We start from the raw sequence: 144,179 nt of genomic DNA, 5'->3' as shown, positions 1-144,179 counted from the left end.
AAGAACCTAGAAGGGTAGAGGGAAAATCATTTTTCATGTATATCACCTAACATGATGGATATAGCAAATAACATGTCCTGATCCATATCTCCATTCACCTCATCCACTTGTGAATTTTTTTGCAGCTGCTGGCTCTCTTTACTTTTCTACCACAATGATAGCTGAGGGTGAGGGGAATCTAGAATGAATAGCGGAGAAGAGGGGAGAAGATGAATACCGGTTGCAGCCCCAAAATCAACTACTCTGACAATGATTATAGTTTGTTCACTAAACTCTTGCTTCTCAGTTTCCCCTAAGGAAGAAAGAACCACAGAAACCATGGAGAATGCTCCCAAAACTTGCTTGGAGAAGTGCATCTGTTTGGTGCAAAGGGTGGACCGGTTGGGGGGTTGGTGTTATGAAAATGTGCCACTCAGATCTTATGCTTCAGGGAGAATGATAGATTGATGGCTTCAGCCATTGCCCTTCTGGATCTACCACTACACACCTGCCAAAGTCCTGCTGCCCATGGGCTTCACCCATGGCTGAGCATGGTGGAGGTACTAAGGCAGACCCATTGTGGCGGGACACACAAGTCATACAGTGGGAGACCTTGGTTTGAGGTCCCTCCATGGCGCTGGCCAAATCACCCTTGTACTTGGTAGAAATCTAAGTCTCTTTCTACCCTCTTTCAAGCCTCCTTCGCTCTCTCCTTCCAGAGGTGTCAGATCAGAATCATAGTTTAAAGGCTCTCCTCACCTCCTCCTCCCTCACCAAATAATGCTTTTACATACCTAATTTTGTCTTAGGACTTGGTTCTCAGTGCACCAAACTAATGTGGCAGGGAAGATTGTAAATATAGGAACATGAACAACCTCAAGTGCAGCTTTTAAAAAAATGGGGTTGAAGTAAGAAGAACAAGACTCTTATCTTCCCATATTTTAGAGGGACAGTTTTGCAATATATACATCAGTGGTGCCCCAAGTGTGATCCATAGACACACAGGGTTCTCCAAGAAACTTTCAGAGGGTCTGTGAGGTAAAAAGCTACTTTTTGTACTGTGCTGACACTTGTACTAATGGTGTAAAGTCAATAGTGGGTAAACTGCTGGTGCCTTAGCACAAATCAGGGAAGTGGCGTCAGATTGTACAAGTGCTCGTTGTATATTTCACTGCTATGCACTATCAGTTAAAAACAATCCAGTTTCACTTAGGAAAGTTCTTGATTAAACAGTAACGATATTAATTTAATTAATCCTCTACCTGTTTTCTACCCTTTTAGATTTGTCTGGCTGGTCTAAGAATTAAATTGACATGAGACAGATTACCAGGAGAAAAATCAAACAAAATTTAATAACATGTAAACATGGGAGAGACCCAGGAGAACTGAGTAACTTGCCCAAATGGCCGAAACCTTCACCTTAAAAATCATCTTCACCTAAAGACAATAGAAGATGTTGAGGGTAGGTATTGGGACCTCAAAGGGGAAGAAGGCAATTGACAGGGAGATGGTAAAGCAAATGTTTGGTAAGCAAATGTTGGCTAGGCCAGGCAGAGACAGTGGGACACAGGGTGGACTCTGATCTCTAGGCCCTGTTCCCCCCACCACATGTAGCCCATATTCTTTGCAGATATCTCTGGAGATAGCTCTATTCTGGAAGAGACCCTTTATCTAAATTCTCTAGGCAGCTCAGGGGGCGGTAAAAAGAAAGACTTCCTGAGTCTTCTGTTTCATAAAAATAATCAGCCTAAATTAATCCTCATGCCTAAGAGACATATTTTGGGGGGGGGGGGCAAATCTTGCTCCCCTACACACCCTTGAACAAATGTGTTTTTAATATGCTGCGTGACAAAATGGGAAGCACACATAAAGCACTTCCGAAAGCACATACTGAAGTCAGATTGTTGTCTTCAACTAGCTGCTATATTTCATGGAACACTGTTTTTTACATGAAAGAACGACTGAGAGAAAAAAACTGTGATTATTCAGACTTCGTTATTTTGCAGACATTTCTTCAAAAATAAATGAAATGAGCCTATACTTCAAAGAAAACAGATGACAGTAGTTCTTCCAATGATAATATTTGACAATTCAGATGAAAATTAGACTTTTGGAAATTTTGTATCGACCACCATGAGTTTCATAGCTTCCCAATACTGAAAGACTTTTCCGATGAGATACGTGGTGATATTAAGGAATGTGAAGTAGTACTTTTCAAATGGCCATGCAGACATTACAAAGTCATCCATGTGAAGGTTCATTCAGCATGCAAAGTGGTCCTTGATATGGTTTCAGATTTCGTATTGCAGTTATCTTTAAGAAATTCTTCCTTTTCCAACTAGCTATTTAAGTAAGGCTGAATATTCTTCATATGCTTCAACCAAAATAGCATATCATTACAGATTAAATGGAAACACAGATTTGACAATCCCGTTGTCCTCTATTACATTAGATATTAAAGAGGTTTGTAAAAATGTAAAACAATGATACTTTTTGTGCTATATTATATTTCATTTTGAAACATATAGGGCTTTTTTGTGTAAAGTGAATTATATATGTTAACAGGTAATGGGTTATTATTGTTATATTTAAGTGAATTAATAGATAATTATTTTATAATTGTTTCAGTTTAATTTCTAATGTAGAGAATAGCAATTGAAAAAACTCTTAAACAAAAACTCTTTAGAATCTTTAGGGCCTTTAATAATTATTAAAAATGCAAAGGGGTCCTAAGGCCAAACGTTTGAAAATTTCTGATCTAGAATATTGCTTTCAATCATTGCATATTATTACAAAACACGAGGGCACCGTTGTTGCTTAACCGTTTTCTCATTTGTGCACATTTAGTGCGTCTCTCACCTTTTGCACAATTGCAAACATGGTTTTTGTTCCTGTTGATGTCTCCTAAGTAGATCGTACTCTGACATGACTTTATACATTTGATGCCCCATCTAGGCATGTTTCTTTTAAGGATTCTTCATTTCAAGCCCTACTCACCCTACAAGACTCAATTCCAGTGCCACCTGGATAGATATAACCCACACAAACAAAACCTTTTGGGCTCTCAAAGTTTTAAATGTACAAGGGTCCCTGAGACCTACTATTTTGAGAACTGCTTTGCTACACAGTTCCTCCTAATGCACCCTTTATTCTCTTTTTGTTTTCCCCGTCTCATTGTCCCCACTCACTGCCGTACTTCTGCTTCCTGGAATAAGCTACCAAAGTCTCATCTCACACCTACTTTAGTGGAAATCCAGATCAAGATTGTACCTGACCCATAGTAGGTACTCACTAAATGATAGTCTATTATTAGCAGTGTTACTTCTTAGCTTTAAGATCAAGGGCAAGCTACGTAGTTGTTTTTAACTAGTCTGTCACATACCACTAAATCACCTAAATTGTGAACAAGATTTGATTGCTAAAATGAGTCACTCTAAAGTACTTCTGGGTGTTGTATCTGTGTGATTGGTGTGTTGCGTTTTAGAAGGTCTCTGACCTCTGACCCCAGAAGAAGACTGTCTAGTACAACCACCAGAATATCACTGCTTCTGCCTTAGAGGTCTCCTGGGACTGCCTGAGGACAGAGGGTGAGATTCCCATGAGCTACAAAGATTCATTGTGTAACTGGTTTTGTATCTGTTTTTTTCATTAATATAGGTTTGACAAAAATTGATCTACCTTGTTTTATTTTAACACAGTGACGTCTTACTTTTAGCAAGATCATGGGGTAGAGGAAGCGTAGCCCTTACCTCCCTCTTACTGTGGGAAGCTAAGATACTTACCTAAAGAACATAATAATTGTGGGCCAGCCATATTGTCATAGGTCAATAGGTAGCACTGTATCTTCAAATCAAAATATTCAAGAGGTTAAATGTAAGAGTATATCCTCTTTTGATGGCATAAACACAAAACAGACTTTTTTTCTACAGAGGAAAACGTAGCAAATATAGCTAGTTGGTTGAAAACTATAGAATAACACCAGAATTTCTCATTTATTTTCAATAATAGCAGTAATACTAAGTCTGAAAAACTCTTTTTCCTTAAAAAAAAAACAGCTTTATTGACATATAATTCACATATCATACAATTCACCCATTTAAAGTGTACCATTCAGTGGGTTTGTTATATTACAACATTCGTTTTTCTTAAATTATGGTAAAAATATATAACATAAAATTTGACATTTTAACTATTTTAAAGTGTATAATTCAGTGGCATTATTCACATTCATGATGTTGTACAACCTGTAGCCCTTTATCCCCCTTTTTTTAAAGTCCATGCTTATTTATTTTAAAATTGCTTTTTTAATTAAAAAAATAGTACAGATTCTTTTGTACTTCTGCATAAATGTTATCACGTTGTATATAATAAACTTTTTGATCCAAAACTAAATTGGCTTCTAAACAAAGCAAGGAATATTTTGAAAAAATACTTTCAACAGGGAATTCCCTGACGGTCCAGTGGTTAGGACTCCATGCTTTCACTGCCGAGGTTGTGGGTTCAGTCCCTGGTCGGGGAACTAAGATCCCGCAAGCTGTGTGGCCAAAAAAAAAAAAAAAGACTTTCAACAAATATTCCAAAATCTATCTCATAAAATTTAAAATAGCATCAGAAGCAGCCCCAAATAGATAACACCTTACCCTGTCTGTGCTCCAATTTCCTTCTTCCTCTGTAAAATCAGGAGACAAGTTTAGATGAATCCTAAGATCCCTTTCAGCCCTTCCTTCTCTAAAACCAAGCCTCTGAACAAGCACTTGTTATCTAGGGGATAGTAGAAGATGCTGGGAATACAAAGAAACTTAAGATTCTTTCTGTTCCTGAGAAGCAACTTAGTTAGAAGTTTAGTACAAGTCAAATGTTAATACACAGAGCACAGAGTCCAAGGTGTAGTGAGGGATATCAACAGAGGATATTACAGAATTTCACATTGGGGGTGGTCTCAGGGTTCAGGATTTTAGGAGAAGTCTTACTGAGGGTTCATGGTAGGCCTTGAATACATAAATGGCTTTAAATAGGAGGATGGAGGGACTTGGCAGCTTGCTGGAGCCAGTGATATTTGTAAGGGGACAGTTAGAGGCAGACTTGGAAGGAATCAGATCATGGGTGATTCAGAATATGAAGTTCAGGAATTTAGATTCTTTTGGGCAAGGAGAAGTCAATACTAAGGACAATAAACAATAATACTGACAAATTGCTATTCAACAATGAATGCAGGAGGTGATATTTGAACTAGGATAAGAAGTAAAAATTTGAAAGGTGAAGCATGGCGTTTCAACCAAAGGAAATGCTGTGTATAAAAGCACAAATGGTTAAAATGCACTACATATTTGGGAAATGGAGAGCAGTCCACTATGGCTGGATAAAGGAGAGCATCACACGCTATAGTGACAGAAAAAATTGAAAAGATGGGGGCGGGGAGGTCAACTTAGGAGAACTCAGAACAGCATGTCAAAGGAAGCTTTAAAGATTCTTAAAGAACAGGGTCACATGATCTGAACTGCTCTTTTAGAAACCACATACCCAAACAACTCTAGCTACAATTTAAAGGATGGTTTGGAAGGTAACAATAAGAATAGGGAGAATTCCATTGTGATTGCCCAGGTGAGAAATGATGAGGCACTGGCTAGAAGGAGTGGGGTAAGAAAGGAGTAGATACCAAAGAAGAAGCCAAGTTGAAAGCAGCAATATTTAACAATACAAGAGGAAAAGTTGATGCTGGAATAAAGCAACAATAGTAAAAATAGTGAAACAGTGTTGTCAAACACAAGTTTGTGTGCCCGACGCGCAATGAGGCCAAACAAACCTAAAAGTTGGAGTTTAGAGCAGATAAAGATTTATTGCAAAGACCAAGCAAAGAGAACAGGTGGCTCGTGCTCAGAAGACTCAAACTCCCCAACGGGTTTCAGAGAAGAAGTTTGTATAGACAAAATTTGGGAGGTGGGCTGCAGTGTGTGTAACCCTCCTCTGATTGGTTGGTGGTGAGGTAACGGTGATGTTCCAGGAATCTCAATCATCAGCCTTCTGGTTCCAACCAGTCTGGGGTCCATGTGCTTTTGCTCAGCCTGAAGTTACCATCCTCCACTGGGTGTGGGCCCTAGTTCCTGTAGAAGAACTCAGAGATCATAATCAGATTGTTCCGTACGTCCCCCCCAGGAGGAACCAGAACCCTGCCCCATCCCCACACTATTGTTTCTTTCTGCATTCCTTCACTCCTCTAATTACCGCTTGAATCTGTCCTTTGGAACTCAGAGAAGGTCTAGGAAGCTAAAACGTTTTTCCTACAAACGGGAAATGGGGACACAGAAAGGCGTTTGTACTTGGGAGGGCCCCACGGGGTCCTGCAGAGTTTCAACAGTACTAACAGTAATAGATACAACTTACTGTGTGATACTTGCTGTGTGCCAGAAACTGTGCTAGGAACTTTACATATATTATTTCATTTAATCCTTACAATTACACTCTGACATTGGTCATTCTTATGTTTACTGATGAGGAAATTGAGACTCAGAGAGGCTAAGAAGTTTACTTATGTTCACACAACAAGTATTGAAAAAATTCTCAAGTATGATGGTATTTCTTGGTTATTCTCCAGTCTTATTTATGCAGAAGCTCAGTAACTGGCCCATGTAGATTTAGGTGTTCCTTCCCCTGTGAACTTTCCACATGCATACACAAATATTAATGTTTCTTTCCCTGTCTACTCTCTAAACATCTTGAGGGAAGGAATCATTATCTTTGTATCTTAATATTCCCAACATCTAATGCGTTTTCACATTGGACACTCAACAATAATTTTCTAAATTATTTTAAATTTTTTATTGTGGTAAAATGCACATAACATAAAATTTGCTATCTTAACTATTTTTAAGTGTACAGTTCAGTAGTGCTAACTAATATATTCACATTATCCTGCAACAGATTTCCAGAACTCTTTTCATCTTGCAAAACTAAAACTCCTTATTCATTAAACAGCTCCCCATTTGCTCTTCGCTCAGCCCTTGACAGCCACCATTCTACTTTATGTCTCTGTGGATTTGACCACTCTAGGTACCTTATATAAGTGGAATCATCCAGTGTTTCTTCTTATGACTGGCTTATTTCATATTGTCCTCAAGGTTCAAGAGAAAGGTTCATGACACATGCAGCATGTCAGAATTTCCTTCCTTTAAAAAAAAAATTAACATGAGCTCTACCATCTTAATAAGTCTTTAAGTGTACAATACAGTATTGTTAACTTTAGGCATGATGTTGCACGGTACACCTCTAGAACTTATTCATCATGCATAACTGAAACTTAATAGCAACACCCCATTTCTCCCTCCACCACCACCAGCCCCCCCAGCCCCTGGAAAACACTCTTCTACTTTCTGCTTTCTTGACTATTTTAGATACCTTCCTTTTTAAAGCTGAGTAATAGTCCATTTTATGTATATACCACATTTTGTTTATACATTCATCCATGGATAGGCACTTGGGTGGCTTCTACCTTTTAACTACTGTGAATAATAGCTGCTATGAACATGGGTGTACAAATAGATTTTTAAGACCCTCCTTTCAATTATTTTGGGTATATACCCAGAAGTAGATTGCTGGATTATTTGGTAATCATATTTTCCATTTTTTGAGGAACCACAATAGTGTTTTCCACAGTGGGTACACCATTTTACACCCCATCAGCAGTGTGCAAGGGTTCTAATGTCTCCACATCCTCACCAACCACTTCTTTTCTTTTCTTTTCTTTTTTTGAGAGTAGTCATCCTAATGGCTGTGAGGAAGTGAACACTAATTTTCGAACGAATTAATGAATGCTTGAAAAAAATTTTTTTAATATTTCTAGCCTAATTTATCCTATTTCCATTTCTTTAATCTAGTTCATTCTTTTGTGGAGCTATGGACTCTCTCTGATCACTCTGTCTTTTGAACTATGCTTTGCCTAGGCTGTATGAAAATACCACTGAAAGTTCCCACTTAAACATCATTTTAGCTTTCAGAACTATTCTTCTCTTCTCAGTAAGCATCCTGCAAAGATTACATGGGATTACCCAGCTGACCTTTCTCACAGCCAACTCATGGCATTTTGGGATAGTATAGAAACTTCAGTCTGGCTCTGGACCCAGTTTTTCATGTGTAGGTGCTTCTACATCACTGGGTTGGCAAGAACATACTTGATAAAACCTATGGATAAGATTCATTTTATGGCTTTGTTAAACCAGTCAAATTTTGTTTGTCATGTACACATAAAATAAAAATGCAGAAAAACATTACCTATACATGTTTTCTTTAGAAGGAAGGAAAATATTGCTTGAAATAAGCTGTATAGGATATAAAATTTGGAGACACTGATTTTACATTTCAAAGAGAAAATTATCTAAGGTGTTGTATAGTATTGTTTGTTTGCTTTCCTAAGGAGCAATATAAGTAACAATTTTAGTCTGAAGTGCATTCGCAAAAGCAAGTTACAAAGCCTCCCATAAATACATGCGCATCTAGTATTCTTAATTTGAGGTTTCTACTGCCAAAAAAAGAGTGCTACAGCTATCTGTTATACCTGTATCTGTTTAGATCCACTGTTTAGAGGGACTGTTTTGACTTTGTAGTGGAAAACATCTTTTTGTTTTGATTTCTAGAAAATAAATATGTATCCAAATTAAAATATATATATTGGGTTGGCCAAAAAGTTCGTTCAGAGTTCATTTGGTTAGTGAATACATTGTTCAATAAAGTTTTTGGTGAAAATGAAAAGTGTATCTTTTAGTTTTACGTAAAATAGAACGAACTTTTTGGCCAACGCAATATATAGGATGGTGTGATAAAATATATGAGATACTGGGCAAGGTTCAACAGATGCCTTGTTCATGTTCTAAACATTCAGAAAGAAATAACATGGGATCCAGTGAAGCTAATAGAAAGTATAGGAGAAGATTAGTTTGAAAACCATTGAAAATTAAGAATTATGTACCACTTTGGAATAAATTATCTCATAAGACTTTACAATACACATAATACCAATTGAATCTTAAGTTACTTTTTCCTTAGGGTTCTTCTTTAATTATTTAGATGCAAATTGGTACTATTTAAAAGTGAGCTTTTATTTTTCATTAATGTGACAAAGATGTTAAAAATGAAGAGGTAAGACCTTTTAAAGAGAAAGGCGCTTATTTTTCTTGAACAGATTATACAGACAGCTTTAATCACAGTTATGAATTGACTTTTCTTAGATTCAAGGTGTAGGGTCAAATTCAGTTTAGCTTGGCTAATAGTCGCACAAGTTCACTTTGCCCAGTCAGGATTCACCGAGTGTTTATTATATGCGAGGCAGGGGCTAAGGCTAGGGCAGCATAAAAATGAACAAATAAAACACTCTCCCTGCCCCTAAGGAGTTCACAGGCTGGTGCAGAGCAGACAATTAAATTTTTCAAACTTGTCACAGGAGATGAATAAGTGCCATGAGCAGTGTGGAAAACAGAGAGTTGCAAATAGACCTAAACCAAACTGGATTTTCACTACAAGTAGGTTCTTTTGCCAAGCAAGGGTCATAGGTCTCCTCCCCCACAACCTTACTACAGAGTAGTATGTTACAATGCAAGCAAAATTTCATCTGCATTTTACCATATACATTTTTAGGAGCCAGTTCCCCCAACAGTCATTCAACCTGTTCTGTAAGCTGGATGAAACCCCAGCTCTGTGTCCCTTTGGATACTCCACAAGCATCTTACATTAGAGGTTCATTCAAACCAGCTTCAGACCAGATGTGGCACAAAGTAGTATAGAATTCAACTATACTTCTAGTGGCATCAGGCAACAGAATCTCATGAAAATGGGATGGAGTCTTTGGCTGATGGAGCCACTGCAAAGAACATAAACTACTGGGCCTACTTTTTTATTTTACCCTATTTATGCAAAGGCAGTGAGGCCTAGAAAATATTTCCAGGCATTTCATATATCTGGAATATTATTCATTTCACTGAAGAAAACTCATGTCCAAAATTCATTATGCTGATTAGCACACCCTCTATTACAGATTTGATATGAAAAAGGTTGAAGGATTGTAGTGGAGCTTTTGATCTTAGTGTTTTCAATATGAGGGACCAGCCCTGGATTGGTTCAATAACTTCAATTGTTAACTAACTAATTTAACTAATTAGGTTAATACTAACCAATTAGCTAATACATGAAATAAATTAATTGATATACTAATTATGCATTCACAAGCATATATATATGCCAATCTATCTCTCTCTTTCTCTCTAATTATTTAAAATAATTATAAATAATATAATGAATAGTTTCTAAATGAGCAGAGTCTCATTCAAAAATATCTTACTAACAGTTGTATGTTTCAGGAGCCTTTTAAAACTGGTAACCTTTGATGCCTTATAACTATACTAAGGATGCTGTCCTTTTGATGATGCAGTCATAACCTCAACAGGAAAATTTGATAAATTCTAAAAAGAGAAAAATATTATAAACCAATCTGTCATACGAATATAGATTCAAAATCTCATGCAGCTCGATATCAAAAAACTAACAACTCAATCTAAAAATGAGCAGAAGACCTAAATAGACATTTCTCCAAAGAAGATATACAGATTGCCAACAAACACACGAAAGGATGCTCAACATCATTAATCATTAGAGAAACGCAAATCAAAACTACAATGAGGTATCACCTCACACCAGTCAGAATGGCCATCATCAAAAAATCTACAAACAAGAAATGCTGGAGAGGGTGTGGAGAAAAGGGAACCCACTTGCCCTGTTGGTGGGAATGTATATTGATACAGCCACTATGGAGAACAGTATGGAGGTTCCTTAAAAAACTACAAATAGAACTACCATATGACCCAGCAATCCCACTACTGGGCATATACCCTGAGGAAGCCATAATTCAGAAGGACACATGTACTCCAGTGTTCATTGCAGCACTATTTACAGTAGCCAGGACATGGAAACAACCTAAATGTCCAATGACAGATGAATGGATAAAGAAGATGTGGTACTTATATACAATGGAATATTACTCAGCCATAAAAAGGAATGAAATTGAGTCATTTGTAGAGATGTGGATGGACCTAGTGTCTGTCATGCAGAGGGAAGTAAGCCAGAAAGAGAAAAACAAATATCATATATTAATGCATATACGTAGAATCTAGAAAAATGGTACAGATGAACCTATTTGCAGGGCAGGAATAGAGATGTAGACGTAGAGAACGGACATGTGAACACAGAGGGGGAAGGGGAGGGTGGGAAGAACTGGAAGATTAGGATTGACATATATACACTACCATGTGTAAAATAGATAGCTAGTGGGAACATGCACACAGGAAGTGCAGTCGGTGCTCTGTGACAACCTAGATGGGTGGGAGTGGGGATGCGGTGGGGGAGGTCCAAGAGGAAGGGGATATAGGTATACATATAGCTGATTCCCTTCGTTGTACAGCAGAAACTAACACAGCATTGTGGAGCAATTATGCTCCAATTAAAAAAAAAATGGATGAAGACAAGAATAAGAATAAATTTCTTATGCTGTTAGCTGCCACTGAATGCCGTTCCCAGGAGAATGCAAACACTCTGAACAGACTGATTGGAATATGGACACAGCCTCTCAGTGCAGTCAGTACTCTTTATGGCAGTTACACTCTGGAGGTCTTCCTTTGTTCTTATGTATTATTGCTCATTTTAATTAAATATAGCAATCCACGTTCACTGTCAAATATCTAAACAATAAAGAAGGCAATAGAGTATAAATAAATAAATAAACATATTCAGAGTGACATTTCTGGAGGTTTTTTACAGCCAAGTTTCAATGATAATAAAATTACCCAGTGGACTTTATAACCTCATAATAAATTGAACCTAAGACAATGTAATCACCCCTTTTCGACATACGTGGCTGAAATATCTATTTTACTCCCTGGAAGCCAAATACACAATTGAAGATAGAGACTTGTCACTATGAACTTCTGATTCGGCCAATGGGTCATCCAATGGTTGACTGAACATATGTTTCTTTCATCTATTTAGCCTTATAGAAACTATGAAATACTATTTAATAAATATTTATAGTTATTATATGAGCCAGGGATTATTCTAGAAAGAGAACAAAACAGAATTGAACAAACAGGCAAAAGTACTTACCATCATGATGCTTTCATTCTGGTGGAGTTTTTCGTTAGTTTGTTTTTCGTTTTTGTTTTTGTTTAAGTAAAAACCCAAGTAGTCCCTCTCTCCTGAACTCCTGACTCATGTTTAACTACCTGCTTGACATCTCCAATTGACTGCATTTAGGCAACTCTAAATTAACATCTCCAGAACAAGCTCTTGATCTTTCCTCTCCCCACCTACCCAGTCTGTTCCATTGGAAATCTCCCCCCATTTTAAATAAAAGCAATTCCAACCATTCAGTTGCTCAGAACAAAATCATTGGGTCATCATTGTCATATCTTCTTCACAATTCTAGAATCCCACCGTACCTCACCCTCCAGTGCTACCATGTTGGTCCAAATCACTATCACATCACACCTGAAAATAGCCTCCTAACTGACCTAACTGCTTCTTCCCTGCCTCAACTATTTTCCACACAGAAGCCAGAGAGCTCCTGGTGCACCAACAGCAAGATGGCAGAATAGGAAGCCCGAGACTCTCTGTCCTCCCATGGAGACACCAATTTAACAACAATATATGGACCAATTCCCTTCGTGAGAAATCCAGAAACCATTTAAGAGGCCCTTGCACCCAAGGTAAGTGTAAAATCAGCCACATTAGAGCCAGTCGGAAAATTACTGGCACCCTCTCTTCATAGTCCCTCCCTCTGGACTTTGCCACACAATTGGGAGGGAACTCCCAGCTTCCAGATTCTCTCCGGGGAGGAAAAAAGATTAGACCATAGTCCAATATTCTGACTTCTCAGGGGAGCTGCCTGATGGACTGGCTTCTGTGTCTCCTGTCTCAGCATGCTGATGGGGTATGGCATCCTCTAGATGCCTGGCGGCCACTGAGAACAAAAAAGAGCAAGGCAGTGTGCTGCTGCTCCAGAGGACCTGTGCTGCCACTGACAGAGGCTGATACAGCTTGGCAGCCTCTCCTTCAGGGGGGAAGGAGTGGAGCACGCATCCGACATTGCAGCTTTTCTGGGGGCCTTCCTGAGGGACTGGTTTCTGACGCGCCTGTGTCACCTGTCTCAAGTACTGATGAGAACTGGCGTGCTCCCGATGCCCGGGGCCCTCTGAGAACAAAAAATCCTGTGTGGCTTGCTGCTCCATAGGACCCGTGTTACAGCAGAGGCCAAGAGATACTTTCAACCAAGTATCTTATAGCGGGGAAAAAAGACCTTTCAGAAATGAGGGGGGGAAATAACATTTACAGACAAAAACTGAGGGAAGATTTTGCCAGCAGATCTAGCTTACAAAAAATATTAAAGGAATTTCTTCAAGGTTGAAAGCAGGTGACACCAGACAGAAATTTGAATCACACAAAATATCAGAGAGCACTGGTGAAGGTCATTGTATAATTGTAAAAGACATCATAAATGCATATTTCCTCTTCTTCTGTTAAGTGATGATTTAATTGTATAAAATAATATGTATATAAGTGTATTATTGGTCCTATAACATATATAAGTGTAATATATTTGACAACAACAGCACAAAGGAGGCAGTAGGTGCAAAGCTGTATTGGAGTAAGGAATTGAGACCAGGTGAGACCTCAGATCCGTAGGAAAAAATGAGAAAACCAGAAATGGTAAATAAGGTTAATAATATGACCTATAAATGTAAGTATACTTTTTCTCTTTTCTTCTCTAAGCTTTTTTATATTACATAAAATTTTATAAAGTAATAATTAAAAGAATATATTCTTAGGTTTGTAACATGTATAGATCTATTAATAACTATCATAATAGCACAAAAAGTGGGGAATAGAATAGACCTTTATAATTCTATAGAGATTAGAGTTATACAGTTTTAACACTTTTCACTAGAATTAAGTTAGCATAAATTTGAAGTAGATTATAAGTTAAAATGAATGTAGTAAACCCAAGCAATCACTAGGAAAATAGTAAACATGTGAAAAAGAATCATTTAAGGAATTAACATGTTACACTAGAAAACGTTCACTTAATGCAAAAATACCCTTTATGTATTCAGAGATAAGAAAAGATATACTGTCCATACCAACTAAAATAAAAGTTTTCTGTAAAAAGGGAATATTCAGAGAATAATAAATAAATATTAGAAATTAAATATATGAGAGCATAAAATTTTAAAAAATCAATACATAATGTGGGATATAAAATTGAGGAAATTTCCCAGAAATTAAAACAAAAAGAGAAGAAATATAAGATAGGAAAGGATTTTTTTAAGAAAAAAACCTAGAAGATCATTTTAGCACGTCTAACATCTGAATAACGAGAGTTCCAAAGAGAAATAATAAAGAAAAGATAGAGGGAATTTTTTAAGTAAATAAATTCATAAAACTAAAGAGTATGATTTTCCAGATTAAAAGGGCCCAGCACAAGGAGGAATGAAAAGAAGCTCATGATATCATGAAATTTTTAACACCAGGGATGAAGAGAAAAATGAAAAGCTTCCCGAGCTACTTCTGGCTATGATGGTAAAACGTCTGAGAGTAGCTCTCTCACCGTAACAGTCATAAAAGTGGACAAATTGTATGAGGCTACTGCTTTCAGGCTTTTGACAACACAAACTGCAATCTCTGAGGGAGGCAAAATTCCTGAGGTGAGCCCATGATTACTATAGCTCTGTGCCTGTGGATACATTGCAGACCACAGTGCAGCATGCTGGAGGCCAAGACAGTCACCCTGAGCTGATGAGGCGAGATCCACCAGGCATAGCAGCTGAAGTGGTCAGAACCCAGGGGTAGTAGACAACAGAGAGGAGAAGCCTGAGCAGAGAAGTGGCTCTAGAAGTCTGTTAGGGGTCCCCCGTGAGTTAGTTGCTGAGGTTTGGGTTTAACATATGCAGAATGAGGCTATCCATAATTTACCAAAGAGCAGCTCCAATGGGGTTAAAACCAGAACAGAGATACTAAAGGTTCAATAGTGCTAGGGGACATTAGAGCGTCAGTCCAGCCAGGCCAGAAAGACCACATCATCACTTCCATAACAGTCTAAATTGGCTAATATTAAAAAGAAGTCAATACCAAGTACCATTGAGGATATGGAATATCTAGATCTCACATACATTGCAGGTAAGAATGTCAAATCACTCAACATCTTTGGTAAGCATTCTTATAGAATTAAATATACACTTACAAAATGACTTAGCCAGCCCACCTCTAGGTATTTACACAAGAAGAATAAAAATTCTTGTGTACATCAAGACTTGTACACAAATGTTTATAGCACACTTTTGTCATAATAACCAAAAACTGGAAATAACTTAAATTTCCATCAATAGGTGAATGGATAAATAAAATGTGGTATATCCATATATTAGAACCCTACTCAGTAACAAAACAAAACAAAACAAAACAAAAACAGAACTATGGATACACACAATGTGCATGAATCACAAAAACATTACATTGAATAAAACAAGCCAGACATAAAGAGAACATACTGTATAGCTTTATTTATGTAAAACTCTAGGAAAATGAAATCTACTCTGTAGAAACAGAATGTATTAATAGATTAGTAGTTGCCTGAGGACAGGGGAATGAATGAAGACTAACTGGGAAGAAGCATAAAGGTACATTTTATGGTGTGGGACATAAAAATGTCCTACATCTTGATTGTGATGGTGGTTGCATGGATGCATACATTTGTAAAAAGTAATCTAATTTTACACTTCAAAGTTCATTTAAAATAATACTAGATATGAAGAGAAATGGGAAAATGCAGTCCATGTTCATGAAAAAAAGCAATCAATAGAAACCAAACTCCAAATGACCCAGATGATAGACTTAGCAAAGTCTTTAAAGTAGATGTATTAAATGTTTTCAAAGTTTCAGAGGAAAAATATGTCAGAATATTTGAAGGAAAATGCCTTAAATAGGGGATCTCTGAAGAAGAAAATGGAAATCTATGAAAAGGATCAAATGGATAAACTAAAACTGAATAGTACAATACTGTATTGTAAAATCCACTGGATGTGTTTGACAGCAGTTTGGAGATGGCAGAAGAAAGACTCATCAACTATACTCCAGTAAAAATTTTTTAAAAAAAGAAGAAGAAAGACTCAGTGAATTTAAATAAAGATCAGTAGTAACAATCTAACCTGAAGAACCAAGAAAGAATGAGATTGAAAGAAAATGAATAGAGCTTCAGTCTTGTGCCACAATAAGAAAATTCAATAAACATCTTTTTGGAGTTCCAGAAGGAGAAGAGTGAGAATGAATTGCACAACATTTGAAGAATTAATGCCTGAAATTTTCCCAAATTTGATCAAAGTAGCCAATTTAAAGATTATATATAAAAGCTCAGTGAATCCTGGACAGGATAAATTAACACACAGGTGCACACTTATGCATGCACCCCTAATTTTATCTAGCCAAACTACTAAATACCAAAGACAGAGAAATCTTTAGTCAGTGGGGGGGGGGGGGGAGGCATTAAATACAGAGGAACAAAGATACAAATGAGCTGACTTCCCTTCAGCAACAATTGAGACCATAAGACAATTGAATGTCATCTTCAAAGAGCCAAAAGAAAAGTAGTCAACCCAGAATTCTATATTAGATGATGGTATCCTTCACAAAAGAGTGAAATAAAGTCATTTTTGCATAAACAAAAGCTGAAAGACTCTGTTACCAGCAGACCTGCACTCAAAGAAATGCTAAATGATTTCTTCAGAGAGTGGAAATGATGCCTGCTAGAAGCTCAGATCAACAGTAAGGAACGTAGAACATGAGAAATAGTTAACTAATGGATAAAGACGAAAATTCCTTGAAAGAGAAAAATATTGAGGAAAAAAACTAAATAGCATACAAAAAAAGAAAGAGGCATTAGAATTATGCTTTAAAAATTCTGAAGAGGGATAATTTCCTACATAATATTATATATTTAGCCAAACCAAGAATTGATTATTCTTGGTTTGAATAACCTCAGGTTCAAATATTTTAAATTCTTCTCCTGCATTATTTCTCAGGAACCTGCTGACTGATGTATTCCATTAAAACAAGGGCGTAAAACAAGAAAATAGGAAATGCAATATCCAGAAAACAGGCTCCAACAGAGGAGAGAGGTAAAAGGAATACCAAGACCCATTCTCCAGAATTATGATCCAGTGGATTGGGAGTGAGGCCCACACCGTTTTATTTTTAATAAGCACTAGGTGATTCTGATGCAAAGCCTGACTTAGGAACCACTGATATATATTTTCTTGTTTGATTTTATAATAACCCTGTGGGGCTTCCCTGGTGGCGCAGTGGTTGAGAGTCCGCCTGCCGATGCAGGGGACACGGGTTCGAGCCCCGGTCTGGGAAGATCCCACATGCCGCTGAGCGGCTGGGCCCGTGAGCCATGGCCGCTGAACCTGCGCGTCCGGAACCTGTGCTCCCCAACGGGAGTGGCCACAGCAGTGAGAGGCCCGCGTACCGCAAAATAAATAAATAAATAAATAAATAAATATAATAACCCTGTGAATTAGGCTAGTCGAATATTATTATCCTCATTCTACAAATTGAATCAAGGTCATACAAGTAATAAATAGGAAAACTAGGATTAAAACTCATCTGCATTTTGAGATATTTGAAATATTTTTCTCACTCCTGAAAGACAGTGTTTCTTCAACTATTGTTCACAGACCACCAGCATAAGAATCTGCTAGGACACTTGTTTAAGTTGCAAATTCTGGGCCCCATCGAACTGAGATACCAGCTTAAGAGGTCTGTAAATGGGCCTAGGAATATGAATTAGAGCATCTGCCTTACTCACTCTTAAATCTTAGAAAAGGAATTTGGGGAAAACATTCTATTCTACAAATATCCTAATGTACCTTAAAGTTTCTAAGAGGAGTTATACCCCTAGCATTTTTGTTTCCCGCCTTAGTTCAAGTTTGTATTTTTATTGGCCAGATATTGAAATATGTGCCCTGGGACCATACAGGGTAACTGAAGGGAAAACAACTGAGAAGGGCTTAGAAAGTAAAGATTGCAAGAACATAACGCAAATGAGAAAACGTGCAGCAATATTAACATGTGGGTGTTTTTTTCCTGCTAAAATCAGATGCAGTGCCAAAAAGTCATAGGTGTACGTGACAGGTGACAATGAGAGAATAACAAGTGAAGAGATTTACATCCAATACACTTTCATTCAGTTGAGTGGCTGGGCACCATTTTAATATAGATTTGGAGATACTGGCATATTTAAGAAAGGGAATATCAATAACTCCAAAATATAAACAGGGAAGTAGGGAAAGGATGGATTAACGAGGGTCACAAAATACCGGAAAGCTTCTGCTAACCAGGTTTTGTTCTTTTGTTCCTTTATGAGGTTTGACCATATTCTAACATGACTGGGCTCAAATATATATTCAGCCATCTGGCAATGACATGTAAATAGAAATAGCCATTGACTCATCAATTTCATTGTTAACATAAATGCTGAATGTATATATATATATATATACATATTCAGGCATATCATGTAAAACACTAACACCACAAGCATCTCTCATGCTCAGGCTAAAGGAACTGCAAACTTTAGAATGCTGCACTCTCCTCTATGGCTCCGAAGCTTCCCCACCCCCGTCACCACCACCCCCCCACACCCCACCCCCTGTCTCTGCCAGCAAAGGGGCTTCCTAGTGTGTGGAAACTTTTCCTCCTTCACAGCTCCCTCCCCGAGGTGCAGGTCCCATCCCTATTCTTTTGTCTCTGTTTTTTCTTTTTTCTTTTGCGCTACCCAGGTACATGGGGAGTTTCTTGCCTTTTGGGAAGTCTGAGGTCTTCTGCCAGCATCCAGTAGGTGTTCTGTAGGAGTTGTTCCTCATGTAGATGTATTTCTGATGTATTTGTGTGGAGGAAGGTGATCTCCACGTCTTACTCCTCTGCCATCTTGAAGGTCCCTTCTAACTATATTGTTTTATGGAATGCATAGTATCCTTGGTATAGAGATGCCAGTTTTGTTTCTATCTGACCTCAAAAACTTTGTTCACTGTTGCTAAAATAAACTGAATCAAGAAGAGACAAATTGTTCAGTTCAGGAACTATGGAAATATGGAGGTAGAATACATACATATACCACTTTGCACTGATAAAACACGTAGGAACAACAAACATTATAACTGAGGTATCATCTAGTGGAAGCTCCTCATTTGAAAGTTAGTTGAACTTGAGGCCCAGAGATAGGAAGTGTTTGACCCAAGTTGTTTCATATAAATTCTCTCATTTGATGATCACAGTAACCCTATTAGGTATGCCAAGCTGGTCTCTTTAGTCTTAATTTACAGACAAGGATTTTGAGGTTCAAAAATGAACATGACTTGTGGAAATGGCATTAGTCCTAAAGGAGTGAATTGTGCTATTTCTGACTCTGCCGTCTAGCCTTTCTGCATAACCGTGGCCAAATCCCTTCCCCATTATTGGTTTCAATTTCGTCATCTGTAAACTAGAGAAGTGAAAATGAATGACTTTCTAATCCTCTCGTGTTATGATTCTACAGCTTTGTCACTGTAACGTAGTCAAGGCTTGACTCCAGTTCTGTTTGACCTCAAACCCAGTACAGTTCACTCTGCCCTCTGCGTCTTTGTGCCTAGAGCAGGACAATCCTTATTCTATTGGGGAAATAAGTCAAAATGAGGTTCTGCTGAGACTTGCACCTGAAGGCTGTTAAGTCAAGCTTGGCCCCATATGATTTCAGAATTGGGAACCAACAAACCGTTTTTTGGGTTTTGTTTTTTTTTACCCTTTTTTGTTTTCAGTGAAATCAATCATCTTCAGACATACTGCCCTTGACCCAGATGTGACGAGCAGATGGTACAGAACCCTCTTTGCAATGGATTACAGAAGACAACATTTCCCCTTTCAAAGGAGAGAGGCCATTATTTCAGCTCCTTTTCTGAAGAGAGAAATTTCACCCTTAGCATTTTGTTTGTAGAAAGTAAATCATGTGGTCTGTTGCCCTGCTTGGTCTTATTGGGAAAAAAGCACTGAGACACAGATGGGACCATCAGTGAAGTATGATTTCCACATACGAAGACTTTGTAGACAGCATTAGTACTGAATCAGCAGCACATGGTTGAGGAGAATTGTAGGATCATTGCTGAGCTGTGTGATGAGGACATAATGCCTTTGGAGGCAGGCAGTGTGGATCCAAGTTCTGGGTTGACCTTTTGTAATTTTTGCTTCCTAGCACAATTTTTTATTTTTTGCATTGGTTTTTATTTTTTGAGGGTGGGGAGGGGCGTGCCGCAGGGCTTGTGGGATCTCAGTTCCCCGACCAGGGATTGAACCCTGGTCCCAGCAGTGAGAGCGCAGAGTCCTAACCATTGGACCACCAGGGAAGTCCCTCCTTGCATAATTCTTTACCTCTATGCTTCCCAGTATATAAGCAGAGTCTAGCATAGAATAGGCACCACATACGTGTCAGAGGAATGAAGTAAGTTAGCTTTTCTTTCTGATTCACAATCTTTATCTAAAAATACACGTATAATGATTTACATCTGACAGTGCTGTTGTGAAGATTAAATGAGAAAATCTATGTTAGATCCCTGTATTGGTTTCCCAGGGTTGCTGTAATATATTATCACAAATGTGGTGGCTTAAAATAACAGAAATGTTTTCTCTCATAGTTCAGGAGGCCAAAAGCCTGAAATCAAGGTGTCAGCAGTGTTGGTTCTTTTCTGGAGACTCTGACAGAGAAACCATACAAACAGAAGTTTAATAATATGTATCCCTCCTGTACACATGGGAGAGACTTGGGAAAACTGAGTAACTCCCTGAAATGGCCCAAGTCACCACCTTAAAAACCATCTTGAGCTAAAGACAAATGAAGGGCTTCCCTAGTGGTGCAGTGGTTAAGAATCCACCTGCCAATGCAGGGGATACGGGTTCCAGCCCTGGTCCAGGAAGATCCCACATGCCACAGAGCAACTAAGCCCGTGCGCCACAACTACTGAGCCTGCGCTCTAGGGCCCATGTGCTGCAACTACTGAGCCCAGGCGCCGCAACTACTGAAGCCCACACACCTAGAGCCCATGCTCCGCAATAAGAGAAGCCACCGCAATGAGAAGCCCATACACCACAACGAAGAGTAGCCCCTACTCGCTGCAACTAGAGAAAGCCCACGTGCAGCAACAAAGACCCAATGCAGCCAAAAATAAATAAATAAAATAAATTTTAAAAATAAATAAATGAAGACAAATGAAGATGTTGGGGTGGGTGGAGCCAGGTTTTCAGACAAAGCACAGTAAACAAGTGTATTGTTGTTATGCAGATTTAAGTCCATGCCTTCTCCATGGATAAGAGTTCGAGATTTAGTAGTTCCTCCTCTTCCTGGTACAGAGAGGAAAACACTCCTACAAATGGAGATTTCCCTTATAAACATAAATTGCTCTTATAAAAAGGTAACTAACATCTACTTGGCTTTCAGAGTTTCACTCATGTCTGTTTTTTGTTTGTTTTTTTATTTAAAGCAAACAGCCTAAAATAATCCTTATGCCAAAGAGACATATTTTGCAGTGACAAATGGTGCTCCACCTCATTTTTTTAAATACCCTTGCATCTGCTTTTCCCTAGCTCCTTCATTGTTTTAACTTTGGGCAATTCTTATTAGTGTTTTACATCAATTAGAATTTGATTCAATTGTCTAACACAAAAATTAAATCAGTACTGACAAGCAATAGAGAAGTTTATTTTCCTCTCATCTAAAGTAATTCTAGGACTGGACATCCAGGGCTGGTAGTGTGATTATAAAGTCACCAGGAATTGAAATTCCTTCTCTTTTTCTGTTCCACCCTCCTAATGTGGTCTACTATGGCTACTGAAGCTCTAGCCATTGCATCTGTGTTATATGCATTCGTAAGAAGGAGGGAGGTTAGGCAATGGAGTCAGTTACCTTTAAGGAGCCTTCCTGAATGTCCCACACAACATTTTCACTTATATTACATTGGCCAAAATTTAGTTCTCTCACTTGTTTTTTCTGCCAAGGAGATTCAGAAATGCAGTCATTTAGTCAAGCATATTGACGCAAGAGACAAGTTTGGGGTTCTATTACTAAAGAAGGAAAAAACAAGCCTATTGGGTCAGTAACTAGTAGTCTTTACTACATTATTAATAAAGGAACTTGAAAAAGGTGAGAAGAGAAATCAAGGAAAAAATGTCCAAAGAACAGCTGGGAGTAAGGCGCTGGTCATGCGTTCCTCCGAAGTCCTTTTTCCACGTCAGGCTTATTTCAGACCAGTGGGTTTGTAAATAAATGACATTACATTTGGATGCAGATTTTTCTTTTTGAAATTGTCTTCCTCCTTACCTTGGTCTCTCTGTATTAGCAGCTGTGTTAAAATCATTGTTCTTTCCAAGAATGAGAATGATCTTTTTTTTTTTTTTAGTGTTACTCTTCCACTCTGGAATTACTGAACGCATCTTAAATTCCAAAGAGGTCTTGAATTCTTATACCCCTGTCATCTCTTATATTTTAAAACTAAATACAGCTTATTGTTTATATTCAGAAATAGTGTAAAGTTGTATGGAGATTCTAAGAATCCAAAGAACTTTCCTAAAATTCTTCTCCGTTAAGGAAAATAACTATTGTATAGATTCATTAAAAGTAAAGCCTGGGGCTTCCCTGGTGGCGCAGTGGTTGAGAGTGCGCCTTCCGATGCAGGGGACACGGGTTCGTGCCCCGGTCCGGGAAGATCCCACATGCCGCGGAGCGGCTGGGCCCGTGAGTCATGGCCGCTGAGCATGCGCGTCCGGAGCCTGTGCTCCGCGGCGGGAGAGGCCACAGCAGTGAGAGGCCCGTGTACCGCAAAAAAAAAAAAAAAGTAAAGCCTATGCATAAAAGCAAAACTGAGCAAACTAGAGTAGTGTGCCCCTCAAATAGCATAATTTTCAAAGAACTCTGTTAAATCTTTTGCATCCTTTGAGCTCCTTAGCATGAGGGCCCATTCCAAAGGCTGTGCCAGCTCTTTTAGCAAGGAAGCAGAATTTTCACAGCTTGCTTTGTCCAGCTGTGAATTCCTCCTTCAAAATACCAATGTTTTTGATTCCATTTTTCCCTTATACAACCCATTCACTTTGCTTTTACCAAATTTGAGTTGGGTGGCATACCACAGCTTCTCAGATCTAGAGTATTCACTGTGCAGAGGCTGGACTGGGAATGGATTCTGAACAGCTAATATTTATTCATCCACTGAGCTAGTCATGCATATGGTACCACATTTACTATTCTCTGCTCATTGTCGCAGGTGATGGCTCCTGGGATCTAATTAGTGCAGTGATTTCTTCTGTAAGAGGTGTTAATCCCATGCATTGTATCTGGCATAGGTAGCACTTCACTGGGTTATCTAAATTCAAACGTTTCTATTTCCTATTTAGATACAGCTGGAGGTCAAGATTTAATTGTATGGAGGGCAGGTAAAAACATAACTCCTCATTACTTGCTTTGCGTCATGGTCTCTCTTTTACCCCAAAGCCACTAACGCTACTTCTAGCTCTCAGGCTGGCACGCGGTCTTTAGTGGCTCATGTCAAGATGGAAGAGATCAGAGTGATTTGCTCATCTGTGCAGAGATATCCTCAGAGCCTCTGTCGACACTGTCACTGACACCTCCAAAGCACAGAGGAGGGTGACTGACAGCATCCATGGTATTACTGCGTAGGTAGCATAATTTGAGATTGAAATATTTAAAAGGGCTCATTACTTGGAGGACCAAATTGGAGAAACGTTTCCTGCAATTGCTTATTGCCCATTCATTCATTCATTTATTCATTCAACAAATATTTATTGAATGCCTATTATAAGCCAAGTGTTGTTCTAGGTGCTGGGGACACAGATGAGAGAAGCTAGTAAGACAGTAAGGTCCCAGCATTCCTAGAACTCATATTTCTGTGCAGGAGACACAATAAACTAGGCAAAAAGAATTTCAAATGGCTATAGATGCTATAAAGACAACAAAACAGATGAGAAATACACAAATGGAAAAAGTGTGACTTCTGACATTGTTTAAATTTACTCCACAGGGCCTTTTAGCACCTTGAAGAGGTGTTCTGGGGTAATTCACTTGGAAAATGAGAAAGCAGATATAAACACAATCAATCACATTCCCAGTCTAAGTGTATGTTCACAGTCCCTGTGGAAAACCAGCAGCCATCAGTTCAACAATGAGGTGGAAACCAGTCGTGTCAGGGTAGACACAGTCTGTTCACTTGTGCTTTGTTGCTGGACACAGAGTCACAGAAATGCTTTTGCCAAGCAAGCAGGTCTGATCCTACACTACTGACACAGATTGCTGCTGTCAGTGATCACCACATACAGGTTTCTAGGCCAGATTTACTGGGGATGAGTCTCCCTACAGGGAGGGGAAATAAGCCAGTTTAGGTGAGGAGAGCGATCTGAGGCGGTGACAGTGTGGGTAACTCTCTTGCTGCTGCGGTCATGCATATAATTTGCCCCCTGCCCTGATTTATTCTCTCAGTTTCTGGCAACGTCCCCTGTGATGACTCTTTTCTGTGTTTGCAAACGATTTATTGCACTTGATTTCTGTTTGCTTTCCTGACTTTCTACCCCCCCACTGTCCTGACTCGTATTCTATTTGAAGTCTGATTTCCGAGTTCCAGCTTTTCTCCTCGTCCCCTTGCGCTCTTGATACACACTGCACAGCCCATACACTGGCCCGATCACTATGACATATGTACACACCTATCTGCGAATGACCTTATGGGCTGTGATTAATTGTATTTTAAAGTCTTCACAGAAAAGTGATTTTTAAAAATCTGCTTAGTTCTGAAAAGATCCTATTTTTGTTTGCTTTTCTTAGATCAAATCAGGAAAAAAAAATCTACCATTTGAGTTACATTGATCATTCTTTCTCAGTTTCCACCTTAATTTTTGGTGGTCTGTATAAAATATGAAACTGTTAATTTTCCTTCTCCACTAGTTAGAGATGTAGAATAATACTCAGGTCTCAACTCAAGCATCAATACCGAGTTCTCAAGCCGGGGACAGTTTTGCCCCCTAGGGCATATTTGGCAATGTCCAGGGACATTTTTGGTTGTCACAACCTGGGGAAAGTTGCTACTGGCATCTAGTGGGTAAATGCTGGGTAGACACCACAGGTTCTGCTAAACATCCAACAGGGCAAGCCCCACAACAAGGAATTCTTGGGGAGAAAGAAATTTTCCTCTACCCTTCTAGGTTCTTCTGGCTGGTCTAGGAATTAACTTGACATGAGACAGATTAACAGGAGAAAATCGAAGTTTAATAACATGTGTACATGGGAGAGACCCAGGAGAACTGAGTAACTCTACAAAATGGCCAAAGCCCTCACCTTAAATACCATCTTCAGCTACAGACAAGAGAGGATGTTGGGGGTAGTGATTTCGGACTTCAAAGAGGAGGAAAGCAACTCACATGGAGATGGAAAAGCATGTGTTTGGTAAATAAACGTTTGCTGGGCCAGGCAGAGACAATGGGACGCAGAGAGGGATTTTAACAAGCAGACTTCGCTAGGCTCCTCCCCGTCTACACACCTAGTTTATACTATAGTTATCTATGGTGCTGGCTCCCTTCCAGGATCAGGGCCTTTATCTACATTCTTTAGGCAGTTAGGGGGAAGGTCGAAGGTTCTTCCTGAGTTTTTCAGGCCTTGATTGTTTTCAGCTCAAATAATCTACATGCCAAAGAGACATTCTGGGGTGGCAAATTTTGCTTCCCTGAGGAATCATCTGTCCTCACACATTAATAATGCCAACGCTGAGAAGCCCTGATATAGACTACAACAGGTTGATATAGGACTTTATTCTTCTGCAGGTTCTACATAAAGCTTGCTCTCACCTTAGAAACATATACTTTATGGGTATCTTGAGTAATGCAACGTGGAAAAGTGTGTTTTTAATGAAGGCTTATGCATGAGGAGAAAAATTTAAGAAAATTTGAAATATATGTAATATATTGATGGGAATTCTCTGGAGGTCCAGTGTTTAAGACTCCGTGCTTCCACTACAAGGGGCACGGGTTCAATCCCTGGTCGGGGAACTAAGATCCCACAAGCCATGTGGCGCAGCCAAAAAATAAATAAATAAATAAATCCAATTACATCACAACTGAAATATACGTAATATATTGAAATGTATATAAAAGTCATCGTTGTGTCATTACTACATCAATAAATTTACAGTGTATATTTCACTTAAATTTTGTAAATTAAGATGTTACTTTTAACTGAGGCAGGAGATAGATGGGCCCCAGGCTGAACAGTTTCTCTCCTGTGGACAGAAACTCCATAATAGCAGAAACTCCATAAAAGCAGGATGATGGAGGAGGCTGGGCCCTGCCCAGATAAGAGATAAAAGACCACATATTCCTCATTCTGGAAGTCAAGGAGACCTCCCCGACTACACATATGCAGAAAGGCTCCTTGGAGGTCAAAAAGGGAGGGGGCGCCACCCCATACTAGTCCATCTTGGCTAAGAGATGCGCACGCACACAGGGGAGGACCCTGAGTTATACCAAATACGGAGTCAGAACCAGGCAAAGCAAGATGATTGGTCAAAGGGAACCCAGAACACATGCCCCATAAAAGTGATTCAAACTACCACAAGGGTGCGACTCTGAGCCCTCCTGTGTGTCTATCCACACACCCTGTACTCTTTTTCCTCCTAATGAACACTTTACTTGCTTCACTGCTTTCCATCTCTATGTGGAAATTCATTTCTACACAGCTGACGGGCCAGGGCCTTGTGGTCTAGTGGCTAGAATTCAGCACTCTCACTGCCGCTGCCTGACCTCAGTCTCTGGCTGGGAACGGAAACCCTGCTTCAAGCTGCTGCAGGCCAAGGCCCCCTGAGATCATATTCACTTGAAATATGTAGTTTTACTCACATTGTTACTGAATCAGGTCCAACTGCTCGCTGCTCAAAAATCAATACCAAGAAGCATTTCTTGGTAGAAAGGAAAGTTGCTTTTAATCAGAATGCCAGCAATCTGGGGAAATGGTAGACTCAGTGTCCCCCGAAAATCACGTCTGAAGATTCTGCACAGCCACCAAGGTTTTTAAATGGGAAAAGGGAAGTAATCTCAGTTAATCATTGAGATAGGGAGTCAGAGTCATCGCCACCCCCTACTGTGTGCAGGCTTGTGGACTCATGATTTTTCTTTAGGTGCTATCTCGTTCACACAATTTGTTCGAGAGATTACTGAAGGGAAGCTAGGGAAGCGATCTAGTGATCTGTTAATTGCTTAATTCTTCATTTCTACTTCTTTGATCTATGGAAAGAACCAACAAGTTAGGCAAGGTATTGTGTGATCAAAACATTGGAAAGGTGTGCCTAGGGCTGGAGATGAGTAGAGCGTGCTCTATATAGAGTTTTAGCTGCTGCATCAAAGAAATTGAACTTTTTGAGCTGTGTTTGTTTATGTTGTTTAGTTTATCAGCTTGTAAGACAATCAGTGTTCCTCAATCATTTGGACAGCATTTTCATTTGATTTTTCACTAGTGAGAGAGAATTGAGGAATCATTTGTTGAAGGGTGCTTGATACAGTTGAAAAAATATTTTGAAAATAAAAGTTTTAAGTATTCTCAGAATTATGTATTATGTAAAGACAAAATAGTGGCCTTTACCTTTCTAATAACACCTTAAAATTTGTTAAATTCTATAAATAAAAATTACTGGGGACTTCCCTGGCTGTGCAGTGGTTAAGAATCCTCCTGCCAATGCAGGGGACATGGGCTCGGTCCCTGGTCCAGGAAGATCCCACATGCCGTGGAGCAACTAAGCCCATGTGCCACAACTACTGAGCCTGCGCTCTAGAGCCCACAAGCCACAACTACTGAGCCCGCGTGCCACAAGTACTGAAGCCCACGCACCTAGAGCCCGTGCTCCGCAACAAGAGAAGCCACCGCAATGAGAAGCCCGCTCACCGCAAGGAAGAGTAGTCCCCGCTCGCCGCAACTAGAGAAAGCCCGAGCACAGCAACGAAGACCCAACGCGGTCAAAAATAAATAAATAAATAAATTTATAAAAACAAATAAAAAATTACTGTTGGGGAGCATATGGGTTTTAGTACTGATTCTTGCTTTCTGAATGAAAAACAATGAAATCAAATATTCTGAATGACCACTCCACTTTTATTTATTTCAAAACTCAGGTTAGTATTTGGTAAACCAAAGGCAAAGTGAATATTTCCAATAGCAAAATACTTACCTGAACAAGTTGGGCCTTAAGAAATGAGATAATTTAACAATTTATAGTCATGAACATACATGGAAAGTATATGGAGAGAAAAATAATTATATTCCAAGTCGTCGTTCCAATGATTTTTAAGACTCAAGACAATAAATCTCACCTCCAAATCTTTCATGAAACTATTTAGAACTTGCTTATATAAATTTCATTTTATGAGATTTCTTCTTCCCTGAAGTATTTTAGCTAGGTAGACAAGTAACAAAATCAATGAAACCCTTATCAATGAAGAAGGTGTGGACTTAACCCTGCGTCATAACCTTACCCTTGTTTATTGTGCTTTGCCTAAAAACTTGGCTCTCCTCCCTCCAACATCTTTTGTCTTTAGCTGGAAATGGTATTTAAGGTGGTGGCTTGGGCCATTTTGGGGAGTTACTCAGATTTCCTGGGTCTCTCCCATGTATACAGAGGTATACATGTTATTAAAATTCTGTTGTTTTCCTCCTGTTAATCTGTCTTTTATTACAGGACATCTCAGCCAAAACCCCAGGAGGCTAGAAGGAGAATTATTTTTCACCTCCCACAGAGTAAAGGGTCAAACTACATAATAAATGTATAAGAACCAAATTTTTAAGAATCTAAACCTTCATACAAAATGAAAAGGGCATGGGAGGGAGAATTACTTTAACCATATAACCTTACTATGAATGAATTTATTTTTATCAGGTGCATATATTACTTTTTAAAAAGATAGTGCCTTTTTCAAAAAGGATCTTAACCTTCAGTGTTTTCTTTCGAGGGAATCTCCATAAGGATATATTCTTTCTTTTCTTTGTTTTGATTTTCTCTCTCTGTGGTGTTTCATCCAGGCTTTGAAATTAACCAGAGAATTTCCATTGTTGAGTGAGCAGCTGTCAGAGGAAGACAATTTGGTTCAGTGGTGATTGTTTATTCTTTCTGACCAGAAACTCTGTGTGCCATGTTTCTTCAGCATCCTATCAAGTTTTTCATTAACTCTGGCTGTGAATTTGACAACTTTCTGGGCTTCATTTTGTTGTCACTCAGAAAAACATATTTACTTAGTCGTGAGACTGCCACTGGCTTTCACTTCCTAACTTGTTTCTTATAATGACTTGAAAGAACTTGCAACAGGACCTATACCTTCCATGCTTGCTGGACAGATACCCTGCCTACGTTTGAGTCCACCTGGCGCCTGCTATAAAGTTTTCCAAGTTTTGCAGATGGAAACTAGACTAAAGGGGACATACCTGATCTTAGCCAAAAGCTAGGGCACCATTGGAGACAAAGGAAGCAGAGACAATTTCATCCTCATACCTGAAATTTAGAATTCAAAGAAATTTAGAATTCATTCTCCTGTTTAAGATATTCTATACCATAATAAATTTTACCCATTAAAAAATATTCACCTTCTAATGTGTGCCAGGCACTATGTCTCAGACAGAGAGACTACGAGTGGAATTCCACTTACCCATAACATGAAGGAGCTCACAATTTAGCCTATACCAGAATCACCTGGGAAGCTTGTGAATTCTAAGTCTCCAAATGCAGTAGGTCTGAGTTGTGGATTCAGGGATCTGCATGATTTATAAGCATCTCAGATGATTCTGATATAGGTGACCTTTGGATGACACATTAAGGAACCCTGCCTAGTAGTAGACACAGTCAGATAAAGCAAGAAGAAAAGCTTGTAGTTGGGAATGATTATAATATTAGTGAACAGTGAAGAGGTACCTTGACTGGAGAACTGGGTCACTGTCATGGAATAGTGGGATGAGAGTACACAGGCAAGGTCAGGCCAGAACCTAGAATACCAGCCTAAAAGGCTGAATTAATTCTAGATATCACAGAGTTTGAGCTACATCCAAAAGGTCATTGAAGAACCACTGCATGTTTTGAGTAGAAAGACATTTTAGTGAGATTTATGTTTTAGGCAAGTTATTATTTTTTTTAATTTATTTATTTTTATGTATTATTTATTTTTGGCTGCGTTGGGTCTTTGTTGCTGTGCACGGGCTTTCTCTAGTCGTGGCGAGCGGGGGCTACTCTTCCTTGCGGTGCGCGGGCTTCTCATCACGGTGGCTTCTCTTGTTGCCGAGCACGGGCACTAGGCACATGGGCTTCAGTAGTAGTGGCACGCGGGCTCAGTAGTTGTGGCTCGCGGGCTCTAGAGCACAGGCTCAGTAGTTGTGACGCACGGGCTTAGTTGCTAGGAGGCATGCGGGATCTTCCCGGACCAGGGCTCGAACCCGTGTCCCCTGAATTGGCAGGTGGATTCTTAACCACTGCGCCACCAGGGAAGCCCTAGGCAAGTTATTCTGACAGCAAAGTCTAAGATGAATTGGAGCAAAAGGAACTTGAGAGTTTCTAAAGCTAGGAAGCATCTGTTGTAATTGTCTACATGTGAGGTGACAAGGATTCAGGCCAGGTGGAGCTGTGAACAGATATAAAAGGCATGCATTGGAAGGATTATCAAGGGACCAAAGGCTTGGCAGCGGATAAGGGCAAAAAAAGATTCAGAAAGGGCTCTAAGGTTTGGTACTAGGACTTATGAGAGATTGAAGATGACAGTGATTGATATAGGAAGGTGCTGAAAGACAACAGATGTCCAGGGAAGATGAAGAATAGACATTTGGACAAACTTGATCTGAGTTGAGAGGAGGAAAATTCAAGTAGAAGTCTCCTGCTGGCAAATAGAGATACTGACTACAGACTAAGAAAAATGTAGACCTCCAGGTCCTAATAATGGTGACCTGAATGCAAACTGTATTTTCCCTGTTGGGTTTAGTAAGAACAAATTATTGTTAACACATCGTGAACGATCTTAATCTATATACTTATCTTTAAATTGTATTATTTATATTTATAGCAGAGCAGATACTGTGTAATTTTCTTAGTTTCCTCTAAAATTGTGTGTTAAAATGTCAGTGTTGGTGTTCGTTTAAGGACCAGGGTGATGCTTTTAGAGGAGGCATTTGGGCTGACATCGCGTGGATTTTATTTTGGTGCAGAAGGTAGTTCAGGTACTCTCCCAAATGGCTGACCGAATAAAAACCTCCGCCACATCAAGGATTTGCAAGTGTTCTGAATTTCCAAGGGCAGGAGTGGACTCTGAGGAAATAGCTAATAGTGAAAAATGAAGAGGTTGAAGTTGGTTGATTTATGAATAGCTAACATTGTTCACATTGCATTTTGGAACTTTATAGGAGGAAAAAACCAACTCTGGTTCATTGTAACAAAGGAATCAAGAGGTTGCAGCAGAGGAAACAAACATATACTGCTTTAACTAACATACAGATATGTAAACCAAAGTGTTTATCTATCTCTGCCATACTCATAAGATATATTAAATCAAAATTTTTGAATCTTTTAGGAGGTCTGTGAAACCTGTTTTCAGATGATCATTATATCTGAAAAGAAGCTATGTACTAATTGCTTTTAAGCCTCCAGGGACCAGTAAGCATGATATGGACCATATATCATTTAAAGATATCATAGGCAATATAGTAGCCATTATTTATTGACTAAAGAGATATAGAGAAATGTTTCCAACCACATTGCATTGGATATTTAGGCCACGAATAACGGACATCGCTTCCTTTGCCAAACAGATATAATTTGGGATTTTCCTCTGTTTTTGAAAAACAAAAACAAACAAAAAAATAAATAACTTAAAAATTTAAGGGCTAAAAATCAAAGCCTCATCTTATAAATTATGAGAATTTTGTCAATGCCTAATGATTTTAATGATTATCTATGTAGGTTAGGAAAGGGCAGTGTTGACAGGTGAATTTTCAACTTCGAATAGCAGAAGGTGAACGGAATTTGTCTTGGTTATTGGTAAGCTGTGATCGCTTTCTACCATACTGAGAAGGTGTCTAAGGTGACACTGGAAAATCCTCTAAAGGCTCTGCTGCTCCTGACTAGAGACTTTGTAATGTTTTCTGGATGATAGTTGGGTAAACTTTTAATAGTCTTGGTAGATTTCACTACAGTATTTGGAAAAATTATTTAGTTGTGTACTGGCAGAAATGAAATATTCAGATGTAATGAGCTTAATTATTACAAAGGTTTCTTTAAAGATGATGCAGTTATGGCTAGTGTTGCGTTTCCTCTTTGACACGTGGATAGTGAGGATATTTCAACTATTTGGATTGTCTTGGGTATAAGAGAGTGTGTTTAAAGTATATGGAAAGTGATTAGCTTCCTTTGTAGCCCATATGTAAAGTATTCATTGCTTTAAAAGCACCCAAAATGAGGCCTCCTGCCTCTGCCAAGGTGGATTTAGTCACTTCACGGAGCTCATTTGGTCTGACTACAGATTTTTGTCTGTGAAGGGAGTTTTCCCACTGGTATTGACTCCTCAGCTAGTTGGAGTTCCATTAAACACTTCTGTGATCCCAAGATTATCCAAATTTCTCTTTCTCAAAGGAAACCTGATACAAGATACAGTCAGTAGTGTAGCCCTCCATTCATTCTCCATTCTTCCTCCAAGCAACGTAGCCACACGTAGCTTGGGGATCTAAGGGATATGGAAATAAAACAGATGTGAGTGAAACTACCTATTGGCTACTGCCTTTCTCTGTGTGACAACCAGTGCTATTGTTATGAGGGACCACAGATTGAAAAGGACCTGGGGGCAAAGGAAAGACACAGTTTTTTTCTTCAGGTTGAGTCCACCCAAAACAGAAAGGTGAGGTGCATATCAAACCTCTCTCAGACATCTGAAAAACCAAACTTGGTGTGAATTCTAACACCTCTGTGAGCTTGCATTATCTCTTTCCTATCCAGTATTCACTGAAATATATTGCTGCATGTTATACTCTTTTCTAGAATGTCTCTGCAACTCCATTTGATAGTTATACTGCTATGTTGTTTTCCCCTCTTTTACCAATAACGATGGGTCCTTTTGATGTTTTGTAGTGGGGAAAAATATGTGGCATAAACAGATATCTATTAGAATGTAACCTCCTTAGAGCATGGATTTAGTGTTTTTCCTGCTCACTTAGAGAGCCACGCTGTCTGGCACTTAATACTCTGAATGAAAGAATGAGAGAATTAATTAATTAAAAGTTATATGTTTAAAATATGAATAAAAGGACATCATATAGAAATAAAGTTACTTTACAAAATTAGTCTCTCAAGCTAATCATGCTACTTTGTATAAGTTCTCTATTGTTTACAAATTAGAGGTAGCTCCTCTTATCCTAAAGACTCTCCTTTCAGAAAATTGATCATTATTATCGTGTCAATAGCACCTCGCAGAGATTCAGGTTTGCCGATTTTATTCGCAGTACTATGTAATGGAATCTTCAGCCCATTTAAAATTTTGAGTGTATCAGTATTCTCTTATATTAAGCATCAGGAATTCTCTAGGGGGTCAACTCATTGTGGTCAGGGACAACTATTCCACTGAAAGATATTCTCCTCTGCAAAGATAGCCAACCAGCTTTCCCATTAGTGTGAATCCTGACTTCTCTCACATTATTGAACAGGCACTTACAACTTTTAATGCTTCAGTCTGGATTGGTCATATTTCCTACTTAAAAGTCAAATTACATATGATTGTGAGTTCTTTAGATAAACACTGTGCAGCTAGATAATGAAATTAAAGCTGGAGAAGGTCTCGATTTATTGCAGTGTTTCCCCCACCTCTTGGAACCTTTAACACATGACTCGCTTCTTTTGTTAAGTATTTTACTGACAGTTTTAACAAAATGTCTTTCCTCCTTGTACATTTGAATTAAGAGTAAAGTGACAAGCAGCATGAAGAATGTAATAGAAATTGCTATCATTCCATCATTCCACCATCTGATGAAACCAAATCTACTTCTTGCCTTACACTCTATTACTGACATAAAAATATATGTACTTTGAAAGTTCTAACATGTCTCTATTACCTCTAAAATTTTGTAGCCTATGTAACATAAATAGAACTTCAAATCCCTATTCTTTAAGAATTTAATTCTCAGGAGAGGAGCAATGATTATTAAATATTTAGCATGGAATTGAATATAAACCATATACATGAGTTACGTACAGAATTTTGTAACTTGCTCCATTGGCATATAGCAATAGTCTTTTTAAATTCACTGTTCCTTTTATTCCTCCACAATTTTTCTATATAACCTTTTCTACATAATCAACAATAATCTGTATAATTTAACCGTCGTACTCATTCGGCATATTCTTCGCTCTTATTTCTGTCCTCAGGAAAATGATTTCAGGCAAGGTATGAATGTTGGTATAAAGATATTATTGGCATCTTTTAAAAGTACTTTCCCTGTCGCTAGTGATAATTTTACTATGTACAAACATGGAACAAAACCTGTCATTATTTGTTTTAAAATTCCATATGACTATTATAACACTTTTAAAAACTGTCCCGAGAAAATACTCTCTCCAATCCCCAAGAAAAACATACCCCAAAATGTTATGTGCAGCAATGTTTATCAGGGTCAAAAAATGGATTCAACATAAACGTCTAATCATAGAATCAAGAAAATCGTGTTACATCCACGCTGTAGCCATTAAAATAAAAATTATGACCATTACATAATTACCTGAAAAAAATAAACATATTAGGGTGTAAAAAGCCAAACATAAATTTGTATCTATATTATGATTACAGGTATGTGAAAACAAGGTATGTATGTATGTATAGATGTATGTATGTACCTACACGAGAACTGGAAAATAGCAAGGCATAGTGAACACAGGTAAGCTGTTTGAGGTGTGGAATAGGAAATTTTTACCTTAAAAATGTTTTCACTGTTACTGTTATGAAAGTGTTTAATTTTTTAATGTATTTTGAAGTTTCAATATAACCACATTTCCCCTAACCAACAGCTGATGATAATAGACTGTAATTAATGCAGTATTTTATCCTATTTAGCCTCTGGTGTTGAACTCGGGCAGCATTCACGGGCTGTTAAGTTTCATGACTCAGTAATGACAGAGCAGCTTCTTAAAGCCTTCGTGACCTCCAAATAGCTAAAAGATATGTTTAGATTCTCTGCTATTAAAGAATAAATAATCCAACCCATTCTTTCAGGAGGGGAATTTATTTAGGCAACTAAAACATGTAAAAGAGGATTATCTACATGTTATTCATTGTTCTATATCACATAGATGGAATGGGAGCTAAATACCTTACATGAGTTTGACAAAATATGTATGTGATTAATTAGAATACATATTGCTTCTGTCACAAAATCCTAACTGAATTCAACTTAATCTCGGGTGGCCTCGTCCAGCAGCGGCTTGAAGGAGGATCTCAGTTCCCCGAACAGAGACTGAAGACAGACCGTGGCAGTGAGAGCACTGGAACCCTAACCACTAGACCACGAGGGCCAGTGACAAGTGGCTAGTGACAAGGCCCTGGCTTGTGTGCTTTGTAGAAATGAATTTCAGCAAAGAGATGGAAAGTAGTGAAACAAGTAAAGTGCTTATTAGGAGGAAAAAAAGAGTATGTGTGAATACACACATGGGTGGTCTCAGAGAGAGAGTCAGTCTTCATGGTAGTTTGAATGATTAAATGGGGCATTTCTTCCGGGTTTCCTTTGGCCAATCATCTTGCTATGCCTGGTTCTTTTTTTTTTTTTTTAATGAATTTGTTTTATTTATTCATTTGGCCACACTGCATTGCATGCAGGATCTCAGTTCCCCAACCAGGGATCGAACCCACGCCCCCTGCAGTGGAAGTGTGGAATCTTAACCACTGGACGGCCAGGGAAGTCCCATTGCTTTGCCTGGTTCTGAGTCCATATTTGGTTTATCTCAGTGTCCTCCCATGTGTGTGCGTGCATCCCTTAGCCAAGATGGATTCCAGCGCAGAGGCCTATGGGTAAGTTGACATCACCTATTATGGGGTGGCGCCCCCTCCCTTTTGAACTCCGAGGAGCCTTTCTGTACGTGTGTAGTCAGGAAGGTCTCCTTGACCCCGAGAATGAGGAATATGTGGTCTCTTTATCTTTGAACTGGGCAGGGCTCTGCTCATCTCTGCTCCCGCTATTATCTTTGCCTTGGAGTATCTGTCCACAGGGGACAGACTCCAGCTGCTCAGCCTGGGCCCCATCTATCTCCTGCCTCAAGATCATTCAAGTTTAGTCCAATGGAACTTAATGTTTTCAACCTTCTATCTTCTTACATTGGCATTATTCTAAACCTAGTTCATATACAAATATTATCAATTGTTCCTACACTGCAACTCCATGCACAAGGACAGAGAACTTACGAATTAGTTTATTAGTTTACTTTTTTTCTAACTGCTGTAGGAGAGCAAAATATGCCACCCCAAAATGTGTCTCTTTGACATGAGGATTATTTTAAGCTGATTATTGTTAAGAAACAGAAAACTCAGGAATTTTTTTTCTTTATACCCTCTCCTTAACTGCCTAGAAGAATTTAGATAGGGAGCCTGTACCTGGAAGACAGCATCACCAAAGATAACTTTGTTTTACATAAGAAAGACTTCTCCCTTGGCATGGCAAACATTTGTTTACCAAACATTACTTCTTCCCATCTTCTCCTTGCGAATTGTCTTCCTCCCCTTTGAAGTCTCAAACCCCTACCCCTCCTCCTTAGTTCAGGGTAGCATATAAACCTCAGTTGTCTGACTGCCTATGGGTCTCATATTCTTATGGGGTCCCATTAGAATTCAAAATTAAATTTGATTTTCTCCTACCGATCTTTCTCATGTCAACTTAATTATTAGACCAGCCAGAAGAACCTAGAAGGAAAGAAGAAAAATTTTCCTCCCCAAAACTACATAGAAAATAACATACCACTGTGTATGGTGGGCAGAATAATGACCTTAGAAAGATGTCCACATTCTAATCTAAGGAACCTGTACCTGTGGTACCTTACATGGCACAAGGGACTTTGCAGGTGTGACTAACTTAAGGATCCTGAGATGCGGAGACTATTCTGGTATTTTGCGTATAGGCTGAATGTACACAAAAGTCCTTATAAAACGAAGGCAAGAAGGTCTTAGAAGGAGGTGCAAGGATACAAGCATAGTCAGAGGAGAGAGATTTGAAGCTGCTACATCGTTGGCTTTGAAGACGGAAGAAGGGGTTATGAGAAAAGGAAGGTAGGTGGCTTCGAGAAACTGAATAAGGCAAGGAAATGGATTTCTGCCTAGAGTCTGCAGAAGGAATGCAGCCTGGCTGACAAGCTGATTTTAGCCCAGTGAGACACATTTCAGACTTCTGACCTCGAGAACTGTAAGAGAATACATTTGTGTGTTTTAAGCCCCTCTGTGCGTGCTAATTTATTGCAGCAGCAATTGGAATCTAATACAATGTGTTTCATAATGTGTTCCTGAGAAGCTCATGGAAATTTAAGTTTTGAAGGTTAATTGATAGTTTTTAAGCGTGCTGGGGAAATTCACTATTTCAAGGAAGGTCAAGAATGGATCCAATTTTTTAAAGCAGACTCCTTTCCCATTGTGAAAATCCACCTAATACGTTTTATATACTTACATTGTTCTTTGCCACATTTTTCTAATACAGAAAACATTAAAATACCCCAGATAAAGCAACAGATGTTGCCTAGACAGCATAGAAAACTGTGAGATTCTGGATTTTGAAGCCTAGAATATGGGTTGACTGTTTCAGACCTTCAGGGGTCACTGGGGTATTGCTGGTGGTGGCTGTTGTGAATGTGTTTGTTTCTTGTGTTTCTCCTTCGTGAGGAAATCTTAACCCCTGTGTACAGAAAGCCTTGCCTAGGTTTGCCTCTAGATTCGATGCTTGCCTCTGGCAGTGGAATTCCTAACAACTGAGCGAATCGGAATGAGATGGGGATCTCATATGAATCAGTGCCATTTAGGAACTCACCCACTTACTGAACAAAAGGACCAGACCCCGGGTGGGAACAGAAGTGCTGATTAGGAAGCATAGGTGGCTGTTTCTAGCAGTTAGAATCAAACTCCTTTTTTCAGTGTAGCCTGGGGACATTTTCAACTCTGACCTTCCTCATTACTCTGTAAGGAAACAAAAATGTTTCCATAGCTCTAGGCTTCTACCCCACACTGTAGCAAAGGTCAAAGTTTACTACCACTCTAGCTAATTTCATGAAAATAATTTTTGTTCATTGTGTAGGAAGCAGCCTCAACTTTGTGCCATTGCTGCACTATGAAAGAAAATGCCATGAGAAGACTCTTGGAACATTCAGCAAGTACTTTTTATAGATTCTATTCTACATAAAAAGTGCCAGCATGTAGAGTCAATTAGGAATTAGTACAAGTGGGCAACAAACCAAACAAACTTGAAAAACATTGAAATATATAACTATTTCAGTTGTTCTGTTTTCTCCCACTGCAGTTTATTAATTGGGTTGTTAAACACATGTCTGCAACTCCTCCTGAGCTGGAATTGATCATTTACCTAACACTATTTTCTAGTATCTCAAAGGATACACGGCCTGTCTCATGATTCTTCAGAAATTCATTTCGAGTTAATTGGCAAGTGAGGAATTCTGGACCATTTGATGAATGTGTACTGTGTGCCAGGCCAGGGATCTGCAGTAGGGACCAGGATTGCTGGACACTGACCTCATGCTGATCAGAGTGTGTACGACTTGTTGAGGCAATTTGGGAGCGTGACTTAGAGGTACAGACTGAGGCAGCAGTATAAACAGACAGATTTGTCTGCTTCTCTGGCACATTCAGCCCCTATAATATAGTCCATTTCTGTCTACAAATGAAGATATGTTGACCCGTCGTTTGCTGCTGGTAGAATATACCTTGGACTAACTATTGTTATAATCTCACATTCTTTCTCATTTTTAAGTGAGCATTTTCTTATTGTAATTTTTAAAACAAGTTTATTGCATTATAATTTATATAATAAAATGTACCCATTTCAAGGGTGCAGTTTAATGAGTTTTGACAAACATATATAGTCATATAACCATCACCAGAGTCAAGATATAAAATATTTCTATGACCCAGAATGTTTTATCCTGCCCCTTTGAAATCAGTTTTTCTTCTCCCACAGTGTTCAAGACCTACCTGCATTTTGTCAACATAGATTAGATTTAACTTTTCCAGAATGTCACATAAATGAAATCAGACAGTATGGGCTATTTGTGTGTGGTTTCTTTCTTTTAGCGTAATGGCTGTGAGATTAATCCATGTTGTATGTGAATTGAAAGTTCATTCCTTTTTATTGCTGAGTAGTATTCCACTGTATGGATGGACCACAATTTGTTTATTCATTCACCAGCTGAAGGACATTTGGGATGTTTCCAGATTTGGGCTATTGTGAATAATGTTGCTATGAACATTCATATGCAGGTTTTTGTATAGATGTGTTTTTATTTCTCTTGGGTACATGCCTAGGAGTGGAATTTTGGATCATATGGTAAGTATATGTTTAACTTTGTGAGAAACTGTCAAATTGTTTTCCAAAGTGGATGTACCATTTTTCAGTTCCACCAGTAATTATGAGAATTCCAAGTTGTTCCATATTCTCATCAATACTTCCTGTCATCATTCTTGTTCACTTTAACCATTCTAGTGTGAATATAGTGGTGCCTTTTGTGGTTTTAATTGGCATTCCCTGTTGACTAATGACGTTGAGTATCATTTCATATTCTTACTGGCCATTGATATATATTTTTTGTTAACAGTGCACAGATTTTTGTGGTTTTTAATTGAGTTGTTTACCTTTTTATATTCAGTTGGAGATGTAGTTTATATATTCTGGATAGCTATCTTTATTAGATATATGTGTTGTAAATATTTTTTCCCTGTCTGTAGCTTGTCTTTTCATTTTCTTAATGATGAAGAATGACTGATTTTTCTAGGTATTTGTCTGTTACAAACATGTCTAGGTGAAGTGATCAATGTTGCTTTTCAACCTGCCTATGTGATGAAAGACTCAAAAAGTCTAAGACTCTTAAATTTTAGAGTAATAAATTCTAATTGAGTGACATTTTCAGGAACTCATGAAAACAAACAGGAACACAAAGGTAATATTAATATTTTTGACTTGACATAATGAACAAAATCTTCCTTGTTAAAATTCTCCTTGCAAGAGTATGGGATCAGAGATTTATGCCTAGAGTACTATCCTAATGCAATTATTTATTATAGTGTTTGTTTAGATATTTCATTTAAAATTGAAGAGGTACGTTGAGTTCATGTTTTAAGTGTAGAGTTCTCCTTTAACCCCCTTCATCCAGTACAATTCTGCTAGTATTGTGGAAAGACAAAAACAAAGTTTTAACATTAAAGTAACATTTTTGTCACTCAATGCATCATTTTATGATTTGTCCTTCACATATTTTTTTCTCTTTTCATAGAAATTAATAGCCATGTTATAGTTATTCTTTGAGGGATATGAAAATTAATATTGTAAAGGTTTAAGTTTGGGATAAATGTTTCAAGTAGGACATTGATCTTTTCATTTTTGATAAAGATGATCTATATTCTATTAAAATCCACATGCTCTGGATGGGCAGACATGTTTGCATTTTCTCCATTTTTACTGTACATTTCGTTTTCTGTCAAAAGGGAAAGAGAGGTGAAAAAGGAAGAATGATCAACAAGTATATTTCCCTTATAATTTATTTTCATGGCTGATGTTGAAGAAAAAGTTAAATAAAAATTAAGACTCTTCCTCCTCTAAAAAAAATATTAATGAAGTAGTATTCCAATGTCATAAGATAAAAAAAGAAAAATTTAATATCAACTTGTTTTCTGCATATATTTGTGAGTAAAGATGAAATATTGCTTGGAGAGTTGAAATTCTCAACATTGCTGTATTCATAGTTCTGATCATTAATTTCTGAAGAAGAGCATGCATAATTTGTGATACATTTTGCCTAAAGAAGTTTCCCCAAAACTCCACAGGGAAAACCCAAAATAGAGCCAGATTCATCAAACAGGACTGCTATTTTCCATTCGTACCTTTCCATGTTTTATTTTTCAGTGATTCCTAAAGCAGTTTCTCAAACTCCAAAGCAGGCTTAAAATTCTTTGAACATTGGCACAAATTAATATTAATAGTAATGAGTTCATTTGTGTTTCAGTAGTGGATAACTTAATTTCAGTTATTAAAGTACAATCCTGAGGGTAGGAGAAAAGCATCAAGGGGTCACCAGGAAGCAGGACAAGGAAAGGGTATCCAACATTTAGGCTCACTTATCAAACTTTCTCTTAGGCCACCTTTCTTTCCAAGTGTCTCTGACTGTCTATGTTATGTTCACGCAACTTCCTCGGGAATCTTAGCACCGTGCAAGACCATTTAAGTAGGATGTAATGGAGAGGTCCCTGAACTCTGAGTCAAACCCATCAAAATCTGTATCTTGGCTCTGTGAATGCTACCTTGCTGAGCTTCAGTTTCCTGGTCTGTAAGATGGAGATGGCAAGATGTGCTTCACATAATAGTGAGGACAAAATGAGATAATGTATGTGAGGGTATCCAGCCAATGGCAGGGGGTTATATTACATATAAATTGAACATAAATTTGAATTCAAACATAATGAACTTAATTGAAGTGACAGAATTTTTTTTTTTTTTTTGGCATTGCAGAGATTTGTTTGCTTCAAGTCAGAGTTGGAAGAGACCTCAGAAGTCACGTTGCTTAACCCTTAATTGAAATATGTGTTCTGGCAACGGCCTCCCAGACTGGTGGTAAACTGTGATCTGCTAGGGCATCCCAGTTATGAGAAGCTACTGCCCTCTGAGGCATTCCACTCCATTGTTTAATAGCTCCTCTTAGAAGCAATTCCTACTTCATTCATCATTCAACAGATATTTATTAAGCATCTACTATATGCCAGGCATTATGGATAAAAAGGTAAGACTGACAACCTTTGCTCTTCTGGAGCTCACAGCTTTATGAGGATGACATATAAATGGATAGTTACACAAGTGTGATGAGTATTGTGATGGGCATGAGGGCTGTGCAAATGCAGATAAGGGCATAAGTATGGCCTCGCATGGGGGTTGGATGGTGAGAAAAGGCTCCCTAGAGCAGAGACTTGAAGGATGAGTAAGTTCTCCTTGCAAAGAACAGGGGAATGGGTGCTCTATCCCAGCAACTGAAGCAACAGGAACAAAGGCAAGAGGTGAGAGAGAAGATGGCTTGTGTGGAAAACTGCAGGTATGACTAGAAACCGAATACGAGGGGCATTGTAAGGGCTAAGACTTACAGGTGCCTGGTCACGAAGAGGAAACTTTGGTGTACTAACAAGCTGAGGCTTTATCTTGAGGGCACTGGAGACTCATTAGAGTGTTTTGAGAAGAGGAGTAGAGTGGTCAGGTTTGTGAAGAAAGTATAAATGAGCTCCGCAACTCTTATTGCAAGAAATGGCACAAAATTCAGTTTCAAATAGAATTAAATTAAATCTGGCTTTGAGCACCCCCTCCCCCTTATCAGGATGGCAAGATTCTAATATTGCTCATGTTTTAGGAATTCTCACTTTTTTCTAACTTGCATAGATTCTTCATCTGTTTTTTATTTAAGTTGTTCAGCTACTGTTTCAGGGTGAATTCAGGGTGATTTTTTTACCCTTTTTTTTTATTATGCTCATAATATCAAATTGTGCTTCACTAATTAATACTGAAGAAAGTTTTATAGGCAACGATAGACCTACAGAGTTCAAAATCTATTGAAAAACCAACTCTAAAGTTTCCAGAAAGAGATAATTTCACATGTGGTTGGTTTTAGAGCTCCATGTGTATGAACTGTACCTTATTTAATATCCTTTATAATGTACTGTGGAGTATGCTATACAAGAGGAAATTGAAAGAATGGTGTGCTGGTCTCCTTGTTCTCTCCAAAAGGCTCACGCTCTCTCTCCCAGGTCAAAGGGCTTTGATCTCCTCAATGCCAGTCCCTCTCAGGGGACACAAACTCCAAAAGGAAAGTCTGTGTACGTGAGTGTCTTCCAGGTATTCTGTAACTTTGGGTTTTGAATCTAGTGGACACAGGGAAAAGATTGTCCTTAGCAAAAGAAGCTGTGGAGAAGGAAAACTAATTTTCCCTCTACCATCTAGATTCTTTGCTGAGACCCCCTTGTAATAAAAAGACAGCTTAACAGAAGAAAAACAAACAGAAGTTTAATAATATGGACACCTCCTGTATACATGACCCAGGAAACCTGAAAAGCTCTTTAATGACCCAAGCCACCACCTTAAATATCATCTTCAGCTAAAGACAAAAGAAAGATGTTGGGGGTCAGGGGAGCCAGTTATGCGAGGTGACCAGGAAGAGCACAGTGAACAAGGGAAGGTTGTTGTACAGATTTAGCTGTTTGCCTTCTCCATTGATAAATTTCTAGAGATTAGAATCTTCCTCCTCTTTCTGGTATAGACAGAGAGACCTTACAAATGGAGATTTCCCTGACAGATATAAATGTCCCTTACAAAAGGGTAACTTCTACTTGGTTTTCAGAGCTTCTCCTGTGCCTGTAGTTTCTCAAAATATCCTGCCCAAAGTCATCCTTATACCAAAGAGGCATACTTTGGGGTGTCAAATTCTCCCCTTTAAAGCAAACACCCAAAACACAAAGAGTTTGATTGCCTTCTTGTGTTGGGGGAGGAAAGTATATATTTTCCCCTGATATGGAGCAGAATATTATACCCCAAAGTGTGCTACTTTGGCATGTGGATTGTTTTGAGCTGAAGGCAATTAAGATGCAGCAGACTCAGGGAAAGCTTTACCTCTCCCCTAACTGCCTAAAAGAATTTAGATTAGAGGGCCTGTACCAGAAAGAGACCCATTACCAGAGATAACTTTCTATATCAGAAAGATTTACCTGCACCTCATTGCCAACATTTGTCTACTAAACTTTTGGTCTTCTCAGCTACTTGTGAATTGTATTCCTCCCCTTTGAAACCCCATACCCCATCTCCTTCCCCTTGGTTCCAAATGGAATATAAGTCTTAATTGCCTGACTGCCTTGAGTCTTCATGTTTTTGTGGGTGTCCTGTATACATGTAATTAAATTTATTTTGCTCCTGTTAATCTGTCAATTTGATTATTAGACCAGCCAAAGAACTTGAAAGGGAAGAAGGGGAACGTTTACACCACTACACCCCACTCTTTCAAAAGTACTTCATCAACTGTAACAGAATACAAAGCAAAATCCTAATAAGTTATCTAAGCACAGTTGCTTTGAAGAAAGTTCAGTATCATATTCAAGAGCAGGATTGGGGTAATGTGGTTTGAGACAGACTGGAAACTTTATAAACTAGTCAGGAAATTCACTCAATACAGTGCCTCAGTAAGTATTTGTTACTCTGTGCCAAGCACTGCTCTAGGTACTGACGAGACAGAAGTGAATAAGCGAGATACAGATCCTTGCCCTCGTGGAGCTCACATTATTTCTGAGGATGAAATCAAATAAAACAAATTAGTTAAACACATAGTATGGCAGATTGTGATAAGAGCTATGGGCAAAGTGAAGCAGAGAAGGGAGAGTGACACTCGGGAAAGGTGAATTTTGTATAGGGCAGTCAAGAAAGACCTCGCTGAGAAAGTGACGTGTGAGTGAAGACCTGAAGGTGATATGAGAATAAGCTGTGAAGATATCAAAGTGGAGAGAGCCTTCCAGGCAGAGGGAAGAGTACACACGTAAAAGCTTTGAGGTGATAGGGCGTGGGTCTTCTTCTGGGCTTTTACTTTTATGTTCCATGAGCCAATCTCTCTGTCTCCGTCTCTCTCTCTCTCTGTTTCTCTCTGTCTCCCTCTCTGCCCATACCACATTGCCTTAATAGCTATAGCTTAATAGTAAAGTGTGTACATACCCACCTTATTTTGCTTCTTCAGTAGGTTCTTAAATATTGTTTGACTTTTGTTTTTTCATACAGATTTTAGAATCAGACTGCCAATTTTCTTGAAACGCCTTGTTGGGATTTTAGTTGGTATTTAAGAAAATCTATAGGTCAATTTGGGAAGAAAACCTTTATGATATTGAATCTTTTCCTTGAACATGGTAAATGTCTGTAATTATTTAATTCTTATTAATATATTTCAATGCCATTTTACAATTCTCTCTATACAAGTCTTGGTTATCTTTTGATAGATTTATTCTGAGGAAGTTCTGTTTTGTTGATATTATGGAACACATCCTTTAAAAATATATTTTCTAATTCTGCTTCAAGTATATAGCAATGTAATTGACTATAACATAGTGACTATGAGCTTTGTTACTGGAATTAGCTTACCTAGGTTTGAATCCTGGCTCTACCACTATTATTGTGTAAATTTGTTTGAATTACTACAATCCTCTGTGTTCAGTTTCCTAAAGTTTAAAATAGGAATATCTTGTTGGGTTGTTGTGATTATTAAAGTTAGTTAATGTAAATAGAGTACTTATGGTATCACCTGACTCAGAATAAACACTATATAAATGCATATACTTCTTGTTAATATTATGTATTGATTTTACATAGTGTCGCCATACTAAATTCTCATTATTTCTCATAATTTGAGGTAATTTTTGCTTTTCTCTGTAGATAGTAAACCATATCATTTGCAAATAATGACAGTTTTATTTCTTTCTCTTTAATTCTTATACCTGTGGTTACTGTCTTCCCATGTCTAACTGTACAGGCTGGATCCTGCAGTACAAGTTAGAATAAAAGTGCTGGTAGTGAACCTCTTTGTCTCTTTCTAGATTTTAAAGAAAATGTTTCAGATGTTACATCATTAATAATAATGTTTAGTATAGATTTTTAATAGATAAACTTTTTTCAGATTAGGTCAGTTCTTAAATTTATTTATTTTTGCTGTGTTGGGTCTTCGTTTCTGTGCGAGGGCTTTCTCTAGTTGTGGCAAGCGGGGGCCACTCTTCATCGCGGTGCGCAGGCCTCTCACTATCGCGGCCTCTCTTTTTGCGGAGCACACGCTCCAGACACGCAGGCTCAGTAGTTGTGGCTCACGGGCCTAGTTGCTCCGTGGCATATGGGATCCTCCCAGACCAGGACTCGAACCCGTGTCCCCTGCATTAGCAGGCAGATTCTCAACCACTGCGCCACCAGGGAAGCCCTAGGTCAGTTCTTTTCTATCTGTCTGGATGCTTTGGAAGACCCAGCCCTTCTCTTCATGGAAAATTGGAATCGAATAGGCCAGTTCAACCTCAAGAATTTGTTATTTAGGGAACTCCCTGGAGGTCCAGTGGTTAGGACTCGGTGCTTTCATTGCCGAGAGCCCAGGTTCAACCCCTGGTCAGAGAACTAAGATCCTGCAAGCTGTGCAGCACGGCCAGAAATTAAAAAGAATCTGTTATTCAGTGTTTTCATGAAGTGTGGTGTGAACTGTTTATATAATTTCTGAATTATTAATCTAGCTGTTATAATAGCTAGTTAAACCCTAGAGCTTCAAAATAACAAAACCAGAGTAACACAATTTTTAGACCTGTGCAAGGAGGTTCAGTTAGTGGAGAGAGCGGAAGGTTCTCATTACATCGCAGCTTTTAGCAAGGCTCCTGTGCAGTGTTTAACTGTGAGAATGCACTTGGAGGTACTCAGTGAAGCTGTGTTATGAATTAATAATGTTCTCTGGTGACCAGACATTTCACTACATTTCTGCATAAACTAACAACTCATAATAGTGGCTCTGCCTGGAACTAAATGCCGTGCACAGTAGAAATAAGATTGGGAAGCATCATTCTAAAGACAAGTTTATAAAAGGAAATTGCTATCATGCTTTTTTGAAATTTTAATTATCCAATATTAGATTCTGAATTTAACAACTGTTTACCTTTAAGAAAATAATGCAGTTATGTTCAGAGCAGTTATTTTACCAGACAATAAAACTATGGGAGACTAAAAAATTCTCTCTCGTAATTCACAGAAAACAAGGATGAGAACATATTCTAAAGGAAAAATGAAAAAAGATAGAAGTTAATGCGTTAGAGGCTGCCAAGGGAGTCCAAACAGCATTAAATATCAGCGGAGAACAGACTTGACTTGTTTTCTTTCTAAATTACTTTTCAATTCCCATCCCAAATGTTGCACGTCAATATTTTAGTGGGTTCCATTTTAAAATTCATCAAAGTACATACATATGGCACAGACCCAGTTCATCTGGAATCCACGAAGTTCAAAGGCTTCGTATTATCTTCAGAATGCTGGGATGAATAGAGCAAAAAAATTGGCTTTTGAAAATGTGTCCCTTTACATGAAACACCCCGGGCTCAGGAGTATTAGGGGAGTTGTTTTGAGTTGTTTGCATATAAATTTGCAAAACTTCTTTTCATATGAATTACAATGGAAGGCTAGGATTTTCAGTAGACCCTCATTTGATGAATAAGCATTTACTGGGTACCCATGTGTCAGGCTCAGTGGTGAATCAGTCGAAGTTGATGTCTGGTAGAACTCACAATAGATCAAGAATGACAACAAAACAAACAATTACAGTGTAGTATAAATGTTCATAAAGGTAAGCTCTGAGAGCTGTGAAAATATTGTGGGAGACACAGCTACCTCTGCCTGGAGTGTTTGGAATGGGGGCAGGGAAGCCTTCAGAGAAGCACTGACTTGTGAATTAGAGACTGAAAGAAGCGCCTCTGATTGCCAGAGGAGCAGGGCCAGCTTTATGGGTATGTCACCTGTGTAGTCACACATGGCCCCATGCATAGAGAGATCCCATGCTTGGCTTAAGTTCTGCTGTTGCCATCTTGAATTTCTTATTTTCACATTTTCGTTTTACATGGGGTGTTGAAAATTACGTAGTCAGTCCTGCAGAGGAAATAGAGGACTACAAAATATCTACATATTCTGCATCCTGAAGGGGCTACCAGACTGGGATGGAAGTAAGTGGCTCAGAAGAACAAAAGAAAATAGTATCATACAACAGACTGAATGCTGTAAATATATGGATGAAATGTCAAGGCAAGTCAGAGAAAAGATCAGTTCATTTTTCCTGAGGTGGGGTGGGATGGAGAAGAGAGTACTGAGGTACCTCAGCGAAGAAGAAACAATTGAATTAGGCCTTAAAAAATGCTTTGCCTATTTCACCAAAGGTGAAAAAAGGCATTCTAGTCTGAGAAAATAACATATGCAAAGAAAGTATCCATTCACTGAACAAATATTTATTGATTGCCTGCTGCCTGCTGTGTCCCACGCACTATTCCAGGTACTTGGGGATAGAGCAGTGAACAAAACAAAGTTTCTTCCTTGATAGAGCTTGCATTTTAGTATGGGAACTGGACAGTAAAAAAAAGTGAATAAACTTACACCATCAGATGATAGGAAGAAAAATAAAGCAAGGTTAGAGGGTAGAGAATGGGGCAGGAGGCTTTTAAAATGCGGTTTCTGAGGTGGTGACATTTGAGCAGAAACATGAATGAGGTAAGAGAGCAAACAATGTAGAGTGAACAGCCAGCAAGTCCAAGGTCCTGAGGCAGGAATAGCTTTAAGATCTAAGACAATATGGATGTCAGTGTGAGTGGAGCTCAGTTAGGAAGGGAGAGGGTGGCAGGCAGTGACAGCAGAGATTAGACAGGGATCAGGCCATGACGGCCCTTACAGGCCATGGTAAGGACTTTGGGCTTTATTCAAAGTGAGATGGTTGCTATTAGAGAATTAAGAGCAAGGGAAGACTATTTCTAGGTTGTATTGTGAAAGGTGACCTTGGCCCCGCTGTGGATAACAGGCTGTAGAAGGGCAAGAGGAGTGGAAGCAGACAGGAGATGGTGGTAGTGACGTTGTCTAGAGAGGTCACGGTGGAGGCACTGAGATGTGGTTAGATTTGGGTGTATGCTGAAGGCAGAGGCAACATTATTTGTTGCTGGATTAGATATGGGGTGTGCAAAAAGATGCTTCCAAGGATTATGGATGGCCTGAGAAAATGGAAGAATGGAGTTGCCACTTACTCTGGGAAAGTCTTGTACACATTATGCCCCAAGGTGGGGGGCTGGCTTAGGTCATGAGAAATAGAGTTTAAAATGTGTGTAAGTAAAGGATGGGAAATGTGGCTGAAAAAGATAGGTGGAAACTATCTCAAGTTGGGTCTTATAGATTAGGAGGAGTATGGACATTATCCTAAGGATTTTAAGTCTCAAAATAGCATAATAAATCCTTCATTTCAGAAGGATTATTTTGACTGTCATGTAGAAATTCTTTTGGAGAGGTGGTAGAGGGGTCAATTAGGAGGACATAATAGTCCGCAGGAGAGATGGTGGAAGTGCTGGTAGTTGATTTAGAGAAAAAAGGATGAATTTGAGAGAAAGTCATGGATTCTTTCATACGTTAAATACTTTTGAGCACCTGTTTTCTAGGCATCATTCTTGGGGCTTGATGATATGCCAGTGAATAAAACATAATAATTTTGCCCTCATGAAACTTACATTGTAATGAGAGGAGAAAGACAATAAAATAAACAAGTAACATATGAGGGAGTTAAGATAGTGATAAGTTCTATGGAGAAAAACTGTAGCTGAGAAGGAGGATAGTGTAGGAGAGGGGTTGCAGTTCTAAATATGGAAATCACAGCAGGCTTCACTGAGAAATTGACATTTGAATAAAGATCAAAGGCTTTGATTTTGAATTTCTATAAATCCGTTTATTCCACAGATATTTGTTGTATTCCGTGTCCCCAGACACTTTGTTAGGTACTGTCGTTCAGTAGAGCTTTATTTTTATTTTTCCATAACATCTGGAAGCATAAACAATGCAAATTATATTTTTAAAAGACCTTGATGATGTTTGCATTGCAACTGTCATGGCCCTTTGGGATGTTCGAAAGCTCTCACATATCCTTATGGAATGCTCCCACAGAACAAATGCCACTACTGGAAGAGCAGTTACAGGAACTCAGGGGAGGAATTAAAACATTTGGCCGCTGCAGTGAAAGACTGTTGCAAACTAAATAGGGGTATAAACTGAAGTTTAATCTGATGATACTGTTCTTTGAAAATGCCCGTATAATTGAAATACTGTAGGAAATGACTTTGTAAATTATAAAGCCACATCTCATCAGAGACCTTCCCTAACAACAATATCCAAAAAACGCAGCAGCCCACAAACGCCACTCTCGCCCTTGCTTTCGCGCTTCATTTTTCTCCATATCACTTATCGCCAGCTGACATATTATCTATTTCACTAAGGTATTTGGGTTTTTCTGTTTCTCTCTCCAACCAGAATGCAAGCGCCACGAGGTCAGGGATTTTCTGTTGTTCACTGCTGAATTCTCAACATTTAGTACAATGCCTGGCAGATACTGTAAACTTTTATTCTTAAAAAAAATTAAATTGTTAAACACATCGATTTTAAGCAAGAAGAAGAAGAAGAGGAGAGGAGAACATCTAAGAGGAAGAAGACTAGGAGGAGGATGTTACGAGCTCCCGACCCAGTAGAAGTTGGCACTGGTAATACACTTTGTGAGCTACATCTGTACAGTCGGGGCCGATCCCCTTTGGTCTGTTGTCATGTGTTTTGGGAATAGCTGGCCAGGTAGGGTGGCCAATCATTCCAGTTTCCCTGGACTGAGTCCCAGGGCACGGGACTTTCAGTGTTAAAACTGAGAACGTTTTGGGCAGCTCAGGAGGGTTGGTCACCCTCTGGTCATGCATATGGGTGCCATTTGAGAATGCAAATGTTACCAAGTTAGCACGATGTGGCCTTCATATTCCAGCTCTTCTACTCATTCATCTTATGCATTTGCTGTTCCTTTCCCACCATGAGGCCTCTATTTTAAACATCTAGGGAATAAAGATTGGGGCTAGCTGGTTTCTAATGGTTCTTCCAGCTCTAACAGTCTAGTTCTTATTGCCATACATAGGAATTGAAGCCATTATGCTGATCTACCACAGTGACCTCAACAACTGAGCTTGCTAGCCAACTGAATCCAAACACTTAATTTAAGAATTGAAATAACATCTCTTGCCACTGAGAAATGGCACCTACGTGTGTTTTTAAATTTTATTCCAGAACACATAGCACCCAATATTCATGTTATGTTCCAAATTCAAGTGATTTGTGTTGGAGCTGACTCCAGTAAGATTTCCCCAGTGCTTTTCATGTGGTCCTTGTTGCCCTTAGGCCGATGCGGGAAATGGAGAGTAGGCTGTTATTTTAGTGACTCTGAGGAAAGACTTCTTTCTGCCCCAAATCTTCGCATATTTGTCCTTGGGGCCTTAAAGTCTGTTAATGATGGTATAAGGTGTATAAAGGAAATACATCTCTATGTATCATAACACATTCACATTCCCTCGTTCAAAATAGAGTATAAGTGTCTGACATTACAATTTTTTCTCAGCATAGATAGGGGAGAACAGGAAGACAGAGGACTAAAAGCCCAGGAATGGGAAGAGTGCAAAGAGCTTACCTTTGAATCGGAAAAGGCTATGGTATCAAACCACCATTTTGCCCAAGATATCCTCAGGGACCATGTGTCCCCAGATGCTTGTAACCCTCTCAGGGCTGGGTGCCTAGATCAGTCAAGTAGTATTTTTACAGTGACAACCTTCTATCTCATGCTCCTTATTTTTTTTTTTTTGCTTTTTTCCACCTCAGACTGATTTACTACCTCAGCACTGACGACACAGACATTGACCTGACCTACAGTCCTCATGAGTTCTCTTAACTCTAATCAATTCCCAGATCATTCGCATCAAATTCGGGCTCGTACATAACTGCAGGTAATATTAGATGTCAGAATGGAGATAAAATATTTACTGCGGGTAGTAAATTTCCATGGAAAGAGTGAATTTTTGTCTGTCTTGCTTTCTTGCCCACTTTTAGTTCAACTTCTACATGTACTTTGCCAATACTCAGTCATACCTTTCTTGACCTTTCCTTCTGGCCCTGCAGTCTGTCTGGGTTTTGCTTCGATACCTCTTTTTAATCCATTTCCTCCCTTCAGTATCAAATTGCTTTGCTTATAGCCTTTTCTTAAATAACCCTCGTCTCATATTTTCAACCGCAATTTGGAGATACCATGTTTGGGATACCAGCCTTCAATTTGCCCTTATTTTTCCGAACGTAGTAGTTTTATGTTGGCAGACTATATAACTAAAGGTAACTGTAGTCACATACTCATCAGATTTCTCGTTTTGGCAGTGCCTCAGAGGCCATTTATTCCCAATTCCATATATGGTGCTTGAATACCTTTTGGTCCGTGCTTGAATATCTCGACTCATAGGAGCTCAACACTTTGGGAAGCAGCTTAGTGTAACACAGGACAGCTCCGTCTGTTAGAAATATCTGCCTTACTTCTGAACGATGTCTGTTTCCTAAGATGGACAGCTCATGGATTCTAGCTCTACCCAGAACAAATCTCTCCTGTCCACGTAATAGCCCTTTGGAGGGTTGAAGGGAACAGTGTCATTGTGTCCCACCTGAATCTTACCTTCTCCAAATTACATGGTCCTATTCCTTCCCAAGTTCCTCATATGACACAGTCACAAGTCCCTTCACTATCACTGATTCTCTTCTCTGGTCATGTTGCTGGTTATGGCACTCATTGCACAGATGCCTGCTAGAGCTCATGGAGAATACTTATACTGTTACCTCTTCGTTGCACAAATTTTGCTTCCACCACGTAAACTTGCAGTAACCTGGTTTGAAATTGATATTACACTAGTGATTCTCAAATGGTCACCCCTGGACCAGCCGCATCAATATCAGCTTCGCCCGGGAACTTGTTAGAATACGAATTCTCAGACTGGACCCCAGACGTATTGAATCAGAGACTGTAAGGGGGAAGCCCAGCAAACTGTTTTCACAAGCTCTCCTGGTGCTTCTGACGCATGCTCAAGTTTGGAAACTGCTGTACTCTTGACTGAGAGTCAACCCCCTAAATATCTCTTCCACGTGCTGCTTCTATGTCAGACCTCTGACATATTTGGCTTATGTTTGCCTAATTCTACTGCATTTCATTAGATTCATTCCACTGCCCCATTTTGTCAAATGCTTGTTGGATTCTGATTCTAGGAGTGACATCACCAAATGGTGACGTAGGTTCTTTCTGACTCTGCTCCCCTCACAAGAAGAACAACTAATCATGGACAAGGTACCACTGAGAGAATTCTAGAATACAGGGGTGAGGCTGAAGCACCCCCCTGTACCACACAGACCAGACAGATGGCATTAGGAGGGTAAGAGGGGCGGCTACGTGTGCACTGCGCAGCCCTCCCCAGGCTGGCAGAGCACCACGCCCAGAGGATTTGGAGTCTGTTCTGCAACATACTTGCTAACACTCACAAATGTGGCTTTCTGTCAAATGCAATTTCGATAAACTTGAATCAAATATTTATTTTTTAAAAGGTTTCATTTTTCTGTAGACAAAGCTATGTTCATAATTTTCCTCAGAGGAGAAAATATGTTTCTAAGTCACAGCAACTGACAGCTTCTGAGGGGGACTGTGTTCTAAGTAGGCTCTTGTGTTTTGATTTACTTGTGTGGAGAAACTCGAGCTTGAGGCAAGTACTGGAGAAACATGTTAATGGTTCAGAAAGGGGCAGCCCATGGTCCAGAATAGACCTCTAGTCCACGCAGTGAACAGGGAGCAGCTCTGTGGTTCTCAATCAACCCTGACTGCACTGTGGAATCACTTAGGGAGGTTTAGAAAACAGCGTCCCTAAGGATTGGATTCACTTGGTCTGGAGTCAAGCCTGGATATGGATTTTTAAAAAGTAGTTTCTGACAGGAGTCGAATGTGTAGCTGGGGTTGAGTGAGAAACACCGAGATAGAGATTTCTAGGGACTTCAGCATTTAGTTGAGTGAGATGGGAACCACGACAGAGTTTTGAGCAATGGAGTGGCGTGACCTGACTCACGGGATGGTAGAGTAACTGGTTTCCCTGCTGAGAAGAGGATAAGATGTGTGACGCAAAAGAGATGCAGACAAAGTGCTCTGAGCATTCACAGAAATGAGAGCTCGCTGCTCGGGGCTGATTAGGGTGTCTTCATAGAGGAGTAGGCTGTGAAGTAGATTTTGAAGCCTGGCAAAGTAGACACATGAGAGGAATTCCAAGCATATGAAACAGCATGAACAATGTGGGAATATTTGCAGAATGGCAAGGACTCATGGCTATTAACACTGTAAGTCCGAGACAAGAAGACAGGTGCGTTGGGGCTATATCTTTGTAGGTCTTAAGTGCCAGGCTCAGTGTTTTAAAGTTTTTACTACAAGCTAAAAAAAAAAAAGCGGTTGAGAGCTTTTGAGCAGGAAAAGGACACTATGGAAGCTGTTTGACTATTTCCTCCCAGCTATCTCCCCCACATCCAATTGCTTATTAAAAATCACAATTGTGGGCTTCCCTGGTGGCGCAGTGGTTAAGAATCCGCCTGCCAATGCAGGGGACATGGGTTCGAGCCCTGGTCCGGGAAGATCCCACATGCCGTGGGGCAACTAAGCCTGTGCACCACAACTACTGAAGCCCGTGCGCCACAACTACTGAAGCCCATGCGCCTAGAGCCCGTGCTCTGCAACAAGAGAAGCCACCGCAGTGAGAAGCCCGCGCACCGCAACGAAGAGTAGCCCCCGCTCACCACGACTAGAGAAAGCCCGCACACAGCAACAAAGACCCAACACAGCCAAAAATAAAAAAATATAAATAAATAAATTTATTTTTAAAAATCTAAAAAAAAATCACGATTGTATCTCTGACATTTCTCCCAAATTCATCCTCTCTTGTTCATGACTACTATCACACCTTCTTGGCTGAAGTCCCCGTTCTCTACATGGGCAGTGGCAACAGTCTCCTCACTGGCATGCCTACATATGCTATGGCTTCTAGCTAATCTGTGCTGCCTACAGTATACTTTTAAAGCGTAAGTTTGGAACATGTTATTTGATTTCTTAAAATTTGTACTGGCTTCCTACTCTCCTGACTGTTGCCCTTCTTAAATGGTGTAACTGAGACATTTCTCCCAATGAAAGAGTATGGACACATACTCCCATGAGTTCAGTGGTTGGAAAGGCCTGCTTATCTAAGTGTGAATTTTCTTTGAAGTTTCAAGATTTATCTTTGCGATGTGTGTAGACGTCTGCACTCTACTTTATATGTCAATTGAATATAAGCATTTTCCTTATACTCTTCGTATAAAATTGATATTTCTGCAAGACACATCAAATTTGCACATGAGCTTCAAATATACCACTGCACTGTCTTCCTTTTGTATCTCATTGCATTCAAGACTCTTTCATTGGTTCTAAGATTCTTCACCAGCTTTTCTCCTGTCCCCCAACACACACACACACACACACACACACACACACACGCACACACCCTAACCTTCCTTTTCTCTTTACCTTACCAGCCACACAGAAATTCTTAGTTGCGTTGTATCACAAGAACTCCCTCATGTTGCTATACTTTTCAAAACCATTATTTTCAACGGCTCTATGATATTTCATTGGCCATCCTCTACTGTTGAACATTTAGATCTTTACAATTTAGAGAGGTTCTAAATTATCTTCACGTGTGTGTGTGTGTGTGTGTGTGTGTGTGTGTGTGTGTATATATATATATATGATAAATTTCCAGAAATGCAATTACTAGGTCAAAAGCAATAAAGAACTTTGTGATTATTCATACTTATTTCCAAATTGCTTTCCAAAAGTAATGTAAAAGAGTACTGGCTTCTCTGCCCCTTACCCTTCTCAAAGTTCTTACTAGTACTGTGGATTAGCATATAAATTGACAGATCTTAAGGGCTTCCCTGGCGGTCCAGTGGTTAGGACTCCATGCTTTCACTGCCAAGGGCCTGTGTTCAATCCCTGGGCGGGGAACTAAGATCCTGCAAGCCATACAGCCAGCCAAAAAATAATAACAATAACAGATCATAGCTTGTATCTCATCTTTGTTTTAGTGTATTTTCTGATTCTTTGGGTCATAATATATGTTTGTTTGGTATTTGCTTTTTGCTTTTTAGAAGTTGTTTAATTTCCTTTGCCCATGAGGCAGAGTAAAATGTGTGACCCAAAGTGTGCCATTTTGCCACGTGGATTGTTTTGAGTTGAAGACAATTAAGACCAGCAGACTCAGGAACAGCTCTTTTTTTTTTTTTTTTTAATTTTTTAAAATTTGTTTTCTGGTTTTTTTTAAAATTTTTATTGGAGTATAGTTGCTTTACAATGTTGTGTTAGTTTCTACTGTACAGCAAAGTGAATCAGCAATAGATATACATATATCCCCTCTTTTTTTGGATTTCCTTCCCATTTAGGTCACCGCAGAGCACTGAGTAGAGTTCCCTGTGCTATACAGTAGGTTCTCATTAGTTATCTATTTTATACATAGTATCAATAGTGTATATATGTCAATCCCGATCTCCCAATTCATCCCACCACCTGCTTCCCCCATGGTGTCCGTACGTTTGTTCTCTACGTCTGTGTCTTTATTTCTGCCTTGTAAATAAGATTGTCTATACCAATTTTTTCAGATTCCACATATATGCATTAATATATGATATTTGTTCTTCTCTTTCTGACTGACTTCACTCTGTATGACAGTCTCTAGGCCCATCCACATCTCTACAAATGACCTAATTTCATTCCTTTTTATGGCTGAGTAATATTCCACTATAAAAGCTCTTTACCTCTCCCTTAATTGCCTAAAAGAATTTAGATAGAGGGCCCATACCAGGAAGATAGCAAGTATCAATGATAACAGTTAATATCAGAAAGACTTATCTGCATGGAATGGAAACATCTGTTTACCAGCCTCAGTTGCCTGACTCTTTGGGTCTCCTGTCTTTGGGGATCCCATAAGTACAAAATCTGTTTTTCTCTAGTTAAGCTGTTTTATGTCAATTTGATTATTAGAACAGCCAAAGATCCTATAATGGAAGAATGGAAAACTTTTCCTGTCCTGCAGTTTTGGTGCCCAATGTGGGGCTCTACACTGGCTGGACGCTGCTCACTTTGGGGCTGCTGCAGCTGAGAGATCCTGGGACTGCTGACAGGAACCAACAGAAGGTAAGAATTCTTACCATGACAGTCTCTTGGATCTCTGCCTGCATGGTCGGGAGGAAGTGAGACTGGTAAGAGTCCTTTTCTCTCTCTAAATTTAGATTAGCAGGAGAAAATATTTGTGTGAACTAGTTTCTTAGGTATAGCAACTCTGGTAAAGATTTGTTATGAGTCCTCTTGTTTTCTATTGTTCCCTTTCCTCCCAGAGAAAGTCTTTGTTTTCCTTTGTCTCTGTCTTTTGTGACATTTGTCATACCGTAGGGTAGAACACAGGCATAGGTCCTATAAGCCTGTTGTTCAAGCTGGCCTCAGAAATTGGTAAGTTCATGCTTCCCACCAGATCGACATCTGTTTAGACAAACTTTGGAGTAGATGCCCTGTGTAAAACCAGATGAGATTTTCCTTTCACCTTGTTCTGTGTCCTGAGAGCTTGGCCTCATGACGAGTAAGAATATTGTCTCTGGTTTCCACCAGCCAGAAGATGCAAGTACCAACTTCCATTTTGATGGCCAGTCGAATCCACTGGGATTCTGAGATGCGAAGTCACACAGCATTCTCTTTGTTCGGCTGTGTCAGCTGTCAGGAGAACTTGTCGTAAGGGGTCCTGGTCCACAGGGGACCTTTGTTGTCTCAACCATCATTGCCTTGTAGTACTGGAAAAGTCCCATTCCAGTAGCACCCACCGAATGTCACAGATTAGTGGGTCTGTGATTGGGGGTGTCTCACATTCTCATGGGCAGCTGCAGACACTGCACTACACCATTCTTAGCACGTAACAAAAGTCTTTGCTTTCTTAGGCTAACCTGGGAATGAACTTTCTGGATCTTGTGAGGGCTGTATCTTTTGTACTTTCCTTTGAGATGCCTCTTGGGTCCATGTTAAGCCATATAGAGGCTTATTGATTTGAGTCACTATTGAGATTAATATAAGATCCTAGTTGTCAATGGCCAGACTACGGATGCCTTGAATTGGCTGTATTTGAAAGAAAACAGTTTTTAGAGAGCTCTCATCCTAAGTATCTTATTTGTACCTATGGAAAGGCTGAATTAAAAAGTGGACACATGGGGCTTCCCTGGTGGCGCAGTGGTTGAGAGTCCACTTGCCGATGCAGGGGACACGGGTTCGTGCCCCGGTCTGGGAAGATCCCACATGCCATGGAGCGGCTGGGCCTGTGAGCCATGGCCGCTGAGCCTGCGCGTCCGGAGCCTGTGCTCGGCAACGGGAGAGGCCACAGCAGTGAGAGGCCCGCGTACCGGAAAAAAAAAAAAAAAAAAGTGGACACAGGAATATAATGGCTGGTCTTAGGGACTCCGTTAATAAGATGAAAGAACAGAAATTAGAACAAAAACTAAAGTCCACGTCCAATGCATATCGTCCTTCTTAAAATCCAGCCCCATCTCCTCAGCAAATTCCCTTAGCTCCCAGACTCCTCCACCTTCCCCAGAAAATCCCTTAAAAACCCAGCTGCCTGTTTTAGCTTCCCTTTCCCTACAGGATTTACAGAGAGCACTCCAGCCTAATCTCTAGGCCCAGGGTATACAGTTTACGCATGTAAAGGGTGAAAGCCATTAAGTAAATTTAGCAAAAACATGGGGATGGACAGTAAGACTCACTTTCTCTGCCAGCTTCAGGCCTTCCTGTGCAATGTTCTTTGTGGATGTATCCTGGATTCCCTACGACAAAGAATTCACATCCTCTGGACAGCAATAGATCTTTTAAATTGTACAGCCCTTTTACCTCCACTTTTAGACGATCCTACCAAATTTAGAGAGGAATTAGAAATATTAGTGGCCATTCACAACCCCACTCATAAGGACCTTAATTGGCTGCTGAAGGATATTTTTCCCAACCATAATTACACTATAGTTAACAGACAAGCCAGATGGCTTCCTGGGGGAAAACATCTCTCACAGAGGAAACCAATGACCAGAAATTCTCCCAGGCCCTCCTACAAATGATCAGGAAAGGAATCAGCTGGAAACCAATATTCAGGGGCTTATAGGAGCAATAGTAAATACTTCCCCTCATCTAAGGTGGATTGGTCTAAGGTTAAATCGTACACGCAGAAAGAAAGACAGCATCCAAAGGCCTTTGTTGAATGCTTATATAGACTTTTCAATGCATACTGCATTAAACCCCAAAGTTCCAGAACATAGAAATCTTTCCATTTCTGCCTTAGTAGGAAATTTTCTCCCTGAAATAAAAAGGCAAATTCAAAATAGTATAGTTGGGTGGGCTAGTCAACCTCTAAGTATTACAATGGAAGCAGCTGCCCAATTCTTTGAAGGTAGCTTGCAGAAATGAAGGAGGAAAAAAGGAGTTAAAATCAACAATTCTTGGTTTGCAATTTGAATCTTTAGAGGAACAAAAGCATAACTCTGAGAGGAACTCAAAGACCCCCTCAGATCCTTTCCTATTTGCCTCCAGACATTTGCAGATGTAAAAAATTAGGACATTGGAAGTGCAATTGTTGTGCATGTAAGAAAAAGAAAGAAAAATTTAAACAGTAATTACCCTAGACTTCTGATAGTGGACCAATATACCCCCAAAACGCCTAGGAGAAAACGTGTATTCTTTCTTTGTCCCTTGAAGGTGTAAATCTTACCATGTCTTTGAAATATAAACACCCCAGGCGATATCTAAAACACTGCCCACACTTAACCTGAGACTGAAAAAAAAACGAAAGAGAAGCTTTTTAAAATACAAACTGCTATAAAGGCTCCCTTGCCCAAATCTAGTCCACAGACTCCATAAGATTACTTGTCAAAGGCAAATACAAATCCTAAAAGTCTTCTCTACAAATTGTAAAACGGTTTAGCAATTTGAGCTGGTAAACTTAACCTATTCCAACTGCCAGAAACATAATTTGGATCTAATTGTGGTTTATAAACTAGTGAGTTTTGTATTATTGTACCTGATTCATGGCTAAAATTTTGGAATGGAAGCTATAGGGTCTCTGTGTCTATCTGTGTGTTTACATGTCTACGGATGTATGTTACATGTATGTGATATTTTACTACCTGTGGAAGGTATTCTCAAATTAATTGGTAAGAGATTGCTACTTAATTGGCTTAACAATAAGCACTTATGAATTAAGTATTCCTAAATCTCAGAAATATAGAAACTAACCCAAATATTTTTCAACTTCATGTAGTATAATCTTTGGTAAATAAAAGCTAGTTTAAGTTTGGTTTAATTAACATAGGTATGCCTCCAGAGTTATCAGCATTAAATATGCAGATAAACAACTTTTATTCTACCTGAGTTTACTAGTGAAATAAGTTTATGTTATCTGTATTATAAAATTTGTCTGCAAGAACGGTAGCTTGGGATGATTGCTGACTTTGACTAGTGTCTAATAAAGTTTTCATGGGTAGTCTAAACATAAATGTAGGGAGGAAGTGATTTTAATAGATGTAAGTGGGATGAGAGTTTTTAGGTGAACTTTTCAACAATAATTATGTTTTCTGATACGTTTACTTAGTTTCTCAAATCTCTTTGGTAACTTACACCCTTAGAGTTTTTCTAAGTTAAGCTAAATGATGGAAATTCATTGAATTTAGATCACTTCCTAATAAGATAAAATGCAGAAACATTAATTACTGAACATAGGTTTATCTACTTTTGGTTTCTTATTACATTATCACAGAGAAACTAAATATATTTGGGTCTCATAGTAAACATGTGTTATGCCACATTGAAAATTTGTACTATGAGGAAGTGTATGCTTCTAGAAATTATGAAACTTAGTCACAGAACTTGCCAATATAAAGAATGCTGGTATAACAGGCAGTTCACAATTGCTTACTTCTTACTTTTCACCAGAAATTAAGGTTTCTAAGGTTTAAAAATTCTAATTCAAAATTTAATTAATGTGTATAATTAAAACGACTAGAAATAATAATGGAAACAAGTTTGTATATGAGGACGGTAGGATGGTTTTTTTTGGTTTTTTTGCGGTACGCAGGCCTCTCACTGTTGTGGCCTGTCCCGTTGCGGAGCACAGGCTCCGGACGCACAGGCTCAGCGGCCATGGCTCACGGGCCCAGCCGCTCCGCGGCATGTGGGATCTTCCCGGACCGGGGCACGAACCCGTGTCCCCTGCATTGGCAGGCGGACTCTCAGCCACTGCACCACCAGGGAAGCCCGGTAGGATGTATTTTTGACTAAGAAGGTGTGAGGTATGGCGATGTATTTTTGTTAAGGGAAAATGAAGTTAATTTGTCCTAATGTAAAACTGGTAATTTCAGAGTGGGAAAGAGGATAATAAAGGACAAAATTGTATAGAAAGTTGGGAAGAGAGAGGAAAAGAGAGAATTCTACCTGTGTAGTCAAGTTGGCTAAAACTGAATTGCTATTATAAGGGTTTTTTAAATAAGCTTTAATATCAGTAGTGTGCTTATGTAATTTTCCTTCATATACTAATAGGACAAGGGTATTTTTTTACTACTGGTCTGCTTTTGATAAGAGATTATAAAAGATTGTTTTTACCTTTTAAGTAATCTACCTAGAAAACAGAGATTCTGTGTTTTATCAAAATAATTTTCTGTTTCATGTTGCCCTATTCAGATCTTTGATTACCTAAGAAAACTGAGCCTTCTCTATTAAGAGCTAAAGTTGTTATATATATATATATATATATATATATATATATATATATATGACTATGTAACTTTCTGTATTTGCCTGCAAAATCTTTAATTTTCACTTTGGTTAACTGGATAACTACATATTGTTTCACAGTAACTATGATCCTGTCTAATCAAGTGTTTTAAAACCTTTTTGATATTTTTGACAAACTTCCCCAAACTCAAATTCTAAATGAAGTCTTTTTTACCTCGAAGTGACTTTGGGGTTTTGCAGAGGGCCCCTGGAACGTCTCAAAAGATTTGTTCTCTCTCTTTATTAAAGAATAGAGACGTTATGCTAATTAGACTTATTTGGTGTATTAAATTACATGGGAATCATTGTCAAACAAGTGATGATAAATCTTCTTAAGTTATATTGTATGAGTGAATGTTGTTAATACAACTGTTCTGAAAATTGTATGAAATTCCTAAAAATCTGATATGTCCTGGTATGTTATCACTTGTAATTCTAGTTATTATCTTAAAACGTTTTGTATCATAGAAATAACCAAATTTCCTTGTCAATCGCATTATAATGAACTCTCATCTGATCTTTAACCATTGCCATTTAAAAACCTTATGTCATTTACAGACAGTTATTATTTTATACTGGTGCTTTTGCAAAAGTATTCCTGCAAAAGAGTTTCATTTTCAGACAAATTCATGGAAAGGACTCTGACAAGTACTCTGAAATACAGTATTCTGATGACTTTCTGATCATACCACTGAATTTGGTAAGAAATTACAGAACTCTAATGAAAAAAAAATGATGGCTTCATAAAACTGCTAACAAAAGATCAAGATCTATACGAGTTAATTATATGGAACTGAATGAACTGATTATAATTTTTATGACTTTTTATTTAAAACATCGTTGGTTCTTTAATGTTTTGTTTTGGTTTTTGTTTTCCAGATAAAGGAAATATTTCCTCTTAAGCTATCTATAACTTACAGCAATTTAGTGAAATGTATCTTTGTGAACAAAGGTAAAATGTTTATCTTTTTCTCCCTACCTGATCCCTCCAGAATTTGGAAACTCATAATGAGTTTTTTATTTTCATGGCAATACAGTTATTTGCATAAGTTCAATAAGAATCTGTTCTCCTTATGACAGGATACAATTGGAAACATTGGTTATATTACCAAGGATTTGACTGGAATATCGTATTTGAGAGGGATATGCGTAGGCTCACATATGACCTGACAGCTTTAAGGAACTAAGATTGACTTTATGGAGCCAATAAAGCCTTTTGGAAAAATCAGGCCTGGGAACTTGCTACAGGGTTCCCAGCAGCCTTACCAGGTTAGTAAGTAAGGTCACTTCCTGCAAGCCCAGGAACCTCAGGATATTCGGGGGACCTTGTGAAGAGAGGAGTTAACCCAAACTTATAGGTATTTCAGGCCTTAAGTGTGACGGTGAGTGCTTGGTTTGGCTTCCTAGCCTGAGATGATTTTAAGAGTTCAATATGAGATTCCTTATGAAAAGCTCTAGCAAGGCAGATTTAAGAGTCTATAAGGTTAAACACTATTATTGCTGTACTTATGTAAATAATCTGGACAACTTTATTAAAACTAGACTTAATTTGCAAGCAAAATTAGTCTTATTGTGGCTATCTTTGATAGAAATGGGGGTAATTGTAGAGAGAAACATCTTCCTCCCCTTCGAAGCTCCAGATACCTACCCCCTTCTCCTTAGCTCAGAGTAGCATCTAAGCCTCAACTGCGTGTCTTCAGGTCTCATGTCTTTGGGAATCCCATACATATGAAGTTAAATTTGTTTTTCTCCTGTTAATTTGTCTTATGTCAATTTAATTATTAGACCAGCCAAAGAACCTAGAGGGGTTTTCCGCCCCTCTATCACTTATCTACTTGGGTCTTTAATGGTTTGGATAATCTCTCTATATATATTTAGGATATTAATCCTTTGCTCTTCGATTTTATAGACTTGTGCATTTGGCCAAAAGAAGTAGCAAAGCTCTAGTCCGTACTTAGAAATGCCAAACATTACAGTTTCCTAGGGAAAGTACTTCTGGGAAAATGGTACTGGTGGGAATGTCTGGTGGTTGGTATATTTTCAGAAACCATACTGTAATTTCACACACAAAAATATTTCTCACTGCAGAGTAGGTTGGTATCAAAATCTGAGCTCACCTTATGTTTAATTTATCATTGTTCCTCCACTGTTCTCTATGCAATGCAAATTTACTCATAATACTATTCTCAAGACTGCTTCTAGCTTGACTACTTTTTCCAAATGAATAACACTAACTCACCCAAACTGTTGAGGTATTTGGCTATTTGTGAACAAAGACCATGTGGTGTACAATTACTCATATGTGTTTTCTGTTCATTCATTAGGATAATGATTATGAATAATGTTTTCGCCCAAAATAGGTTTTTATAAAATTCTCAGAAAGTCATCTTCCATCATTAATTTATGGTTCAGTTTAAGTTAAAAAGTATAATCATAATATCTTTGATTACTAAAGTCACAATAGTATTCCCTTTGGAACAAACACCACAGCATCACTAGACCTGTTGATATACCTTTCTGGAGCCCATAGAAATCTCCAGGGAGCATGGAGGTAGAGGTGGGAGATATTTCAATTTTTTTCTCGAATTGGGCATGTTCTTTTGCTTTGTAGTTGTCTGACATGCAGTTATATCTCAAATTCCCGCCTCTACCTCCCATGCCAACCTAGACAGAACTGGAAATAGTGGTGACTGTGGTTGCAGTGGTGGTGGCTGGGCATAAAAGAGGCTGTTCATCCTCTCAGAGACAATTGTAGTGATGGATCTAGATTCCCCTACCCTGCTTTTACATCCCTTAGAACATTTTTACTGGAAATCCAATAGGAAGTGGAAGGGATTAGATTATCATCACAAATCCTCATGGAAGTTTCATTTTAGAGGGAAGTTTAATTTCTGTAAGATTTACGTGGACAGAAACTGCCACAACCCAATCGATCCTATTTCTGAGGACAATTTCCACGACATTTTTTCTAGTTTAGAACATTAGAATATGGTTATTTTTTTAAATTATGAAAGCAGTAAATGCTTATAAAAATTTTAGCATTTCTAAAATGCTAAAAGGTATAAAGAGATCATCCATAACTCTGTGCTCCAAAAGAATATTATTAACATCTTGGTAAATTTGATTCATGCCACAAATATTTAATGGAACACCTGCCGTGTGCCAGGAACTGATTGGGCAATGGAGGTAGATCAAGGAATAAAACAAACAGAACCCCTGCTCTCCTGGAGCTTACATTTTAGAAGGGGAGAAAAACAATTATTAAATAAAATAAATGAATAAATAAAATAATGGCAAGTAATAGTAAGCATTGTGAAGAAAAATGTACAATGTAAGGGCAATAAAGAGTGGTGTTGATACAATTATAAATAAACAGATGGGGAGTCTAAGGACATGATATTTGGTATTGGAGCTGGATGAAAAGAAGGATGCAGCTCTGTGAAGATCAGATGGAAAAGCATTCCAGGGAAATGGATTGCAAACCCTAGTGAGGTCAAGGTGGCTGCAGCACTGAGAGACAGAGGATGGTGGAGAAATAGGCCAAAAAAAGTTTTTATCTCATTGTAAAAGTGATAGGAAGACATTATAGTGTGTTAATCAGGGGAGAAAAGTGACCTGATTTATACTTAAGGAGATAGAATTGAGTGACATATAAGATGCCATCATGCTGGAACTTTCCGGAGTTGGATTTCCTGTTTGCTGGATCCCATCTTTTTCTTTTTTGGTCTCCTCCCTTATTTTGGTGTAGCAAATTTTCCATAGCTTTACTTTTTAAGGTGAAAGGAAGTTAAATTTGAAGGCACTGCTTATCTGAAAATATATTTACTTTCCTCACACTGTTGATTGATATTTTTTCTCGATGGAGAATTCTAAGTTAATATCATTTTCTGTCATTTCAAAGGCATTGCTCCATTATCAATTAGCTTCCAATAATGCTGTCGAGAAGTTTGATGGCACTATAATTCCAGATTCTTTGTATGTAACTTACTGTTCCAACCCCTCTGTAAACTTTCAGACTTTTCTCTTTATCCCTGGAATTCTGAAATTTCATGCTCTGCCTTGGTATGGTGGCTTTATCATTCAGTGTGCTGGAGAAATGGCAGAGCTCTACAAATTATAATCTCTTGTCTTTCAGTTCTAGGAATTGTTATTGTATTTTTAAAATATGTCTGGCCTGCCTCTTTTTTTCTTCCTCCCTCCCTTTCTTTTCTCCCTCTGTCCTTCCCTCCTTCTCTCTCTCTGTAACTCATTATAATTTGGATATCTTAAATTGTTTCTCTAATTTACTTATCTTTTTTTTTTTTTGTCTACTATGTTCCCGATCTTTGTTTTAAGCTCCATTTTCTGCATGATATACTGATCCTTTTTTTTAAATTTATTTTTATTTCTTTATTTTCTTTATATTTTTGGCTGCATCGGGTCTTAGTTGCAGTGTGCAGGATCTTTCATTGCTGCACACAGGCTTCTCTAGTTGTGGTGTGTGGGTTTTCTCTCTCTGGCTGTGGCATGCAGGCTCCAGGGCACATGGGCTCTGTAGTTTGTGGGACGCGGGCTCTGTCGTTGAGGCATGCGGGCTCAGTAGTTGTGGCATGCGGGCTTAGTTGCCCCGCAGCATGTGGGATCTTAGTTCCCCGACCAGGGATCGAACCCTCATGCCCTGCATTGGAAGGTGGATTCTTTACCACTGGACCACCAGGGAAGTCCCAATATACTGATCCTTATTGCCCAGTTTCTACCAAGGTTTTAAAAAATTTGGAATCATATTTTTGTTTTCTAAGACCATTTTCTTTTGGGGGGCAATATTTCTTTTTTAATATTATCTTGCCTAATTTTATAGATTTAATATTTTATCTTATTTATCTGAGATTGTTAATGATGAGTTTTGCTCCTTAAATTATTTCTCTTTCTTCTTTGTTTTTTCTTATGTTAACTTATTAAGGTATCTATCTTGCCTTTGGAGAATTTTCTCAAATGTCTGTTGTCCTTTGGCCGTCTGCATATTTGAGAGTCAGGCGATAAAAATATATTTGGAAATTCTGAGCAAATACATTGTGCTATTCACTGGTAGACTTCAGTGTGGTAGATGCCCACATGTCAGGACCTGTAAGTCATTTATCCAGAAATGGATATTCTAATCTTCCCCCTTGGGATCTAGCCTAGAATCTGAGAACTGTGCTGGTGGAGGGAGATCAGATATATATATTTATCTATGTTTTCTTATGTTCCTTAATGACTTGATGCTTTATGTATAACTCTTTAATCCATTTAGACTGTATGATAATATAACGTATCATACATATCATAACATAATCTAATCTAATCTAACCTAACATAATATAAATCAGTTTCCATGTATGTATAGTCTAGTGGCCTCAGACATAGAGCCTGTGTTTGAATCTTGGCTCTGCCACTCACTAATCACATGACCTTTGGCAAGTTACCTATTCTCTCTTTGTGTCAATTTCCTCTCTGTAAAATGAGGATAATAATAGAATCTATTAGGTAAGGTTGTTGTGAGTATTATAATGTGTTAATACATGTAAAAAAACTTAGAACAGTTCCTGGCATACAATAAGCACTATCTAATGATTAGTTATCATTATTAATTACTTTGTATCAGTATCAGGGTGTTGTAATATTACAATCATAGTGTTTTAAAACTTGTGGAAGAAGAATTAGGCTTTTCTCTGTGGCCTCATTGATAAGACTACAACTAAACAAAGGAAACTTTGAGGAGATGAATTTTTATCAAAATAAGGAAAAGAAGGGCTTTTCCAAACATTCTAAGTGCCCAAAGATGGAATAGACCATATCAAGATTTAATGAGGGCTTCCCTGGTGGCGCAGTGGTTGAGAGTCCGCCTGCCGATGCAGGGGACATGGGTTCGTGCCCCGGTCCGGGAAGATCCCACACGCCGCGGAGTGGCTGGGCCCGTGAGCCATGGCCGCTGAGCCTGCGTGTCCGGAGCCTGTGCTCCGCAACGGGAGAGGCCCCAGCAGTGAGAGGCCCGCGTACCGCAAAAAAAAAAAAAAAAAAAAAAAATAATGAGTTTCCTGTCGATGGAAATGTTCAAGAGAATGTTTGTGAACACTTTTGTGGCACTGTTAGAAGGCATTCCTGGTAGTAAAAGACTAAATGCATTGAATGAACATTGAAGCACTTTTTAAAATGTGATATTTTACAATCCCAACACTGTAATCAGAGAACATGAATGCATCAGAAAGGCAGAAAAATCGGTGTCAACTTGACCCTAGTTTTTAATGACTCTACAGTTTCGACCAGGCAAAAATAGAAGGTCTTTGTTAAACTGTGATGGGGTATCGTATAGAACAGAATTGAAATCACATGCCTACAAAGTAAGAATTATGGAAAAGCAAGTTTAAGTATGAAGAAAATATAAGAACTTAGCTAAGTTTTGGGATGTCTAGGCAAAACTGATTCAGGACCAAAGGAAATTAATTCAGATTCCTCCTACTCAGTTTTGTTTTGTTTTGTTTATTTTTTTAGGTTCTCATTAGTTATGTATTTTATACATAGTAGTGTATATATGTCAATCCCAATTTATATAATTTTAATAAAATGAATAATCAATGTCATTGTAGTAGGTATTAAATATAATGTTATGCGTGGGTGGCCAATGGTTGTGAAAAGGATAGTGTCGGGGAGAGGAACTTTCCCCCTCCCCCCCTCTTGAGTTCTTGTGGCTGGACTAACAAGAAAATTGACACAAGACAGATTAATAGGAGAAAAAGAAACAATTTTTAATTTGGGTACACAGAGGTCTAATAGAAATTGGTCCTACGAAGTGGCCAAAGCAGGCAGTTTTTATACTTTTTAGACAAAGAAACAATAAATTTGAGAGGAATTGAGAGGACAAAGAAATGTAGGTTTGGGGTGCTAAATTAGTGAAGACTCTAAACAGAGTTTGGGCTTAGGGTAGTCAATTAAAGAAGTGACAAAGTTTGTTTCTACAGAGGCTTGTAGAAAGATGTCTCTGGTGCTAAGGGTGTCCTGCTGGTTCCAGATACAGGGAGTGCACCTTTCACATGGAAGGTTTATCTCCTGCTTTCAGGGAGACAGCAAAGAGGGTCAGAATGTCCCTCTTGCGTACGTCTTTTCTTAAGTAACGTTAATTTAAAATAATCAATATGCCATTGAGGCATATTTTGGGGCAGCCTGTCCTGGGCCTCAACAATAGAAATCATTTAAACTTGAAAGCAAAATATCTTTCCTGGCTTAATATGAGCAAGTGTGTTTGCTAATGCTCTGAAATTGAGTTCTTTCCCAATACTTCAGTGTTGAGTTATATTATTTAAAGACACCTTCATCTCTAATTTTATATCTCTTAAATTTCATTTTCCTTTCAAATAATTACAGAGTTCTGTTAACAATAACACTCACAGTGACTGTTCTGTGTATTTTAAAGATCCTAAGTAAATACTGAGGAGATTGAAAGAAAATGACCCGCTGGGTGCCTGTGAGAAAAGTAATTCACTGGGAGGGAGGCATAGGCTCTGTGTTGTTTTCCCAGCCCTAGCTCTTTCTGTGTACCCAAAGACACACATTTATGACATGCTTTGTTTAGGTACCAGCTGGAATCACAGAACCAGAAAGTCTTGAAATGAACCCGGAGACCTAGGCTAGGAATGAAGGTAGAGGACCTAAGACAAGAACACGGTTTTTGGGATCTGCACATCTTTTTTGGGGGGGCCGTGCGGTGCAGCTTGTGGGATCTTAGTTCCCTCACACACCAGGGATCCAACCCAGGCCCTCGGCAGTGAAAACGCCGAGTCCTAACCACTGGACCACCAGGGAAGTCCCGGATATGCACATCTTGACTGAGCAATCTTGAGTATGTGCTTAACCTCGCTGAGCATCAGTTATCTTTATCTGTAACATGAGGATAATAATGCTGCCATAGGGCTGATGGAGGATGCTAAGAAACGATGTATAAAGAAGCATTTGCATGGAGCCTAGCACATAGTAAGCTCTTAAATATTTGAACCATGAGAAGTCAGGTCAGTCCCTTTAAGACTTGGGAAACGGGATGGGATAGGAGGTCTTGTGCATAAAAGAAAGCACAAACCATATCTCCCTGCCTGGCAGAATTACAGTGGTCTCCCCTTGTCGGTGGGGGACACCTTCCAAGACCCCACCCTCAGTGGATGCCTGAAACCATGGAGAGTACCAAACCCCGTACTCATAGACTATAATTTTTCCTATAAATACATACCTATGCCAAAGTTTAATTTATAAATTAGGCACGGTAAGAGAATATCTGAATTGCACGCATCACTACCTTTGTGCTTTGGGACAAGTAAGTAAAATAAGGGTTACTTGGACACAAGCACTGCTGATGCTGCTCCAGTCAGTCTGATACCTGAGCCAGCTACTAAGTGATTAACGGGCAGGAACCGCTGGACAAAGGGAAAATTCATGTCCCAGGTGGATGGAGCCAGTTGGCATGAGACTTCATGAAGCTACTCAGAATGGCGTGCAATTTAAAACTTACGAATGGTTATTTCTGGAGTTTTCCATTTAATATTTTCAGGCCACAGTTGAAACTGAAACCATAGAAAGCGAAATCACGGGTAAGGGGGGGACTACTATACTCTGGCTCTCCAGGTATAAAAATCAGAACCCCAATCATTCTCTCTACTCTCCCTCCAGCTCTCAATATTCCTGCATCTTCCCAGGCCTGCTGGAGGCAACTAAGCCACTCAGTGGCAACCTCCTCATCTAACTTCACTTGCTTCCTGGATGTCCCATGCCTTTTCTGGCTCACATCAGGACCTGGACTGGGCTTTATCCTCCAGGTAAGTATTTTGGGTTGTCTGTCTCTAAACCCTTCCCTACTTGCCCATCCCATGCTCTCTGCCTCTTGATAAACGTGTGCTACACTGGGCCATAGGTACTGAGCTATTAGATAGGGGGGCAAAGCCATCTTGGCACACAGTCTAAACATCAATACTCTCTGTTAAGTGTGGCGATATGGAAGCACACATCTCCCAGTCTGTGAAAATAGATTGATCAACTTCCACCAATACTGAATTGACCCTGATAGATGTCTCTCATTGTATTATAATTCAGTGCTATAAAAAGTCATTTACAAACAGCCCAGTTGCATAACATCAAGGGGATGGTAAAGTAAATTATGGTATACCCACATGATGGACCATTGTGCAGCCATTAAAATGATGTTTACAAAGAGTTTTTAATGACATGGGAAAGTGCTAATGATATAACGCCTAGTGAAAATAGGCTACAGAAAAAAATAGGCTACAGAAATATTCCACATAATATGGTATAAAACCATCTAAGAAAATATGATAGATATGTCTGTTACTATATATAAAATAGTATAATTTACAATATTAGGGACACATATACCAAATGTAAAATGTATTTGTTTAAGCATGCATATATGTGTATAAATATATATAATGTATTGGAAATAAACATGATGTTAACAGTGATTATCTATAGGTAAAGGAATTACAGGTGATTTTTTTTTTTAGTCTATAAATATTTTTCTTTTTCCCCTTTATGTTCTACAATATACAAGCAGTGGTTTTATAATCAGTAGAAAATAAGCATTCTTTATTCCAAACAGTTATCATAACCAAACTTAATTATGTTTGAGCTGTGAAATTAGTTCATTACCTAGGTAGTTGAGATCTGAATCTCTGACTGCATTTCATCTTGAGTACAAATGGTTTCCTTAGACTGGTAAGGCCAAATGGAGAAGCTTGATTCTGTAAAATGTGGTTTAAAAATATGCTAAGTAGGGGCTTCCCTGGTGGCGCACTGGTTAAGAATCCGCCTGCCAATGCAGGGGACATGGGTTTGAGCCCTGGTCCAGGAAGATCCCACATGCCGCGGAGCAACTAAGCCCGTGTGCCACAACTACTGAGCCTGTGCTCTAGAGCCCGCGAGCCACAACTACTGAAGCCCGTGCACCTAGAGACCATTTTCTGCAACAAGGGAAGCCACCGCAATGAGAAGCCCGCGCACCACAACGAAGAGTAGCCCCTGCTCGCCACAACCAGAGAAAGCCCGCGCACAGCAACGAAGATCCAACACAGCCAAAAATAAATAAATAAATTTACATTAAAAAAATATGCTAAGTAGCCAAACTGGTCTTGAAGTGGGGGTTTCAGTAAGCTGAATAATGACCCCTCCCCAAAGATATTTTCCATGTCCTAATCTCTGGAAACTGTATCACTTTATGTGACCAAAACAAAAAACCCTACTGTGTAGATGAGATTAAGTCAAGTATATTGAAATGGGGTCCTAATTGCAATCATACATATCCTTGTAAGTGGGAATTGAGCGGAGATTAGACGCAAACAGAAGAGGAGACGACAATGTGACCACAGGGGCAGAGACTGGAGTGACATGAACACAAGCCAAGTTATGCTGGCAGCAGCAAGGAACGGAAGAGCCTCTGGAAGGAGTAGGGCCAACACTTTGATTTTGGTCCAATGAGACCGAGTTCAGACTTCTGACCTCCAGAACTGTGAGAGAATAAAATTCTGTTGTTTTAAGCTACTAGTTTGTGATAATTTGTTACAACATCCAGAGGAATTGAATACATGGTCTTAGTGACATGCGTGAAACATGGCCCCTGGCTATAAAGATTTCATAGGCTAGGAGGGTAGGGTAAGGTATAAACAGAGAAAATTATACTATGTTGCTAAAGGTGACTAACTGGCCCTGTGAGGTCTGAGAAAGTCATCCTAGAGGAGAGGTGATATTGGAGCTATGTCTTGGAAAATTAGTACGTAAAAGTAACGGATTTGCAAACCAATTTTATGGGATATGAGAACCAGCCCTTTGAGGGAAATGATTTGTGGTTTCAGTCCCATTTGGGTAGCACAGTGCTTAATTGGTGGCAGTAGTGGTTTGGACACAATGAGGAGGCTACATAGCAGGAGATAATGTGTTTTGTCGTTGCTAAACAACTAACTGTGAGGCTCTGGGCTAGTCGCGTCTTTGATCTGTGCATCAATTTCCATATATATAAAATGCGAAGTTTGGACTAGATTTCTAAGGGTCTCTTGCCATTCTAAATTTCCTTAAGTCTGTGTTTTGACAACACTGTAGAAGTGAAAATTGAGAACTAGTATATATGGACTAGTAAATTTCAAGTATTTATAAGACTGAGATAAGTGTTCATAAAAATTCAAATTACAAATTTAAAGTACAGAGTGTATTGCTCTGAGAATGGATTTATGTGACTGTAACTCCATGTAAGTATTTGCACACTTATGCAACACTCAGACACTCAGAAGACATAGACATTCATTGCATAGTATTGTGTTTGCCAAATTTTCTACGATTAAAATGTTTATGTTAAATTCAAATAGACTCCTGGTCCACATTTAAATACTAGAACTATAGACACTGAATTGGGATCCAGGGGAGGGAAGATAAATGAGAGAAAAAAAAGGTTAGCACTGGGTGAAAAATGTTTTTTCCTCTTCATGTCTCAGTGATGGAGTGTGAGGTGCAGAGGCTGGAATGGTTTAATCAACCCAGCTTCCTAAAAAAAACTTGCTGTGATTCTTTGCTGAAGCCTTAATAAGAAGGCTAAGACTGTCCCCTAGGGTAGCAGGTGAGATGAAACAACCTTTGCTCATGACAGCACTACAGATCATTGGCAGGACTGACTCAGTGTCTCAAAGGAGCAGGCAGGCAGACGGAAATTCAGAGGATATATCCAATTTCTCTTTTCTACTAATCTCAGGAGGAAGCAAGCTCACAGTCTGTTTTCTTCATTGGCATTATGACCAGTCTTCTTCTATTGGACCATCGATGACATTGCATCCAGTGCACATATCGGCACATGAATCTGAAGTCACCTGTAGGGGAAGACTTCCCCGAGGAAATACTCCAAGGAGACTGTCACTTCTGTCAGGGGAAGGGAGAACTGGGTGTTGCACAGTGTGAGCTATCAGGCAAAGACAATGATAAGACTGATGGGCCAGGTGAGAAGCAGCTTGTGAGGAGAGAACTACACCTATTTTCCTGTTGCTGGAACATAAACTGTGGGACAGAGACTGGTGAAAATTGAAGCTGGAGAGCCCACCAACGGCCGGGTCACAGAGCCTTTTGTGTTTCTAGCCAGGAAGCTTGGATTTCAACCTGCAAGCCAACGGAGAACCTTCGAAAGTAATGCTGACATTTGAGTCAGATGGACCACTAGCTGGAGGGATACCCACAGAGTAGGAAACCATTTTGAATTCCACGTGTAGATAGTGCTAGGCATCTTACAAAGCTTACTAAAGCATCAATATAATTGATAAGGGAAATAATAAAAGTACACGTCAAGCAATTGTATAAACGAAGGGCTAGAGCAATGGCTCTGACTTAAGGCAGGGAGTTGAGGGTAGATTTAAGGGCCGGGATTTCTTCTGGTTAAGGTTTTTGTGCCAGCACTTCTTGCAATTCAGAATTGCCTGAAGACAGGTTCTATTTGTCGTAAAGGATCATGTCCTGAATTAAGGTGAAGTTCCCTAGTAGGACTTTTTAAAGTCTCTTTCCTTATCGCCTTGCCTTTGGTCTTTCTTCCCTTAATTCCATTTACACTCTTGATCTGATTTATCTATCAAAGCACAACTATGATCATGCCCTTGTTACAAAACCACCATTGACTCACATCACCATTTAACCACCGCCTAAAAATACAAATCTGGATTTTCCTGTCCTCACCTGTCTGATTCCCAGCTAAGGTTCTCACATTATCTCTATTATTCCTTTTCATACATGTTTCATCCAAACTAAACAACTCTTTGCTGTTTTAACATCCTGTGTGCTTCTGACCACGGTTGTCAGGAATGTCCTTGTCATGTGCGCACATTCACCTTCTATCATCTCTCAGGGCCCAGCTCGGGTGTTTGCTCCCCCGTGATGCTTTTCTTGATCCATCGGGTAAAATTCAAGCTGGATGTCTTCTCTCCTTCCTCCACCCTCTTCATGCTATTTTGTCTATGCCTATCTTATATTCCTTGAATTTTCTACCTTGTGTTGTGTGTCGTGATCCCTCATCTAAGCTTATTGACAGAGAGGAAAGGGGATCTTATCATCGTAAACTCTATTTTTTATGTGGTTGCCTCTGCCTGGAATCCTTCTCTTTCATCTGGAGAAGCCCTGTACACCTTTTAAAGCCTATTTCATTTATTATGTCTCCAACGTCTTTTCTGATTTCCTTTTTCCCACCATAGAAAAATTTTCACCCACCCTGGTGCCGCTATAGCATTTTGTTCATTCCATTACTCCTAAAATGTAAGTGTTAATTAAATTGTAGAGTTCAGTTCATGCGTGTTACTCCTTTTTTTTTTTTTTTTTTTTTTTTTACTTCAAGTCAAATTCTGACAATAAAGAACAACAGTATGGAATCTGAAAGCATGGGCTCTTTCCAGACATGCAAAGATACCACAATTGATGTCTTTTGTGAAAGTGTCAGCAAATCCATGAGTGATGCCAATATGCAGGCACATTAAGCCCTGGCCGTTTGATGGTTTGATGGTTATTCCACATCTCTTTCTTCTGATTGGTCATGTCGAAGCTGTCACACCCAGGATCGAGCAGTGCTGCAACTGATCATCCTTCTTTCCTCATCGATGCTCCTGAATGTCGCATACTGACTCTGTAACAATTTCACTGAAATTAGGATTAAATTAATTCCCATAGAGTATGTAGACTCATTTTATCAAGAGGCTTTTTTTCTGGTACGCAGGCCTCTCACTGCTGTGGCCTCTCCCGTTGCGGAGCACAGGCTCCGGACACGCAGGCTCAGCGGCCATGGCTCACGGGCCCAGCCGCTCCGCGGCACGTGGGATCTTCCCGGACCGGGGCACGAACCCGTGTCCCCTGCATCGGCAGGAGGACTCTCAACCACTGTGCCACCAGGGAAGCCCAAGAGGCATTTTTGATGAATATTTTATGCAAGTGCCATATCTATATAGATTAGTGTCAGATGAGGGGAAGGACTTGAGTCTCAGACTTCAGTTTGCATTAGACACTCACTTCAGGCATGATTTGGGGGCTGGAAGCTGGGTGAGGCAAGGGAGGCATTTACCTAAGATGCAGAATTTGAAATGGTGCAGGAGTTGTACCTATATTTAAAAGCTTAGCATTTTTAAACAGTCGTGTTTATGATTAATTTTGATTTTTTAAAATATTACATTAAAATATTGTTTATCTTGCTTACTGAGTTTTGAGGCATCCTCCCTTAATTTTGCATTTAAGGGGAGTGCCTCCCTCACCTTACACTAACCCTGGCCTTTCTTGGTTTATAGCATAGACATACTAAGGCTTACACTCTTTGGTCTGCCTCACCCCTGGACCTTCAAAACCAGGTGACTAAGGCACACATCAGGCCTGATAACACCTCGGCACGGTTTGTCAAGATCAGTGTATTCAATGTATACTTTTACTCATGAGTATCTCTTGATGAGCTACGTCTCATCATGGGTCTCTGGTTGCCATATTAACTTAACTGAGATACCCAAACAGTTCAGATTGGTAGACTGCTTCATTTGTGAAACCCAGAGTGTGTTTCAGCAGATAGTGGGAGCTAAGGGATGGTTATATTCGTGAGAACTTTGTAATTCCTGCGGAGGAAGGGGACTGACTCTAAGTAAGTAAAATAGTTTCTACTTTTGGTATAGTCGTCTGTAAGACATGTATTTTGCTTAAGAGATTAATTCCTTATAAGGAATTTATTATCCATCCCTACTTTTTGTTTTATTGATTCATATGCATTCAGTGGTATTAGGTAAGGCACACGTTTAATCTCTGAAGACTGTGGCATGTGATGATGGACCTTTTCAACAACCTCTGCTCTACAGCACAGTATCTAGCTACTTAGGAATGAAAATTAATACGAAGCACATGAATTCAAGGGCATCAGTCTAAGTTCTCAGGTGAATTTCCCCAGTGCCTTTAAAATCTAATAATATTTCACACAGTACAAGCTCCCACAGAGCTTTCCACTCCAGCTTATTAATCATCAGCAGCCTATGATTTTTCTTACACAGCTTATAACCTAACTCTGATAATGCTGGGAAATGTCATAGCAGCTGATGTTTAATCTTCAAGTACTTTTTTATTTGAATCAGATACAGATTGTAGTTTGCTTTTTTGGAACTTTAAGCATAACCAGAAATTTATATTTTTATATACAGCATTAATGTCAGCAAAAAGACTGAGAACCAGAAATTGTAAGTATCCTTGGAAATTACAAGATGCTTTAATTTCACAGATGGGGAAACTGAGATCACAAAGGTAATACTGTTATTACAACACATTCTTTTTTTTAATATTTATTTATTTTGGCTGCACTGGGTCTTAGCTGCGGCATACGGGATCTTTTAGTTTCAGCATGAGGACTTCTTAGTTGCAACACGAGGGTTTCTTAGTTGTGGCATGCAGACTTTTTAGTTGTGGCATGTGGCTCTTAGTTGCAGCATGCATGTGGGATCTAGTTGCCTGACCAGGGGTCGAACCCAGGCCCCCTGCATTGGGAGCGCAGTCTTACCCACTAGACTACCAGGGAAGTCCCACAACCCATTCTTCTTCTCCTTAGATATACTTAGATGTACTTGGGTGTGGCATGTGGCTTTATTTGATAAAAAAAGTATGTGGATGTAAATATATGTGTGTGTGTGTATTTGTTTATACTCATCTACCCGATGCAGTCTTCTTGTCTGTTAAAAATAAGTGTCATCATGTGATGTTGGGCCAAGTACTATGTACAATGATTTAAATGGACAAGATTTCTCTAGGCTTTTTTCCCCTTGCTCTTTTAAATCACTTTTCATGTCTTCTTCAGTAAATTTTTTTCATTTCTTCTTTCACATGTAATTATTTCTCCTGATAATTAGGATTATTTGAGTTTTAGAACAAAATATAGGTATTGCAAAGGGGAGAAAGGAGTAAGATAAAGCAGAATGCAAGTTTTTTAGTTAGGCTTTGGGAAACATATAAAGACATTTGAGTCAAAAACACCAGATTTTTGGAACTGTAATCTTATTCCATTTCTATTTGTTCTACTGGGGAGCACTGAGATATGGGTGAAGGGGCTGGAATCAGATCAGACTATCATTCCAGAATCTGCTATCTTCTAGCCTGAATTTGTCTTGCTTAAGACTTCATTGTTCAAAACCCCCATGCCTTTGGAAGGGTGCCTATTGTTTATGGAGGATTTTCCATTCGTTAGGCTGAATGAAAAATAATTCATTCAATACTACTTACTCAGAATTTGAAGGACTGGTATATAATAGTGTACATGACTCTTAAGGAGTTACATCCTTATGGAATAAGCAACACTCCCTAATAGGGAAGTTCAACCCCTGAGTCTTGGTTTATGGAAAACCCCTGAGTCTTGGTCTATGCTAGCAAGGAGCTATACATAAATGCTTCTCATATCAGACAGCGTGCAATTTTATGGCCTGAAAGTGTAGGAAGAGCAGTGAGCAACAGGAGTATCCTGACAGTTGAAGCCACAGTAGATGAAGGAAGTGATTAATGGTGGCTTGTATAGATGTAGCCTAAAGATACATGAAATCATTAATATCATCACATGAAATTCTCCTTCATGGACACTTTTAAAAGGCTTTGCATCGTTGAAACCATGATAGAGAGATGTAAACAAAGGCAGTAAAGTGCTTTTGGATGGTTCCCCTGTGAATATACTCGAGGTGTGAATTAGCACACAATGGATGCACACAGCCAACATCTTTCCTCCAGGCACTGAGGGTGCAGAGCGTGTGAAGTGAGGCTCTTTCTATTTTTTTTCTTTTAACACCCCAGCATTTGGTTAGTCTGTTGGTGAGGCCTCCTTGGGCATATTATTAACCACCTACTGCTCGGTTCTCTAGGAACTTAGTAGTCAGGAGGATGAGAATGCAGTTATAAAAACCAGGAAACTTGACAAGATGAGATACTAGCAAAGGCTTCTGGCTCACTCCTACAAAATGTACCTCAGAGAATCCATGGAAGGGAGGGGAAACAGGTGTTTCAACCATGATCAATATGAACTTTTTTTTCTCAAACCCACTGACACGATTTTGCCTTGCAAGACTTTTGGTCCTATCTAAAATGACCATGTTACATTTGGTCCACAAGACATTTGGTCCGTAAGACATTTGGTCCAAGCCAAAAGGTCTTTGATATTTGGTCATATTTGGTCCTGTACAAAACGTCCATGGAGACATTTGGTACACACCAAAAGGTCCTTGATATCTGGTCCTATCCAAAACCTCATGGACGTTTTGGACAGGACCAATGTCTGCTAACTGAATTTTGAATTATGATATACCCTCTCATGTATTATAAGTTGATATTTTAAATTTATCTTTATGAGTTTACACAGTTGTAAAACGTTTAATTCTTAATATATTGTAAGTATTGTAAATACTTACAATAAAACTGTTATCATGCTTCTAAATGGAATGAAATGGAATCTAAATGTGAGCTCAGTATGTTATAAAGGGGAAACCATTAATCATGGGTAAAGGAGGATGGTTTAGTAAATATTAGGAAAATAAGCTTTTTATATGGAGAAAAATAGAGCTGATTTCTTGTCCACTGCCATATATAATGTGGGACTCTGGATGAATTAATGATCTAAACGTGAAAGGTAATACTACAAAGTTAATAGAAGAATTTATAGATTATTCTTATTATCTAGGGTTGGAGGAGGAATTTGCTATGGGCTGAATGTCTGTGTCCCTTCAAAATTCCCTGTGTTGAAATCTAATCCCCAAAGTGATGATGTTTAGATGTGGGTTCTTTGGGAGGTGATTAGGTCATGAGAATGAAACCCTCATGAATGGAATTATTGCCCTTATAAAAGAAAACCCAGAGAGCTCTAGCTCTGTTTCTGCTGTGTGAGGCTACAAAAGGAAGTCAGCAGTCTGACTGTGGAAGAGGGCCCTAAGCAGAACCTGATCTCAGACTTCCAGCCTCCAGAACTGTAAGAAATACATTTCTGTTGTTTATAAACCACGAGGCCTATGGTATTCTGTTATAGCAGCCCAAACTGACTAAGACGGAGTTTTTAAACAAAACTCCAAAAGCACCAAGTACAAGGCAAAAACCTGATGAATATAATTATATTAAAATGAAGGATTTCTCTTTAACAAAAGACATCATGGACAATATTAACAAAAATGTGACAGAATGAGTCAATACTTGCAATATCGAAAACAAAGATGAATATATAGATTATTCAAAGAACTATTCCAAACCAACAAGAATATAAAACAGTAACCTTGATTGAAAGATTGGCAAAGGATATGAACTGCCTTTCTACAGAAGTGGAAACACAAAGGCTACCAAGACTATGAATCAGAGAAATGAAAACTAAAAACAATGACATATTTTTCTTCTGTTAGACTGATGAAAGGTATAGAGCGTGATCATACCAAGCGTTTGTGGGAATGTGGGGAGATGGGAAGCCCCATGTCCTGCTGGTGGGTGTCTAGACCGGTGCAGTCATTCTGGAAGGCAAACTGTTGGCATTTAGTCAAAGTACAATACAGATACACACAGGTCCATGCATGGACGTATACAAAGTTATTTGTTGCAATTTTCATTTTATTTTTTTGCTGAGGGAGGGATTTGGCTGCAATCTTGTTCATTATGGTGGGTGTGCCAGAGAGACAGAATGGACTAAGTCTGCGTAGAGCAAAATGTCAAGTGAAAAATGTAAGAAAGAGGATGAGATCTATTAACCCAATACCACTTACGTAAATTTAAAAATACATGATGTACACAGAAAGATACACTGTTTACAAGAATAAAGGGATATATGTTAACCCCATTACAATGGTTATCTATGGTGGGAGGAGAACAGGAGGGCAAACTGGGGATAAGAACGAATGAATATGTGTAAAATCGAGAAAGGATTTACAAAGACTGATAATTACAATGTTTCATGAATTGAAAAGTACGATTAATGCTACTCTTTTCATTTGAGATTCCACTAACAGGGATGTGGGGAGTCTCTGAGGAATTGGGGACCTGAGTCTTGCCAGTATGTTCTCTTTCAATCGTGTTGCCCTAGTTGCCTCTGCTACCATGCCATTTGGGGGGGCACTCAAATCAATGCCTCAGTGCAGACACAGCTTGTCGACTAATTTTAATAAAAATGTAAATATGAGGCTGCCATCAGTTCTTTTAAGCTTCAACTATTTTGGGTAGAAAGCATGGCAGAGTGGAAAGAGAATGGACTTCAGAACCGCATACACACACCTAGGTTAGAGCACAGCTCTGCCATTTACACAGGTGTGGTCAGGGGAAAAGCACTTAACCTTTCTGCATCTCATTTTTTCATCTGTAATATAGGGCTAATGATACCTATTTTGTTGAATTACGAGGATCAGGGGTAATGCTTATACAGTGTTTGGCCATCAAGAAATGGGGGGTGATATTTCTGTTGCTGCTGTTGTTAGCAGAGATTATTCTATAAGACCCAGAAATGTGCCAGCAGTAGACTGCCCTGCTTTGTAAAATTTATTATGTGTTTTAAACAGTAATCAAAACAGCAAATAGAATATTTGAGCCCAATAAAAGGGAAGTTCCCCTTAATTCAACATGATGTGCTCTTATGGTACACCTACTACGGCCTCAGTACAGCGCTAGGGACTGGAGTCCGGGGTGGGGTGGGGTGCGGAGCAAGTAAGTAACAGGAAATAGCCGTAGTCTGGATCTTTGTCTTAGTCCAGCGACACTGACAGATACACCGGGTGATGAACGTAATGCAAAATAGACTCTGATTATAAATATTTATGGCTCTTCTTTCTTTTGCTGTTCCTGTGATCTTCTCCAAATGCTGCTTTGCTGTGAGTGGTGGTAAGGCTGCTTGCTGTAGGCAACAAATTCTTTCTCTAAACAAATATTCTGTGAGTGCCTATTCTGTGCTAGTCCCTGGGATAGATTTAATGATGAACAACCGAACATTCTACCAGAAACAGATATGAAATATCTCGTTCAAGAATCACACTTTGGTGATTTTGGCATCATATTCTTAACTAATGGAAGAAACTTGCATATATCTTGTGTATTGAGTGTTTAATCAAATTGCGGCATTACTGCATTTTGGGAGAAATCCTGTCTAGTATTTTGCATGTCAGTTCGGAGAAGTGTCCATTCCTCTGATAATTTGTGGCAGTTAGAATCCTGTATGCTTGGCATTGATATTGGTTCTCTTGGCTGTTTCTCTCAGTCTCTCTCAGCCCCCCTCTCTCTCTCTGTCTCATCCTATCTCAGTTTCTGTCTTTTATTCCTTCTTTCCTTATCTTTATAAGACTTCTTCCTGCTTAAAGGCATTTATGCAGTTTTTAAAAGCTTCAGGAAAAAAAGTGTGGTTAATAAAAATAACTAATATTTACCACTGTAATTTACAAAGCATATACATGTCCCTTATCTCATTTGGACCTCAAGATAGCATCATGTTGTTGCGGTTAAAATATGCATCAAGGGGCTCCCCTGGTGGCGCAGTGGTTGAGAGTCCGTCTGCCGATGCAGGGGACACGGGTTCGTGCCCCGGTCCGGGAAGATCCCACATGCCGCGGAGCGGCTGGGCCCGTGAGCCATGGCCGCTGAGCCTGCGCGTCCGGAGCCTGTGCTCTGCAGCGGGAGAGGCCACAACAGTGAGAGGCCCGCGTACCGCAAAATTTAAAAAAATAAAAATAAATTAAAAAAACATGCATCAAAATTTGGACTTGAACTTTAAACCCACTCTTGTGGCGGTTTCTACTTTTCCATAAATGACGCCCAAGATGGGGGAAAAAAGCCCACTTCACATTTTTCCTTATGAATATTCATTAAATTAATTAAAGTGAAAACAGGTTTAGCAGACTATTGAAAACTTCATCAACTATTAAAGTCGAAATTTCCTTTTGCCTTTTCATTTCTCCTTTCCTTCTGTTCTATGATATCTTTACTCCTAGGCTAACCCCAGGACAATATATTTTTGATCCATTCCCTTCTACCTTCTTTGCGCCCTCATTCCACTAAGAATGTCTTCTTTCTCTATTGTACTTTCAATTTTTCTCCATTAACTACTTCTTCTCTGCCATCAAGTATGGTCAGACATTTCCTTTCCCAAGCAGGAAAGATTTCTCGCCCTACATGCATCCTCGTGTATGTCCTTTATTCTTCAAATAGTCCAAGCTACTTGAAGTAAATAGCTCAAGTTTATCAAAATAATCTAGTCCTGTTTTCTCAGCTTTTGTCCCTCTTTTCTCCTCAAATCTTTGCAAACTGGTTTCTTTCCCCACCAATCTACTGAAACCACTCTCTGTGAGGTTGGTCTCTTTACCTGCGTTAAGTATGGTCTGTTGCATCAGGCTATGTGATCATTACTGCTCTTATGACTTGCGCACGTAGATGATACAGTGAGTCAGTTGATAGGGTCTACACATTGCGTTCTTTTAGTGTCTCTTTGGTGCCCTAATTAAGCAGGAAGTTTTCTAAATGAAATGAAATAAGCACTCTGACTAGGCAGAATCAAGAAAATAATGTTATCAAGCTGTTTTAAGTGACCTTGAGCAAATAACATTTCCTCTCTGAATTTTGATGTCCTTCACAGGGAAATGTAGTCTAATTCACGGGGTTGCTGTGAAGATTAAATGACAGAATGTGTGTGAAAACGTACTCTAACCTCTAATGTATGGCATATACTTGTGCTTGGACTCCCGGCCCATGTAGCCTAAAGCAGTGCCCACCCATGGTTTGAGTAGTTAGCTACACTTGTATGATGCGCTGTCATAATGACTCTTTGCATGGTTAAACTGAAGAAATTCCTGAGCAAAAGCACATGGAAATGGAAGAAAGACAGAGGTATAAACAAGCTTGACCCAGTGGCTTAGCCTTAGTTGTTAGAGGAAAGGAATTGTTTTGGTTTATTTTATTTTATTTATTTTTTTATACGGCAGCTTCTTAATAGTCATCCATTTTATACACAGCAGTGTATACATGTCAATCCCAATCGCCCAATTCTTCACACCACCATCCCCACCCCCCACCGCTTTCCCCCCTTGGTGTCCATACGTTTGTTCTCTACATCTGTGCCTCAATTTCTGCCCTGCAAACTGGTTCATCTGTACCATTTTTCTAGGTTCCACTTATAGGCGTTAATATACGATATTTGTTTTTCTCCTTATGACTTACTTCACTCTGTATGACAGTCTCTAGATCCATCCACATCTCTACAAATGACCCAGTTTCGTTCCTTTTTCTGGCTGAGTAATATTCCATTGTATATATGTATCACATCTTCCTTATCCATTCGTCTGTCCATAGGCATTTAGGTTGCTTCCATGACCTGGCTATTGTAAATAGTGCTGCAATGAACATTGGGGTGCATGTGTCATTTTGAATTATGGTTTTGTCTGGGTATATGCCCAGTAGTGGGATTGCTGGGTCATATGGTAATTCTATTTTTAGTTTTTTAAGGAACCTCCATACTGTTCTCCATAGTGGCTGCATCAATTTACATTCCCACCAACAGTGCAAGATGGTTCTCTTTTTTCCACACCCTCTCCAGCATTTATTGTTTGTAGATTTTCTGATGATGCCCATTCTAACTGGTGTGAAGTGACACCTCATTGTAGTTTTGATTTGCCTTTCTCTAATAATTAGTGATGTTGGGCACCTTTTCATGTGCTTCTTGGCCATGTGTATGTCCTCTTTGGAGAAATGTCTATTTAGGTCTTCTGCCCATTTTGGGATTCAGTTGTTTGTTTTTTTAATATTGAGCTGCATGAGCTGTTTATATATTTTGGAGATTAATCCTTTGTCTGTTGATTCATTTGCAAATATTTTCTCCCATTCTGAGGGTTGACTTTTCGTCTTGTTTGTAGTTTCCTTTGCTTTGCAAAAGCTTTTAAGTTACATTAGGTCCCATTTGTTTATTTTTGTTTTTATTTCCATTATTCTAGGAGGTGGATCAAAAAAGATCTTGCTGTGATTTATGTCAAAGGGTGTTCTACCTGTGTTTTCCTCTAAGAGTTTTATAGTGTCCGGTCTTACATTTAGGTCTCTAATCCATTTTGAGCTTATTTTTGTGTGTGGTGTTAGGGAGGGCTCTAATTTCATTCTTCTACATGTACCTGTCCAGTTTTCCCAGCACCACCTATGGAAGAGACTGTCTTTTCTCCATTGTATATCCTTGACTCCTTTGTCATAGAGTAGGTGACCATAGGTGCATGGATTTATCTCTGGGCTTTCTATCCTGTTCCACTGATCTATATTTCTGTTTTTATGCCAGTACCATGGAGTCTTGATTACTGTGGCTTTGTAGTATAGTCTGAAGCCAGGGAGTCTGATTTCCCCAGCTCTGTTTTTTCCCTCAAGTCTGCTTTGGCTATTGGGGGTCTTTTGTGTCTCCATACAAATTTTAAGACTTTTTGTTCTAGTTTTGTAAAAAATGCCATTGGAAATTTGATAGGGATTGCACTGAATCTGTAGATTGCTTTGGGTAGTATAGTCATTTTCACAATATTGATTCTTCCAATCCAAGAACATGGTATATCACTCCATCTCTTTGTATCATCTTTAATTTCTTTCATAACTGTCTTATAGTTTTCTGCATACAGGTCTTTTGATGCCTAGGTAGGTTTATTCCTAAGTATTTTATTGTTTTTTTGCAGTGGTAAATGGGAGTGTTTCCTTAATTTCTCTTTCAGATTTTTCATCATTAGTGTATAAGAAAGAGATTTCTGTGCATTAATTTTGTATCCTGCAACTTTACCAAATTCATTGATTAGCTCTAGTAGTTTTCTGGTGGCGTCTTTAGGATTCTCTATGTATAGAATCATGCCATCTGAAAACAGTGACAGTTTTACTTCTTCTTTTCCAATTTGTATTCCTTTTATTTCTTTTTCTTCGCTGATTGCTGTGGCTAAGACTTCCAAAACTATGTTGAATAAGAGTGGTGAGAGTGGACATCCTTGTCTTGTTCCTGATCTTAGAGGAAATGCTTTCAGTTTTTCACCATTGAGAATGATATTTGCTGTGGGTTTGTTGTATATGAGCTTTATTATGTTGAGGTAGTTTCCCTCTATGCCCTCTTTCTGGAGAGTTTTTAATTTAAATAGGTGTTGAATTTTGTCAAAAGCTTTTTCTGCATCTATTGAGATGATCATATGGTTTTTATCCTTCAATTTGTTAATATGGTATATCACATTGATTGATTTGCATATATTGAAGGATCATTGCATCCCTGGGATAATCCCACTTAATCATGGTGTATGATCATTTTAATGTGCTGTTGGATTCTGTTTGATAGTATTTTGTTCAGGATTTTTGCATCTATATTCATCAATGATATTGGTCTGTAATTTTCTTTTTTTGTAGTATATTTGTCTGGTTTTGGTATCAGGGTGATGGTGACTTCATAGAATGAGTTTGGGAGTGTTCCTTCCTCTGCAATTTTTTGGAAGAGTTTGAGAAGGATGGGTGTTAACTCTTCCCTAAATGTTTGATAGAATTCACCTGTGAAGCCACCTTGTCCTGGACTTTTGTTTGTTGGAAGATTTTTAATCACAGTTTCAATTTCATTACTTGTGATTGGTCTGTTCATATTTTCAATTCCTTCCCGTTTCAGTCTCAGAAGGTTATACCTTTCTAAGAATTTGTCCATTTCTTCCAGGTTGTCCATTTTATTGGCATAGAGTTGCTTGTAGTAGTCTCTTAGGATGCTTTGTATTTCTGTGGTGTCTGTTGTAACTTCTCCTTTGTCATTTCTAGTTTATTGATTAGAGTCCTCTCCCTCTTTTTGTTGATCAGTCTGGCTAATGGTTTATCAATTTTGTTTATCTTCTCAAAGAACCAGCTTTTAGTTTTATTGATCTTTGCTACTGTTTTCTTTGTTTCTATTTCATTTATTTCTGTTCTACTCTTTTTGATTTCTTTCCTTCTACTAACTTTGGGGTTTGTTTGTTCTTCTTTCTCGTGTTCCTTCAGGTGTAAGGTTAGATTGTTTATTAGAGATTTTTCTTGTTTCTTGAGGTAGGCTTCTATTGCTATAAACTTCCCTCTTAGACCTGCTTTTGCTGCATCCCATAGGTTTTGGGTCATCATGTTTTCATTATCATTTGTCTATAGAAATTTTTTGATTTCCTCTTTGGTTTCTTCAGTGATCTCTTGGCTACGTGGTAATGTATTGTTTAGCCTCCATGTGTCTGTGTTTTTTACATTTTGTTCCCTGTAATTCATTTCTAATCTCATAGCGTTGTGGTCAGAAAAGATGCTTGATATAATTTCAATTTTCTTAAATTTACTGAGGCTTGATTTGTGACCCAAGATGTGATCTACCCTGGAGAATATTCCATGTGCACTCGAGAGGAAAGTGTAATCTGCTGTTCTTGGATGGAATGTCCCATAAATATCAGTTAAATCTATCTGGTCTATTGTGTCATTTAAAGCTTCTGTTTCCTTATTAATTTTCTGTTTGGATGATCTGTCCATTGGTGTAAGTGAGGTGTTAAAGCCCCCCACTATTATTTAGGTACTGTCAATTTCCTCCTTTATAGCTGTTAGCAGTTGCCTTATGTATTGAGGTGCTCCTATGCTGGGTGCATATATATTTCTAATTGTTATATCCTCTTCTTGGATTGGTCCCTTGATCATTATGTAGTGTCCTTCTTTGTATCTTGTAACTTTCTTTATTTTAAAGTCTATTTGATCTGATGTGAGTATTGCTACTCCAGCTTTCTTTTGATTTCCGTTTGCATGTAATATCTTTCTCCATCCCCTCACTTTCAGTCTGTATGTGTCCCTAGGTCTGAAGTGGGTCTCTTGTAGACAGCCTACATATGGGTCTTGTTTTTGTATCCATTCAGCGAGCCTGTGTCTTTTGGTTGGAGATTTTAATCCATTCACGTTTAAGGTAATTATCGATATGTATGTTCCTATTACCATTTTCTTAATTGTTTGGGGTTTGTTTCTGTAGGTCCTTTTCTTCTCTTGTGTTTCCCACTTAGAGAAGTTCCTTTAGCATTTGTTGTAGAGGTGGTTTGGTGATGCTGAATTCTCTCAGCTTTTGTTTGTGTGTAAATCTTTTGATTTCTCTGTTGAATCTGAATGAGATCCTTGCCAGGTAGATTAATCTTGGTTGTAGGTTCTTCCCTTTCATCACTTTAAATATATCATGTCACTTCCTTCTGACCTGCAGAGTTTCTGCTGAGAAATCAGCGGTTAACCTTATGGGAGTTCCCTTGTATGTTATTTGTTGTTTTTCCCTTGTTGCTTTCAATAATTTTTCTGTCTTTAATTTTTGTCAGTTTGATTACTGTGTGTCTCGGCATGTTTCTCCTTGGGTTTATCCTGCCTGGGACTCTCTGCGCTCCTGGACTTGGGTGGCTATTTCCTTTCCCATGTTAGGGAAGTTTTCGACTATAATCTCTTCAGATATTTTCTCGGGTCCTTTCTCTCTCTTTTCTCCTTCTGGCACCCCTATAACATGAATGTTGTTGTGGTTAATGTTGTCCCAGAGGTCTCTTAGTCTTGTCTTCATTTCTTTTCATTCTTTTTTCTTTATTGTGTTCTGCAGCAGTGAATTCTACCATTCTGTCTTCCAGGTCACTTATCTGTTCTTCTGCCTCAGTTATTCTGCTATTGATTCTTTCTAGTGTATTTTTCATTTCAGTTATTGTATTGTTCGTCTCTGTTTGTTTGTTCTTTAAGTCTTCTAGGTGTTTGTTCTTTAATTCTTCTATGTCTTTCTTAAACATTTCTTGCATCTTCTCGATCTTTGCCTCCATTCTTTTTCCGAGGTACTGAATCATCTTCACTATCATTATTCTGAATTCTTTTTCTGGGAGGTTGCCTATCTCTGCTTCAGTTAGTTGTTTTTCTGGGCTTTTATCTTGTTCCTTCATCTGGTAAACAGTCCTCTGCCTTTTCATTTTGTCTATCTTTCTGTGAATGTGATTTTCCTTCCACAGGCTGCAGAATTGTAGTTCTTCTTGCTTCTGCTGTCTGTCCAGAGGAGAGGAATTGTTTTAAGGACACTTTGGAAGCTGTTAGTCACCATTTCCCTGGTCCAGTTCCTTTGGGGTTGATATCAGAGTCCTAGGTAGAGAGAGGACAGTAGATATAAATGCAAAGGGCTGTTTCACTCTTCAGATGCATGTCCTCTCTAACAGAGTGTAATACAAAGAGAAGTCAAACATTCTCTCCCATTCACCACAGACAATTTTGATCATTTAAGGGCTTAGTGCACCCATGGCAGAGCCCAGCAGAAGATGGAGAGAGTGTTTGTGAGAGACTAGTGCCTGGCACAAGTGCTCTTAGTCTTAGTGAGATCTCGCATTTTCTCATGAGCAAGTCCAGCAGGGTAGAGCGGCAGGGCCTTTATGAGGCAGCAATGCAGTGAATATGGCAACAGCTAAGAACAAATGCTGGTAGGGTCCATAGCTGCCAGGACTTGTTCGTGAGAAAATGTGAGCGCCTTTTTAGGAATTCCCAGAAATACTTGTAAGTATGGGGATCTGGACCAGAGGCTGAGGGTCTTCTGAAGTATGTGGGTAGGGTGAGAAAACAAGAAATATGGGTTGGTATTATTAATGCAACTCAGCTGGTCTTGACAATCTGTTGAGGTCTGGAGAAAATTGAGTTACAGCTATAAGCTACTATTTTATTATCAATCAGTCTATTTATATTTCTGCAGATATATTTTCATTTACTTGCACAAACACAGGGAGCATCATTCACATCATAAACTATGGGAATGACACCCCTTTGAATTATGCAGTCCTGGAGGTAGTCTATTCGCCTTAGGTAATTGGATTTTGCTCTACTCCCTTGTTGCCACCAGACTTTAGCTTGTTTTGGATAGGAACTGTTATCATGAATATTTTATGTAAAATTCAAGCATCTCCACCAAAAAGGAATATCTTGGGAGAAGTGTATTTAAAATTATGCAGTAGGGCTTCCTTGGTGGCGCAGTGGTTGAGAGTCCACCTGCCAATGCAGGGGACGTGGGTTCGTTCCCCGGTCTGGGAAGATCCCACATTCTGCAGAGCAGCTAGGCCCGTGAGCCATGGCTGCTGAGCCTGCGCGTCCGGAGCCTGTGCTCTGCAACGGGAGAGGCCACAGCAGTGAGAGGCCTGTGTACAGCCAAAAAAAAAAAAGAAAAAATTATGCAATAAGCATGCAGCCCGACATAGTCACATTCATGGCTTGAATGAAATGCAAACCTTCCAAGGTTTAGGGTCAATAAATGACAATTAGGCTATCTAGCCCCTTATTCTTCAGAGCTTTATCATGAAGGCAGTTTGAGAAGGCAGTTCAGGGTGATATTTTAAGGCCTATTTAGAGTGCTCACCCTCTGCACAAGGAAATCAAGTGAACATGATGCAATCACTTCTTTTCTAATATCTTGATTTATCCATATTTAAAGACACCATTATCAGCTAGAGTTGGAAATATCATTGAATGCAATTCCCTAGCTGTGAACACCATGTGGTCTTCCTTCTAATTCATACTATAACCAAATAAATGGTATGACAAAACACTTGGGATTGCAGGTTGATAAAATTCAAATGAATCTAGGATATATTTCAAGAAGCAAGTCAGTCTTACACAGAAATTAAGCAGCCTACGTGTAGTGGACTATCAGGGCAATATTGTGAAGTGATAAGGCAGTCCACTTTCTGCCAACTGAAATGAAAAAATAAAAACAACTATCTATTGCATACTGATTCTTGTTGAATAATGTACTGATGATAACGCAACTTGGAATTGTGTTCCAGCTTAAAAGAAACATCTTTTGTTGTGGCAGCCTTTGAGAAAATAGGTACCTGCCAAAACTTGCATGTAACCAAACTTGACAAAAATTGTTAAAAATGAATTTACATGTAAATTTAGAACTTTAAATAAATATTTTAAAAAGCCATCTGGGTTTATTTGTGAGGAAGAATTTTAAAACGAGAGCATCTGAATTACATGTTGGAATGGTTCTGAAAAAATATATAACCCTTTTCAATAGCTAATTATCCTAAAATTACTAAAGGAAATGTACGTGCTATCTTTTCATCTATGGTAAATAGTCACTTACTGAGTATGTGCGGCATTGCTTTTTCAAGTCTTTCTAGAATGATATTTTTGGAAGTATTTGAGTGCCATAGTTAGCTAATTTTCATTAATAAAACATGAACTAAGTGGAAATTTTACCACACAAAGTAGAACTTTTTTTCTGTTTTCAATATCTTCTTGAAGAATATCATCATTCTTAATTTAATATTTCAGAACCTACTCAGGATATGTGATGGTAATATTAAAATAGCAGATCATTTTTGCTAATTACCTTTACTAGTTGGTAACTTTACTGAGTTTTCAAGTACTTAATTCAGTCACTTTAATTCCCGAATATACAGCAGTAAATTTAGAATTTAACATTAGGGGAATTCTGCGCTTAGTGTAACACTTACGTTCAGTTTCTGCTACTTCTTTTGTCTTGAAAATACATTATGCAAAGACACAAAAACGTGTTCTCTGATTCAGTACTTTCTTGAATTATTCCATGATCCAGTCAGAAGATAGACGTTTTCAGTACCTCTTCTGTAATTTACTAATGAAATGACAACTTCTCTGGGACACAGTTTTTAATTCTGTAAGTTGGGACTGATAATAGCTGCCTAACTTAGAGTGATTTTTTAGGGGCTCACAATCCATGCAGGTGAAAGTACTTGTAAAACTGTTAGATAAAGTGCAATAGAGCTTTGAATTTACAATATGATTGTTATTATTAATATATTGGCCAATTAGTAAAGCTCACAGATCACTTTCATATGCAGTATCTTATTTTTTTAAGCTTACTAAATCCAACAGCAGCCACATCAATGGTATTTTATGAACTGTTTCTTTGCGACTTCAAAGAAGTTGTACTCTTTTTTTCTTTTAACCAAATTGGTACAAAAATCTATTTATGGAAAAGGTCAGAAACTAAGTATTTCTTCACTCTTCTGTGAACAGTGACCTTCGAACACAAACTTACATCAACCTCTTCTGCCGTCTCCCTTGGCCAACTGCCAACCGTAGAGTGATTTACACATCGTCCTTTGACTAAGCCAATGTCAGAGATCAGTCCATTTCTTGCAAAGAGGTGGATTTCATAGGTAGAATATCCTTGGGCTTAAAGCAGAAACAAACATGATTCTGAAACCAAAACTCATAACAGTAACTTTATTGAGAAAGAGAAAGAAGAGGCAAGATTTCATTGTTTTACTTTTCAAGACCCTGTGTCTTTGTCAAGAATGTAGTATTTTTGTATTTTTAAAAATTTATGTAAATTGTATTGTGCTATAGGTATCATGGTTTCTGATGTTTTCACCCAGTGCTAAGATCTACCCAGATAACTGTAAGGAAATCTAGTTTATTGCTTCTACTGCTGCAGACTATTCCATAGTATGTATCCACATTTTCTTTATCCACTCTTTTGGTGATGAACACCTTGGTTGCATCCAACTTCAGCTACCACAAACAACTCTGTGGTGAATATTTTTGTACATACCCTATTACAGTCCTGAAATGAGTTTCTTCAGAATAATATTGCAGGAGTAGGGTTTGCTGGATCATACAGTATCTATATACTTAATTAATTTCACTAAGTCCTGCCAGACTGCTCTCCAAAATGGCTGTACTAGACTACACTTTGATGTACATGAGAATACATGGTTCTCACCAACATTTGCTATCAGATTTTCACATTTTTGACAATAGTATGGAGGACAAGTGTTAGTTCACAGTTTAATTTGCATTTCTTTGATTACTAGTGTTACATATTTGGTTTTCCATTTCCGTGACTTGACTATTCATATTTTTGTCTATTTTTCCTGTCAATGTCTCTGATTTTCTGTTGCTGGTAATCTAACTTGTGGAGTCTAGATATTAATCCCTTATCAGATTTTAACATTGAACATTTCATCTTCCAATCTGTCACCTATTTGTTAACTTTGTGTATCTTTTGCTGAACAGAAATCTTTGTTTTAAGCCATTTTTGTCAAACAAAAATGCATCACTAGGAACTATTCGAAACACACAGAATAATTTGTTATACTTATGCAAACCATGAAACAACAAAAAATGTACCACATGTGAATCCACCACACAATTTAAGAACAAGAAATTACCAATAGTGTTTAATATATCTTTGTCCTCCACACCAATTCTGCCCCATAGTTACCTCTGCCCCGTACCTACCAGAGGTAACCATCATTTAAAATTTTTTTTGTATTCTCTTGCATGCTCAATTTTAACCAGTTTTTGTATGCATCCCTAAACAATGTATTGTTAATTTTTTCCTGTTTTAAAACTTAATGAAATGGTATCAGTCTGTATATATTCTTCTGACTTTGTTTTTTCATTTGACCTCATGTTTCTAAGATTCATCCGTGTCAGTGTGTGAAGCTGCAGCTCATTCATTTTCACTGTTGTGTGGTATTTTTTTTTTTTTTTTGGCTGCGTTGGGTCTTCATTGCTGCGCGTGGGCTTTCTCTAGTTGTGGTGAGTGGGGGCTACTCTTCGTTGCGGTGCGCAAGCTTCTCATTGCGGTGGCTTCTCTTGTTGCAGAGCACAGGCTCTGGGTGTGAAGGCTTCAGTAGTTGTAGCACGCAGGCTCAGTAGTTGTGGCTTGCGGGCTCTAGAGCACAGGCTCAGTAGTTGTGGCTCATGGGCTTAGTTGCTCCATGGCATGTGGGATCTTCCCAGACCAGGGATCAAACCCATGTCCCCTGCATTGGCCGACGGATTCTTAACCGCTGTGCCACCAGGGAAGTCCCTGTTTGGTGGTATTTCATTCTGAAAATTTACCACAATTTATTTCTGTATTCTCCTGTCAATGGGTATTTGGTTACTTGTAGTTTTTATTGTTATTGTGGGAGGAAGGTAAGGAATAATGTATGATGCTCCTATGAACATACAGTCTTTGCTCCATATCTGTGTGTTCCACATCTTCAAATTCAACTAACTGCAAATAGAAAGTATTCGGGAAAAAATTCCGGAAAGTCCCCAGAAGCAAAACTTGAATTTGCCTTGCCAGCCACTATTTACATAGCATTTACATTGTAATTATAACTATTGACATGGTATTTACATTGTATTAGGTATTATAAGTAATCTAGAGATGATTTAAAGTGTATGGGAGGATGTGCATTCGTTATATGCAAATACCATGCCATTTTGTATAATGGCTTTGAGCAATATGTTTGAATACCAAGGGACAACTTTATCTTCCATTTTACATATGCAAGACTTTCTCTAGGCTATATCCTATGAGCAAAATTACTGGATTGTTAGGTATTAGCCAGTATAATTTTAAAGATAATGCCAGGTTGCTTTTCAACATGCTTATGCCAACTTCTTGCACCAGCAGTGTAGGAGAGTACATTCACAATCCTCCCTAGAACTTGGAACTGTCAGATTTGTTAACTTTTTCTCAATCTAGTGAATATAAAATGGTGTCTTGTTGTGAATTTATATTTGCATGTCCATAATTCTTAATTATGTTTAGTATAGATGAATATGTCACAAGCAATTTGAATGTTGTCTTATATAAAGTGTCTTCATATTTTTGCTCATTTTTAACTTGGTTGCTATTTTTATTTTTAAGATATAAAAAAAATATTCTGGAAACTAACTTTTTGCCTGTTGTATGTGTAGCAAATATATTATTCCAATTTGTGATTTATCCTTTCAGTTATTTTATGGTTTTATTTGGAAAACATAGATTCTTAATTTTAATGTAATTTAATTTAGCAAACTTTATGAATATTGTGAGGGTTTTTTTGGGGGGGTCTGGTTTTAGAAAAATTTCCCTACCCATGTTATAAAATTAATTGGATTTAATTCAAAGATATTTACAGTTTTGCATTTCATATTTAGGCATTTCATATATCTTACATGGATTTTTATTATATTTAGTTTTGTTCTTTTCCCATTGAACTGCAATGTCACCTTTGTCATCTACCAAATTTTTATATATCTTTGGGTCTGTGTCTGGACTTGTCTTTTATGTTCCAGTTAAATATTATCATTGTACCAATATCATTCATTCACTTATCATCCCTTCAACGAACATTGAGCATCTGCTATGTGCCAAGCACTTTTCTAGCTTATTAGAATCCATCAATGAACAAAAGAGAAAAACACCTGCCCTTCTAGAGCTTATAGTCTAGTGGGAGGAGGCAGCAATAAAGTTATAAATAATTAAAATATGTAAAATATCAAATGTTGAGAAGTTCTATGAAGAAAAATAAAGCAGAGATGGAGGATAGGGCACATACCAGATGGGTTGAGGATTGCTGTTTAAATAAGATAGACGGGGAAGGCCTCACTGATCTTAGCAGAGGCCTGATGGACATCACGGGGTGAGTCACACAGATATCTGAAGGTAACACATACCAGGCAGATGGAAGAGCAAGTACAAAAGTCCAAAGGGGACAATCATGCAAGGAGGCCAGTGTAGCCAGGTGTGGAATGAACAAAGGGGAGACAAAGTCAGAAAGATTACAGTAGGCAAGAACAATTATTATACCACACTGTTTTAATTACTAAAGTTTTATGAAAAGTCTTGGTATTTTGTAGATCAAATCTACCTATTTTCCTAGAGGAGTATGTTGGCAACTTAATTATCCTTGTATCACTGGTTCTCTAAAAAATTTTAAGATTAATTTACCAAGTTCCTAGAAAAGCCTGTAGAAATTTGATTGACATTACATTGAAACTGTATATCATTTTGGGAAAATGTGTTATTGTTTTATCTTTCTGATAGTTTCTTGAGGTAGAAAACATGGTACCTCTTTCATTTACTTTGTTCTTTTGTGTGTGTGTTTAAGTGTGCTTTACCATTTTTTTCCATGAAAGTCTTGCACGCACATTGTTCATGTAAAAAGCTGTCTACAAGACCTATTAGTCACTTCCCTCATCCCCTTGTCTACACTATCATCACTATACCGCTCTCCTTGCTGCTCCTCAAGCACACCCCTACCCCAGGACGTTGGCCCTTGCTGGCTCCTCTTCCTGGAATGCCCTTCCTGCAGATAACTGCATGGACCACATCCTCACCTCTTTCAGGTTTCTGATCATGTGTTGCTGTATTAGCGTGGCCTTCCCTGACCACCCAATTTCAATTAGTCCCATCTCAGCATCTGGTAGCTCACTTTCTTCTTTTAATTTTGTTTTCATGGTATTTTTACTCATCAACATCTATTCAAAATTTATGTTGTTCCCCCATAATTATTAAGTTTGTGAAATAGATACTAAAAGCCCTAGAAATTATCTGAGATGATTTGTGGGATAAAGCCTTCGCTAGCAGTTAAGTGGAGACAGAGCAGTGAATAAATACAGTCCTCAAATCAAGTGGCTTCCAAATCACTGCTCCCCCAAAAATGAATGTGACAAGTTCTTCTTTCTTCTCTAGTCCATTTTAGGGAAGCAAGCAGTTGGTTAGAGGACAGGGAGTCTGAAAATGCAAATTTCCACTACTGCAAGTTGGCTGATTCAAGGTCATAGGTAATCACTAATCCCTCGTGAGGACTTTCATCACTAGGGTTAGAATGCTGGGTCATCAAGTTAACATTAGTTGAGGATGCTACTATGTTGTTATTCAAATATCAGTTTCATTTAGGGGTTGCTTGGAAACCTCACCCTTAAACGTACTGTTTTGTTTATATATAAGTTCACTGGTGTGACACCTATCTGTAATACTGGTCACTGAGATATGAAAAAATTCCTTATTGTAAGTGGCAGTCGAAGAAAAAAGGATCTGAAGCAGAGAAATCCCCACCAGATGTAGAAAGTGTGAATCCTGCAGTGTCCTCTGATAAATGTTAATATCAAAACATTCTCCTGAGCACATGCACCTTAGCTTGTATTGAGTAGTATTCATTGTAAAAACATCGCAGGCAAAAACGCCTGGGGCTTGAATCTTGCCATTTAGAGCAGGAAGCATAATTGTCAAATGAGGGCAATAAATATCAATATTGATAACATCACTACTTTTTGTTGAGTGCCCACTATATGCCAAATATGGTGCTAGGAATTAAGCAGGCTTATCTCATGCAGTCGTCAAACAAGTCTGGGAAGTAGGTACCATTTGTATCACCATATTAATAAGTAACTTGCAGCTCAGAAAGCTGAAGTGACACATGATCACATTCTCATGAAAAGAGGTGTAGCTAGGATTCCAACCCGGGGGTCTGGATCCAAAAACTGGGCACTTTCATCTACATCATTGAGACCTAAGGAAACTGAGAACCTTTGGAGCTATAAAAAAAAAAATATAGAATCACAGTTTCACACCTAAAACCCCACATTCTTCCTTGTAGGCCTGACCAATCAGTCCACTGAGGGGCATGTGGAGAAGGTAGCTAGGGAAGCTAAATGTTTTCCCATTTATATTGATCTTTAGTTTCAGAAGCATTTTTTCACATGTTATCTCATTGGATTCTTATTATACTGGCAGGTATAAGTTCCATTTTCCAGTTGGATGAAGTGAGGCTCAGAGAGATTCACTTCTTTGCGGAGAGTCATTTAGAAGCCAGGACTCAAACTCAAATCTTCTGGCTCTAAAAGGCATATATTCTTACTGTCTGGTGCTCACTTCTTCCTTCACCTTTAATATACACACGGTGGTAGCTATATTTTTTAAAAAAAAGATTTTTAACCTTATTCTGAATTATTTAAATGGTTAAATCACTTAAAAATATTAAATTGATTTGTGTACATAAAATTGCTGTTTGCCTTTTTAAACTAAATCTATGTGTGTGTATGTATATATGTGTGTGCGCGTGTGTGTGTACAAATATATGTATGTATTTATCTATTTGCCAAAAGGTCTTTAATCAAAGGGAAAGTGTATACTTTTCTGGTTTAACCTTGTTAAGTTATAGTAGTGGTGGTAGGAGGGGGCATTAGAGTGAAAATACAACATGACGTCTCCCTTACAAGTCTGAAACACATTCCTTATTTTTAAAATGTAGTTATGAAAGAATAGTTGTAAATCCACAACATATGGCGCCCATTAAGGGTAATACATGTTTGATGGTTAAAATGGTGCATTTTATTATTCCATTGTGATTTCTATCTTATTATTTATTGTCCGTAGTCAGCAATGTTATCCTATCTCTAGGCGATTGCTCTTTGCTATAAGGAGATGAGTTTGCTTTTTGCCATATTCATACACCTTTGGAATAGCTATTTTATATTCATTCAATCCTGACATCTAGATCACCATATGTATAATGTAGTATAATATCACTAGAAGCTCTAGAAATAAATGGTTTCTAAGAGTATGAAAATGTAAACCAAATAAAAGATAAACAGGCAAGAGACCATACTAGTGGCAGGTTTCAATGACATATTACTTTTATCATACCTTTTCCCATATTTCATGTTATAAATAGATGTTACAGTTTCCTGAATTCTTGTTTTTCACTGAAATAGGCATAGCAAATAATATGTTTAATCACAGCTAATGTCTCCTTTTAGATTTGATTGTTCTCGACCTAATTCATCATCTTATCTTGCCTGCTACTCCTTTCTGTTCACTTCAGGTTGCAGATGGGGAAAGTGTGAATTCTGCAGTATCCTTGGATAAATATTAATAGCAAAACAAATTCATCTGAGCATATTCACCTTAGGTTATTATTGAGCACTATTCATTATGAAAAACTGTCTTGTTAAAATGATAGTAACAGCAAATTATTCTTTGATTGTGTTATATTATGACTAATTAAAACCCAGAACAACTCTGACCTCAGCATGATTTACTGTTCTCCTGCTATTTTCCTGGACTTTCTCTAATGTAATTTTCTGTACTGGGAAAAAAGAGTAATATATTTTTGCTTGTGGGTATATATGTCCCAAGATAGAAAGATTGACTTTACATTTTCGGAAATAATTCAAATAAAATGTATAAGCAAAGTTAAATTAAATATAACTATACAGCCAGGCCAAAATGCTTTTCTTCATCAAATGGAGATCCATTCTCAGTGACCAAGATAGTTTTTCAGAGGTATAATCAAATGTGTATGTGAGTGTGAGTGGTGTGTGTGTGTGTGTGTGTGCTTGTGTGTGTGTGTTTGAGGATTACGATTACCTACAGTTCAGTTCTAGGCCTCTTTTTTGTCATCTGCAATGTAACAGATTTGGCCTTTCTAATCATTAATGCTGTTTCCATTTGTGTATTTTATTGGGTACTTTAATCTCAATTTCCATAGGTGACTGGAATAGAAAAACAAATAAGACACAGCTTTGCTAGAGAATAGGTTCCAAAAATATTTGTTGACTGAAATAGAAATAAATGTTGAAAATGGAGTGGTTCGCCTAAGTACTCTGCTCACAACTGGTTTGCCAGTAGAGACTTCCAGGTAGAACTGTTAACTTACTGGTGACCAAGTCCCCCCCCACTGTCCATTATTTACCCTCTGACTTGGCTTGACAAAACTTTAGTCAGGCTTCTGTCCTCCTCACAGGCCCCTGACATTTGGGTCACCTGAAGCTTAAGCAAGCACCAAGGTGCATAATATCCCCCTTGACACTTCATTCCAAGAATGGAGAACCGGTTGACCACACAGAGAAACACTTCCTGTTGAAGAGCTCTGATTTTACCAAGCTGCTCACTCCCACCACGTGCCCCTCTCTCCCACAGAGTTCCTGCTAGCCCTGCTTCCCCCTTCACATGTAAGAAAAGCCTTTCTCTGTTTGATTTTGAGGCGCTTGCAGATCCTGAGGTTGGAGTCTTCTCCTTATTGTAACAGTCTTTTTGAATAAAGTTTCTCCTTAGCTAAGTCCAGGTTTGTTCCTATTTGACACTGGGCAGGCAGACTGATCTTCCCAGTTACACTTTGCTGATTCATACAATTAAGCGTAAAGATGAAGCTGTGCCGGGTCTATTCTTCTATTTGAATTTCGCTTTTTGTGGCCTCTATTCTTTGACCTCACTCAAACCCTGCTTTGAATATTTTGTCTTCCTTGTGGTCAAACATAGAATTGAGTCTAAACCCTATGTTCTCTTTATTATATCTAAAACGGTGATACTTCTGAAACATTCTTCTCATGAGATCCTTTAGCTTATCTTTTCAGGATCTGTTTGCTCATTCTTTTCCCCTCACCTGGTTCTTGTAATTTGAATTGTATGTATCTAAGGGCTCTGTTTTAAACTTTTCTTTCTACATTTAGTTACTCCCGTGGCTTAAAGGATGCTTGCAATTATTTCCCATCCCCAAGCAGTATATTTCTATTTTCCCATCTGTCTGGATTTTTCAACTGGATGTACAGGGAGAGAGTTGGGGCTAATAATTGTCCTATAATCGGATAATGACAAGCCTCAGTGAGATTAGTATGTCCTGTGAGGAAACAATGTGCCTAAAGAAGGATTGGTTAAGAACTTTGAAGTGAGACTTCCTTGGCCCCTCGGTGTTTCCAGAAATTTCTGTAACTGAGTGGTGTGATTGTGGACAACTAATGAGAGGCTCTTGCTAGGCCACACCCTAGTATAAAACATAGTTGTTGTCCCTAGATGGGCTAGTCTTCACCCTCATTTCATCTGGACTTGCACAGCCTTGGTTTCACCATTCACCTGCATGGACCACTAACTGGTAAGTTCACCTACCAGCAGGTATCTGAGCACTAGAGGAAACCTTTTCTTACTTAACTCTGTTAGACTTAATAATGATTTTTAAAAATGAGAGGGAGAAGTGTGGCAGAGAAAACTGTGAAAATGTATGTGAGGGAAAAGTGATGGAAAAGAATATGGGAGAGAATGTGAGTAAAAATGAGGAAATGAGTAGAAGATGAAGTAAAGTAAGAAGCCTGGCAGTGAGGAAATAGTGCCAGATAATAAAAGAATAGGCGCAAGAATGAGAAACTACAATGGAAGAAAAATGGGACAAACATAAAAGAATGAGAAGTTCGACGAAATGAAACATGAAAAACGAGAATGAGAAAATACACAAATCATAACATTTTTTAGAGTTGGCTGAATTGTGAGCATATGAGCCACGTGGGAGAATGGAAGGCGGGACTGAGGCAGATTTGGGAAACGGTGCAGGCGCAGATACTGACACTGGCAGAACACAGGAATCTACAAGCGGCTGGTGTGCACCTGCCACGTGGTGACATGAGTAGGGGTCCATGGCCGAGAGCTGGGACCCCGGAGCCAGGACACCCAGAGCCTGGAGCCGAGAGCGGGGCCAGATGTCAAACTTCCCGGAGTCAGGTCAGAGAGGCAGTGGGGCAGGACGCTGCAGAGGCTCTAGAACATTCAGAATGGAATGGGAGAGGCAAGGCAGAGGGGGTGAAATTGACCACTGCCCTGGAGTTTAGTGATTTTACCTTTGCGATGCAGGGGAGTGTTTAACCATTTGTTTCCTCTACTCTGAAATTGAATTTATAATTTATTCGGCTAACCTCTAGATCTCGCGATTTGGGCTTTCAGAGCCCCTTGTCTTTTCTTTACCTTTACCTCGAGGTTGGATTTTGTTTGTGCTATTTTGGCTAATCTGGAGGAGAAGAGGCTTTTACTTTGTAATGGTCCGTATGGCCTCATCACTTGCTGTCCTGAAATGGGAAGCACTCTTCCGACATAGAGTTACTTTGGATGCCACAGGTCTACTGTCATTAGGGGAGGGCCCTTCCCTTGAGCGCCTAAGGGCTCCAGAAACTCCATATTCGTTGTCTGGTCTGTTGCCTTCCCCATGCTTTGCGCTAGTTTACTGTTGGGTGAAGTCTTTATTTGTCATTGCTTTTAAAAATTTCCTTTTAGTTTGTTTTCCAGATTTTCAGCAGGCTTATTGTTGAAAATCACCTATAACCCCACTATCAAACGAATGCCTCAATGGTCATTTATTTAAATTCTATTTTAATGGCAAGCAACATTGCTCTTTAGGGAAGGCAACAGAGCTGGTTTGTCTTTGCTGCATGTGCTAAATTAAACAAGTGATTTTGGATCCTGAACTAAGGATAAATGTCTTGTCTAGGAAATGACAGTAATCTTGTGATTTTTGAAATGTGGAACAGCTTATTAAAATTTTATATAAGCTCCTTTTCAAAGAATATTACATATTCTGTTTTTAGAAGCTGTATATGATGAATGAATAAAAGTGAATCAATAGGTTTTAGGAATTAGTTGTGCACTTGAAGTGAACAAGAGAATTTTTTTTTTCCCTAAACAAATGTGTATTCTTGGTGCCAACTAAACTTGGAATTTACGGATGGGAAAAATGCCTCAGGATGATTCCGTAAATCCTTTTACCATGCGGATTTTTCTCCATGGAAATTTCACAGTTTATTTAGAGGGAAAGAAATTTACCTTGGTGGAGAATATATATATATATATATATATATATATATATATATATATATATATATATATATATATATATATATATATTCCTTGCAAAGAGTAGAACATTCATTGTGTAGTAATGAGATCTATCAGGAACCGTTACCTCTAGCCGGTGGGTTGATGCTTGGCATTGCTTAGGGACTTGCATCTAAGAGTTGACTTAGCAAGTTGACTTCATTTTTTTCCTACCAAGTGCTTGCTTCTCCCATATAACCTATTCTTTTTTCCTTTCCTATTAAACATTTTTAAAGTTATTGCCAGTATATAGTGTGTTTTCAAAACGAGTCACTTGTCTCACCCCTTGTCTTGGTTTCTAAGATGCACTCTTGAAAGTGTTCTATTAAAAGATTTCAATGCAATTCACATGGAGATTGTAGGGGAGCAGAATTTGGCACCCCAAAATATGTCTCTTTGGGATATTAATTATTTTAACCTGGTTAAGTTCTAAGAAACAGCACACAAGGGAAAAACTTTGAAAACCAAGTAGGAGTCACCCTTTTGAAAGAAGCATTTACATTTACAAGGGAAATCTCTGTTCGTAAGGGTGTTTTCCTCTCTATACCAAGAAGAAAATGGCTAAATCTCTGGAAATTTATCAGTGGAGAAGGCATGGACTTAAATCTGCACAACAACCTTACCCTTGTTTACTGTGCTTTTCCTGGTCACCTCTCATAACTGGCTCCCTCACCCCCAACTTCTTCTTTTGTCTTTAGCTGGAGATGGTATTTAAGGTGGTGGCTTGGGCCATTTTGGCGGGTTACTCAGTTCTCCTGGGTCTTTCCCAAGTATACATGTTGTTAAACTTTGGTTTTCTTATTAATCTGTCTCATGTCAATTTAATTCTTAGACCAGCCAGAAGAGTAGAGGGAGGGAGTAGAGTAGAGTAGAGGGAAATTTCTTCCTCCTCCCCAGCAAAATCTTTCAAGATCTTTGACTACTGTGAGAAATATATATGAAATTCAAGAAAATGCTTAGCCTCTGAATATCTTATGAATCGTTATTTTAAAATAATAATTCCCAAATGAATTCCATGTTTCTAAATTATTATATTTAATAAGCTATTTTTATTTGTACATTTTATCTCATTGTAATTAACTTCTGGATCTACATTTATCTGTTGGTTCCTGTTTGTTTCATTTTTAGTCTTCAGACTTTTTTGGCTTATCAGAGAATGTTTGAATCAGTATTTCCATAAATTAATGGTAGGAGTTTTACAAACTACAGAATGCAAAGAGAGCAAATTATCCTTAAAATTGGACAATCCAAGGATTATTTAAAAGATATTTCCCTTGTAAATGCAATGAAATAATGTAGCAATTAGAAATGAACCATATAAATGTGTACTCCAGTTGTGAACCCTAGAAAGGTGACAGTGTAATGAGATTTGACAGCATGTAGAAAGGTGAAAACTCATTAACAAGCTAGGATCTGCATTAAAAAAATTGATTAGCATTTTTGTATTATGTAAGAAGATGGCTTAGCATTTCAGGAGGAGAGCAGCAGTTGTGTGGCATTTAAATCTATTCTGAATTAAAAGTGATCAGTTTAAAAAAATTACAGAAAATTCTTATGCAAATGAAATATAATCAAGCCATGCTTCAGACTCATTATGTGTGATTGATATGCACTGTAACTTGCTTACTAATTCAAGGAGCAGAGGAATTCCAGTTACCTATCGTATTGTGGATGCAGTACTGTGCCTCACTGCTGGAAGTGATATTAAATTTATTATGATAAACGGGGTAAGCCAACAAGTTGGGTCCTTATCCAACTTGACATTTATGTGAAATGATAAGAATTTCTTATTATCCTGAAAACCTTAGCTTCCTCATAAATGTTAAGATCTTTTGGAGATTCTTAAAGGTATCAACATTAAGAGCATGAGAGAGAATATAGGTAATAGAGAAGAGTACTTTGTAATGCTTTTAGAAGAAGACATATGCTTGTTGACCTAAAAGTTTGTTTATTAGTGATCAGTAAGTAATTAGAGAGTTCTCTAATGTGTTTCTTTAGTGAGTTCATGTCTAGTTGTGAGAAAACTTGGTCATGAAATTGCAAATTGGGCTAACCTTGCAAACTATGAAGTTATTAATGTGCCCACATTTCTCCCAGCTTCCAGAGTTTTAACAATTTTTAAGTGTATCACAACCTACAAAATCCATACTGGTCTATTTCAGCAATTCTTCATCTAACTTTAGGATTTTGACAATACTGATTGGTTCAGGAACTGATTGGTTCAGGAACTGATTGGTTCAGGATAAAAGCTAAAGTTGATATATCAAAAGTCAGTGTTTCTTTATTTTTTTAAGTTTTAAGAAGACAGATTTTAAGATGCCCTTTCTGATACTGCTTGTTGGACTTACCTTGGAAATCTATGATGTTAACATCCTCAATTTTCTCAGTTTTCAAAGTTTTTAAAATTAACTTTTTAGTTAATATTTTTTAGGCTCTTCTTTTAGTTAAACACACACACACACACACACACACACACACACACACACACACACACAAACAGTGGTTGGTTCAGGATAAAAGCCAATGTTGGCATACCAAAAGTGTTTCTTTCTTATTTTGTAAGTTTTATGTGACAAATTTTAAGATGTCTTTTTCATATTAATGATACGTAATTTGTAATTTTAAAGGCTTTTGTAATTGGTAGCATTTTTCATTGGTATTTTAAATGATACTTAATTTTTATGATTTTGATAGTAATATATTTTCACAGTAGAAAATTTGGAAGACAGAAACATATGAAGGAAGAAAAATCAAAAAATTACCTTGAAGGGGAGCAGAATATGTCACCCCCAATCCAAAATATGCCTCTTTGGCATAAGGATTATTTTGAGCAGATTATTTTTTAAGAACCAGCAGATTTAGGAAAAGGTCTGAAAATCAGTAGTAGCGGTTACCCTTTGGTAAGGGAATCTTCCATTTATAAGGGAAATCTCCATTTGTAAGGGTGTGTCCCTCTCTACTAGGAAGAAGAGGGTGACTCTGAAATTCTAGAAAGTCTTATCAATGGAGAAGGCTTGAACTTTTCCTGGGTTTCTCCCACGTGTAAGGAGAGATATATGTTATTAAACTTCTGCTTCTTTTTCTCTTGTTAATCTGTCTGTTATTACAGGGATTGTCTCAGCCAAGAACCTAGAAGGGTAGAAGGAAAATTCGTTTTTCTTCCGTATAATATGTAATATTATAATTCAGAGTTAACCATGGTTAACATTTTGTTATATTTCCTTCCAATCTTTCCAGTACGAGTGTTCTTCAATGTTCATTTAAATCCAGTAGAGGAAATTGGTTCAAGATGGCGGAGTAGAAGGACGTGCTCTCACTCCCTCTTGCGAGAACACCAGAATCACAACTAACTGCTGAACAATCATCGACAGGAAGACACTGGAACTCACCAAAAAAGATACCTCACATCCAAAGACAAAGGAGAAGCCACAATGAGACGGTAGGAGGGGTGCAATCACAGTAAAATCAAATCCCATAACCGCGGGGTGGGTGACTCACAGGCTGGAGAACACTGATACCACAGAAGTCCACCCACTGGAATGAAGGTTCTGAGCCCCACGTCAGGCTTCCCTCTCTGCCCCCACTATTATCTTCGCCTTGGAGTATCTGTCCACAGGGGACAGACTCCAGCTGCTCAGCCTGGGCCCCATCTATCTCCTGCCTCAAGACCACATCAAATGTGACTTTCCTTTCACTTCTGTGTGTACATAGGCAGCTTCTCCTTTGATTTGGGGCTCCAGGTGAGTGTTCGGTGCAGTGACTGGATGGGCACAAAGGGCCTGCATCCCCACTTCAGCACGTGCTCTGACATAATGGTGTTTCACTTGGCAGAGTGCTCTTGTCTGTATATTAATAATTATATTCATTATGATATTAATAATTTTCACAGTGGCCCTGTCTACAGATTAAAAATCCCATCTTCGGGCAAGTCAGCTGGACCTCAGCAAAGTTAAGTGACTTGTATAAGCTCAGGCCTCTCAGATGTGGTGGAGCCAAAGCCAGAATTTCAATTTTTCTGATCCCATTACACCACGTGGCGGGGTGTGTGTGTGTGGCTCTGTGTGTGTGTGTGTGTGTGTGCGTGCGTGCACACACGTGTAGGTGTGCTTGTGTGAAAGTGTGTGTTTATATCCTCTTCTGTAGCTGAACAGCAGTTACAGATATTTTCCTTTTAATTTTTTTCTCTCTTGCAAATACCCATGCAGGTTTAGAATAGAGCATTCTTTGTCTTTAAAATAATATTATCTATTACTTACGAATACCAAACTTAAGGGAAAGGAATAATACAGTGCTGACCTGTGTACATACCACCCAGCTGAAGAAATAAAACATTACAGTTAAAGCCTTTGATGTGCCCTGCCTGATCCCATTTTCTTCTCTGCTCTTATAGGCTATACTGCACTTTTAGTATAGTTTTTCAATGACCACTCTTTTATATAGTAACAGTTTAGTTTGTGTCTAAGACTAATCACACGTATATGTATATTCATATATATGTATGTATGTGCATATATGTATATAAGTGCATATATGTATATAAATGTATGCTTGATGCTTCTGAAATTATAATTAAGATCAACAATAATATATTGCATTTCCATAGCAATTTACATTTCCAAAGTACTTTGAAATGTTTCATCGCATTTTACTTTTATTAATTGACATGTGTGCCTTAGTCTTTGGAACCTGCAAAGTCCCTCTGCAAGTCGGATAGATATACATGTGTGAGGCTGGGTAGTGCAACATAACCGCTTTAGATATTCCCATATCCTAACCCTTGTGCAAATGCTAGAGAATAATGCTTCAGAATTCTCAGTTCTGAGTAGTCATTAATGTGAAACAATGGGGTATTATTCCACTTTTGAGTTGTAACCAAATGCACCGTCTATATGCATAAATACATTTTAATTCATGACATTATCATAGACATAAAAAGCTGACGTATATTTGACTTAGGAGCAACACCTGCAGGTTTCTTGGAACCTCTCGACATTCTTTACTGACAGTTCTCACAAATCAGACTTTCTCCTATGGTTCCTTTCCTATTTCTGGTTAGATCAAGCTGGATGACTTATCTCCCTCTGTTTCATTCCTTAGCTTTTCCAGAGCCACATTTTGCTCTGGGAAGGGGAGAGAAGAGTCAACTGATTTTCTTCCTCAGACTCAGAATGGGTGCAGTAATTTTCTGTAATATATTTCAGGCTGTTATTCTCATCTTCCGAAGCAATTTATTATCTTTAACCTGATTTTTATCCCTAAGGCTAAATCATCATTTTTATATTAGGGATAACACAGCTGCTGGGGGATTGCATAAAGGACTGAGGAATAGTGAAATTGGAAGAAAAGCAAAGTTAACCCTTGACCAGCTGGTATATACTAAGTAATGTCAGGAAATGAATGCTATAGGGTTGTAGCCCCAGACTAGCCCCGGGAGGGGGGTGATCCAACCTTATTTATTAGCAAATTCCTGTGGGTCTCACGAGAGAATTCACTCTTGGCAGTATAGGGAGTAATGACAGGTCCCAGATGAAGGCATACAAATAATTTGTTTTTGTTGCATGGGTTTCTTACATTACCCAATGCAATACTTACGGTAATTATGATTTTTTAGAGAACCGGCTATATCCATGAACCTCAAAGAGATGGATCTGTTAGTTAAGAAATGCCCAACTGGCAAAAGGAATAATACAGTGACTACCTGTGTGCATGTCAGCCAGCTGAAGAAATAAAACATTCCTTATAGTTCATGGCTTTCATTCACCATTTCTGCCCTTCGGAAGTCTGAAAATCTTTCTTTTGAACTAAACGCTCTCGGGCAGTGGGGACTATGAAGGAGATGATTTGTTCCACAGTTAGCATGCCGCTTGGGAAGGTGGGGTTTAATCCTCTAGGGATCTCCCAAGTTCCAGAGGAAGTAGAAGGCTCTCAAGAAAGAGGACTGGAGAGCAGTATTCCCAGCCCAGGCTGCTGTGGCTTAGAGACTTCCAAACTTGTGTAGCAACTTACTTGTCAGATTTCAAATTGAGCTTTCCACTTTAGGTTGAATATTGGGCTGAAAGCTAGCTGACATATTAACTTAGAAGATATTTCACTAACAGCTGCCCAAAGAGACTAAATATTTACCACACTTATATTTTTATAATATAAATATAAACTAATAAATATAGACTAATATATTTACCACACAATATAGGATAAGGAAAGCAAATTAAGGAAAGATTATAAATGAAACTAGGTGTCATGTCCTGATTAAGAAAATGTAGTCCCTCCCGCCACCCACCCCCGGCCCAGTAACATGGGATTACTTTGGCGTCATAACCCAACACAATTCTTGACAACATTGCCATGTAATCATTCTGCAGGAAATCGGGCTCCGCTGAGTCTGGACTGACAACATGGTGGCTGGTATAAACTGTAGTTTAGCTGACTACTTAGCCTTGAAAGTAAAAAATAAACATGTAATTCCTGAAAACAAGGGATGGTTTATGAAATAAACATTTTCTGCTTTAGAAAAAAAGCTTTATGCAATTCAAAAGGGTTTTGTTTTTAAAACATTACTCACTAACTGCATTTAAGCATAAAAATAACTCTTAAGGTTTTCTTTCAGTCTGCTCCATACTGTTGCATTACAATATTTAATTAGATGATTCATTAAATTTATGAAAGTTTTCAACTCGTGTTGAATATAACTTATTAAATTTTAATTTTAAATGACGCTGTAATAACCTCTTTGGGAGTCATCCTGCCTAGGCTGGCTGTGACTGCAGACATTCACATATTCTACCGGTGCAGCTAGAGGGGCTGCATACATGGACAACTCAACGGCTTTCCTTCCCTCTACTCTCTACCTGTGTTCAGCCCCGGTATAACTTAGCAACTTTTCTCATCAACTGATCAGTGATCTGCACATAGGAGGTAGTCAGCAAATGCTAAGTGATGCAAATATTTCTGTCTGAGTAGCCAGTGTAATCAAATGAAGCAATTGCAAGATTTTAAAAAGTCAGGTATCCCAGTTCTGTCTGTAAGTATCTGTGCAATCTAGGGCCATCCCTTGACCTCTCTGGGTCTCAGTTTTCTTACCTGTCATCCAAATGGCTTAGACCCAGTGGTTTCTGAAGACCAGCCCAGGATTAACCTTCTCTAGTTCCATGTCCCTCCGCTCTCATCCTGCCTACAATCTCAGATCCATCTTTCCCTCCACTGAAGACACTGCTCTATGACTTACCTTAATGTCCTAGAGTTAAGTATTTGCTGTGCTTGCCATTTTTCAGATTTATCACCAACTTCTACATTGCCATTTGGAGAAAAATAAAAATAGCTTTTCCCTGTAAACTGAGAATGTTGCTACATATTTGCGATCTGGATCATCAAGTGAAATATTCTTCTGGTTGGGAGTGGCCCTTGCCTTCCTGCCCTTAAGTTTCCTGGCTGCTTCCATTTAGTGCTTTGATGGGGAGTCATGAGGACCAGCTACCAGATCTCCATCTGCCACCAAATCCCTGTGTCACCAAGGGCCAGTCGCTTCCCAGCTTGCACCTCAGTTTCCCCAGATGTCTAATTAGAGACCTTTATTTGATTATATCTAGAATCCATTATATTCTGATTCTTTATGAATCTGTGTTTTAGGGTTGCCGGTTATTTAAAGACAAGAAACGTCAGAAGAACTTTTAATGAGCACCTACTCTATGCCAAGATGAGAGGTATACTTTAAAGGTAAGGAAAGTGAGGAGCAGAGTGGTTAAAAAGCATGCCTAATCGTTAATAAACCAGCAAAGCTGCAGATGGCACAGTCAGGACTTGAATCTGTGTCTGTCTGATTCCATAAGCCATACTAGCTGGAAAGGTTAGTTGGATGTGTTTTATTTTATTTATTGTATTTGGTAGGTGATAGGGAACAAGTTTTTAAGCAAGGGTTAGTGTGATTAAAGGCATAATTTTAAAAGGTCAGCGTGATGGTGTTCCTAGAGGATAGCAGCCGTATTTAATTTCTCCCTTTACTTTCAGTATCTAACACAGTGTTTAGCAAATGGCAGTTACATAATTGATGTTTATTGAATGGAGAGATGGATGGATGAATGATGGTGATGCATAAGTCATGAAATCAGAGAAAGGAGAAATACTAGTGGTAATGCTACTGTGATAATCTAGAGATGAAGTAATAAAAATTTGAACCAGAGTGGTGGCAGTGGGACAGGACACATGCAAAGAGGAAAAATTGACTGGACCTAGAAACAAATTAAATTTGGGCACGAGAGACACCAAAATGGCTCCAAGGGCTTTTGAAGCCTTGTTGGTTGCCACTGATGGCTTGATATCATCCTCAGAATTCTGGTGGTCATCTTGTAATCAGGCATCTATTGACAAATGCAGGGGAGGGCTGCAAACAATAGAAGACAAGTGGAACACATTACCATCTGAATGAATTATAAAACTGAATGCATTTATATTTGAGTTTGACCCACATAAGGACCGCAATACAGCAGACAGGAGGTGCTGGAGAAAATAGAGGATATAGGTCTCATGGAGAGGTTCATTGCAAGAGGCTATAGTTGACACTGATTTCTTTTAAACTATTTCAGCCTCACTTACCCCCTTCTCTTTCTTTACTCAAGACGTCTCCCTTTGGTATTGAACTGGGTACTGCTTATTCGCGAGTAGGGGTCTTCCAGCATGGAAAAGTAGAGATCATTGCCAATCACCATGGCAAATGTACCAGTCCAAGTCGCTCTCACAAAGTGAACACCTCATAGATGAGGTTGCTAAGAATCAAGAGGCAATGAACCTCACCTGTACCATCTTTGATGCCAAGAAGCTGATTGGATGCAAGTTTGATGATGCCGCAGTTCAGTCAGAAGGAAGCACTGGCCTTTCCAAGTGATTTGTGGAAAGGGAAAGCCCAAAGTAATTGTACAATATAAAGGAAATAATATTTTTTCCCCTAGAGGAGATCTCTTTCATGGTTCTAAGCAAGATGAAAGAATTTGCTGAAGCCTATTTAGGGGAAAAAAGTAGAAATGCAGTAATTACTGTTCCGACCTACTTAAATGATTCACAGTGTCAGGCCATCAAGGATGCAGGGATCATCACTGATCTTAATATCCTGGGAATCATTAATGAGCTTATGTATTGCAGCACCATACTCCAAGGCTTGGATTTAAAAAAAAAAAAAAATCCCCAAACACCTGAAGCTTTAAAAAAGAGAAACGTGCTGATCTTTGACTTAGGTAATGGCACCTTTGATGTATCTATCCTAAACATCCAGGATGGCATCTTTGAAGGAAACTCCACAGCTGGTGACACACATCTGGCTGGGGAAAATTTTGATAACTGTATGGTGAATCGCCTGGTTGATGACTTCAAATGCAAGCGCAAGAAGCATACAGCCCCCAACAAGCAGGCAATGTGCCACGCCGAGGCTGCGTGTAAGAAGGCAACATGTATTTTGAACTTCTTTGCTCACCCCGGGTTTGAAATTGACTGGTTCTCTAAGGGTGTGGATTTCTACCCTTCCATTTCCTGAGCCCACTTTGAGCAGCTCAGTGCTTATCTCCTCCGTGGTACCTTGAAGCACGTACAGAAATCTCTGAAGGATGTCCAACTTGACAAGAGCCAGGTTAATGGAATTGTGCTAGTGGGTGATTCCACTTGTATTCCAAAGTTCCAGAAATTGCTGAAAGATGTCTTGAATGGAGAGGAGCTCAACAAGACCACCCACCATGATGAGGCCGCGGTGTGTGGCGCAGCTGCACAGGCAGCTCTTCTCACAGGCGACAAATCAGGGTATGTGCAGAGAAGCTCGTTGATGTTACCCATTGCCCAACAGGCACTGAGACAGCAGGGAGGATGTGACATCCCTTATCAAGAGAAACACCTCAATACCTCCAAAGCAGACCCAGATGTTCCCAGCTTACTTTGACAACAAGACCACTGTCTTAGCAAAAGTGTATGAGGGAGAAAGGGCTTTAACGAAAAGAAACTGCTCGGCAAGTTCGTACTTCCTGGGATCCTCTAGCTTACTGTGGTGCTCCTGACATCCAGGTGACCTTTGACAGGGTCACCAATACCATCCTCAGGGTACCTGCTGCAGACAAAAATGCTGGCAGGAAGAACAAAATGCACATTACTAATGACGAAGGCTGTTTCAGTAAAGATGATACTGACCAGATTGTAAAAGAAGCAGAAAACGATGGAGTAGAAGGGGAAGTCAATAAAGATCGGGTAGCGGCCAGAAGCACCGCAGAATTCTGCACCTTCAGTGGCATATGCGGGCATATGACTCCATTTCAGTCAAGAAGATAAAAGGAAGGTTCCTGGAAAGTGCCAGGAACTGTTAAACTGCCTCAAATGTAACCAGAGCTGAGTGTGAGTGTAAGCGGGCTTCACTCCGCAGAGGGATCTGGCCGCTGGGGCTTCTGCAGCTCAGCCGAGCCTCGGGTTAGTATCAGGGAAGTGGGCTAACAGTCATTCTTTGGAGAAACTTTCCTGGTCTCCACAGTCATTTATACAGTTTCAATATTTCATGCTTAGTTTGCAGCATCAGTGTGTATGTTTGAAAAAGGACAGATTCAAAACTTAATGATCAATATTTGTGAGTTTATTCAACATTTTAATATTAATGCTTCTACATCCTGTAGGTTATGAACTTCATCACATATTTTCACACCTGCAGTTTGTGTCTGGTGACTAGTTTGGGAATTAGCACTTATAAAATATTTAAACACTTAACTTTGGTAGTAAGGAAGAGGTTGTATTACCATATCACAGTCTCACCACTTTAATAACAATGACCACTTATGAGCAAATATTGTGACTGTAAACTTGTATAAACACTGTGCCCTACTCATCTGTGTACTACAATAGAGTTTACTACTTGTAGTCACATTTTCTGCGTATTTCTTCAAAAGGGCTTCATAACCCACTGGTGAGATCTGTTTCTCACCCTTCATAAACTCAACACAATTTCCATGAAACTGGTTGGAATCACAACTTATCACTGAATCTTATAGTATTTGTGAGTTTTAGAAAAGAAATATCTCTTTGTGTATCACAGTTATGGTACCATAGTTTTACTGTCGTTAAGGGTAGGTCGAGACCTAAGGGAGAAGAATTGTTGTTTTCAGCATTCAGGCCAACTCTGTAGAATTACATGGGATTCAGCGTGACGTGGATTTTTGTCATTGTGACTCACAATGGCCTGCTTGCGTTTTGGGGCTGCCTGACCTCCCCACTTAGTCTCTTCCCCATACACTTGATGGACCGACTTCTGAGATGGAAAGTTGCCTTAACACTGGCTTCAGGAAAGCCAGAGAAGGAGGACAACTGTGTCAATATCATTGTTGGTTTTACATTATAAACATTGTGTTCACTGAGCTCCTAGTTAATAAAGAGTATTGAGCCCTTGTCACTTCCTATAAGTTGAGAACAAATTCCATCAGGAGGTACCAAGGAGGCCTTCTGAAGAGTGAAGTGCCTTTGAGAAGAGGGGACATACCATGAAAGAAGACATCATATGTGGCACATATATACAATGGAATATTACTCAGCCATAAAAGGAAACAAAATTGAGCTATTTATAGTGAGGTGGATGGACCTAGGGTCTGTCATACAGAGTGAAGTAAGTCAGAAAGAGAAAAACAAATACCGTATGCTAACACATATATATGGAATAAAAAAAAATGGTTCTGAAGAACCTAGGGGCAGGACAGGAATAAAGATGCAGACATAGAGAATGAACTTGAGGATGAGGACACGGGAGGGGGAAGGGTAAGCTGGGATGAAGTGAGAGAGTAGCACGGACATATATACACTACCAAATGTAAAATAACTAGTGGGAAGCAGCTGCATAACACAGGGAGCTTGGTGCTTTGTGACCACCTAGAGGGATGGGATAGGGAGGGTGGGAGGGAGGCTCAAGAGGGAGGGGACATGGGGACATAGTTAGTTATGCATATGGCTGATTCACCTTGGTATATTTCAAGGAATTAGCTTATGCAATTGTGGGGGCTGGCAAACCTGAAATCTGAAACTCAGCCTGGAATCTTGAGGCAGAATTTCTTCTTCTTAATGGAAGCCTCAGTTTTACTCTTAAGACCTTTCAACTTATTAGGTGAGGCCCACCTATATTATTGAGGATAGACTCCTTTATTTAAGTCTACTCATCGTAGATGTTAACCACAGCTACAAAATACCTCCATAGCAACACTTAGATTAGTGTTAGATTAGGTAATTGGGCACATCACACTAACCATTACAACATTCTCTGGGGGCCTACACAGACACTCTTGAGTATTCAAGGGAATAGTCCCCGCTCATTTTGTTTTCACTTCTCTTACATACTTATGTAGTTAATCCATTCTTACTTGTGAGGATGAAGTACCAGGCACTGAGTTAGATGTTGAGGATTCAGAAGTGAGTAAGATAACTGTGTTTGCAGTCAAGAAAAGAGACTGCTTCATAGTTCTGAACATCATGTCTTGTATGTAACAGATATTCCAGTGTTTGAATTAATACAGAACATTTTGGTACCCAAAAGTGTCACTAATATTCATGCTCAAATCATCAACATGTATATTCTAATCCTCTTTTATTCTTTGGGTAAATTTCATGATAGGTATGTTATGAATATAAACCTATAATCAATACAGTACCTTAGTTCAAGCATACTTTGATGCTGATGGAATTAACACAATTTCAGGAAATCTATTCACTTTAGCCAAAAAATCAGTACATTTGTGACAATTCATTGGAATTTGGAAATATTGCCAAATCTGGATATTTCACATAATAAATATAGGCTGTGGTACAACTTTCCCAAAAAACTAATTGATTCAGTGATTCAATGGAGATTCAAAGAGGAAGCATACCTAGGTCCTTAGTATCCTAAAGGTTAACCTTTTGGTCAATTGTAAAGAATTAATAAAGAGAAACCTCAATTAAATAGAGTTGGGAGACCAGAAGGGGGCGCTCTCATGCCCTGTGACCATAGCAGAGCCCAACAAGAAGAGAGAATCCTTTTCTTTCCTGGCAAGTACTGAGCCAGTGAAAAGCTATGGACTCTCTGTTTACTGTAGCCCTCCCAGCATCCTTTTCCTCTGTAAACGCGTTCTTCCCTTGCCCTGCAGGGACTTCCATGTTGCTCGCCAGGGTTGCAGACCTGAATTGCAATTCTCTGCTGACCCCTAATAAACCCATCTTTGCTGGAGAACTATCTGGCAGTCTACTTATTTCAGGTCAACATTTTGCTGGCCCGTATGGAGAACAGAGAAGACTCCCCGTGGCTTCAGGGCTGGTGAGCAAAGAGGTGTGTTACCCACAAATTGAGCCCACTGTGCTAGCGGCTTTTCTCACCAATCCTGGAGTTTGAAGTTATGTCTTTCTCCTGAATCCAAGCTCACAGTCTCTGCATTGAAAGCTCTCCAGGCTTTATTCAGGACCTATTTTAAGGTTTTGTTGTTTCTGGTTAAGGTCTTGTTCTGTATGTGAGTACTCATTTGGCTCTTTTATCTGATTTTGAGATCAGACCATTTCAACCAAAGCTGGCTGAGAAGCCATAGGCCCATTCCTTTGGAATAGGGGCCGTTCTCTGAAAACTGGCTGAACAAGTCTTTGGCTTAGTTCCTCTGGGACCAAGCTGTTTCCATAGAATTGGCTGATATCGGTTTGCAAGCTGTTTGCTTTGAGCTGTTTGAAAATTGTTCCTTTACTCTAGAGAAAAATATCTGAGAAACGGGATCCCAGTTACCTAAATATTTTGAGGGTGCCCCTCCCACACAGGGACTCTGGCCGATTTTATGTTTAAAACCCATGGTTCTTCCTCACTCCCATTTCTAACTGAATGGACTGACCTTACCAAAGGAAATTTAGAGTATCAATGGCCATTAACTTAATTTCCTTAAAACAAAATTGGGTTATAATAGCTCAAAAGTTTCCAAAACTGAGTGGAATGCCTCTTTTGATTGGTAGATTGGTATCTTGAGGCTTCCAAACACTGTCAGGACCCTGTAGTTGCCTCTCTTCAATATAAGAATTTAAGATTAACTGAGGCAAACAAAGAAAGAGCAAATGGCTGCTGAAGTCTCAGGCTCTGCTTCCTTCTTTGTCTTGGGCTCTGCCTCCAGTGCCACCTTGTCTCTCTCCCTCAGCTCCACGTGGTCAGACTCCACCCCCAACGCCATCTTCCTCTTTCCCTTCTCCACTGCCTGTACCTCCTCTATGCTCTCAATCTCCCCATACTAATTCTCTCACTGAACTTCCTCTTCTCTCTGAAATTTACCCACTGCCTTTTCCTCTGAAATTGTCAGAACCTGTCCCTTTAAAATTAAGCCTTCTGAGGATCCAGAGGCTAAACCCTTAATTTCTTTCATTCCCTGGACTAAAGCTGAACTGTGAACCATAGTTGAAGATTTTCCCAAAGTAACTAAAGAGCCTCACAGACTTACTGAGGAATTTAATATAGTCATTCAAACTTATCAACCTGGTTTCTCTGACTTACATCAGCTAATTCATACACTTGTTGGTGAAGGCCAGGCCCAGCATTAGATGAAAACCACTAACTGGTAAAATCCTAAAGGGTTTTTAGAATTACAACTGAAAGACCAGCCCACTAACTTACTATATCAACTGGCTTAGGCCGTTGCTGGGTGACTTCACTGAGCAATTCTTAGGACTTTTCCAAAGCCTGTTGATTTGAAGAAAATTTATCTTTGCACACGAAGAGAAAATCTGATGAACCAGAGTTTGGGTCTTTTGAGCATGAGCCACCCATTCTCCATGCTTGGCCCTTGCAATAAACCTTTCTCAAAAAAAAAAAAAATCTGGTGAACCTGTTCCTGACTATTGCAGTTGACTTCAGGTTGTTTTTAAGGAAAGGAAAGTTCTGGTCTTCCTTCAGATGTTGATTTCACCCAGGTAGCTTTTAACAGTGTTTATTAATGGGATGAGCCAGGACCTCTCCCTTCTAGTAAAAAGGCCCAGGATGGAATGGGAAACTATGTCCACTCCAGATTTAATTAATCTGGCAAAGCAGCTCTCTTACACTTTTTTTTAAAGATTTTTTATTGAGTATAGTTGCTTTACAATGTTGTGTTAGTTTTTACTGTACAGCAAAGTGAATCAGCTCTACGTATAAATATATCCACTTGGATTTCCCTCCCATTTAGGTCACCATAGAGCACTGAGTAGAGTTCCCTGTGCTATACAGTAGGTTCTCATTAGATATCTATTTTATATATAGTAGTGTATATATGTCAATCCCAATCTCCCAATTCATCCCACCCTTTCCTTCCCCCCTTGGTATGCATATGTTTGTTCTCTGCATCTGTGTCTCTATTTCTGCTTTGTAAATAAGATCATCTATACCAGTTTTTTCAGATTCCGCATATATGCGTTAATATATGATATGTTTTTCTCTTTCTGACTTACTTCACTCTGTATGACAGTCTCTAGGTCTACCCACATGTCTACAAATGACCCAATTTCATTCCCTTTTGTGGCTGAGTAATATTCCATTGTATATATGTACCACATCTTCTTTATCCATTCCTCTGTTGATGGGCATTTAGGTTGTTTCCATGTCCTGGCTATTGTAAATAGTGCTGTAATGAACACTGGGGTGCATGTGTCTTTTTGAATTATGGTTTTCTCTTGGTATATGCCCGGTAGTGGGATTGCTTGGTATATGCCCAGTATGGTTTTCTCTTGGTAAATTGCCTAGTAGTGGTATATGCCTAGTCACATAGTATTTTTAGTTTTTTATGGAACCTCCATACTGTTCTCCATAGTGGCTGTATCAGTTTACATTCCCACCAACAGTGCAGGAGGGTTCCCTTTTCTCCACACCCTCTCCAGCATTTATTGTTTGTAGATTTTGTGATGATGGCTATTCTGACCAGTGTGAGGTGATACCTCATTGTAGTTTTGATTTGCATTTCTCTAATAATTAATGATGTTGAACATCTTTTCATGTGTTTGTTGGCCATCTGTATGTCTTCTTTGGAGAAATGTCTATTTAGGTCTTCTGCCCATTTTTGGATTCGGTTGTTTGTTTTTTTGATACTGAGCTGCATGAGCTGTTTGTATATTTTGGAGATTAATCCTTTGTCCGTTGCTTCATTTGCAAATATTTTCTCCCATTCTGAGGGTTGTCTTTTCATCTTGTCTATAGTATCCTTTGCTGTGCAAAAGCTTTTAAGTTTAATTAGGTCCCATTTGTTTTTTTTTGTTTTTATTTTTATTACTCTAGGAGGTGGGTCAAAAAAGATCTTGCTGTGATTTATGTCAGAGTGTTCTGCCTATGTTTTCCTCTAAGAGTTTTATAGTATCCAGTCTTACATTTAGGTTGTCTTTCACTTTAGATGAGTGTCTTCCATGGAAGACCATCAAAATTCTTAACATTCAACTCCAGCAATTGAAGGCTCCTAAATGAAACCAAACCCCTCCTAGTTTCTGCTATTATTGCAAAGAGCTAAGACATTGGGAAATAGATTGTTACAAATTTAAGCATTTTAGGCATCTTCAACCTTCTAATTGCCTCTCTGATGTCCTCTCAATTCTCAATGACAAGGTTCTGAGGAAATACAAGGGCTCTTTCCCAATCCTCCCTCTTAATTGGCTTGGTGAAACATTTCCCCAAATTGGGGCTGAATCTCTCCCAGTCCTAATTCACACTAGAACCATACCCTTGGTACTCAACCTTACTACTGTGAAGCAGCAGCCACCTCACAGTACTAAAACAGTTGAAATAGTGGGCATCTCTAATGTGTCTCAAGAGGTTCATGTCTCTGAACCTGTTTCCTTTTTTTAGACCTTTTGAGGGATACACACTCTTTTCTTCTTATTCCTCTGACCCTATCCATCTTGTAGGCTGAGACTTCTCAGAGAAATACCATGCCAGAATTTTTTTCTCCCAAAAGGGGGAAATAATCCTAGAATTTGACAGTAGTCATCAAAGTAACCAAGCAGGTAAATTAAGTAACCCTTTGACATCTCTTATTTGTTCCATCTCTGACGGTACTAGAGCTAATTCCGGAAACACTGGTCATTTGTTCCTGTTGAATCAGCCACCACTTTCCTTATGGCCAAGATCTTCAACTGATACTGGCAAAATTCACAGTGCACCTCCAATCAGGATTCAAATATTGGGTTGGCAAAATAGTTCCTTTGGGTTTTTCCAGCGGTTACAGGAAAACCCAAATGAACTTTTTGGCCAACCCAGTAGCTCCCTCGAAACCTCTTCCCAGAATTAATCAATACCCTGAAAGTAAAGAAGCCCTTCAAGGCATAAAGCCCATAGTAGATTACAAGACTCAAGGCCTCATTATCCCTTGTAGTAGCCCCTGTAACACTCCCCCTTTACTGGTGAAAAAGCTAAGGGCCAAGGGTGGAGGTTTGTCCAGGGCCCCCAAGCAATAGACAACATTGTTATCCCTCAACATCCCTTGTTCCTAATCCTCATACTTTACTAACATCTATTTCTACTGGAAGCAAATTCTTTACTGTAATTGACATATGTAGTGCATTCCAATTGATGAAGCTAGCCAATACTTTTTTGCCTTCACTTGGGAAGAAAAACGATTCACCTGGACAGCAATACCTCAGGGTTTTCTAAGAGTCCTTCTTATTTCTCTCAAACCCTGAAGGCTGATCTGGATGACATAAAGTTCCCTAGAGGTATGACTTTGTTGCACTATGTGGATGATTTGCTTCTTTGCTCTCCTCAAGCCTCCTCACAGGAAGACAGCATCCACTTGCTAAAGCTTTTAGCCTTAAAGGGACAAAAGGTCACCAAAGAAAATTTGCAGTTTGCCCAAATTCAGGATCAGAACATAGATCCAGATATACTTCATGGTGTCCTAAGTTTCCCAAAACCCAAAACTAAGTGCTAACTGTGAGGTTTTCTCAGGCTAATTGGTTATTGCTGAAATAGAATTCCAAATTTGTCTCTTACGGCCAAACCTCTGTATGTTTTACTAAACAATAACAACTTGGACCCAGTTTTATGGGAAGATCTGGACAACCTAGCTTTCAAGAACTTAGGGAAAGTTTGATGAACCTACCTGCCCTTGGACATCCCAGTTATCAGATTCCCTTTTTTCCTTTTGTATATGAAAAGGAAGGGCATGTTCTTCGGGTACTCACCCAAAAACACAGGGACCAATATCAACGCATAAGGTATTATAGCCAGCAACTTGACCCTGTAGTGTGGGGAAATGCGCCTTGCCTTAGAGCCATCATGGTCACTGCCCTTCCATTAGAACCACTGGGAAAGTTTTTGTGGGATCTCCTTCAACCACTTTGGTACCTCATGCAGTAGAAGCTCTCCTGAATTCTCTTCACACTCAACATTTCTCAACCATCTGCCTCACCCCCTATGAAGTCCTTTGGCCAGCTGCCTCTCACATAACTCTTTATGTTGTAATAACCTTAACCCAGCTACTTTTCTCTGCTCCATTGCTGACAAAGTCCCTCGTGACTGCTTAAGGCGGATGGACCACCTCCTGTCTCCTCATGATGATCTACAGGATATTCCATTGGGTAACGTTGACTTCTCGAGGTTCACACTTAAAAGGTAACAATGGCAAATATCGTCCTGGGTATGCTATTACAACTCCTTTTGATGTTGAGGCAGCATCTTTACCTATGGGTACTTTGGCCCAACAGGCTGAATTATATGCTCTTACATGGGCTTGTGGTTTAGCTAAAGACAAAAGTGCCAATATTTGTACTGATAGTAGATATGCTTTTGGAGTAGCTCATGATTTTGGAATATTGTGAAAGCCACGTGGCTTCCGTACTTCCGGTGGAAATGAAATTAAAATTGGCTCCTATGTACAGGAATTGTTGAATACAATACTTTTATCGGCCACTATAGCTATTATTAAGATTCTGGGGCATTCTAAACTTGATTCTCTGGAAGCTAGGGGAAATCACCTAACTGATATTACTGCAAGGAATGCTGCCCTTAAAGGGACCAACAGTAGCCAAACCTCTGTTATGGTCCAAAGGAATATTTTTCCAAATGATAATATAGAAAAACTGTCTAGAGACTCCCAACAATTGGCCTTAGAAAAGGAAACGCAAGATTGGAAATTCAACAATTGTTGGTTTTATAAAAAGAGAAAGCTCTGGTTTGTACCAAATAACAACTCTGTCCTACCAGAGACTCCAAAATTCCCACTCCTCACCACTGTATATGCATCAAAACATTGGGCTCCTGACAAAATGATAGCCTTCCTGGATCAATATTGGTGGGGAAACATTAATAAGACTGCAAAAAGTGCCAATCTCACTTGTCCCTGTTGTCCAAAGTACAATCCAGGGAAGCCTGTTTGTACTGCTCCTGGACATTTTTAACTACCTAATGGACCATTTGAGGTCTGGCAAATGCATTCCATACAACTTCCTCTGTCTAACTGATATAAATATTTTTTAGTCATGGTCTTTATGTTTTCACACTGGACGGAAGCCCTCCCTTACAGACAGGCTTCTGCCTCTTCTGTGGCTAAAGTTCTTTTGGAAGGCAACTATGCTTACCAGTATACTACCAATGCTGGTTAAAGTTCTTTTGGAAAAGATTATCCCTACCTAGGGAACTCCTCTTGAACTTCATAGTTATTGAGCAACCCATTTTACTGGTTAGGTTCTTCGACAAGTCTGTGCTGTTTGACTGGTTTTACAACACTTTCGCCATGCTTACCGTCCTCAATCCTCTGTTTAGTCGAATGTACTAACAGCAGTATTAAGACTCAATTGGCAAAATTTGTAGAGGCTCTCCAAATACCTTAGCGAAAAGCATTGCCATTGGTCTTTCTAAATCTCAGATCCACCCCTTTTGGAACTTATAGACTCTCACCCTTTGAGGTAGTGACAGGATGCCTGATACACTTGGGTTCTGCTTCTTCTGACCCACAACTGATAAAAGGAGATATACTACAATATTGCAAAGGCCTAATTGCTTCCTTTAAAAATAATCATGTTTTGGTAGAGCAGTCTTCACAGTGTGCCCTTGGGAGACAAAGACCTTAAGCATCACACCTTACAACCTGGTGATTTCATCTATTGGAAAAGACACCTCCAGAAGAACTCTCTTCACTTCAGCTGGAAAGGCCCCCAACAAGTACTGCTAATCAATCTTTGCGCTGTCAAACTCCAAGAAATAGATCTTGGATTCATGTGACACACCTAAAGAAAGTGGTAAACTCTGACTGGACCTGCACATCACCTGGTGACTTGAAAGTAAAGATTTCCTGGAATTGAAGCTGATGTCATTTGTTGAGACAGCTTTCCCAAGATATTTGGACCAGACCTGTGGAAGTTTCTTGCCAAACATTTGATGATGACATAACGCTTCCCATGATTTCCAATGTCTATTATCTTGACGACATATGGACTTTAGATAAAAAGTGCCTAAAAATTCTCCATCCTACCCCTCCTTGTTACTCAAATGTGACCTTGATAGGTTTTCAATATGTGCACTTTCCCTACGACGTGAGATTCTGCACCCAGGAAAGGAAAGACCTCTGACATTGAGGGATAAAAAGCCACTGCAACTAGAAAACCTAACTAGATCAGTGATGGTTTCAAAGAAAGATCTTGATCAAAAGGGGGAAATGTAAAAATTTAATAAACAGAAACCTCAGTTAAATAAAATTGGGAGACCAGAAGAGGGAGGTCTCTTGCCCTGCAATGACAGCAAAGCCCAACAAGAAGAAGAAAGACTCCTCTTCTTTCCTGACAATGACCCAGCCAAGGAAAAGCCATAGATTCCTTGTTTACTATATCCTTGCTAACTTCCTTGTCCTCTCTACCAAAGTATTGTCACTCAGCAAAGAAAAGAATGAAACAATGCCATTTGCAGAAACATGGATAGACCTAGAGATTATCATACTAGGTGAAGTAAGTCAGAAAGAGAAAGACAAATACCCTATGATATCACTTACATGCGGAATCTAAAATATGGCACAAATGAACATATCTACGAAACAGAAACAGACTCACTGACATAGAGAGTAGACTTGTGGTTGCCAAGGGGGAGAGGGGGGAGGGATGGATTGGGAGTTTGGGGGTTAGCAGATGCAAACTTATATATAGAATGGATAAACAACAAGGTTCTACTGTATAGTACAGGGAACTATATTCAATATCCTGCGATAAACCATGACGGAAAAGAATATGAAAAAGAATGTATATATATTTACAACTGAATCACTTTGCTGGACAGCAGAAATTAACACAACATTGAAAATCAACTGCACTTCAATAATAATAAAAAACGTATTCTCCTTCCCTTGCTATGTGGGGTCTTGCATGTAGCTTATCATGATTGCAGACCCCAAATTGTCATTCTCTGCTGACCCCGAATAAACTTCTCTTTGTTAGAGAAATGTCTGGCAGTCTGTTTGTTTCAGGTCAACACAATTCATCAACATTTCAAGTTGCATTTTACTGGGTGGTTGTGGCTGTTGTGAAATAAAACTAGAAATTATAATAAGCTTAATTATTCCATTATCATTGTCTCCCACCAAGAACACCTAGGAGACTATTGAAAACACCATAAGTTACTATATTAAAAAAAATTGGTATGAATTTTAAAACTTTGTTTTAATTCCGTGCATCTGTACAATACTCTGTGTTTTTGAAAATCAATAAAATAATAGGTATTCACTGAATACTTCCTACGTGCTATATTCTAAGTAAATATAATCTCATTTCTTCTTTTCAGCCACCCTGTTTGTTAGGTACTCTTATTCTATATTTATAGATGAGGAAAGTGGGGCTCAGAGGCCACACAGCTAATAAGTGGCAAAACTGAAATTTAAACCTAAATCTGCTTGACTCTAAGGATGTATTATTTTTATTATGCCACATTATATTATGCCGCTTTATTCATTATTTTGTTGTACAAAAAAAATCTCAATTAGTAGCCAAGCTAATATGCTTATCATTTAAAATTACATAACTATAGATTATTTCAAAGTTGTCAAACCCCATCCCTTGTCACATATTTTGTTAATATTTTTTCCATATGGTGCTCTTTTTAGCTGATAAAATAAATAGTAATTCTCATGTCTGCTTTTAGAAATCTGTATTAAAAATGAATGGTTGGCTTAATCCCTTTCTGGATGTCAGGTACCATTTTTTTCCCTCTCTTGAATAGCACTTTTAATTTTGCAAGTCTGCTAAGTTGTTCAAGGATATGTGGCACATAGTTGCTTGGATTGATCTTGTGAACCCTCTTCCTCATAAGCTCCATCTTTTTCATATTAAGAAGGTAAGTGAGAAATGGTTTTTAAAATAGGAAAATGAACTTTGTAATTTGTCCATTTGAATCTGATGTGTATCAAATGACATCTGACTGGCTATATGATGAGACCAGTGGGGTAAAATGAAAACCAGAGGCAACATTTTGCCAGATCCTGCTATAAATGAGCCTTAAGAAGTATACCTGGGCTAATGATAGAGTAACCATATAATTTACCCTCCTAGATCCTTTTGAGAGTGAAAGCGGTATGTCTTAATAATGATGCTGGAGTAGCAGGCATGAAACTGAACATAGGATCACACTGTCTCATGGACATCACCATGAAAATACTGTTTGCTATATCAGAATTTTAATGCTAAATTAACATGTACTAGAAATTGCCATTTCTCTTTGTTCTAGTTCAACGAGCATTTATTAACCATCTACCATGTGCTAGGTTCTGTGATGTATGTTGTATACAGTATTGGAGGATGGGTTCAGTACTGGAGGATAAGCACAAAACTGGATGGACAGGGACATCAGTGAGCACTCCTACTATAATTTGGATGGTAGCAAAGATATGAGTTCTCTGGGGGTATAGCAGAGGTGAAAAATTGTGATTCAAATTTGGGATGGAGGAGGGAGGATTATGAAAGACTTGAAATGTTTGAGCTAAGCCTTGAAGGATGAAGGTTTGATTGAAAGTAGGACTTTCAAGACAGAGGGTAAAAAGCATACATGATGGCACTTGGGTGTGGAGGTGCATGTGAGTTCGGTGAAAGTAGAGTAGGTTGGTGTGGCTTGAAAAGTCAGTCATGAGCAAGATTGTGAGGGCTTCATCACCTTAAGGGCCTCTCCATAAGAAGGAAAAGCAGAATACTCGTTATATAAATCACTCAAAAAAAGAATCAGATAATACCATGAGTAAATTTCAATGTTTTCCCCAATCAACGTATCTTCACATACATTTTTCATTCATTAAACCAGTATTACTCATAGTGTGGTCCTCAGACCAGCAGCATAGGCTTCACTTGGGAGCATATTAGAAATACAAATTCACACTCCCCAACCTGAACCACTGAATCCAAATTTCTTGTGATGGGATCCAAGAAACTGTTTTAACCGTCTTTCCTAGGGAATTCTTAATGCTCACTAAAGCTTAAGAAGCACTGCATTAAACATTTTTCAGGTGCCTCTTCGCTGTCAGCTTCCGTGTTGGACACTGGAGATACAGAGTTGAGTTGAATGAGGTACAGTTTCAACCCCTGGTGGCCAAACAATAACACCTAAATGAAAACCTCCTGTATGAGAGTCAAGCCACAAGGAGATAAAATTGTCAGCTAGGATGTAATGCTTTACTGCTAGGTGTTCCATGACTCCAATACTAAAAATCAAGATATATTCCAGAATTTTCCAGGGAAACATGGGAATCTTTCCTTAGCATCTAAAGCAAACATTTGTTTCCTAGTGTATAGCTTTTTAATAGAACTGAATTTGTCTTCAGAAGTAGTTCAAATGCTTGTAATGATTTGGAAGAAAGGTGTACTATTTAGGTTTTATCTTTTTAATAAGTTTGTTTACATTTTCTGCTCTTGTGTTATGTTCATCAGTTCAGAAACATTTAAGCACTTGACAATCCTTAGCCATGGGCAGTTACTCTTTTTTATTATCAAATAGTTCAAATATACTGAAATGCCCATCTACCTATCATGCAGATTTAACCTGCTGTCATTTTATTATATGAGAGAAATGTTTTAATGTTATCAAATCAAAGACCAAGAAGTATAGGATAAAGAGAAGAGAGGAGTAATTTTTGAGGATTATAAGGCCTGAATATTTTTCAGAACTGATGAAAGTCTAGAATCCTTGAATATAGGAGATACCAGGTATATACAGCAGGAGATATAAAAAGAAATATTCGCATTGTTGTGAACCTACAGAACCAAAGACAATGAACTCAAAATCAACTACCAAGAAAATGATATGGAATGTTTCTCAGAGAGTTAAAAGAAAATAATCATCAACATAGAATTGTGTATACCTAGCCAAACTGTCTTGAGTGTGGGAAAAATTAAGACATTTAAGATAAACAAAACTGAGAGTACATACTTACAAATGGCCTTCATTGAAGAAACTTCTAAATAAATTATTCAGGAAGAAGAAAGATAGACTCCTGAAGAAAGGTCTGAGATGCAGGAAAGAATGGTGAAGAAATAATTAGACAAATAGATAAAACTAACTAAAAGGTATCTGTATAAAATACCATCAAATATTACTATAAAATATTTGATACATAATAATTTTATTACCATTTAGTCATAAGTTGCATTATGCTTTCTCCTTTATCTCAGTAGTTATTTAGGAGTATGTTTATGCATATATATAGACTTAACTTTTATTGTTGATTTCTAATCTAATTGTTTTATGAGATATTTTCATCTGTCTGATATTAATTTTTTGAAAATTGTGAAAGCTTCCTTTAGGTATCAGTTTCAGTTTGTGTATCAGCTTCAGCAGCACTCAAGGTCTAGGAAAGAGAAGGCACACTCAGTTGGAATTGTGATGAAAATTTATTTACAAATATGTTGGGGGAGGTTACAACAGCTGGGGACTGTCAACAGTGAGAAAGGACTATTACGATCTCCAAGCTTTAAGGAACAAAGGGAGGAAACAGTATTATGGGAACCCAGTGAGATGTAGAGCAATGGAAACAGGGATGCTCTGTATGAAGATGCAGATGCAGAAGCTGAAGTTATAGAAGGGCCCTGCTAATGCCAGAACCATGGCACCCATCCAGCCAGGGAGGGAGCAGGAGGAAACTACCTTGACCTCTCTTTCTTTGTGCTCTCCAGTCTCCTGTAGACCCTCCCATTAGCCATACCTAACTGGAAGGCAGAGTGTAAGGAGTCCAGATAATGCAATTTATAGGGGTTAACCACTTAGGACATGGAACAAAGGAGAGAAAAGCAGAGAATGAATGGTGAGGGGGAGGAAATGGAACAGAACCAGAACATTTTGTGAGACGTGACATGACATAATTTGTATGTGTTCTATTTTTGCTCGAAAAATAATATACTTGTATCAGTCATGGTATAACTAGGAAAACAGAAATCACTTGAAGTCTTTCACAAAGAGCGAATTTAATACAGAGAATTAGTTAACAGGTGATATTAATGAGAGGAAACCAAATGGGAAGGTGAAATAGTTGAGATTGGCAGGAGCTGTGTGATCTCTAGGTCTGGAGAGTCACAGAGAAGACGTGATGTTATCAGAAAACAGAGACCAGGCCATCTTTAGGAAACTAGGCTATTCTGTCAGGGACATAAAAATGCATGAATCTATTAATTCTTAGTGAATTGTTCCTTTTATCATTATGTTGTGTCTTTGTTTCTATAAATTATTTGCATTTGGTATTTACATTTTTGCAGCTTTTTTGGTATTTCCTTTTCATACTTTTGCTTTATCTTCAAACTCTGTGTTGTTTTACTTATAACATCTCTTTAAGTAGCCTGTACATTGTTGTTGTTGTTGTTTTAAGTGACTTTATTTTTGTCTTCTACTGGCCCTTTAAACTTCCCATAACCTTATATAAAAACTCCAGCAAGCCGTGAACATTTCTTCTTATTTTTAGAAACAGGTAGGAGAATAGGTGAACTGTGAAAGAGCAGAGAACCGTGTTCCTCTTTCCCACTGCAGGCTTCCAGCTAAAGCAGGTCCAAGTTGAGGGTTGGGAATTGGGTTTTTTTTGGTTTGGGGTTTGGGTTTTTTTGGCTTTTGTTTTTTAACCTAGGTTTGTCTATTCTAAATGCTGAATTGAGACTCTTAATAAACTAAAATTTTGCTGATGCTGGTTGACTGTTTGCCCCCAAAATTCATATGTTGAAATCCTAACCCCCCCAACGTGATGGTGTTAGGAGATGGGGGCCTTTGGGAGGTGATGAGGTCATGAGGTGGAGCCCTCATGAATGGGATCAGTGCTTTATAAAAGAAACCCCAGAGAGCTCGCTTGTCCTCTCCACCACGTGAGGACACTTGAGAAAATGGCCATCTGCAACCCAGAAGAGGGCCCTCACAGAATCTGACCTTGCTAGCACCCTGATCTTGGACGTCTAGCCTCCAGAACTGTGAGAAATAAATTTCTGTTGCTAATAAGTCACCCAGTCTCTGGAATTTTTGTTATAGCAGTCGGAACAGACTGAGACACTACTGTAGAAGTGGGAAGGGAGATAGAGGCAGGAAGAAGATAAGTCTGTAATGATACTCTTGGCTGTCCAGGCATGGCAGATGGCAAAAGCTGGTGTTATTGGATGAGTCTGGTATAGAAGGTTAAAATTGGTATTAGCTTGGGGAGTGCTTTTGTGGGCTATTTGGAGGTTTCCTGCTGAGCCCCTCTTTTACAGTTCTTCTTACACCAGCAGATGCACCTCTAGTTCAAATGGTTGCTTGCATCAGTCATCTATTAACACAGACCACCCCAAAACTTAGTGGCTTACAGCAAAAACCATTTATTTTCTCACAGTTTGTGGCTGGCTGTTTGGGTTGGGCTCAGCTGGGCAATTCGATTTTAAGTGATGTCAGCTGGGCTCACTCACCCATGTTTGCAGTCAGTTGACAGGTCAGCTGGGGGGCTCGTTTTGATGGCCTCATTTCTATGACTGGCACTTTGATGCTGACTCTTGGCTGGGCTTACATGACCCATCTGTCATCCTCCAGTAGGCTTCTTTACTTGATGACACAGGCGTTCCAAGAAAGATGAAGTAGGAGATGCAAGTTCTCTCAAGGCCTAGCCTCAGAAGTCTCATGATATCATTTCTGCTGCAATTATTGGTCCAAAAAATTAAAAGGCTACTTAGATTCAAGGGGTGGGGAAATGTACTCCACCTCATCATGGAAAGAGTAGTAGAGTCACACTGTAAAGGAGAAAGGTGACAGCTGTGATGCATTGGGGGCCATTATTCTAACAAACTACCACTGTTACTTCTCAGCTCCTGGGCATCTAGCCTCTTCCCGCTGTGGTGTTCTCACCTCTCAGGTAACCGTATTGGATAGGATTCAAGACAACGTCATGATAAGGTTTCACCAGGTGAACTTCATGTGCTCCATGGGGAAAATCCTTGCTTTGACAACCTCTGAAAGTGCTAGCCAACCTCAGTGCAATCTCTGGCTTTACCATCGAAGAGGAGTCAGGCACTTTCTTGCCCCCTGGAGTCCCAGGCAGGAGTCAGCCCCCAGGATGAATGTTGGCTTTAACTTTCTCAGGCGTGAGTCAGGCACGGGCCATCTCTCTCTCTCTCTCTCTCTCTCTCTCTCTCTCTCTGTCTCTCTCTCTCAACTAAAGGAAACACTGTCCAAAGGTGCACTTGAAGTTTTGTCCCCAGGTTGGGGACTCACAGCCCGGCTACCACTCCCTCTAAAGAAACTGTTCACTACTCTCCTCATAGAAGCTTTCTCTTCTCTGGCCCCATTTTATAACTGGTCTGGCTGAGGAGTCTGGGAGTTATGCAGCAGGTTCTCAGGTTCTCTATGGAAGGGTGTGTGTGTTATCCTCACTTTAGTCTCCTGATGTCAATCATAGTAGCATCTCCATCAAAACCAGGCAGTTAGAATCATTTGCATCCTAACACCATGTGTTCACATATGTTACGATGTGTGGCTAGTGTATAGCAAGAGTACGACAGAGGCGGTGAGAACCCTGCCACTAGCTGCTTGGGTGATGTGGGAACACCTGGCAGAGAACATTAAGTGGGACATTACAAGATGAGTAAAAGTTTGCCAAGTCAAGATGGTGGGGACTCCCTCCCAGAGGGTATGACAACACATCCAAATACTGAATTGCAAAGGGTGTGACATTTTTGAGGGGAAAAAAAGTTCGCTGTGACTAGAGATTAGGTAGAGGGAAGTTGTACGAAATGAGACTAGAGAGGTAGTTTGAGATCCATTTGTAGAGGGCCCTAATGCTAGCTCTATGACCTTGGGGCAAAACATTGTCTTTCTGTATGGAAAATGGGGTTAATGTACATACTTCACTTTCACATACAGTTGATATCAAATCAGTCAATGTAAGTGAAAAGCCTTCGAAGAAACCATGTGTTGTAGGCATAATAATGGTCCCCAGAAGATGTCCATGTCCCAGTCTTTGGAGCTTGTGACAACCATACCTGGCAAAGGAGGCTTGCAGACGTGATTAAGCTTAAGAGCCTTGAGGTCTGGAGATTATCCTGGATTATCCAGGTGGATCCAATCTCCTCACAAGCGTCCTCAAAAGTGAAAAACCTTGCCTGGCTGTGATCAAAGAAAGAGATGTAACAACAGAAGAAGGGTCAGAGAGATGCTGGTTTTGAAGATGGATGAAGGGAGCCACAAGCCAAGGAATGTGGGCAGCCTCTAGAAGCTGGAAAAGGCAAGGAAACGTGTTCTTCCCTAGAGCCTCCAGAAAGGAATGTAGCCCTGCTGACGCCTTGATTTTAGGACTTCTGACCTTCGGAACCGTAAGGTAATAAATCTGTGTTGTTGTTGTTGTTGTTGTTGTTTTGCGGTACGCGGGCCTCCCACTGCTGCGGCCCCTCCCGTTGCGGAGCACAGGCGCTGGACGCGCAGGCTCAGCGGCCACGGCCGACGGGCCCAGCCGCCCCGCGGCATGCGGGACCCTCCTGGACCGGGGCAAGAACCCGCATCCCCTGCATCGGCAGGCGGACTCCCAACCACTGCGCCACCAGGGAAGCCGAATCTGTGTTGTTTTAAGTCACTAAGTTTGTGATAATTTTTTCAGCAGCCACAGAACTAATAGACCATGTCAGCTTTGAAAGACAGCATAATGCAGCACAGGCTCGGAGCTAGACTGCCTGGGTTCAAATCCTAGCTCTGCCACTCACTAGCTGCATGACTCTGTTTACTTAACCTCTCTGTGTCTCAGATTCTTCATCCATAAAATGGGGCTGTCGTTGCTATGAGGATCAAATGAGTTCAGTCTTCTGACATACCTAGCACAGTCCCTAGCATATAACATGCAGTCCGTAAATGTTATCATTACTAGTTGACACATCTAAAGTGCCATGCAAATGCAAGTTGCTTCTACTTTTATATTTGGTATTATTGTTATTATTCTATGAAAAAGATAAATCCCAATATTATATGAATGAGCTGGGTTCATGTAATTCATTTTGCAAGAGAGAAGAAAAGTATGTTTTTTTACATCAAAATATATTAACCAAAACCTCATTCTTAAACTTTTGGGATGATTTTTCTCCTAATGAGATAATGGGTGCCTAATGGTAAGTACAAGTCTCCCTATGCTGTTTAGACTTATTAAGGTTGTTTCCCTACTCATGCTTCATGCATCTGGGCCATCTGGACTATTAATAGTCCCAGAATATAACTTATGCTTTTCGATATCTCCATGTTATCCCACACATTCTTACTAGAGGGTTCTTGCTTCTGTTCTGGCGGGAAGTTCACTGGCGTCTGTGAGAAGACATATGTACTTCCACATGGTAAATTAGATCCTTGAGTGATAGGATTATGGAAAATAACCTCTGTGTCCACTTTCCAAATTCCTTTACTCTTTTACTTAATTTCCACCTCATATTCCCACCCTCAAATTCCTACCTTTAGCGCCTTTGAGGGAAGAAACAAGAGCTATTACAAAAAGTAGGAGGTGCTGTCTAAGTATCCAGATCACCATGGTCTCTGCAGGGCTTCCATCTGGTAGAAGAAGAGACAAATCAACTGGCTTGAGACGAAACGTCTTTGAGCCATCTTTGTGTCATACTTGCTGTCCTACTTTCCTTAAGAACTGGATGGCTCTCACCAATTTTTACATAATGACAGGTTAAAATGTGCTCCTGGAATATTTTTCTCACTGCCCACCTCCCACAACCAGATTTTTGTGTTCCCAGTTATAATCAGGGTTGTTAAGATGACTTAGTGTCCAATTCATAATGCAGCCTTCACATGACACAAATGCTGTTATAATTAGCACTGTAAAACAAAAGAAGCAATAAACTTTTACACAAAGGAATTGGAAGCTTATTACATGGAACAGTCTGATTTTAGTTTTTCAGCTTCTAAGTTTGGGATTTTCAAATACATACAAAGTAAACAGAATAATATAATGAGCCCTGGTATATCCATCTGCTAGCTTCAACAGTTATTGACATTCTACCATTCTTGTCCCATCTATACTTTCACTCACTCCCAGTCTTCACCTGATTTTTTTCTTTTTCTTTTTTTTACTTATGAGATTTATTTTATTTTATTTAAGGGTGATTTATTTTACTTAAGGGTGGCAGTGGGAATAGTCATAGATTTCTAATACAAACCAAATACAAAAATCAAACAACTTCTTGATGAGTCTAATGGTTTATCAATTTTGTTTATCTTCTCAAAGAATCAGCTTTTAGTTTTATTGCTTGCTATTGTTTTGTTTCTATTTCATATATTTCTGCTCTGATTTTTATGATTTCTTTCCTTCTGCTAACTTTGGGTTTTGTTTGTTCTTCTTTCTCTAGTTCCTTTAGGTGTAAGGTTAGATTGTTTACTTGAGATTTTTCTTTTCTCTTGAGGTAGGCTTGTATAGCTATAAACTTCCCTCTTAGACCTGCTTTTGCTGCATCCCATAGGTTTTGGATGATCGTGTTTTCATTGTCATTTGTCGCTAGTTATTTTTTGATTTCCTCTTTGATTTCTTCAGTGATCTCTTGGTTACTCAGTAACGTATTGTTTAGCCTCCATGTGTTTGTGTTTTTTACATTTTTTTCCCTGTAATTCATTTCTAATCTTATAGCATTGTGGTCAGAAAAGATGCTTGATATGATTTCAATTTTCTTAAATTTACTGAGGCTTGACTTGTGACCCAAGATGTGATCTATCCTGGAGAATGTTCCATGCGCACTTGAGAAGAAAGTGTAATCTGCGGTTTTTGGATGGAATGTCCTATAAATATCAATTAAATCTATCTGGTCTATTGTGTCATTTAAAGCTTCTGTTTCCTTATTTATTTTCATTTTGGATGATCTGTCCATTGGTGTAAGTGAGGTGCTAAAGTCCCCCACTATTCTTGTGTGACTGTCGATTTCCTCTTTTAGAGCTGTTAGCAGTTGCCTTATGTATTGAGGTGCTCCTATGTTGGGTGCATATGTATTTATAATTGTTATATCTTCTTCTTCGATTGATCCCTTGGTCATTATGTAGTGTCCTTCCTTGTCTCTTGTAACAGTCTTTATTTTAAAGTCTATTTTATCTGATATGAGTATAGCTATTCCAGCTTTCTTTTGATTTCCATTTGCATGGAATATCATTTTCCATCCCCTCACTTTCAGTCTGTATGTGTCCCTAGGTCTGAAGTGGGTCTCTTGTAGACAGTATATATATGGGTCTTGTTTTTGTATCCATTCAGCAAGCCTGTGCCTTTTGGTTGGAGCTTTTAATCCATTCATGTTTAAGGTAATTATCAATATGTATATTCCTGTGACCATTTTCTTAATTGTTTTGGGTTTGTTTTTTTAGGCCTTTTTCTTCTCTTGTGTTTCCCACTTAGAGAAGTTCCTTTAGCATTTGTTGTAGAGCTGGTTTGGTGGTGCTGAATTCTGTTAGCTTTTGCTTGTCTGTAAAGCATTTGATTTCTCCATTGAATCTGAATGAGATCCTTGCCAGGTAGAGTAATCTTGGTTGTAGGTTCTCCCCTTTCATCACTTTAAGTTTATCATGCCACTCCCTTCTGGCTTGTAGAGTTTCTGCTGAGAAATCAGCTGTTAACCTTATGGGAGTTCCCTTGTATGTTATTTTTCATTTTTCCCTTACTGCTTTCAATAATTTTTCTTTGTCTTTAAGTTTTGCCAATTTGATTACTGTGTGTCTCGGCGTGTTTCTCCTTGGGTTTATCCTTCCTGGGACTCACTGCGCTTCCTGGACTTCGGTGGCTATTTCCTTTCCCATGTTAGGGAAGTTTTCGACTAAAATCTCTTCAAATATTTTCTCTGGTCCTTTCCCTCTCTCTTCTCCTTCTGGGGCCCCTGTAATGTGAATGTTGTTGCATTTAATGTTGTCCCAGAGGTCTCTTAGACTGTCTTCATCTCTTTTCATTCTTTTTTCTTTATTCTGTTCCTCAGCAGTGAATTCCGCCATTCTGTCTTCCAGATCACTTATCCGTTCTTCTGCCTCAGTTATTCTGCTATTGATTCCTTCTAGTGTAGTTTTCATTTCAGTTACTGTATTGTTCATCTCTGTTTGTTTGTTCTTTAATTCTTCTAGGTCTTTGTTAAACATTTCTTGCATCTTCTCGATCTTTGCCTCCATTCTTTTTCCAAGGTCCTGGATCGTCTTCACTATCATTATTCTGAATTCTTTTTCTGGAAGGTTGCCTATCTCCACTTCATTTAGTTGTTTTTCTGGGGTTTTATCTTGTTCCTTCATCTGGTATATAGCCCTCTGCCTTTTCATCTTGTCTCTCTTTCTGTGAATGTGTTTTTTGTTCCACAGGCTGCAGGATTGTAGTTCTTCTTGCTTCTGCTGTCTGCCCTCTGGTGGATGAGGCTACCTAAGAGGCTTGATGGGAGGGACTGGTGGTGGGTAGAGCTGACTGTTGCTCTGGTGGGCAGAGTTCAGTAAAACTTTAATCCACTTGACTGCTGATGGGTTAGGCTGGTTGTTGGTTGTTTGGCCTGAAGCAACCCAACACTGGAGCCTACCTGGGCTCTTTGCTGGGGCTAATGGCGGACTCTGGGAGAGCTCACACCAAGGAGTACTTCCCAGAACTTCTGCTGCCAGTTTCCTTGTCCCTACGGTGAGCCACAGCCACCCCCTGCCTCTGCAGGAGACCCTCTAACACTAGCAGGTAGGTCTGGTTCAGTCTCCCCTGGCGTCACTGCTCCCTCCCCTGGGTCCAAATGCACACACTACTTTGTGTGTGCCCCAGAGTGGAGTCTCTGTTTCCCCCAGTCCTGCCAAAGTCCTACAGTCAATTCCCACTAGTCTTCAAAGTCTGATTCTCTAGGAATTCCTCCTCCTGTTGCCAGACCCCCAGGTTGGGAAGCCTGATGTGGGGCTCAGAACATTCACTCCAGTGGGTGGACTTCTGTGGTATAAGTGTTCTCCAGTCTGTGAGTCACCCACCCACCAGTTATGGGATTTGATTTTACTGTGATTGCACCCTTCCTACCATCTCATTGTGGCTTCTCCTTTGTCTTTGGATGTGGGGTATCTTTTTTGGTGAGTTCCAGTGTCTTCCTGTTGATGATTGTCCAGCAGTTAGTTGTGATTCTGGTGTTCTCGCAAGAAGGAGTGAGAGCACGTCCTTCTACTCCGCCATCTTGGTTCCTCTCCCATTGTGTTATTTTTTAAAATTATCTTTTATTGAAGTATAGTTGATGTACAATATTATGCAAGTTACAGGTGTACAATATAGTGATTCACAATTTTTCAAGGTTATACTTCATTTATAGTTATTATACAATATTGGCTATGTTCCCTGTTTTGTACAGTATATCCTTGTAGCTTATTTTATGCATAATAGTTGATACCTCTTACTCTCCTACCCCTATATTGCCCCCACACACACTTCCCTCTCCCCTTTGGTAACCACTAGTTTGTTCTCTATATCTGTGGATCTATTTCCTTTTTGTTATATTCACTAGTGTGTTGTATTTTTTAGATTCCACATGTAAGTGGTAACATACAGTATTTGTCTTTGTCTGTCTGACTTATTTTACTTAGCATAATGCCCTCCAGGTCCATGCATGTTTTTGCAAATGGCAAATTTTCTTTCTTTTTTATGGCTGAGTAGTATTCCACTGTGTGTGTGTGTGTGTGTGTGTGTGTGTGTGTGTGTGTGTGTGTGTATACACACACATATATATATGCCACATCTTCTTTATCCATTCATCTGTTGATGGACACTTAGGTTGCTTCCATATCTTGGCAATTGTCAATAATGCTGCTATGAACATTGGGATGTGTGTATCTTTTTGAATTAGTGTTTTTGGGTTTTTTTTGGGGGGGGGGGGATATATACCCAGGAGTGGAATTGCTGGGTCAAATAGTAATTCTATTTCTAGTTTTTTGAGAAACCTCCATACTGTTTTCCTATGTTGTGTTATTTTAATCTGTTGTGATAGTCCCTATCTTTCAATGGGTAAATCTAATCCAATTACATTTCTTTTGATTGCTATTCTTTTCAGATTTTTTTTCTTGTCGCTAACATTACTTACCCAAATGCAGTGATCAAATGCTTTGCATTTTTGTGTCTGAGAGATTTTTAGTGATGACCTTACCATTCACAGGGCAGACTATAATTTGCCTTTGGGTAGAGCTGACTTCATTTAGCATTAAAACAAAAGAAGGATCTCTAGATATTTAGTCCTAGGTCCCTGTTATGCTTTGATCTGTTGGGTTGAATGTCTCATGGTGAGTTTGGATTTTACTCCAAGTGTAGTGGGCATCCACTTAGAATAGTTAAGAATGTGGAGATGACATGTTTTGATTTGAGAGATAAAAGTATCAGTCTGACAGAAGTGTCAATAGACTGTGGAGCTAGAGTGAAAGCAAGGAGACCAGTCACCTGGGTAAGAGATGATGGTGGACTGGGCTCTGATAGCAGTGATGGAGGTGGTGAGAAGTGGCCAGTTCTGGATGTGTTTTGAAGATAAACCACTTGTATTTGCTGGTGGAGGAAAAAGATGAATCAAGGCAGGTTCCTAGGTCTTAAGTTTGAGCAATGAGATTAACGGTGGTACCATTTGCTGAGATATGGGTCAGGGAGAGGAACTTCCTAAGTTTTGTTTTGGATATGCTGAGTTTGATGGATTGATATATTTAGTCAATGGATATTTATTTAGTAGCTACTGTGTGTCAAGTACTATTTTAAATGCTTGGCAAACAGCATGAATGAAAGCAACTGCCCCCAAAATCCTTGCCCTCATAGATCTTTCATTATAATTGTAGGATATAGTGAATAAGCAGTAAACATAATAAATAAGGACATTGGAAAAAAATCAGGATGGGAGTAGTGCCAGTGAAGGGTCGTTAGTGGTAGAGGAGTATATGTGCCTGGTAGGCCTCACTGAAAAAGAGGACTTCGGGAAGACTTGATGGAGGTGACAGAATTAGAGAAGAGATCTCCAGGAGGAAGGAACAGTAAGTGCAAAGGCCCAGGGCAGGAATGTGAATAGCAATTTTGAGGCAAAAAAGCAGAGTGATTAATTGGGAAATTGAAAATTTTGGGAAATGAGGTCATAGAGTTAACTGGACTGTACCAAGTATGGCTGTGTAGGAATTTGACTTTGACTCTGAGCCCTGAGTTGGGAAGCGATTGAGGATTCTTTTTCAGCCAGAGGGATAACGTGATCTGATTTGTGTAATAACAGGGTCTTTCTGCCTGCTGTTTTGAGAACAGGCTACAGGGGGAAAGGAGAGAAACAGGGAGAACAGTTAGGAGGCTTTGCAGGGAACCAGACAAGAGATTATAGTGGTTCGACAAGGCAGTGCAAGGTGCTGCAGGATTAGATCTGAGCTATGAGAGAGGGAGAGAGGGAGAGGGGCATGTGGGGAAATCAAGGATAACGCCAAACTGTTGCACCCGAGCCACGAGAAGGATGGCGCTTCTGCCTACGGTGTGGGGAAGGATGAGGCTGCAGTAAGTTTTGATAGAACCTCAAAAATGATGTTGTGAACACGCTCATTTTGGGATGTCAATTAGACAACTGATGGAGATGTTGAATAGGAAGTAAAATGTACTAGTATGGAGTTAAGGAAAGAAGTATGGACTGGTGATATGAATTTGGGAGTTATCAATACGTAGATGGTACTTAAAACCAAGAGGAGATAGAAAAGAGACCCACTCTAAGGACTGAGCCCTGGAGCACAGCAGTGTGCAAAGCGCAAGGGAAGCAACTGGCCAAGGAAGCCTTGAAGGTGCAACCAGTCCGATAGGAGGAAAACCCAGAGAAAAACTCCCTGGAAGGTAAGTGAAGAAGCTTAATAAGAAAAAGGATGGGGGGAAATTCCCTGGTGGTCCAGTGGTTAGGACTCTATGCTTTCACTGCTGGGGGCCTGGGTTCGATCCAAAAAAAAAACAGAAGAGAAAAGGGAGGGAATGTCTCTCATATTCAGTGTTGTCTATAGGTCGACTAGGATGACAGTTGAAAATTGACCCTGGGGTTTATAACGTGAAGGTCATTTCTGAGCAGGGCAAGATCAACTTCGGTGGAGGTAGAGGTGAAAGCTTGTTCATGGTGGTTTTAAGAGGAGAAATCAGGAGATGAATTAAAGGCAGGATGTGTAGAGAACTGTTTCCCAGTGTTTTACTGCAAATGGAAGCATAAAAATGAGGAGATAGCTGACAGGAGGATTAAGGTCTAAGGTAGTTTGTGTGGTTTGTTCTGTAATATCAGAGAAATGACAGTATGTTTGTGTGCTGCTGGGGACAGTGGAATAGAAAGGGGAAAATGCAAGCGTAGTTAGGAGGGAGTTGCTGGAGTGATGTCCTTTAGTAGGTAAGAAGGGATGAGATCTAGGGCACAAGTGGAGGCCTTGGCGTTGTATAGGGGCAAGGATATTTCATCTCTAGCGACAGGGTCTTTTCCACGGAGATGTGACTAAGTGGAGATGTGACTAAACCCATACGTTAATTATAACATTAAAAAGTTCTCAAATGTTTCATCACATGGTCTGTTCTGAAAGTCCCCATCCCTACAATTGACTATGGAGAGAGTAGATTCTAGAGCATGTAGCTGGAGGCCTAATTAGCTCCTAAGGATGTCCTGCGGACATTGTGAGGAGCTGGCTGATTGCAGTGGGCTGATTGAAACCTCCACTTTTAGTCCCCGAACTTCAGCCTCTCCTGATGATTCCTTCTGCCCTAATCGAGACTGACAGTGCAGTTATTTTAGAGCGTAAATCAGTTCAATTGCAGTAAATGTACTTTATGATATATTTAAGAAAATACTTCTAAAGACTAGAGCTTGCATTTTCAAACTAAAGCCAGGAAAGTGTTTTGTGATTTTTATAACAAAACTGTATTCCTTATTCCTAGTGAATGAATGAAATAGCAAGCACAATTTATGTTCATCTGTTTTTGTACTTTCTGTCACAGTATTAGCTCATTTAATTATTCACAAATATAACAAATATATACAGCTATTTTAAACCTTGTAAATTAAACATATAAATGGCCTAAGAGTTATGATCTGACATAGCAATCCTTCTTAGTATAATTTATAATTTGACAGTAATGAAATTCATAAATAGTAATAGCAGTGCTAAAACAGGCAGAAAGAAACCTAACTTATAATGACCAGTTACAAGAAGAAAATAGCTTTTGAAATGTTAAAGTTGATAACAGCTTAATTACAAGCTATTAAATCTGAGAAATAATCTGTCAATCTTTTTAACCTTTAAATTAAATCTTTCTAATACAAATTCTTGCCTGCCTACAGTGGTTTTATAAGAAGAATTCCAATTATTTTATCTTAATAACCCATCTCTACAATAACTGTTTAAATTACCATTGTTTAAACTTTTGGGGGAAACCAGCAATTCCACTCCTAGGTACATAGGTCAGAGAAATGGAATCAGATGTCTACACAGAAACTTGTATATGAATGTTCATTGAAGTGTGATTCATAACAGCCAAAAAGTAGAAACAGCTCCAATTTCCATCAGCTGATAAATGGGTAAGCAAGTATGGCATGTCCACAGTGGAACATTATGACTATAAAAAGAAATGAAGGGCTTCCCTGGTGGCGCAGTGGTTGGGAGTCTGCCTGCCAATGCAGGGGGACATGGGTTGGGGCCCTGGTCCGGGAGGATCCCACATGCCGTGGGGCAACTAAGCCCGTGCACCACAACTACTGAGCCTGCGCGCCTGGAGCCTGTGCTCCGCAGCAGGGGAGGCCACTGTAGTGGGAGGTCCGTGCACCACAGCGAGGGATGGCCCCCACTTGCCGCAACTAGAGAGAAGCCCACGTGCAGCAACAAGGACCCAAGGCAGCCAAAAATAAAATAAATAAATTTAAAAAAAGGAATAAAGTACTGATTCATGCTACAATGTGGATGACCCTTGACAACATGATGCTAAATGAAAGAAGCCAGATACAAAAGGCCACATGTCATATGATTCTATTTATATGAAATGTCCAAAATAGGCAAATCTATGCAGACAGAAAGTAGATTAGTGGTTGCTCTTGGGAGAGGGAGGAGAGGGGATTGGGAACGGGACAGTGACTGTTAATAGGTATGAAGTTTCTGTTTGGGGTGATTAAAATGTTCTAACGTTGAGTACTGGTGATGGTTGCACGACTCCATGAGTATATTAAAAGCCACTGAAGATGTACACTTTAAAGGAGTTAATTTTATGATATGTGAATTATATCTTAATAAACTTGCTAAAAAATATTAGCTTAAAAAAGACACCATGGAAGCTACTTTAGATAGTCACTTAAAACCCCCTTCCAAATAAGTTGAGAAATTTTATTTCTGTTCTACTGTAAAAAAAAAAAAAAATACAACCCCTCTATGACTCACTGTGAAAAAAAATAATGAGGTAAAAGAATAGGCATTTTCCAACATTTTTCTGTTATAGCAAATGACAATTGAAAGGTTTATTAAAGGTCAAAGGGGCACTGTTTTTCTAGAAATATTTTTTTAAACTGCTTGAAATCCCAGACAATAAGTGTTGATTGTACAAGCAGACAAGCACAGATGGATATGAAAAAGTACCACTGCAGGGCTTCCCTGGTGGCGCAGTGGTTGAGAGTCCACCTGCCGATGCAGGGGACGCGGGTTCGTGCCCCGACCTGGGAAGATCCCACACGCCGCGGAGTGGCTGGGCCCGTGAGCCATGGCCGCTGAGCCTGCGCGTCCGGAGCCTGTGCTCTGCAATGGGAGAGGCCACAACAGTGAGAGGCCTGAGTACCACAAAAACAAAACAAAACAAAAAAAGTACCACTGCAATGCCAACTTGATATTTGGTAATTTCTGCCTAGAACAGAGTGCTATACTTTCTCTTTTTCTTTTGTTTAGTCTTTTCCCCAACTAGAAACAACTGTGAGAGACATACAGTAAATTCTCTTGTGGGTGAGCTCGTGAAGGCCATCGTGGAATGGGGAACGTTGATGTAGTGGCATACAGGTCCATCAAGCTGCTACATCCAGCTACAACCAGACTAGTGTATCTGACCAGACAGTTCAACCAAGACATGAAAAAATGTCACATCTATATTTCTTCCCAGGAGAACGTGCATTATTTTTTATAGATTTATTTATTTATTTTTAAAATTTTTGTCTGTGTTGTGTCTTTGTTTCTGCACATGGGCTTTCTCTAGTTGTAGTGAGCAGGGGCTACTGTTTGTTGTGGTGAGTGAGATTCTCGTTGTGGTGGCTTCTCTTGTTGCGGAGCATGGGCTCTAGGCACACAGGCTTCAGTAGTTGTGGCTCACAGGCTCAGTAGTTGTGGCTCATGGGCTCTAGAGTGCAGGCTCAGTAGTTGTGACACACAGTCTTAGTTGCTCCACAGCATGTGGGATCTTCCTGGACCAGGGCTCGAACCCATGTCCCCTGCATTGGCAGGCAGATTCTTAACCACTGCACCACAAAGGATCTTCAGATCTTCTGAAGAATTCAGTGTATTGAAAAAATAAAGAAGTTGACTGAATACCTAAGCAGCAATGCTAATGGCTGAAAAAGCCTAATTTTTTTTAGTTTTTTGAGGGATCTCCTATTGTTTTCCACAGTGGCTGCACCAATTTATGTTCCCACCAACAGTGTACAAGGGTTCTGTTTAATCCACATCCTCGCCAACATTTATTTGTGTTCTTTTTGATGATAGCTCTTCTGACAAGTGTGAAGTGATAATCTCATTGTGGTTTGATTTGCATTTCCCTTGTGATTGGTGATACGGAGTATCTTTTCATGTGCCTGGTGGCTGTCTGTATGTCTTCTTTGGAAAAATGTCTGTTCAGATCATCTGCCCATTTTTTCATTGGGTTGTTTTTTGTTGTTATTATTGTTGTTGAGGTGTATGAGCTGTTTATATATTTTGGATATTAACCCGTTATTGGCCATATCATTTGCAAATATTTTCTCCCATTCAGTAGGTTGTTTTTTCATTTTGTTTATGGTTTCCTTTGCTGCATGAAAACTTTTAAGTTTAATTAGGTCCCATTTGTTTATTTTTGCTTTTATTTCCTTTGCTTTAAGAGACTGATCCAAGAAAATATTGCTATGATTTATGTCAAGAGTGTTCTACTTATATTTTTTTTCCAGGAGCTTTATGGTTTCTGGTCTTACATTAGGTCTTTCATCCATTTTGAGTTTATTTTTGTATCTGGTTTCAGAGAATGTTCTAATTTCATTCCTTTATATGTAGCTATCCAGTTTTCCCAGCTCCACTTATTGAAAACACATCTTTTCTCCATTGTAGTTTTGCCTCCTTTGTCATAGATTAATTGACTGTAAGTGTGTGGGTTTATTTCTGGGCTTTCTATTCTGTGCCATTGCTATATGTGTCTGTTTTTATTCCAGTACCATGCTGTTTTGGTTACCTTAGCTTTGTAGTATAGTCTGAAGTCAGGGAGCATGATTCCTCCAGCTCTGTTCTTTCTCAAGATTCTTTTGGCTATTCAGGGGCTTTTGTGTTTCCATACAAATTTTTAAATTTTTCTAGTTCTGTGAAAAATGTCATTGGTATTTTGAAGGAATTGCATTGAATCTGTAGATTGCCTTGGGTAGTATGGTCATTTTAACAATATTGATTCTTCCAATCCAAGAACATGGTATATCTTTCCATCTGTTTGTGTCATCTTCAATTTCTTTCGTCAGCATCTTATAGTTTTGAGGGTACAATTATTTTGCCTCCTTAATTAGGTTTACTCCTAGGTATTTCATTCTTTTTGATGTGTTGGTAAATAGGATTGTTTCCTTAATTCGCTTTCTGATAGTTCATTATTAGTGTATAGAAATGCAACAGATTTCTGTATATTAATTTTGTATCCTGCAATTTTATCAGATTTATTGATGAGCTCTAGTAGTTTTCTGGTGGCATCTTTATGTTCTATGTATAGTATCACGTCACTTGCAAATAGTGACAGTTTTACTTCTTCCTTTCTAATTTGGATTCCTTTTATTTCCTTCTACCATATGACCCAGCAATTCCACTCCTGGGTATATATCTGAAAAAAACAAAAACACTAATTCGAAAAGATACATGCACCCCAGTGTTCATAGCAGCACTATTTACAGTTGCCAAGATGTGGAAGCAACCTAAGTGTCCATCAACAGATGAATAGATAAAGAAGATGTGGTATACATATATATACAATGGAATACTACTCTTTGGTGAGGAAGTTGCTTCTGATCTTCTAAGAACACTTGATTGCAGGTGCTGTTGGAGCCATCACGCCATCAGGTTCCAATGATCCCAATTCCAGCTTTAATCTCATTGCAAAGCATATCATTTCTTCAAATATTTATTGTGTTTCACATTATCACTTCCACTTTTACTATCTCATATCTGCTTAGTACTTCTATCTTATTTCATCCTTCCCCTCCCTATGGGAGACATTAAAGCAGAGTAGTTAAAAGCATTGACTTTGGAGTCAGGTGGGACACAAATTTTATAAGATTATCCTGGTTTTGTCACTTATTAACTTTTGAACTTGTACAAATTACTTAACCTAATGGGGCTCAGTTTTCTTATACAGGCAGACCTCGTTTTATTGTGCTTCACTTTA

General features: G+C 39.0%; 1 pseudogene across 1 annotated transcript; it reads left to right on the top strand.

Moving 5' to 3' along the window:
* The first annotated feature begins 57,059 nt into the window (after positions 1-57,059).
* LOC309817640 (heat shock-related 70 kDa protein 2-like) lies at positions 57,060-112,521 on the top strand (annotated as a pseudogene). Its single transcript has 3 exons — positions 57,060-57,185; positions 110,835-111,644; positions 111,744-112,521. The product of its transcript is annotated as a heat shock-related 70 kDa protein 2-like (transcript).
* Positions 112,522-144,179: the final 31,658 nt, after the last annotated feature.

Source organism: Grampus griseus (genome assembly GCF_964374135.1).
Source record: "Grampus griseus genome assembly, chromosome: X".
NCBI classification, from domain to species: Eukaryota; Metazoa; Chordata; class Mammalia; order Artiodactyla; family Delphinidae; genus Grampus; species Grampus griseus.
This window is presented reverse-complemented; position numbering and strand designations above follow the sequence as displayed.